The 121,896-nt window shown below is 43.8% G+C and overlaps 13 protein-coding genes and 2 pseudogenes across 19 annotated transcripts; 9 read left to right on the forward strand and 6 right to left on the reverse strand.

Moving 5' to 3' along the window:
- LOC112892504 overlaps positions 1-6,640 on the forward strand; it is a 22,064-nt pseudogene extending 15,424 nt beyond the window's left edge.
- A 10,091-nt stretch (positions 6,641-16,731) lies between these two features.
- LOC112892505 (extensin-like) lies at positions 16,732-17,462 on the forward strand. The gene is made up of 2 exons (XM_025959649.1): positions 16,732-17,047; positions 17,119-17,462. Exons 1-2 carry the CDS (start codon positions 16,732-16,734, stop codon positions 17,460-17,462), a joined length of 660 nt encoding a protein of 219 aa, XP_025815434.1.
- Positions 17,463-22,396: 4,934 nt separating this feature from the next.
- LOC112892506 (chitin-binding lectin 1-like) lies at positions 22,397-23,114 on the forward strand. The gene is made up of 2 exons (XM_025959650.1): positions 22,397-22,694; positions 22,825-23,114. The coding sequence occupies exons 1-2, from the start codon at positions 22,397-22,399 to the stop codon at positions 23,112-23,114; spliced, it is 588 nt and encodes a 195-aa protein (XP_025815435.1).
- Positions 23,115-26,036: 2,922 nt separating this feature from the next.
- Positions 26,037-26,996, forward strand: LOC112892507 (WW domain-binding protein 11-like). The gene is made up of 2 exons (XM_025959652.1): positions 26,037-26,487; positions 26,605-26,996. Exons 1-2 carry the CDS (start codon positions 26,037-26,039, stop codon positions 26,994-26,996), a joined length of 843 nt encoding a protein of 280 aa, XP_025815437.1.
- Positions 26,997-28,477: 1,481 nt separating this feature from the next.
- LOC112892508 lies at positions 28,478-29,150 on the forward strand. Its single transcript, XM_025959653.1, has 2 exons — positions 28,478-28,766; positions 28,885-29,150. Exons 1-2 carry the CDS (start codon positions 28,478-28,480, stop codon positions 29,148-29,150), a joined length of 555 nt encoding a protein of 184 aa, XP_025815438.1.
- Positions 29,151-29,754: 604 nt separating this feature from the next.
- Positions 29,755-31,703, forward strand: LOC112892509 (annotated as a pseudogene).
- A 649-nt stretch (positions 31,704-32,352) lies between these two features.
- On the reverse strand, positions 32,353-33,387 carry LOC112892510. Its single transcript, XM_025959654.1, has 2 exons — positions 33,056-33,387; positions 32,353-32,902 (listed from the first exon to the last, which is right to left on the reverse strand). The coding sequence occupies exons 1-2, from the start codon at positions 33,385-33,387 to the stop codon at positions 32,353-32,355; spliced, it is 882 nt and encodes a 293-aa protein (XP_025815439.1).
- A 2,341-nt stretch (positions 33,388-35,728) lies between these two features.
- LOC112892511 lies at positions 35,729-36,316 on the forward strand. Its single transcript, XM_025959655.1, has 2 exons — positions 35,729-36,002; positions 36,108-36,316. Exons 1-2 carry the CDS (start codon positions 35,729-35,731, stop codon positions 36,314-36,316), a joined length of 483 nt encoding a protein of 160 aa, XP_025815440.1.
- A 2,617-nt stretch (positions 36,317-38,933) lies between these two features.
- Positions 38,934-41,237, reverse strand: LOC112891943 (leucine-rich repeat extensin-like protein 4). The gene has a single exon (XM_025958955.1). The coding sequence runs from the start codon at positions 41,167-41,169 to the stop codon at positions 39,259-39,261; it is 1,911 nt and encodes a 636-aa protein (XP_025814740.1). The 5' UTR covers positions 41,170-41,237; the 3' UTR covers positions 38,934-39,258.
- A 6,120-nt stretch (positions 41,238-47,357) lies between these two features.
- On the reverse strand, positions 47,358-52,114 carry LOC112895822 (protein SYS1 homolog). 2 transcript variants are annotated; one of them, XM_025963817.1, is made up of 3 exons: positions 51,548-52,113; positions 50,480-50,706; positions 47,358-47,929 (listed from the first exon to the last, which is right to left on the reverse strand). In XM_025963817.1, exons 1-3 carry the CDS (start codon positions 51,769-51,771, stop codon positions 47,922-47,924), a joined length of 459 nt encoding a protein of 152 aa, XP_025819602.1. In that variant the 5' UTR covers positions 51,772-52,113; the 3' UTR covers positions 47,358-47,921. The 2 variants fall into 2 exon arrangements, with proteins under 2 accessions (XP_025819602.1, XP_025819601.1); XM_025963816.1 differs by lacking the exon at positions 47,358-47,929 and adding an exon at positions 49,491-50,391 and having other exon boundaries at positions 50,422-50,706; positions 51,548-52,114.
- A 2,484-nt stretch (positions 52,115-54,598) lies between these two features.
- On the forward strand, positions 54,599-56,863 carry LOC112894013 (50S ribosomal protein L25). The gene is made up of 3 exons (XM_025961568.1): positions 54,599-55,128; positions 55,700-55,829; positions 56,352-56,863. The coding sequence occupies exons 1-3, from the start codon at positions 54,682-54,684 to the stop codon at positions 56,570-56,572; spliced, it is 798 nt and encodes a 265-aa protein (XP_025817353.1). The 5' UTR covers positions 54,599-54,681; the 3' UTR covers positions 56,573-56,863.
- Positions 56,864-57,902: 1,039 nt separating this feature from the next.
- Positions 57,903-60,248, reverse strand: LOC112895416 (protein MARD1). 3 transcript variants are annotated; one of them, XM_025963367.1, is made up of 4 exons: positions 59,915-60,248; positions 59,716-59,780; positions 58,568-59,260; positions 57,903-58,451 (listed from the first exon to the last, which is right to left on the reverse strand). In XM_025963367.1, exons 3-4 carry the CDS (start codon positions 59,233-59,235, stop codon positions 58,307-58,309), a joined length of 813 nt encoding a protein of 270 aa, XP_025819152.1. In that variant the 5' UTR covers positions 59,236-59,260; positions 59,716-59,780; positions 59,915-60,248; the 3' UTR covers positions 57,903-58,306. The 3 variants fall into 3 exon arrangements, with proteins under 3 accessions (XP_025819152.1, XP_025819150.1, XP_025819151.1); XM_025963365.1 differs by having other exon boundaries at positions 59,944-60,247; XM_025963366.1 differs by having other exon boundaries at positions 59,919-60,247.
- A 4,305-nt stretch (positions 60,249-64,553) lies between these two features.
- LOC112893892 lies at positions 64,554-89,928 on the reverse strand. Of its 2 annotated transcripts, none has more exons than XM_025961415.1 (35): positions 88,953-89,928; positions 88,349-88,493; positions 87,638-87,919; positions 87,350-87,517; positions 87,048-87,263; positions 86,750-86,844; positions 86,272-86,446; positions 81,891-82,294; positions 80,805-80,928; positions 79,936-80,031; positions 79,774-79,845; positions 78,719-78,856; positions 78,244-78,394; positions 77,801-78,162; positions 76,294-76,760; positions 75,919-76,221; positions 75,112-75,427; positions 74,743-74,823; positions 74,344-74,634; positions 74,063-74,260; positions 73,410-73,892; positions 71,862-72,023; positions 71,452-71,781; positions 71,289-71,371; positions 70,396-70,500; positions 69,461-69,692; positions 68,779-69,123; positions 68,583-68,684; positions 68,011-68,154; positions 67,824-67,912; positions 67,332-67,414; positions 67,090-67,205; positions 66,709-66,794; positions 66,410-66,509; positions 64,554-65,520 (listed from the first exon to the last, which is right to left on the reverse strand). In XM_025961415.1, the coding sequence occupies exons 1-35, from the start codon at positions 89,666-89,668 to the stop codon at positions 65,455-65,457; spliced, it is 7,326 nt and encodes a 2,441-aa protein (XP_025817200.1). In that variant the 5' UTR covers positions 89,669-89,928; the 3' UTR covers positions 64,554-65,454. The 2 variants fall into 2 exon arrangements, with proteins under 2 accessions (XP_025817200.1, XP_025817201.1); XM_025961416.1 differs by having other exon boundaries at positions 74,743-74,820; positions 88,953-89,668.
- A 7,490-nt stretch (positions 89,929-97,418) lies between these two features.
- On the forward strand, positions 97,419-107,051 carry LOC112894528 (regulator of telomere elongation helicase 1 homolog). 3 transcript variants are annotated; one of them, XR_003228992.1, is made up of 24 exons: positions 97,419-97,627; positions 97,742-98,067; positions 98,265-98,404; positions 98,740-98,827; positions 98,936-99,086; positions 99,222-99,384; positions 99,543-99,719; positions 99,907-100,031; positions 100,233-100,284; positions 100,606-100,747; positions 100,861-101,015; positions 101,090-101,181; positions 101,259-101,366; positions 101,446-101,514; positions 102,188-102,274; positions 102,676-102,732; positions 102,813-102,928; positions 103,536-103,593; positions 103,665-103,764; positions 104,772-104,827; positions 104,910-105,389; positions 105,512-105,657; positions 105,770-106,614; positions 106,923-107,051. XR_003228992.1 is itself a non-coding variant. In XM_025962277.1 (23 exons), the coding sequence occupies exons 1-23, from the start codon at positions 97,526-97,528 to the stop codon at positions 105,846-105,848; spliced, it is 3,069 nt and encodes a 1,022-aa protein (XP_025818062.1). In that variant the 5' UTR covers positions 97,419-97,525; the 3' UTR covers positions 105,849-106,862. The 3 variants fall into 3 exon arrangements, 2 of the variants coding, with proteins under 2 accessions (XP_025818062.1, XP_025818063.1); XM_025962277.1 differs by lacking the exon at positions 106,923-107,051 and having other exon boundaries at positions 105,770-106,862; XM_025962278.1 differs by lacking the exons at positions 105,512-105,657; positions 105,770-106,614; positions 106,923-107,051 and having other exon boundaries at positions 104,910-105,089; positions 105,185-105,381.
- On the reverse strand, positions 106,939-115,770 carry LOC112892512 (transcription repressor OFP14). The gene is made up of 2 exons (XM_025959656.1): positions 115,665-115,770; positions 106,939-107,805 (listed from the first exon to the last, which is right to left on the reverse strand). Exons 1-2 carry the CDS (start codon positions 115,768-115,770, stop codon positions 107,051-107,053), a joined length of 861 nt encoding a protein of 286 aa, XP_025815441.1. The 3' UTR covers positions 106,939-107,050.
- Between the last annotated feature and the right edge of the window lie 6,126 nt (positions 115,771-121,896).

The raw sequence follows: 121,896 nt of genomic DNA on the forward strand, positions 1-121,896 counted from the left end.
TTTCCATGGGGAATGGTTCGCGGAATGAGGGGCGCCAATTGATAAGATTCTTGTCTTGGAGCAGTCCCTCAGAAACAAGCCCATTGAGTTCGTTGAGGGAGCACTTACTGTGTGTCCACTCCCCGGTTGGCGGCTGCGCCTCCTTCTTCTTCCCATCCTTCTCTGATCTCTTGGGCGCCATCTCTGGATCCGCTCGCCACGAGTTGCTCAGGGGCTGCGGGGAGAGGGGTGGGGAGATTGCGGGAGGATTGGGGCTCTTCAAGAGGATGAAGGCAGATCGCTGTTTTGCTTGGGGGATTTCTTGACGAATTGCAGATTGGAAGCACGGATTTTACCCCCAAGTTACCGCGGGGTTAAATAACCGTCGGCTGGATTCAGATTTACTGTTCCGAAGGGGAACGAATCGTCAAAGAGAATATTCGAAAGCCGAGAGGTCATTTGGTGGATTTTTGGATACATGATTCGATTAATCATTTTTTCTGGGTCTATTGTCCCGAAAAAAGGGGTTTTTCGAATTCTAGAAATCTAATTTCCATCACTTGTACCATCGCTCCAATTGTTTCACATGGGAACATTTTTTCATTGCATGCCACGACTTTTGGATCCTTATTTCCAAATTTGAGAGATTTGTATTCAAGGCTTGGGGGCTGCAGGATACGTGACATCGACTACTTATTTTTCAAATTTATTTAAAAAGTAAGGAGGATGACAGACTAATGTGACCCTCAGCCTGATTCTCCGATTCAACCTAAGGCTCGGGGGCTACTCCATATGGAGTGCGATTTTTCAATCGCACAACATATCAAGGATAAAATTCGGGGCATGAGCACCTCATAGCTTAGATGCAGCTAAGTAAGTACTCGAAGAAGGACTTCAAGACGGAGCTTCATAGAAGCCGAAGACTACTTCAAAAGGTACTCGATAAGCCTGCAGTACTCAGCTACGAAGAGCTCGGGGGCTTATCAGACCCGGTGCCACGGGACTGTGTACATAACGTAGTTTAAAGAGGTTTAAGAGATTAAGTCAGTCTTATCTCTTGTTCATCTCGTTTATCTCTTATTTATCCCATTTAAATAAGAGATAAAACTAACCGATACGGAAGGAATCTATCCGAGATATGTTCTGGTACGATTTCTTGGCTGATATCGGTTAGGATTCTTGTAACCTTGACCTCCCGGATATATAAGGGAGGGCAGGAACCCTCTCAAAACAAGATCATCAGATCATCCTACACTAAAAGGAATACAAACCAGCGTACAGGACGTAGGGTATTGCGCGCCTCGCGGCACGAACCTGTCTACATCCTGTGTTCTTTGCACCTTCGAGTTCCTGATCTCGGTGTCTCCTCACCAAAACTTACCACCTTGGGCATATCCCTCAGTGGGCAGCCGGTAAAACACTAACACTTAATATTCAATAGAAATAAAGATTCTTGGTTGCTTGATCACAAAGTTGAACAAATGGAATTCAGTGAATACATATTGTGGTGCAAGGCTATATGTAATTTAAGATGGCAAGATGGTTAAGGGTTAGTAAGAACTTGGCTACGAGGTACTAAGCGAGGGAGAAGGCAAGCAAAGAGCTTGGCACTGATGAACCCATGCTAAGGTGAAAAAGCAAGTTAGTGGTAGCATTTATGGACCAATCAAGACCATGCATAGTCACAAGTTGCTAAACATCAATTATTGTTGAACCATTTTGATTTAGTTGTTTTGAGGATGTCAAGTTGATTATCGATCATATATGGTGAAGAACCTCAAGGCACTAGCTCAAGAAAGATAATGCTCAAGAAAGAGATGAAGGAAATGCTTGCAAACCCTCAAAGTACGATACCGAAGAAAAACGGTATGGTAAAGATATTCAAGCTCAAGATGTTTATATTGCATTTATTATTTTATCTTGAGTATAGGTAATGCCTTACTATCAAGAGTGATGCGACGTGATAGCTTTCCTTATGTTTCGGTGCTCAAACCTAACATTTCAAGTGCTAACATGAGAGAAACACTTGTTACAACACTTGCACTGTTTGATCTTGGACATTGATTTTAGTTGGAATGGGTAGTCCTCTGAATAATCTTTCCATAGAGTCCAAGATCATCGAATTCGGAATCCAGAGTAAAAAGTTACGGTGCTTTCTCTTAGGTTACCTAAGTTGTGTGGTGGACCTGCGGAAACTCCAAAGAATTTTGTGGAAACTTCGAAAGTTTCGGAGATTCCGAAGATTTTCGAGAAAATACAAATGCTAACTTTATCCGAAGATTCCGGATATTTTTGCAGAATCTCCAGACCTATTTTGAACATAACAGTTAGTTTTTGGGTCCGGAGTCTCCGGAGATTTTCCGAAGATTCCGGAACTTAACAGTCCAATGGTTAGTTTTTGGAGGATGGGTATTTATACCCCTCACTCCCTCCCATTTGTTGTTGTTGGTTCCACATACGAAATACACTTATACACAGCCCTAAGAAGCTCTCCTCACTCTAAATTTGCAAGAGATTTGAGAAGAAAAGTGAGTTGGGGTTGAGAGAGAGATTGGGAAGGAAAATTAAGTGAAAGTGAGCAAATCCATTCTGGAGCACTTGAGTTCATAGCAATAGATCATTGAAGCATTTGTTACTCTTGGAGATCAAGCCTCCTAGATGGCTAGGTGTCGCCCGGTGAGCATCCAAGCTTGTGGTGTGCCGTGGGAAGTTTGTGAAGGCTTCAATTTCACCTCCGCAAGGGAAGAAATTAAGAAGTGAAGTGGGGAAAGGGTTGAGCACAACCTGACTTCTTTGGAAGCACCCAACAGAGATGTAGAAACCCGTGAAGGGATCCGAACTTCGGTAAACAAATTCTTGTGTCACTTGTTCTTGATTCGTTAATTTCACTCCTTATTGCTTGTACTAGCTTCTTTCTAGGTTTATCTCGATCTATCACTTGAGAAGATTAGAGATGCAAGCTTCTAGTGAAATACCTTGGAAACAACTTACCGGTGTATGGTAATTCATCGATCTACTTTTGATTGTGATTTCCATAGGCGTGTTGTATAGTTTGTGTTATTTCTGGAGACTCCGAAGATTTCTACGAAACTCCGGAAGTTGCAGAGAAATCTCCGAAGATTTCGTAAATTACTAATTCCGCTACAAGTTTTTATGTAAAATTTCAGAACCGTCTATTCACCCTTTTCTAGGCAGCATCGAAGATCCTTTCAGCGGGTCACAGCATGACCCGCCCCTAGAAATCGATTTCTAGGGGCGCAGAAAATAAAAAGATCAAAAAAGTTGAAAACAACAAAATAAAAAAGAGAAAATGTTACAGCCAACAAGGTACAATTTTTTTAATACCTACCCAACATTTGCTAATCCAGTATCAGCCAAGCCCTATTCCAATTCTTCCAATTCTCCTAGCCCACGATGAGAAACCCTAGAGCAGCCACCTACCTCTCACCCTCCACAGACCTCAGTCTAAGAAAATGGTTAAAATCTACTTTACATGTTGAATGGACCACATCTGATAATTAACTCTCTTGCATTTTCATTCTCGTTTCGTGCAAAAAGTTGCAACCAAAATTAAAACTAGTTTCCTCAGACTATCTATTTAAGTTAATCTAGCTCATCTTACCTGGGCAATACGGGACTAAAGGTCCCTTGGCTGCTGCTAGCACGCGCGCTGGGCCAATTCTTTGCCAACAGCGACACGGGCTGGGCTGTTACACTGCAAGTCCACGATGTGATGCTGCACCAGGTGCCCATTGAAGGCAGGTTGGATCTTGGATTTCTTTAGGTGTCGATCTGCAGACTGTTTTTAATGCTAGTGCTGTGCTCTTCACGAATGCTTGAGGCCTTTTAGCCTGTTTGATGCATGCGATGTGAAATCTCCTACCTTTGTTTTGTATGATTGTTGACTTTGCGCAGCTTTGGTTACTATTGACAATTTATGCTTTTAATTTCTTCTTGATTCATGAAACGATGGTACAAATTCTGGATGCAAATGTATGCACATAGACTATCTCATAGATTCTCACCAGGTAATTCGGGAATATCCGAATCCGAATCCGAATTTTCGGCACCCGTATTTTCAGGTTCTTATTTTTTTGAGCAAATTTCGGGTAGCAATCTTGAACACCCTAAATTTCTAAAACCCAACCCAATCCGAAACTTTCAGGTTACTGCCTAGATCTACTCTCCACCATACTACGTAGTCATTTGTGACTCTATGAGTATGCTATTCTTTTATATTAACTTTAAAATTAAAATTAATTTATAGGAGCGAGCGACAATCCGTTTCTAGGAGCGGGTAATTCATTTAAATGTGAAACAAATGTTTCAAGGGGTGACCACTCGCCTCTAAAAATATTTTTCTACTTTATTCTGAAAATACATTTAAATCTTTATATATAGCAAAATAAATAAAAAAAGTGAAACTTCTGCACTATAATTATTGTGAACTGTAGATAAAAAAATATGCCAAGTATATTTCAGTATATATAAGTATGACTTGAGTTGTATGAAATACTATATAGTCATAACTATTAGACAACTTATAATAAGTTTTTGCACTATTAAATTACCTTAAACGAAAAGTTATCAACTACAAAATTGTATGTCTCATCAATCTCTACAATTTTGATATAAAGTTTGATTTCATCCAAGATCATATGAAAAAGTTATGAATTTTTTTTCCGTGGGACTATTTATAGGTGCGGGTCATGCTATCATCCGCTCCTAGAAATGTGGTTATTTTTAGGGGTGGATGACGCCATCAACCGCCTCTAAAAATATATTTCGGATGAATTGCTACCGTTAACTCCGCTCTATTTGTAGGAGTGAATTATCTTTTGGAGCGCCTCTAAAAAAATGGAACGTTTCTGCGAACCATTTTTTATAGTGATAGAAACGTGAGGTATGCACTATTATATGTCTATATAAAGGAGACTTGAGCGCTTTGGTGTTGAAGCGAGCTTTGTTGAATACAAGCTATAAGCCATGTCATGTGTTGCTGGAGAAAAGAGAACTTCCCACATATGAAAATAGGAATATATTGACTGCAAACGAGAATCGCGAGTTTGGTTCGAAAAAAACTTCCCCTAATTTAGATTTCACTTTCTTCATTTTTTTCAATCTATTTTTTTCTTTCAGGATTTTCACTTTCCTACTTTCGTCCCTGAGGGCGAGACATGCTAGTGTTATGGTCATACTGGACAGTGAAAGAACGGTGGCCGTATCCTTGCACGGATGTATGGGTGGAGAAATAAAGAAGGTTAGAGGGAGTGGGTTTGGGACAAGGGAATGAAGATATTGGATCAAAGAGATTATAATATTTGATATCCAAATATCATATGTTTTTCTTCATTTATTAGAACATTTTCTTCTTCTATAATTGAATATTTTATCAGCAAGTGTTACCTATGTCTAATGGTGTTGCGGTTCCATCTAATCTAATCATTTATCAGGTCAGGCGAGGTAAAAAATCATTATTTTTTTCTTTGACCCAAACCCAACCTGACCCATTATCGGGTTGGATTTTTTGATCCGAGACCGTCCAGACACATGGTCGTGTTGGGTTGGGTTTCGGTCGGATTGAGTAAAACCCGATCTTTTATGTGTAAATTTTGAGTCAGGTCAAATTAAGTCAGTTCCGGATAAAAAAAATTGATCTGTGCACGATCAATTTTTATAGCAGGTTTTAGATTTCGACCGAGTCCGACCCCATTTATTAGTGGCAAAATTGGATACATATCACTAAAAGAACATATTTTTAAGATATATACCATTAAAAGATTCAACTATAGATATATCATCAAAAGATTGAATGTTACAGGCATTTACCATTCTGTTTTCTTCCGTTGCCATCACCATTAGTTTCATTCTTTTTTTTGCCAATACAGCATTAGGAAGTTCCAATTTTACCCTTCCACCAAAAACGTATCAACACACAAACGGGCAGCAGCCGGCCCCAAACGGACTCCTGTCAACTCATCCCTGCGTGAAAGTGCAGGGACCGCACAGCGCGTCTCCCTGGCAGCGCGCTCCCCCGGCACCTTCCTAGATTCTTCATCTTGAGCTCCTCCTCGCCGGCAGCGGCAACCACCTGCCAGCGATGTGGCCACTTGGCACAATGATATGAGGGGGCGTTATGTCCTGCCTTGACTACTGCTTTTTGCTAGGCGCCAGCGGCAGCCTCTACCTTTTCCACTACGCCGTCTTCCTCGCCAAGGTGTGCGGAGGGACCTACACTCTGGCCGCCTCCAACCCTAGCCATGTCCACCGCGCCCGCTACCTCCTGGACAAGGGGGGATTCGGCGCCTACTCCCTCTTCAAGAACAGCTGCGAGAACTTCGCCATCTAGTGCATGACGGGGCTGCTCGTCGAGACCGCTTTCAGTGTTGGCCGCAACGGCCAACTCGCATCCCTCACGGCCACCTTCAGCGCGGTGGCCTCGTCACCGCTGCATTTCCTCACCACCAGCACCGGCGGCCTCACCCTTATCACCATCGGCATGTACTGCGTCGGTCAATATGTCTCAGATATCAACATTCGCAGAGACTTGGTCAAGGTCCCTGTCCAGACCCTTGTCGCGCAGGCTACTCCTACTCCTGCTGCTATGGAGGTAGAGGTTGCAGCGGCAGGAGCAGTCGGAGCTTCCTCGCCTGCTTGCTGAGAAACCATCCGTGGCCATATAATCCTTTTCTTAGCAAGGATACAGTGGTCACATTTAACATGGAGTTGACAGAAATGGTAAGCAACCAAGAACTGTCATCTCTTAATGGTATATCTCTATAATTGAATCTTTCAATGGTATACCTCTAAAGATGGGTCCTTTTAATGGTATAATCTAATTTTGCCCATATTAGTCAGATCGGGTTGGGAGGTTTCAAACGGATTGAGTCAGGGTTTGTTGAATCATGTGATCCATGACCAAATATAGTTGCATGGACTAGAGAACAGCACGATGTATACAACTGTATAAGGGAGCAGCCGAGCGGGGGCTCCTATCTATGTTCGGGAAGATGAATAAGGGTCCGTTCGGTTCCCCATCTAAAAGCTAGAAACATCTAAATTTTAGAGAGAGGGTACCGAACGGATCTCTAATAGAGTGGCTGTCGTTCGTTTAGATGGCTCTATTCTTTAGAGCCAACGAGCTCTCTAATGCCACTAGCGGCTCGCGATTCCCGGCGCTGGCCCCGTCCCTGCTCCCCCCCACCCCCCCGCACCGCCGGCCCCCTGCTCCTCCCCTCGCCGCGCCGCCGCCCCCTCTCTCCCCCCGACCCCCCCGCGCCGCCGGCCCCCTGGTCCTCCCCTCGCCGCGCCGCCGCCCCCTCTCTCCGCCGGCCCCCTGGTCCTCCCCTCGCCGCCGCCGCCCCCTCTCTCCGCCGGCCCCCTGGTCCTCCCCCCGCGCGCCGCCGCCCGCTCCTCCGCCGCCCGCTCCTGCTCCTCCCCCCGCGGCGCCCCTGCTCCGCCCACCCCCCGACGCGGCGCCCCTGCCCGCGCCCCCCGACGCCGCCTGCGCCCGCGCCGCCCCTGCTCCGCCCACCCCCCGCCGCGGCGCCTCCCCCGCCGCCCCTCCCCCGCCGCGGCCCCTCCCCCGCGGCGCCCCTGCTCCGCCCCTCCGCCGCGGCGCCCCTGCCCGCGCCCCCGACGCGGCCCCTCCGCCGCGGCGCCCCTGCCCGCGCCCCCCGACGCGGCCCCTCCCCCGCCGCCGCCCCTGCTCCCGCGGCCCTCCCGCCGCCTGCGCCCGCGGCCCCCCCGCCGCCTGCGCCCGCGGCCCTCCCGCTCCTCTTCGCCCTCGCGCTCCTAGCCGGCGCCGCCCGCTCCTCCCCCCGCGCGCCGCCGCCCCGCCCCCTGCTCCTCCCCGCAAGCCGCGCCGCGCCCCTGCTCCTCCCCGCGTGCGCGCGTTAGACGCCCCGGTAACGAACGCCCCTCTAGTAGACTGTAAAATGTTTATACCTCTAATTTATTCATCTATATTTTAGATCCCTCTAGTACGAAACGAACACACCCTAAGCCATCCGTCGCACGGTCTGCCACGGCCTGTTCTGCACCATCGCCGGCCTGCTAATATTTTACGTATGGAAATCACCAGCAAGCCGCAGCTTTCCCATAAGAACAGCAGCTGCAGGCCAACCTGCTCCTTTTTAATGCGTGAGCAGTTGAGCCCAGACAGCCGCAGAGGGCAAGGTAATCAAGCAGTATGCCATCTTTTTTATTCTTCTTTTAAACTATACCAGTAATATGTTATCATGCTAAACATTTTGTGACCAGTATACTTAAAATATTAGATTGATATAATCAATATTTTTAAATATTAGATTCAACATTTCTAATAATCCAATTCAACATTTTATGTGAAAATGTTGAAGCAGTGTACCAAAGATGTTTAACATGTACATCAAAATGTTGAATTAGTACACTTCAAATATTGATTTTGAAAATAAAAATAAAAATATCTTTATTGAATCTTATTTTGTTGCATAAATTCTAAGTAACACGATTATACAAATGGAATACAAAACACATTTATAGTTTAAATAAAATCAAAGCTTCAAATCCAAATAAATCCCTTCCGTCACTCCTCCACGTCATCCAAAAGGCTGACACGTGCCCCCCTCCTTCCCATACAAGTCAGCCCATGTTGAACAGCTATAGCACGTGTTTTCATCTGATCCATTCATTTAGTTTTGAACGGATCTCAAATATTAGAAGATTAAAGAAGAAATTATCTTCCGAAGTTTCCTGGCAGCCAGCAGCCAGCAGCGACAGTGCTCAAGGATCGGGCCGTGAAGGTGTCATAGCCTGGCCTGCTTGCGCCGAGACAAAACAAAATAGAAGAAACCAAGAGCCCATGGGCCCAAAACCCAACAAGGATCGGAGATACGATTGCCTTCACGTTCGGGAACGAACGGCGCCACGATTACTCCATGTCGTGTCACGTTGCCTCCGCAGAAATGGTGTACGCGGAGATGGTGCCCGAAGGATCACGCCGGAACCATGAGCCGCCGCCCCGTCTCGTCACACGGCACCGCCACCGCCACCGCCACCGGCGAAGCCTCGCATCACATACGCGTTGTCTGTCCCCCCCCCTCTCTCTCTCCTCCGACCGAGACCGCGCGCTCCCGTCCCGGCCTCGCGCGCGCAGTGCTGGCGGGAGCCCGTCCAGCGCCGCCGGACAATATAAACATCCGACACCCAGCTGCCACGCTCGGGCGAAATCAACAACCCGTCTTGCCCGCGGCCGGCGTGAGGTCTCGACCAGTGCCGGAGGCGCGCGGCTGCAAGCAATGGGGATAGGCGGAGGCACGGCCGCGCTCCTCGCCGCCGCCGCCGTCGCCGTCGTCGTCGTGGTCTCGGTCTCCGTGCCGTCCTCGCCCGCGGCCGGATGGACGGCTGCGGCGGCGGCGGAGGAGGACCAGGGCGGGCGGCAGCCCTGCTTCCACGCGTGCTTCGACCAGTGCGTGCCGCGCGACGAGTTCTGGTTCTGCCAGCTCTCCTGCTACCACCGGTGCGCCGGCGCCGGCTACCGGGCGCTCGTCCCGGTAGCCCCCGGCCGTCATCCGGGCTGCGAGCAGTCGTGCGCGCTCTCCCTGTGCGGCCGGCTCCGGCCCGGCAGCAAGGTGATGGCCGCGTGCCGGGACACCTGCCGCAAGAGCTACGCGGTGGCGGCGTGCAGGGGCGGCGCGTGACCGCCGCCCAGCTGTACTGTAGAATCCGACACGATTTGGATGAAACCAATCTTGACGACGGCCCGATCATGTAGCAAAGCATCACCATCGAGCTTCAAATGCGTTTCAGAGATACGGATGTGTTTCGCAACCTGTGTGCACGCTGGCTACTATCAGAATTGCTACCAAGACCATGTTGGTTCTGCTCTGCTGCTGGCAGATGTGGAAACATCGTAATTCGTAAGTGATGCTGTCTTCCGCTCATTGCCTTCTAGTCTCCCTCGAGTGATCACTGCCTCTCTATCCCCTGCTCGCTCTGTAATTCCGTGGAGGTCCCATAAAGGGTCTAATAGGTGCACTGGCACCAAACTATCACTGGCCTAGCCGGGATTAGTGGTAATACATCCAGGTGGGTGACCGTAACACATGCCAAGAAAAGTTTGGGAAAAACAAGTTTTTAGTGGCACAGTACCAATTTCCTAAACATCCATGTGATGTATTTCTAGATCTTCTTCGGAAGGAAAGAAACGATAGGACTTTTGATCGCCGTGTAAAAACGATAGATGACGTCTTAGCTTCTGCGTTTGATGAGGTCGGGTGTTGGTTTCAGAAGCACCTAGAGCCTGCAGCAGCTGCTGCTTTAGGCCTCGTCCATTCCTTTTGATCCCATCAACTATCCAGGGAGTCCCAAACCCTCAACCGAAATCCACTTTTAGAACCATCAATTTTGCATCTTAGCCGGTTTCTATGATGATTTAGACTAGGTAATGATTTTTATCTGGTCGGCCGTCATTTTGTTCAACCGTACGTATTTATTGATCTGCTGTCCACGTATGACTGGAGAGACTTTTCGTTTTCACCATTGGCCCACCCCATGTGCGTGGCCCCGTAGGCCGCAGAACATTATCCCCTCAGGGTCTCACCCTTTCCCATTCTCCATCACTCACCATCACCGGCCCTTCCTCTCTCCGATGCAGCGGCGCGCCCTAGCGGCGATGGAGGCACGGGGCGCGGCATCACCGGCGACTAAAGATGGCAACGGGTACAAAATATCCACGTGCCCGCGGATAGCGAATCCGACGTGCGCAGATACGGGTTTACATTTATGTTCGCGGACGGGCGCGGGTACAACCTTAGACCCGATGGATTTGAAAAAATAATATCCGCATCCGCAAACCCGCCAAACCCGCAAACTCAATTGGACTTTTTATGTAATAATGGTTTTGAACGCTGACTCTTGTACGGTTGTATGATGTTGTTTATGTTAATGTGTGATGTATCATTTATTCATGTACGAGACTAGTTCATTTATTTGCTCAGATTTATTTATTTTCTTAAATAAATGGTGTTTATCTGCTGTTGAAACGTAATGTGTGCTTGATTTTCTAAAGCTTGCGGGTACACGGGCGTGCCCGCGGGTATGCGGATATCCGCGGATACGGGTGTGGTTTCGTGCCCATGGCGGGTTGCGGGCGCGGGTGCTGGCACGGATTTAAGCACGCGGGTACGGGTTTATAAAGTTATTATCCGCGCGGATTTTACCCGTTGCCATCTATACCGGCGACTAAATCCACCGCCACTCCCGCACACCTCATCACCCCACGTTGCCTCCGCCGGTTCTCCATCCACTACACGTTGGGCGCAACTGATGAGGACATCATCATACTGGATACGTCCAAGATTTGGTCTTCTACAAGTTGCAAGTCGTCACCAACTTGGTCTTCACGTCCGAGATTTGGTACTGTTCACCATCAGTCCCTGCACACCAACTCTGTCCGTCGACATCATCGTCAGTTCCTCTTCATCGCCTGCTTACGACTACATCCTCAACAAGTACGACTACTCGGTGCCTCGATTGATTACTTTCTGAAAGCTCGATCGACTACTTCGACAACTCGTACGACTACTTCAACAACTCGTACGACTACTTCAACAGCTCGTACGACTACTTCTTGTGTGACCACGACAAGGTGCTGCGTCACCTATTTTGGGCTAAGTTGGCCTTGTATCGTATCGGGTCTTAAGACCATGTTTAGGACGCCCCCCACCTAATCGCCCTCAACCATACGACGTTCCTCCCTTCGGTATAAACTCAGTAGCAGCCGCCACATTAGAGTTTGAGTTTTATTTAGTTCTAGTTTTTCATCGAGAAACATATCTCTTTCATTGTAACCGTGGCGTCGAGTCCTTTTGCTGTGAATCAGGCCCCCGTTATTGTTCTACACCACTATGACGTTAGTCCTTTTGTGATCAGAGTTTGAACCCCATCTTGTTCTTTGCTTCATATACATCTGCAATTTCAGATTGCGAGTTTATCCTTTGTTGCTTGTGTTCTTCGATTCACTTGCAAAAAAAGTTTTCTTGACGAGGTCAGTTGTGCTTGGTTGATAAATAACGAAGCAACAATGTAACGGTTGCAGGGGTTCGAATCGTGTCTGATTAGAAACCTGATTAGAAACCTGGAACGCATCGATTCTCCACTGGTCAAATTACCTGTACCTGTTCGAAGATCGGGCGAGTGCTGCATCAGCGGCTAGCAACGCCAATGCCTTGCCGGCCTCGATCCACTCCCACTCTAGTGTCCGGTCGTTGAGGTGCGGCGGTGATTGCGCTCGCGCTCGGGTCCAATCGGGCCCGTACACAGCTGCACGGCGGGGGCGTGAAGGCAGGCGCATGCATGGTGGATTTGGACAGCTGTGAGGCATAGGCTCGTAGCCGTGGCGTCGCGGGCGAGGCTGTGAAATGGGAGCACCACGGCCCGCCAGTGCCCCGCGGGTGGCTATGTACATGAAGGCCGGGGTACATCTCTCCCGCATCTCTCTATCCCCGTCTCTCTCTCTCTCTCTCTCATTTCTGTCAATTTGATTTGGTCCCTATTCTAGGGTTTGGGTTGGGACTGGATATCATTGATGGTTTTGATTAAGCATTAAGCAATAATTTGGTTTTGATTAGGCAATGATGTTATTCCGGAATTAGCCAATCAGTGTATTTTTCTCATATTCTGTTAATAAGCTATTTTGGTTCTGCTGATCAAATTTGTGGAATTCATTTGAAGGCAAGTTATGCAAATCAACAAGCAAAATATTCATTTAGGTTAAATTTTTCATTTGAATTTCAACACAGGTTTGAGAATTTCTAGCAGTATTTAGTTGCGTATTTGATAGGTATTGAATTTCACTTGTTCTGCATTTTCTTTTTCTTCCTTTTGGTTCTGCATTCATTCTACTAGTGTGTATTGTTCACTTTTCTTTTTGTATCCTCAAACCACTGATATGCAATAATATGGATAGATATGAGACAATAATACGTGACTTTTTCTATGGCAAAGAGGTATGCCGTTTTAGCAAAACCCAAAAGCACTTTAATTAGGTTAGTATGTCTTTTCCAGTCTTGCATAGGCAATTTATCTCTGCACGGAAATATGACTTTCAAAATATAGATAAATGGACTTTGTTTTGTTGGTAAAAATCTCTACATAACGAAATTCTGCACCAGAGACTGTGGCCACACATTGGGCCACGTTGCCCTTTTATCTCAGCCATTGGATGTTGATGAGGCGTCCAACACACAGTCAAGCAGCCAGCGTTCCAGAGCCTTCATTCTCCACCGCAATGAAACGGCGTCTCCTATAACTCTGTGCGGCTCGCTGCCAATGCCACCTACTCCAGCTAGCGGCCGCCGGGCTGAGGAGAGGCCATGCTCCACCTGCTAGAACAGGGCACACGTTCCTCCACGCCAGACCCCTCCCTCGCCATCTCCACCCGCCGCTCTCGCCGTCCTCGCCTCGTCGTCCTCCTCGCAAATCTCCGCCTCCTAGAACTGGGCACTCAGGCACTGGACTCCTCTTCATCGTCGATCCCTGGCTCTATTGCTAAGCATCGCTGTTGGTGCCCAAACCTATTGCTTCAACTAATGCTGATTTACTGAAATGAGTGGTTGCATATAAAATTAAGGAGTACTGCAGCTTCTACTACTGTTTGCTGTGTACCTCAAAACCTGATAGGTATTCGCCTGCATTAACAAGATTCCAAGTTGTACTATATAATTCATCGGTCTGATTTGATACTATTGGTTTATCTGAAGATTGTGACATCCAAATATATTGATCTTCCTGTAGGTTTAGATTCGATATATTTCTTCATGTAACCTACAGACTATGATACTCAAGTCGCAGATTCTAAAACAAGAGCAAAGCTGCTATTTTCTTACAGCTGAAAGTACATTCTCGCAATATAGATGTATTGCTTTACTCTGTTTGATTTGATTAGGTATGGCGAACACAAACCTTACCATATGATTACTTCATGGTTCCTTCCCTTCCGCTTTTCATGGTTTCGTTTGATCATATTGCAATATGAGCATGGTAGAAATGTTGGATCATATTTCATCTTGTGGCTTCGAATTTCTATTTGATCAGACCAATGTTTGTAGTTACTCATGGTGATACACCATTTAGGAAATATAAGCGTTTCAAGATTGTCAAATTATACCTTTTATGTTCTTATGCAGCAACTTTTTGTGTTCTCGTGATCTGGCAATTTTTTCTATTGATTCAGTTCCTGCTTGGTGCTTGGTGTTAGAGTAGATTCATGCAAACCAATGTTGCAACCGATCTATGTTTTTTTAAGTTTAATACATGATCTTTTGTGCTAGAGAGGTATGCAGTTTTGGTAAAACTCATAACTATTTTAATTGGATTAGTTATATCTTTTTTGAGTCTCGTATAGGTATTTTAATATCGGGTCTCAATAAAACTATTCTACAGAGGCAATAATATTAGTTCCCAGTAAGCAATAATATTGTTCTATCTAGGCATAACAATACAGTTCATTAAGCAATTTTGTTAACTATGTATCTCACAATTCATTTTTCATTGTTTATGCTGTTTTAAGCAGTTTCGATGAATCAAGTAGGAGGTAGCAGGACATTGTGCGAAGCTTGAGTGGGAGAAAAGGGCACAGCCACAAAGGGAAGGAAAATGCAAAAAATCAAATTTACTAGAATAGGAAAGTGGTTCTCGGAAAGTGTGTCACCGGCATAGATTCATAATCAAGAGCGGCCGTCCGTACGGCCTAACTTACGGCCAGCCATGCGTTAGCCGGGTCCTTTAGACTATATGTCACCGTACTTATAGTTGTAGAATCCAAGCGAGCCTTAGACCAATCTAGAAAAAAAAATATGGGGAAATCAGGTTTATATCCTCAAATTATCACAGAAGTTCGATTTTCAACTTTTTCAACTACAAAATCAGATAACAGTGGTCATTCAACTTTCGAAACCGGGCAAATTTGGCTTTGGACGGTTTCAAAGGTGGTTTTATATTTTTTTAAAAAAATTCTAGTTAGATCTAAAAAATCAAAACTAATTCATTTTAGATCAAAGAGAATATGAAACTAGTACCATTTGTTCTAAAAATATAATCTGTCTATTGTTGCTATATATGAATCTTATTTATTCAAAAATCATAGCCAGAACTACAAGCAAACAAATACTAGAAATATGTTATATCTTTAAAAAAATGTTGGCACCCTTTTTGTATTTTTTGATTTAAAATAAATTACTTATAAATTTTTTATTTTAATTTTGAATATTTTTAATTTTCATAAAATGAAAGCCACCTTTAAAACCATCCAAAAAATCAAATTTGTCCAATTTTAATAATTGGATGGTCTTTGTCATCCGGTTTTGTAGTTTAAGGTTGAAAATCGAGTTTTTATAATAGTTCAAAGTGTAAATTGAACTTTTTCCAAAAAAATATTAAGCCCACATAATGTGCAGAGATAAAATAGAGTAAGGCATAGCGAGTATTATACCTGATCATGGGCCGCTCGAGTTGACGAATACAACCCGACTCTGATCTATCTGAAAAAACTGACCCGGCCTGACCCGATCAACATGTGGACTGAGCTCGGGCTGAAATTTTTGACCCGCAACAAAAATCAGGCTAGGCGCGAGCTAATTATTTTTACCCAAAACCCGTAAAACCTAACCCAACCCTAAAATTTCGGGTTTAACCCGACCCGACCACGTGTCCATTCGGGCTTGAGTCAAAAACTCCGAGCCGGTGGTTGGGTCAGGCCGAAGAAAAACATACCAGGTTTTTCTTGGACCCAACCCGATGATGATCAGATCTAGCGGGAATCACAAAGCACGTCATCCCATACAGGGCAATAGACTAATAGGTAATACGGTTGAGAGGTGAGAGCAATAAAATAATTAGTGGCCTGATTATAGAGTTAATAATTAATCCTTTAAAAAGAGTTAATTAATTAATGTATAAAACATTTGACAATGTTTTCGCATGTTTCTTTGGTTATGTGAAGTGAACCAGCCCAAATAAACAATTAGTTAACATTGTAAAACTAAAACTTGCGGAAATTTCAACGTGCATTTAGTGTTTTGAAAATTAGAAGTCCAAAATTCATCCGTTGATTTAGAATGGAGCAGTATTTTTTTTAATTTTACAGCTATCTGGATCTCAACTGTTGATGTATAAATTTCTTTACGATTACACAGTATAACTCAGATACTCATAACGCACGTACACTCACCTACACGAACGCACGTACGCAAATCCTACCATTGACGCACTTCAATGTTGGATCTTGATCGACAGTTCAGATTAGCTACTGAAAACACATTCAGAACCGAAGCAATTTCACAGCTCATCGGTTGATGAATACGGTAAGCTGGTAAGCTAGTGATGAGGAACGAAACCACCCGAACTGGCAGCGTATGCGAAACCGCGAAGGTGACCAGCGCCATCCCATGAACAAGAAAAGCATGAACCCGCGCGGATCTCGCTGCGTCGATCAGCTCTCAGCTCATCACCCCGCTCGAACAGATGGATTCAGTTCCTGTTTTCCGTGCACGCATCCGCTGGCGAGCTGAGCCGGGCGCCGCGGCCTCCTCACGCTTCCGGCGTGCACGGGTGACGCGTCGCGCTGTCGCTCTTAACAGCACCGGCGGCAGCTACCTCAGGCATCGGTATATATAGGACCTGCAGGAGAGCCATGCAATCGCATCCACTGGTCGAGCCAGCAGCGGCTCGGCTCGGCTCACCTCAGACGCGAGACCAGCTAGCCAGCGCGTGATGGCGGGCTACAGGGCGGCCGGCGTCGTCCTCCTGGCCGCGGCCGCGCTCCTCGCCGCGGTGGCGAGGGCGGGGGACGCCGACGAGACGTGGAAGTGCTTCAGCTCGTGCTCGAAGGCTTGCCACGGCAACGACGACGACGCTGCCGCCAAGGACGACGGCCCCTACGGGGGCGTGGCCAACGTCTCCGCGGTCACCGTCGGCGCCGTCACCGGCGAGTGCAAGAGCGGGTGCCGGAGCGACGAGTGCTTCGAGGGCGTGCAGGCCATCGGCTACCACCAGTGCGTCTACACCGCCTGCCTCTCATATTCTCCGCGTATGTGCACAATCATCAAGACCGATCAAAGAATTAATCCTGCTTCTTGTGCTCATCATTTTATTATACAGATAAAGAAGAGAAGAGGATGTGCTTGAAGCACTGCTGCCATAAATGCTTCCACCACCATAGCCCGCCTGGGCCTGGACCCACCCCGAAGCCGCCATCTCCGCCTCCACCTGGTCCCACCCCGGAGCCACCATCTCCAACTCCACCTGGTCCTGCCCCCGAGCCACCATCTCCACCTAGTCCTGCTCCGGAGCCGCCATCTCCAACTCCACCTGAACCCGCACCGGAACCGCCATCTCCACCTGGTCCTGCTCCGGAGCCGCCATCTCCCACTCCACCTGAACCCGCACCGGAACCGCCATCTCCACCTGGTCCTGCTCCGGAGCCGCCATCTCCGCCAAGTTAAGCAGAAGACATCTTGGATCTTTGCATGGATGGGATTTCATGTCTAGCTAGGCTTATGTGGATAGCAACTAGCAAGGCTTTCCATATTTGGTGGAGCGGCCAAAGTTTATCTATTGTCCCCTGCCCACCTCGTACTCAACTGGTAGTATTGCTTAGTTCTAAGATAAGGTCACAAATGATGAGTGTGTTCGACGAGTCGCTGCTTGTTTGTAACACTATTCCATAGTTCTCACACAAAAAGAAACAAACCGATCTTATTGTGTGAGCATGGACAAAAATACTACATATCGCTCGAGATCTGTCGGAGACACCTATGAGATTGGGATATTGAGATCGATGTAGTCACATCAGGCGCTTAGTTACCACTGAACGAATACCAATCTCTTATTACCACATGCCTGTGTTTTCAGCAGTCTACTCTGAAGGTAAAAAAATGAAGCTTTTTTTAGTTACCCATGACAACATGTACAATACACGCGTTTGCACAGATAGATGTTTGTAGAAAAGAATCAATTCATTTTTAAATTTGGTAAAATAGACGTTTTAGTTCCTCAACTTTGAGCAGAGAGTTTTTCAGATTGGCTATTATAGTCCCTCAACTTTCATTTTTGATTAAACTCATCCTTATGGTGATTCACCGCAATAAAATCAAATAGTAACTACGCTTCCATTGCTATGCTATTGAAAGCTTATCTACATTTTGTGTGGTTCCGCTATTAGACATGGTTGTTGATATGTTTCAATAAAGCGTTTCAAAACTTACAGGTTAGATATGTTTTTTAACAGGTACATTTTAATAAAGCACTTGTAAGTATCTAGATACGTTATTAGATAGTGTTGATATGTTTTAAGAAAGCGCATCAAAACTTGCTGCTGATGCACACATCAGATTCCAAGTAGAAGTGCTTATAGATATACTTCTGGATACAATCTTTTAATATGCATCAATCAACAAAGAAATTAGAGTGGCATTTTTGAAAAATGTTAAAAAACAACCAGACTGTCCTTCGAACTAGAGTGGCATTTTTGAAAAATGTTAAAAAAACAACCAGACTGTCCTTCGAACCTGCAATCTGTAGATACAAAAAAGCACCTGGCATACCAACTAAGAATCACCATTGGGTTTGTCTTCCTTTATATATTATATAAAATATATGAATGTCCAGCATAGTAACAAGAAAATCTGTGCATCGAGTCTTCCTCCTCTCTCCGATCTACTATATTTGTGAATCGTGACTGATGTTGCTCCCCTCGTGGGCGTGGAGATCCACTTCCATGATCCTGTCTCAATTCCTCAATGTCTTGGCAGCATTTGTGCGGAATAAAGATTAGGATCGTGCATAGTGGCAGCAGGGAGGAGTTGGAGGCATTGGAATCGAGTCTATGGCCGGCACTGGATCAAGGCGTAGACAATAAAAAGATAAAAACGATACTAGTAATCATAAATTGGTTGTTGCACACTGGTTAGTTGGCTTCAATGCTAGTTGGGAGAACAAGGTTCAAATCCTCTTTTTTCTTGTTTATTTTTTATAATTATAGTGAACAGGAGGACCCCGCATGCGTATCTACAAAACGTCTCATATTTTCTAGACACATTTGAAAATACGGTCTATGCGGAGACGCTCCAGATACGTTTTGCTAAAACGTATCTACACTCCATTAGAGATGAAATAAAGCGTAGCTATCCCTAAATTAAAGCGTATATATAGGAGTTTTCTCTAATAGTGATTATATTATGAGATTTATACAAAAAGTTCTCTTTACCCTTAGCTCATTCCCTTCTAAATTCATTTAAGAGCTGAACATTACAAGTGTTTGATTTCGAACATAGAATTTTATTTATCCATGCATCGTATTATATTGCGGATGCATGGAGAGTAAAATTAAAGCTACTTATTGCATAACTACGTACCACCATATAAAATATTATGGAAAGTTGAGCGAAATAGTAACACAAAATAGTGGAAATTGACGAGGGAAAAACCAAGGGTAAAAAAGATTATTTGCATTTATCTCATATTATTATAGAGTGTAATATTAATATAAGGACGAGTTTAATCTCAAAACAAAAGTTGAGGGACTAAAATGCCTATTTTATCTTCAAATTTCAGTTATGGTGAACAGTTCATGTGCTCCATTAAATCGGTGTTTGATAGGTGCTTACGGAATACCAAGTTTGTAAAACTGTGTGGGTACACGAATGCTTATTGCTTAGTGATGTAACATATCGAACACGTGATTAAGCACTTTGCAGTACGACTCTTTTTTTATAAATAAATTGCTGTACTAGTCTCATGCTAAGGTGTTGTTCGGATTTCAGATGCTTATAATAAATCCTGTTAAATCAAATATTTTGATACCACTTAGAAACACTAAATATGGTAATTATAAAATTAACTGCATAAGCCTAGAGCTTATTCACGAGATGAATCTATTAAATCTACTTAATTTATAATTAGCACATGTTTGCTGTAGCATCATATGAACTAATAATAGACTAATTGGGCTTAATAGATTCGTCTCCTAGTGGTTATGGAATTTATTTTTATATTAATCTATATTTAATACTCGTAATTAGCATCCAAAGTGACAGGGCTTATAATGAACATGCAGTAACGAAATTTAGCCTAAATCGCCGGGCTACGCATGAACCCCTCTCTCTGTCAAAAAAAAAAACGTGGCAACGCCTCTGCTACTCGATCGGGTTTCGCGCCGCCTTCACGTTCGGAAACAAACGGGCGGCAGGAACCGGAGAACCTGTCGCCATGTCGATCGTCGGGAACGCGACGCGTGGCAGGCCGAAGCGACGGTGGACGACGATCATCACGCCGGAGCCATGCATGGCAACCCTGCAGCCGCGCAGGCCGCGGCCCCGACTCGCGCGCGGCACGCCACCGGCGGCGGCGCGCGAAGCCCCGCACGCATCACCTCATCCCCGTTTCCTCTCCCTCCCAGCAGGGCCCCAGGCTCCGGGGAGATACGAACCCAGCCGCGCGCGCGCGCGCTCGACGCCACCGGTATAGATCCAAGGCCTCGAGCGAGCGCGTTCTCCTGCGAGCACTCGTCGTGCGCGCGCTCTCCGCGTACCCGGCGGAACCAAGGTGATGGCCGCGTGCTGCCGCGAGAGCCACGCGGTGTCGGCGTGCTGCGTGCAGCAGTTAAAGAACTTAAGGTGTCACTAGTGAGCTAATCAACGAGTTGATGCCATTCTCCAGGACGCTGATCTATCGCACAACATCGCCGATCAGCGCTCACGAGTGCAACGTCCAGTAGCGGAGCGTGGAGCCAAATCAAGTGGAGCTGACTTTTACGGATTTTTTACCTATGGACGTCAGCCGAACAAGTACAGACGTAGACTTGCAATGACGCAGCGTGTGGAGGAAGCAAGGCCGATGCCAACTTTGAATTTTGACTCCAATACGATCCGCCCCTGGCAACGTCCAGGTTGTATTGCAGCACTCTTGCCTAAAGCATTGGCATTGGCTCCAGTATCACTCAAATCCGAATAAGCCTTGGACCAATCCACAGAAACTATTCAGCCCACATAACGCGCTGAGAAAACAGAGTAAGGCAAAGCGGGAATCACAAAGCACATCATCCGCCTAGGCAAATAGGTACATGCGCGAATCTCTCTCATATTTCATAAAAAAAATATGTACATGTTGTTGAGAAGTGAGAGCGATAAAATAACTAGTGGTCTCACTTATAGAGTTAACTAATTAATATTTTCAAAAAAGAGTTAATTAATTACTATACAAAATGGTTGACAATGTTTTTGCATGTTCCTTTTGCTATGTCAAGTGAACCAGCCCAAATAAATGCACTTCCAAACTTGCGGAAATTTGAAAGTGCATTTAGTGTTTTGAACACCAGAAGTCCAAAATTCGAAGAAATCTTGACTTCCTATGCTGGAAGTTTGGAACCCGCATATGCATGCTTGGCATTTTACTACTCCCACCATTTCAAATTATATATCATTTTGATTCTACATATATATAGTTTTTGATATACATCCAGATACACGCTATGTCTAGATATACAGTATGTATCTAAAAAGTTAAAATGATATACTCCTTCCGATTTTTTAATGTCACATTCTCCTTTGGTACGTAGACTAAAGAAATGGTGAAAAGCATGTACTTCTTCTCTCCCGTGAGTTAATTCTACATCGATTTTCCGACACATGCAAGTCGGTGGGTCCTGCAGTAGCTAGTACACTGTGCATGCAGACAAAAGTCTAAGCCTGCATACTAAATTAAAATATCTGCACAGTCGAGGCACACACTAACATGACATTCTTTTCTGACTATTTGCAAAAATGAAGTACTGCATTTGAAAAAAAAGAAAAAAGAGAGAGAGTATAATTTAGAACAGGGGGAGTATTTTTTTTTAATTCGACAGCTATCTCGATTTCAACGGTTGAATCATGGATCTGGCGCCCTTCAATGTTGGATCTTGATCGAACATTAAGATTTGCTACTGAAAACACGATTCAGAACTGAAGCAACTTCACACCTCATCACTCGATGAATACATACGTTAGGCTAGTGATGAGCAAGGAAACCACACGAACGCGCAGGGCGTGCGAAACCGCGAAGGTGACCAGCGCCATCCCATGAACAAGAAAAGCATGAACCCGCGCGGATCTCGCTGCGTCGATCTCACCTCACTCCGCTCTCAAACCGATTCAGTTCCTGTTTTCCGTTCACGCATCCGCCGGCGAGCTGAGACGGGCGGCGTGGCCTCACGCTTCCGGCATGCACCGGTGACGTGTCGCGCTGTCGCTCTTAACAGCACCGGCGGCAGCTAGCTCCTCTGGCCTCGGTATATATAGGACCTGCAGGAGCGCCATGCAATCGCATCCATCCGGTCGAGCCAGCAGCTGCTCGGCTCACCTCACCTCACCTCCGGACGGGACCAGCTAGCCAGCACGCGATGGCGGGCTACAGGGCGGCCGGCGTCGTCCTCCTGGCCGCGGCGGCGCTCCTCGCCTTGGCGGCGGCGGACGACGAGCACTTGCACCACTGGAGGTGCTTCAGGTCGTGCGCGAGGGACTGCCACGGCGAGGACGCCCTCGACGACGGCGCCGCCGGCGGCGGCCTCAACAACGTCTCCGCCGGCGGCGGCGTCTCCCACAAGTGCAAGACCGGGTGCCTGCACGAGTGCTTCGAGGACCTGCCGGCGCTCTGCTACCAGCAGTGCGTGGTCAGCACCTGCCTCTGCCTCCCGCCCTGTAGGTGCACGGCCAGGCCAAGACCCCGTTCCCCAAACGGTTTAATTACAAGCAAAGCAGCAAGCGATCTAGCTGATGTTATCTAGCTCTGCTCATGGCGTTGCCTCTTGTGTGCCCGTCCGTTGTGCAGATAGCAAGGAGAAGCTGGCGTGCATGAAGAGCTGCTGCGACAAGTGCTTCCACCACGGCCCGCCTGCGCCCAGCCCTGGCCCGAAGCCTCCTGGCCCGAAGCCCAAGCCTCCCAGCCCGAAGCCGCCTACCCCGAAGCCGCCCAGCCCGAAGCCGCCTGCCCCGAAGCCGCCCAGCCCGCCAAAGCCAAAGCCACCGACGCCGAAGCCGAAGCCCCCATCGCCCAAGGCGCCACCGCCGCCGAAGAAGCCGTGTCCCCCCGGCCGTGAGACCGTGAACGCCAACAGCTGATGCGGTGGATCCGCCGCCGGCGAGAATAACAACTCGTAGTATTGACGTCGTGCGATCAAGTATGGTATACGTCGTCGTATATATGTACGTTGTGTGAGTCCGAATTAATTGTGGCCGCCGCTGGTAAGGACAAGAAATGGTATGTCTCCCCGTTGACATAAATTGGGCATACACTAATATGAATCGGATACCTAATAGTAGTTCTATAAATGAAATTATGAATGCATGATGTACTGGAATTTATCTTCTATATAGTGCAAGCAATGTATATGTAATACTACACTCGATCCTCAAGTATTCAAGTTTACTTTGTTTGTCTCTGAATGAATGTACACAAGTGCGAGTGCAGAAGGACGAACACCACATGGTTTCCTGTTTGGGTCAGAAAGAAGGCAGCATGCTTCGGTTTAAGCTTCACCGATTACGATGGGTCCTCCCTCCTATAGGTCTAAACTGAAGCTGGTCCAATATATACCCAAATGAATGGATGATTTAGTTAATTTATATGACCCCCAAAAATATGAAAAAAAACTCAGTTTACACCTTTAAACTATCACAGAAGTCCGATTTTCAACTTTTAACTGCAAAACGGGATAATGGAGGCCATCCAGCTGTCGAAACCGGATAAATGTAACCTTTTGGGTGGTTTTATAGTTGAAGGTTGAAAATCGATCTTTCATGATAGCAATTTCATTTGACGGTATAAACTGAACTTCTCTTTTCCCATAAAACATGTTTCAATATATATCAAGTGAAAGGGGCTCCATGGGCGGACGGGCATCATTGCACATCTTTGTTGAATTGATGGTCTAGCTCCCTTCAGCACGGCTTTTCTCATGTACATGTTCTGGAACGTGTTGAAGAAGCGAAACGGACGAATCTTTGGTCGTAGGAAATGTCACTAATAAGGAAACTAGTGTGCGGTGATCCACTGTTGTCTTCTATGTTTTCTCATCTACGCACGGTATTTTGTTGTGTCTTTAGTTCCTATACTCCTACGTCCTAGCATAAGACCCTAATTTTGGAGTTTTGGGGAATTGCTAATTCCACTAGGCTAGTTCGTATTTGAACTAGACGTGAGTAGTACACCTGCTTGTGGGACATCAAGTGTGCAGTCCAGGTTCAGGTACAAACCATTGAATTCAAATTTCGAATATGAAGTAGTGCAAAGCTTCGTCTCTGAGTTCTAAGCCATTTCTCGTTGACTCAAAATACAAAGCTTTGTCAGCATTTTCAGGGTCATTGAAGTATGTTTTCTTTTCCCAAATGCAAGCTTCAATAGATCTCTGATGATTTCTTAGGGAGAAGATAAAACGTGAAGCATAGTACATATTTTGATGGGATACATTGGGAAAACTCAAAATAAAATTTGATAGACAATGTGAAACTTCTATTTCAAATTCAAAGTGAACTTTATAGCTGATCTGAGTTGAAATGTGTTGGACTCTAGGATCATGGATTGCGATTGTCCGATTTAATTGTAACGTGGTATTCCAGTTCCACACATCACCCAGCATTTCTTGCTTGTGCTTTTGTCTCTTTGAGAGGTTCCTTGTATTTTTCTAGTTTTGTGTAGGGGCAAATTTTCTTCTCCCCCTCCCACACTCTATTTCTTTTGGCCGTCCATTCTCATTACTATGATTCACTGAAGACTCTTTGGTGTCCAACTCCGATGAAGTCCACGACGATGGGCAACCACAATGTTGTAAAATTAACCTTATTAAGCAATAAATGCTAGAGCAATAGCCATTATGGGGGTACACCTTAAGGAAAAAAACTCTATGTTGAGTTTTAAGCTTAAGGTGTGATCATAAGGAGTAAAAAATTATTTCTCTCCCCTCTCACCTCCCTCTCCCTCTCATCAGCACAGGATGTGGATGACTTTTAATTATAATAGGGGCCACATGTATATTGCAACAAGCTTTTAGCATTGTGGTAGGAGCAATAGTTGTAGACATCTAACACAATATTCCTTCTTAAGGTCACTTTGGAAATATACATTGCTCATAGATTTTAGGACTATAGGTCATAGGCCCTGAGGTTGGGGATCGCTCGAGTCCAACGTGGTTAAAATGGATGTTCATGATAGCAGCATTTGATCCAAGGTTGCTTGGACTGTAACTGTAAGGCAGGAGAGGCACCATCCCTCGTGGTGGTTTAAGGATTTGGGATGCGAGGTTGTGACAACGGGAGACAAGGATGGAGGGTGGGACAAGAGTGTGGAAGCGGTGATGATGCTTGCCAAAGTCCTGAAAGGAGAAAATGGGTGACTATGGTGTTGAACGGGGTGGAATCTCAGGGCCGGATCCAAAGAAACTCAAGTGCTAGAGCAATGGTCGATGTACACTTTTATGGTACTTGTAACACGACGGTTTAAGATGTTTTCATACGCACTCGAGAAATAAAAATTATTTTCAGTATGCATATAGATCAGATCAAATCCATGTCCCTCGTCCATGACCCAACCCAGTGCTAAGTGTTGCCCCGGCCCCCCCCCCCTCCAGCACTGAAAATGTTGCCACGCATATAATATACCAACACAACACACCATTGTTTACTTCTCACCAACCACCACATAGATCAAATGCTTTTGTTCTTATGGAAGAGATGAACTCAAATGCTAAGAATTTCAGTTGGGCAGGTCTCTGCATAACACGCAAACGCAACCTCTTCAGTCTTCACACAGTTCGCACACTCCCTGCAGGAGGCTGGAACACTGCAGCCTCGCTCATGCGTTCCACACGGCACGCAAATGGCGCTGCGTGTCCAACAGCACAAGCACACACGCTTAGCTCCAGCTCTTGCTCTTGCCGGCGGAGTATATATGCGGCCAGCTGCGGCGCCGACCCACGCACCCCGTCGAGCTAGGTGCGGCAGCTCCACTTGGACGACGACCGGGGGAAGCTAGCTAGTAGGCCGGCGATGGCGCGCTCCAAGGCGGTGCTGTTCGCCGCCCTCCTGGCCGTCGCCGCGCTCTCCTCCGCCGCGGCGCTGGAGGACTACGACCACCACGTGTACCGCAGGTGCTACAGGTCCTGCGTGAGGAGGTGCGACGACGACTACGACGATGACGACGACGACGCCTTCAAGAACGGCGTCCGCCCCCTCCGCGCCGCCGTGTCCAACGACCCCGACCATAGTGATCGCGACCGTGTCCACGATCTTGACGACGACTGGGATGACGATGACGATGACGACGACGACGATGATGACGACGATGACGATGACGACGACGACGATGATGACGATGACGACGATGATGATGACGACGACGAGGAGTGCCGGGTGAGTTGCAGGGAGGACTGCACCGAATACGTGCCCGGCGTCTGCTACCACCACTGCGTCTCCCACTCCTGCTTCTTCCTGCCACCGTGTACGCGCTCAGTGCCAGCCTGCCTACATTCATCAGCCCTACCCCTGAATTCATCTTGATGGCGAAGCGCCGCTGGCTCTGCTAATGCGTTCGCTGTGTGTTCCAATACATCTACAGACAGCTTCAGGAGAGTGGCATGCTTCAGGGGATGCGGCCACAGATGCTACCACCATGGCCGCCACCATCACCACCATCATCACCATCACGACGATGACGACGATGACGACGACGATGACGACGAGGACAGCCCGAAGCCAAGGCCTCCCAAACCTGGGCCGAAGCCGACACCGCCTAAGCCACGACCAGTCCCCGTGCCGCCGAGGCCTGAGCCAAAGCCACCGGTGGACGTGCCCAAACCGGGAACGCCGCCCAAGCCAGCACCGCCGAGCACACCCAAGCCGGCGCCTAGGAAGCCGAAGCCACCAGTGCCACGGCCGACGCCGCCCAAGCCACCAGTGCCCAATCCAGGTCCGAGATCATCAGAGCCGCCGCCGCCGCCGAGCAATTGAAGGATACCAACACGTCCGAGACAACACCAGATGATTAAGTAGAGGTTGCAAAAGCGATTACTGATGTAACTGAAGTTCATGTCATATATCAGTGAACATTACATTGTTTACATCCAGCATCAATCCGTGCCGGCAATATATATGGTGATGCACGCTACCTAGCTAGCGACTACTATCTTCTCGATCTTTAGTGGTTGGAGATCAGTGTGCAGAGGTGCCAGAGGGCATATATGGTATATCCTGTTTTGTTTGTGCCAGCTGCACTTTGGCGCTTCCTGGGAGCATAATGGGACTAAAAGTGAACCCCTTGTCAGTGACCCAGTCAGGGATTTTGTAAAATGGCTAAAAGTTGCATTTAGGTGCTTTCTTACAATCATACGAATGTAAGAGAGTTTTTTTTTGGCATGGTTTCCTTCACTTGGCACTCAATGATTTCATTGTTCATCAGTTGCAAAAAAAAAAAATACATGGACCAAGAATGATATATGGTGATCATCGGATATCACTATGGGCATGTTCAGTTGCACAGGGGTTGGCATGGAATGACATGATTCATTGCCAATCCTTCTAGATCTATGATAATCTACATCAAACCAAACAAGCCCTGAATTGAATTGATCTCAATCGTTTGATCTCCGGTACAAGCAGTGCAAAATAAAAAATCTAGATAACGGCGTGAAACAATGTGTGCGATAATTATGGATTGATTAAATGCTTGTTTGCAATGGGACACTCTAATGAAAATCTTGAGGTGAGTTCTAAGAATTATTGGTGCATGCAGTACCATTATTACAAACATGGACCGAGTATTAAGGAGATGCAACAATACATAAAACTATGAGCGAAAGAAAATAGAATGCCGGACTTCCAGACGCAATCGATCCCGAAAGGCACAAATATGCTGGTTTTCCTAGGTTGAATCAGCATAGACTTCGCCAAAATCCTACCAAAATCATTACTAGACTTCAGTATGAGTTCATGGAAGCAACTGTAATTAAAAAATCACCAAAAAAATGTTTCAGAATGCAAGTCGATCACGCTGAGGAATCACTTCATCTCCTTGTCGATCACCCGCCCCCTCCAGAATGAAAAATATTTTTTTTTCAAAAACCAGCAACCGGCAACGGGCATCCATCTGGACACGCTCCTCCTCACCGCCAGAAAATAAAACGTTTGCGCTCGATCGGACGGCACCCGCTCACACTTCCCGCCCCTCCAACCGCTGCCGGCCGCGAACCAGGCAACGGGAGGCAACCGCACGGCGCACGCTAGCCGTTGGGCAGACCGACACGCCACGCGCTGCCGCGGCGCGCTCCCGGCGTGACACGGACGAGGACAGTGCCGGCCGGCGGCCTATAAGGCCGCGCCGCGCGCGCCTCTAGTTCCTCGATCGGAGACGCAGGGCAGTTTGGACTGGAGCCAGTGAGGATTGGTTGATCGAGCGAGCGAGGGAAGCGCGGCCGGCGGAAGAGACAGGGACGATGGCGGCATCCGGGCTCGCGGTCGCCGCGGCCGCGGTGGCGGCGGTGCTGGCGGCGGCGGCGCTGCCGCTGCTCGCGGCCGGCGCGTACGCGGACTGCTACGACTTCTGCTTCAAGGACTGCATCTCCAAGGACAAGTCCATGAGGGACTACTGCAGCTACGCCTGCGACAAGACCTGCGCGCCCGACGGCCGCGCGCTCCGGCGCCCCGCGGCGGCCGCCGTCGGTGGCCTCGCCATCGCATGCCAGATCGACTGCGTCAGGGGGTCCTGCCACGGCGCCCGTGCAGGTACGGCAATCTAGCGCCTTGTGCGCACGCCTTCACCGGACGGATCGGGATTCGAGTTTGAATTGGCACGAGTTTTTTCTTGGTAACCTTACGTGCTTGTGGCATGGTTGGTCTGCAGGCGGCAAGGACATGGTGGCCTGCTACGGTCAGTGCTACGACAGGTGCAAGACTGGGCCCGGCCTGCCGAGACCTCTCCGCGCAGGCGCAGGTGTCGTCCGGCCGGCGGGGTTGCCCGGCAGCCCCTTCCACGAGAAGCAGGACGCCGTCGGGGCGGCGGCGTTGCCCGGCAGCCCCTTCCACGAGAAGCAGGACGCCGTCGGGCCGGCGGCGCTGCCGGATGCAGACGATGTCAGCCATCAAGCATGGGGCACCGTCCTCCCCTGATCGTCGTCGGAGAGCGACGCTACTCCGCCGCCTACGCCGAATGCCGCACAAGTGTGCTCGTGCCGCCGTACGTTATTACTAGAGAAAAAGAAAATGTGATGTGCAATGCTGATGTATATTATTCCTGCTGAGTATAGTGTTGATTGATGAAGAGATTGATTCATCAGTGTATAAGTTATTAAGTTCGCCGTTAATGCCTGGATTTATTGAGTGTAAAGTGAACAGAGGAACTCAGAGCTGTGTGGACACCCACGAACCAGAGCATGAAAATGCACTGAAATGATGTGCTACAAACAACTGCTTGCTATATAATTTTTTTAAGAGTTGCCCAAATTATAGTCATTTTAGCTTTTCTTTTTTTCTATGTATCTACATATATATTTATATCTGGATACATAGCAAAATCTATGAATCTAAAAAAGCTAAAACGACCAGTAATTTAGGACGGAGGGAATAATTATGTTTATTCTTGTGTTGTGGTGAAGGAACACGCTCTTTGGAGATGCAAACTTTGGCTGGCTCCAATAGGCCAGGTATCGGGACAAGCAAAGCCAATTTGATTGGCCAATCGTTATTGGCCAGCTATACAGCCCAGGCAAAATATATGGGAAGAGAGAGAACCGGCAATTTGGCTAGCCTTGACCACGCGAGGCATTTCTCCCGCACACAACCGTCACCTGGGACCTCGCGAGGGAATCAGCGGGCGGTGGACGCAGCTCGACAAGATCTGCGGCGGCGCGGCTCCATCGGCGACCAGGTGCGTCCCTAAATCCCTTCCCCCTCTTTCCTATGGATCCGGCGCCATGAGCAGGGTCAAACTGAGGGGGTCCAGGAGGAGCACGACGGCGGCGGACTCCGACCTGAAGAAGTCGAGTAGGTCGTCAATGTGGTCAGGTGGCTATGCTCCCTCAACATCTCTTTCACGAATCCCATCGATCGACCGCTAGGAATACTAGTCTGGTCTGTAGATCCATGTGGTCCTTCACGGTTGAGTTACAGTACGGCTAGATTCACGACTGAACTAGCTATGACTTTCAATTTATGTTTCCGTTGCTCCAATTGAAGCCGTTTTTTATAGGATTAGATGATGGCCTGCTGGGGACGATAGGGATGCATGCTGTGGCAAAATAATTCTGAACCCTTGTCTATTTGCTTGCAGTTCTAAAGTTTGAGAGTTCTCTTATTTAACAAATGATACACTTATCATTTCAGATGGACAACCAGTTCAACACCCAAGAGTGGACGCTCCCTATGTCCTCAACCATGAAGGAACTTATGAAGGTATGTTTCATTTTTTATTTTGGGTTATTGTTAATGTACTTTGTATGCTTCATTGATCAAAAAATAGTTTATTTCAGTACAACCTTACTGGTGCATTTACTGGATCAATGCATAATATGGATGTACCAATTGAGCCCGTGAGCCCTACTGCATCGTTTCATCATCAACCCACTGAAGACCCGAAGGTTCAAGAAGTCGACAGGAGTCAAGTCTCAAACAATAAGGGGAAGAAGAAGGTTGCCCAGCGAGGAAAATCATTCAGCAAGGAGGAAGATAGAGCACTTTGCTCAGCATTTCTGCATGTTAGCACGGATGCTATTATAGGTAAGTTCTAGCCCATGACTTGAGTACTCCACTCTTCAATTTTCAAACCTTTATGGGACATGTTGTTTCATATTATGACTGCAGGAACTAACCAAACTGCTGCTGGATGCAAGAATGCATCAACACTTCAAGAAAAACGTTGAAGTGAGTTGTAAGAGGACTCAGGTTTCAATAGAAAATCATTGGACCATGATTCAGAAGGCTGTCAACAAAATTTGTGGTTTCTATGCTGTAATTGAAAGGAGGAATGAAAGTGGCAAGAATGAGCAGGACAGGGTACACCATTTTATACATGACTCCAACCTTTACACATTTTTGCTATGATGATTCTTGCAGCAATGAATTTTTTTTTTGGTTTGGATAGATTAATGATGACGTTCGAATGTACGAGGAAACCGAGCCATGGCAACTCCATCACTGTTGGGTGATTCTTCGAGGAGAGCCAAAGTGGCATGAGAAGATGGTGGAATGTAACTCTGGTCAAAAAGTTAAATAGAAATAAATTCTTTGCAGACAGACAGTACATTTCCTGAACGACCGGAAGGAAGGGACAACGCCAAGAAGAAGGCTCGGTTAATGGCTGATACCTCATTGTCAAGTACAGCTGTGGAAATGCTACAGAAAATGCATGAAAGAGAAGAGAAGAATGATGAGAAGGAAGATCAGTTGAGGCAAGAAATGTTCCAGATGGAGAGAGAGAGGCTCGATCTACAGAAGCTGAACTGGGAGAAGAAGTGGGCTGCCTGGGAGAAGAAATGGGCAGTAATGGAGTCCAATGCCAAGTTGCAACAGAATGAGTACGAGTTAAACCAGTGGAATGCAGATCTTATAATCATGTCACAGGATCTTGACAAGTTGGCTCCACCATTGCGTGCGATGTACGAGCAGAAACAGATGGAGATCATGAAGAGAAGAGGCATCAACACCCCTCCAACTAGTGAATCCTAAGCTGTTGTATGTGACGAGCCTTAATTCTATTGTATGAGAGTTGTGTATGTGCATTTTTTTCGGCGAACTTGTTTGAGTGTTAAGACTTGTTTGATCAGATACTATTGTTTGTGGCTCATGTATCATTTCTAAATTGAATTATGCACCAGTGAGTGAGAATTCATATCTTCAAAGTTATGAGTATAATCATATATATAATTGAGATTGGAATGTATAATCTCATATATATAACTGAGACTGGAATGTATAATCATATATATAACTCAGATTGGAATGTACATTCATAGATATAACTGAGACTAAGACTGCTGCAGTTCATAGTTCAGATAGAAACCGAGACATTCATAGATATAACTGAGTCATTCATAGATAGAAACCATATCAGTAAAATCATAATTCAGAGCTGAGACTGCTGCTGTTGACTAACTACTGATAACTTATATTACAAACAAAAGCAACAAAAGTCATTCTCCAGTAACTCCATCTGGGACTGGGTAAACCAACAAAAGCAACAAAAGTCAAAGCAACAAAAGTCAATCTCCAGGAACTCCATCTGGGACTGGGTAAACCAACAAAAGCAACAAAAGTCACTCTCCAGGGACTCCATCTGACTCCATCTGGGTGAACCAACAAAAGAACCAAAAACTCACTACCGGCCTTGTCTATTTGTAAAAGAACCTGCATTGTTGCCATAGAGCTGCCAAATATGCTCCATGAGGTCTTTTTGCAATCTGTTAGACACAACCTTGTCACGAATTTTTGCATACGACTTAATCAATTGAGAAATTTCTGGCACATCTCTATTCTGAGAAATTGGAGGGTCTGAAGACCTCTCAAACTCCTGGCGATCGTTGTACAAATTTCTTTCATCTTTGATCACCATGTTATGTAGAATAACACATGCACGGATGATGTTGTTTAGATCACTATGGCTCCACAACCTAGCAGGGTTATAAATTATCCTGAATTTGGACCGAAGCACCCCAAAAGCTCGTTCAACATCCTTCCTTGCTGACTCCTGTGTCTGTGCATATATTCTTTCTTTTTGGCTAACTGGCTCACTATATGTTTTTACCAATGTAGCCCAATCAGGGTATATTCCGTCAGCAAGATAATAAGCCATGTTGTACTTGGTTCCATTAACATGGAACTCAGTTTGTGGTCTCTGTCCAGCAGCGAGGTCATCAAACACAGGAGACCTATGGAGCACATTGATGTCATTGTGGGAGCCAGGCAATCCGAAAAATGCATGCCATATGCGTAGATCCTACGTTGCAACAGCCTCCAAGATTATGGTCGATTTGCCTTTGCGCCCCCTGTATTGACCGAGCCATGAGGTCGGGCAATTAGACCATTCCCAGTGCATGCAATCAATGCTGCCGATCATCCTAGGAAAATCTCTAGCCTCATTGACTTGTAAAGTGGTCTCAAGCTCACTTGTTCTCGGTGGACGCAAAAAATCAGACTCATAAACAAAAATGAGGGTTCTTGCAAATTGTTTCACAGTCTCTAGAACTGTTGACTCAGCCATGCGATATGTGTCGTCGAACGAATCAGCTGGACTGCCATATGCAAGCATCCTCATAGCCACAAGGCATTTATGAATGGGATGAAAACCCTTGTGCCCGCAAGCATTCTTTCGTTGACGAAAATAAGAATTCTTCTCGGTGATCTTGCGGACCATGTCAAGGAATAAAGACTTCCTCATTCTAAATCTATGCATGACAAAACAGTATGTTAGCAACTACTTTATAGACTTTTTACACATTGAAAGGGACAACAGCGAAGAGTTGCATACTGTCGCCGAAAGTCCTCTTCGCTGTACAAAGGACAATCAACAAAGTAATCCCTCATGATTTGTGCAAAAGCTGCTTCTCTATCGCGATGTAGAAATTTATGTCCTGGAACTGAACCACCCCTCCTACGTTTAGAAGGTTCCAAAGCCGCGATAATGGAATATAGCATGCGTTGTTCATCTTTCTTCCGTTATTCTGCCTAAAATGTGAGTCCTTTAGGCATGACCAAGCTGTCATGTTCGAGAAGTCTGAACAACAAAGATTACACCTAGAGTTTTAGTACACAGATCATATAAATGCTTTTGTGAAATCATAAGAGATTGGGGCCATGTTCAAAGCACGAACACAAATATAGCAAATGTGGAAATAATCGGACCTTGAGGTAAACAGAGACTTCGCTACCATTGAGAAATCTGCAAGATTGAGCAACACGTGTAACCTTACTGAGCTCTTGATTTGTCTGTTGATGGCCTGACCCAAAGGTTCCGTATGGGAGGGATGGAACCCTAGGCCATGCCCCAAAATCAGAGCAAAATCAGAGGTTCCGTGCGGAGAGTTGAAGGTTGTGCAACGAACCGTGAGCTAGAGGCTGCGAATCTCTTCTTCCCTTGGCGAGACGCTGAGTCAGGTTGTCGATGCGTCGAAGACGGCGGCAACAGCGAGGAAGAACGCAGGTGCACGGTTTGGCCAAAACTCGCGTCCAAGCGAGGGAAAAAGTAGCGCTTCGGTTCATTGGTGCGAAAACAAATTGGGCCGCCACAGCTATTTTGCCTGCTTTGTTGGAAACAGGAGGCCCATCGCTGGCCAGGTAAAATGCAGGGGGCAGTTAAACCGTGAAATGGCTGGCCAATATAGCTGCCCATTGTTGGAGGCAGCCTTTAGTAGTTCTCATAAGCGGTCGGTAAAATCTGACGAGAACTTGAAACACGTCGTGAGAAGCACATGAAGATCTACATCATACCGAGACCAAATACACGAATCTAGCTAGCATGTTCCAAGCAAGGGTTAACCATGTGGAACATATTTGAAATATGATCCATGTCATAGTGTTATAGTAGAAATTGCAAGGAATAGACATAAGCACCGGCGACAATGGACATCAGGTCCGCTGACACAGTTGTACACTGCACCGGACAGTAGTTACTCCTTGGGACCAGATATAAATTCTGAATGGCAAACACCAGCTATGTCCGGAGTTTATAGTTTAACTGAAAAATGCAGTATTGTTCTCTTTTCCACAATTCAATGGTAACCATTGGCCCGTGGCCACGTTTGTAAGGCACTAGTCGGCATATTTTCGTGGTGCCGGTCCTCATATTTTAGTGGGGCTGTTACGAAACTGTTTGCGGAGGCCCCATAGAAGTTAAACATCAAAAAATAAATTTGGATGCCAGATGCATGTTTTCTAGTAGATGGCAAGCTATGGAACAATTATTATTGCGTAAGAAAAGTTAAAAGAATAAAATAAAAAGTACCAGTACACATCAATGTTCCCTCCTACCTACAAAAAGTACAATCCTAATATTTGAGAAAACAAATTCTACAAAAAACTCAATCCTAAAAATTGGATTGCGACTATTGCCTAGTTAAATTATCAAATTTGATTTACATGTTAAAACTAACTTCTAGCTATGATTTTAAAAAATCTGGTTATAGTTGTATGCAGCTAGCAAATAAGGGTACGTGGATCTTTTTACGTCACCACTAATTTATTTGTGAACAATTTAGGATTGCATTCTAGCACAAAGATATAAAAGAATAGGATAGATTTAGCAAATGTTACCGGTTATCATGAGCGATCGTCCACAAGAATTTTCGAAGAATTTGCATACCTGGTCTCGGTCATGTACTGGCGCGCACGGGTGGTCCGGTTCCGGTCATGTATCGGACGGCACCGCTCACGCTTCCCGCCCCTCCAACCGCTGCCGGCCGGTGCGCCGCGCCATCATATCCCCCGAACCAGGCAACGGCCGGCACGGTAGCCGGTTGGCCAAGACAGCACCCCCGCCCCGCCGCGCGCGCACATAGAACTCGCCCGCTCGCTTGCGCGCACGCGTGCCCTCCGTCCGGCCCTCCTCTCACGCGCTCAGCGTGACAGACGACGACAGGGCTCGCTCACTCGCCGGCCGCCGTCTTATAAGAGCACGCGCGCGCAGAGCCTCGGACGCAAAGAAGTCTGCATCCAGAGAAGTAGGCGCGAGTTCGTCGAGTGAGCGGCGGCGGACAGGGATGGCTGCCGGGCTACTAGCGGTTGCCGCTGCCGCGGTGACGCTGGCGGCGGCGGCGCTGCCAGTGCTCGCAGACAAGGACTGCTTCGAGACCTGCTTCAAGCACTGCGTCGCCAACGACAAGTCCATGACCGACTACTGCAACTACGCCTGCGGCATGACCTGCGGGCCCAACGGCGCGCTCCGCCGCCCCCTGGCGGGCGCCGCCATCGCCGGCCTCCCCATAAACTGCCAGCTCGCCTGCGTCAGGGAGTCCTGCCGCCGTCTCCAAGCAGGTAATCTGCTAGTGCCATGTGCTTGTGCACACACGTTCACCGAATCAGGAGTTCAGGACTTGGAGGTAGGTAACCACACATTTCTGTGGCATGGTTGGTCTGCAGATGGCAAGGACATGGAGGCCTGCTACGGGCAGTGCTACCACGGCTGCAAGACCAAGGCCGGCCTGCCGAGGCCTCTCGGCGCCGGCACTGTCTGGCCGGCGGCGTTGCCCGACCACCCCTTCCACAAGATGCAGGACGCAGTCCAGCCAACGTCGGAGCCGGACCCTGACGACGTCAGCCGTCAAGCACGGGGAGCCCTCCTCCCCTGACTGTCATGGGAGAGCGACAGATGCCACACCGCCGCCTACACCGAATGCCGCAGTGATGTTCACCATATCGGCAATAATATATCCGACATTTCGTGTTTATTTGTCGCGGTGACCCTGATAAGAAAAGAAAGTCTCGTTTTTATCAACAACTAGTTTGAATATATATGTTCGGATTGGTTTGAAATTTAAAATCTATTTGAATTTAGTGTATCTTGTTAATCAGTGACCTCTCATAAAATTTTTTAATCTATCGGTAATGCATAAACCCTTATCTCACTAGTCACAAGAGAAACGTGATGTGCAATGCAGATGTTTATGCCTGCTGAACAAAGTAGTGACTGCAGAAAACTTATTCGTCAGTGTACAGTAGGTCCACGTTTATGCATGGGCTCTCAGTGTCAGCTGAATGTCATCTTCGAACAAACCGAGGAACGCACAGCTGCATTCTTTACGGGCTCCAAATCTAGCCCAGTGTGGGTATTTTCAAAGGTCACCTTTCTTCCAAGTTCAACAAAAAAAAGTGAAGACAAATGGTGTTTCAGAAGATATTCACTGAACGTCTACAAATTAAATGTGAGCTGACCCTCCGATATAGACTTATGTGGGTTGCCGAGCTCAGTAGCGGGAGCGAAAATGCTTTCTAGTTGAGTGCAGTATGTTTCTGAACCGATAATTAATCTTGGACTAGCACCCATACATATCCGAAGTTATGTTTATATACTGACAAGTGACAGCACATGGTTATATAACTTTCACTATTGAAATATCGGAGTGTGTCAATATAATGTCCTAACCGAGTTATTATGTTTATATTGGAGGAAGTGGTTTACATAGAACGTTTTTAGTCCCAAATTAATGAAAATGAGAAAGCATCCGTTCGGCCTCCGTTCCAAAATATACCTATTTTTAGTTTTATTTTCAAGTCAAACATTTTAAACTTTGATTATAAATACTGAAAATTTATAAAGATCGATAATGCAAAAATGGTATTAGTTGATTAATAATAAAACCAACTATCATAGTATGTATCCTTTTTGTATTTAAAATTGATTATTTCTAGAGATATTATTGGTTAAAGATGAAAATATTTTGGTCAAATCTGAAAGTTGCTATATTTATATTTGGGGACGAATACTTGAATCGGTATTGGAGGCTGTGCTCTGGCCCCCTGGCTGTGAGGAAAGAAGGAAAGACAAAAGGCCCGTGGAACGGCAACAAAGAGGCCTAGTTTAGAGCCCATCTGCAAGTAGCCCATGAAAGAGCTCAAAGGTAGAACTTGCATTGACAATACAATATACTCCTCAAAACGAAAAAACAATGTGTTGCCACTTGACACCAAACCATCTGCCACACTCCCGAGAACTGTACTAAAATGTCCGCGTGTTACCATGCACGTCCATGCGCTCTCGTGGCAAAGCCAAACACAAGTCGCATGCATGTCGCTGCGACCACCGCACGTCAAGCGCGGATAAAACCCGTGACGGCGGCGTTACCAGTTACTACTACCCCATGCGCGCATGCGTGCTTTCTGCAAAAACCCCAGGACAAGTTTGGATCGCCGGTCGAGCCGTAGGCGTGAACCCCGGCGATCGCGGCGCCGCGCGTGCATAAAGTCAGAGGGGATCGCACCACACAAACCAGGCGGCCCGGAACCCTGCACATGCGAGGCCGGCACTTGTCAGTCGGTACTCCTACCACCTGCTCCCATCACCGAATCAGCCTAATTATTTGGATTTCCAGACTACAATCTTTTTTTTTCTTTTTTCTTTTTTGGCGAAGAAGACTGCAACCCCTCTTGCAGTTGGTGAAGAGATTGCAGCATGCGATGATGCACCAGACCAGACCAGGATTGAGTCGAGGCCAGCCAGAGGAATCGTAGGATTTGTCGTGGGGATCCAACAAGCGGGTGGGTGGCGACTACCTGCAGCTGCGAGCTGGAGAAGGTTCCGCGCACGTTGGTGGTCGTGCCGCCATGTACTCCGGCGCAAGACGTGGGTTAAGTCAAGGGCGCGCGACGGTTCATATTTGATTATCCTAATAAAACCTTCAGTAGTATAAAGGTTTGCATCTCGGCCGGGGCATCCCCGTAGAAACATCACGTGGAAATTAAAAGGAAAAGAAAACGAAGCCGTTTGATCTTGAGCTGGCCGTGGAAAGAATTCTAGTTCCAGCCAGCTAGCAGCGAGATGCCCGGCCGGCGCGCAGCTCCAGGCAATCCTGCTCCGGCTCCTGTCCTGCCTGTGCTTCAGGATGTCAACCTTCCCCACACAACCCAATGCGGCTCTGCGCTTGTGCCTGCGCTGCCGCAGATGAATGTTGCCAACTCGCCGCCACGACCACTTCAACGATCAGCAGCAGCCTGCAGCATGGTGACATGGTCCCCACTCCCCGGCTGACTTCTCCTTTTCCAGCTACTACTACTACTGGAACTTTTTCTCGGATTGCCTGCCTCAAGATTCTGCCGTGTGCAAACCAATTTTTGCAGGCCTTTGTCTGGAACCGACTCGATCGCTAGCTGTTCTAGTACCCAAGCATCGTTCAGTTGCTACCTTACGTGGCCACATCACATTTCTGTAGATTCATTTGCATTGTAGGAACAAAATTCCAAGGCAGATAATTTGAAAGATGGGATGACAATGTGTGAAGCCTATACATGTATATAACTTAATCCAACTGTGTACAGATTACAACATCTCTCGTCACTCTTGTGAGTATTCGATCTTCTCTATATAGCCTTTCATTCACAATGGAGAAATTGCAGCAGAACCAAATCAAATCAGTAGAAAAAAGAAGAAAAAAAGTACAAAACGAGAGAGAAAATCAAGGAAACAAAGCAATAGATTAATCATTGAGCAACACTTTGTTTTTTACCGCAACGAATAATTAACAATGTATATGGTCGATCACAAGGCATGAGAAAAATTCCCGGAAAGAATCAATTTTTACGGCGTCCACCCGGCCGCCGGCGGAGGCGGGGATGAGTAGTCCCACACCGGCAGCTTGGGCAGCGCCCGTGGCGGCGGAGGCGACGGGTACCGCTCCTCGGGCGACACCTCCGAGTACGGCGGGGAGGAAGGCGGCGGGGGCGACGAGTAGTCGTACTTGGGGACGCTAGCCGGCGGTGGCGGTGGCGAGAGGTACCGATCTTCTGGGGATACCTCGTAGTAGGGCGGCGGTGGCGGCTCGAGGTGGACTGGAGGCGGTGGCGGTGGCGACTCGTGGTGAGGTGGAGGCGGCGGCGAGAGGTACCGGTCCTCCGGTGACACCTCATAGTAGGGCGGTGGTGGGACCTCAGTGTAGGCTGGAGGTGGCGGGGAGAGGTACCGGTCCTCCGGTGACACCTCGTAGTAAGGTGGCGGCGGTGATGAGTAGTACACTGGAGATGGCGGTGGAGGGGAAGGAGGTGGCGGTGATGGCGATGGTGGTGGTGGAGATGGCGGCGGGGGAGATGGAGGAGGAGGTGACGGGGATGGAGGTGGAGGAGACGGCGGTGGGGGAGAAGGAGGAGGTGGTGATGGGGATGGAGGTGGAGGAGACGGGGGTGGGGGAGAAGGAGGAGGAGGAGGCGGGGGAGATGGCGGCGGAGGTGAAGGTGGCGGGGGTGAGGGCGACGGTGGAGGAGGAGACGGCGGCGGCGGGGGTGGCGACGGCAGCACGAACTTCTTGCACTTGAATGCGTCGCAGTTGACGTGGTGGTTCTTGAAGAAGTTGCATTGGTCCGGCGACCTCTGGTCGGGGCGGTCGGGGATGCAGTTCCGTCGGTCGTCGATGTTCTTGACGTGCAGGCACACGGGCGGCTCGCCGGTGATGAAGTTGTATGAGTAGGTGAAGTTCTGGAGGCGTGGCAGGTGGCAGATGCCCTCCGGCACGTCGCCGACGAGGCGGTTGTGGCCGAGGTCGAGCTGCTCGATGCTCACGAGGCGCGCGAGCTCGTCGGGGATGGCGCCCATGAGCTTGTTGAAGCTGAGGTCGAGCACGGTGAGCCCCGTGAGCGTGCCGAGCTCTGGCGGCACGCATGACTTGAGCCCGGTGTTCATGAGGATGATCTCGTTGAGCGTGCCGGACATGTTGGCGATGGACGCCGGCAGGCACCCGCCGAAGTCGTTGTTGGCGAGCACGAGCACGGACGCCGGCGAGTTGCCGACGTTGTCGGGGATCTGGAAGTGGAAGCGGTTGGAGTTGATGAAGATGGCGTCGAGCGGTCGGTCGAAGAGCTCGCGCGGCACGGGCCCCTCGAAGTCGTTGAAGCGGAGGTCGAGGTACCTGAGGGCGGGCATCCGGAGCACGACGTCGGGGAAGGGCCCGACGAGGCGGTTGTTGCTGAGGTCGAGCTCGTGGAGCGCGCGGAGCTTTTCGAGCGACCGCGGGACGAGGCCGCAGAAGCGGTTGGAGTTGAGGTGGAGCACGGCGAGATCGGCCAGCAGGCCGAGCGCCTCGGGGAGGTGGCCCGCGAGGTCGGCGTGGTTGAGGTCGACTGAGGCGACGACGGTGAGGTGGGGGTCCGCCGGGGACGGCGCGCAGAAGACGCCGGCGTAGGCGCAGACGTCGGGCCCGTGCCAGGACCCCGTCACGTTGTAGGGGTCCGAGAGGATGGCGCGCCTCCACGCCTGCAGCGCCACGTACGCGTCGCGGAGGCGCGGGTTCGGGAAGGAGTAGGACGGGTCGACGGGCACGTCGCCGCCATCGTCGCCGCCGTGGTACTGGAGGAGCTGGCGGCGCCGGATGCGGGCGGCGTCGGACGCGCTGAGGCCGCGGCTGACGAACGCCGCCGAGGCGGAGGCGAGGAGGTGCGGCGCGAGCAGGAGGAAGAGGAGAGCGAGGGGGAGGGTCCTGGGCGGCGGTGGCGTCGTCATTGCGGCGCGCACATCGGCGCGGGAGCTCGTCGGGAGGGGTGGTGCTGGGGCGCTGCTGGTTGCTGGGCGCCTGGGCGGGGTGGATTGGGAACTGGGAAGCTCGCAGCTGCGAGGGGGGGATGATATCGCGACGCCGGGGCAGGCGCGCGGGAATAGAATATTGCGGGGGAGCGGCCGGACGGCTGGGATCGAGGGGTGGGTGGTTGCGTGTCCGCGTGATCGGCGGCCAGCGTTTGAAAGGGCCGGGAGGAGTTGGCCTCCATGACTAGCTGCTACCGCTAGCACCGGGATTGGAGGGAATGGACTGACTGGCTTGATCATTGAGTTGAGTTGGATGGTGTGAGCGAACGCTGATTGGGCGAGAGTGCCTTGCACCGTTTGGGCTCTGAACCAAGGTCTGCAGGCAGGGCAAATCTTTGGCTGTCAGCCAGTGACAGTGTTTACTCTGAAGTTAGACAGACGCTTTGCACAGGCATTCATTCGATCTGCAGCTAAATGGTACATGCAGGTTGGCTGCATTATCTGCAATGCCGTCTTCCTTCAACTATTTTGCAAGTTTCTCATCGGGGCATGATGCACAACTGGACCTGATTTTCTTTTCACCCTTTCCAATCCTTGGTCAACGGTTTCGAGTGCACTCAACAGAAGGCAAAAGGCAAAGCCAATTTGATCCTACCCAAGACGTTGCGGGAGGTGCCGATCGATGTGCATCGCATTGGGAAGCAGGCGGATCCTTGGAACGGAAAGGATTGGTTCGTGGCTTGTCATCCTCTCGGCAAGCCACCGAACGCCGCGAGTAGCGAGGGCCCCGTCGCGGCAACGTGCAGGCATCTATCAGGTGAGTCGCCGCCTGTCCGGTTGGTCTCCTCCTGCCCCTGGCCAGTGGCTACGCGCTTCGTCGTAGTGGGAATCCACCCATCCGGCGCGTTGCTGAGCCTGCCCCCGCCGTGAAACACGGGAGAGCCGGAGGCGCTTGCATACACACACAGCCAGCCTGTCTTGTGCTCTTGAGCTTAGTACTGACACTGGAGCAGAATAATGCAGCTGTGATCACCGAGTTGACGAACGCGTACCTTAACGGCTCCCATGCGTTCCGTGGCTGTCTCCGCGTCACGCACGGATTTACGGGTCGCTGCTGGTGGCCGCGCTAGACGCTATTCCTAAACGGCGGCGGCTCCCAAAAGAAAAGGTGCCGATAGATGAGGACCGGAGGTAGCAGACGGCGGCTGATGCCGTAGTACCAGTACCCGGTGCATGAATCCAGATGATAACGCGTGTCTGCTGTTGCCGGTGACGATGATTGATTAGGGAATACCAACAAGGATTACGATGAGCTGGTTCGCCGGGCTGCATGTGAGTGGGGCCGCCGCCTCTGAGGCCTGATCACCACCATGCGAGGCTTGTGGTGGCCCATGGCCGTGTCGCCGCCAGCGACCGCTCCTGGCTGGAGCGAGCAAACATTCCCCCGCGTCTCCTCGCTGGCGATTCGTCTCGTCTCAGGTGTTCCAGTCGAAGTTTCCAACCCCCAACACTTCAGCCTTCAGGCGAGGCAACCGCATGTCCATCACTGGCAGCGCCACACTCCTGTTCGGAGCGGTTGGTTCCCCTGGCGGCACGCGACTTCAGACTGGTGCTCATCGCAGCCAGCCACAGGTGGCGGCGAGCCATGTGCGGGAAGGCGACGATCCCGCTGCGTTTTTCTCTCACCATTCCAACGCTCCAAACCCGGCCGGCTCCCCCTCCAATGCAAAACGGTGACGACCTCACGACCGTCTTGTGCTTGATGTGAATGTGATGCCGCGCGCGCTAGCTGCTAGGCTCATCATGAATCAGCAGGGCAGGCCGAGCTGTGTGTGTTTGCAGATAATCACCTGCTCCTGACGTCAGATTTATTTGGAAACGCCGGACGAGAAAAAAAGAAGAAGAAATAGAAGCAGATACTGTGCGTACAGGTGACTGAGTGGGAGACAAACGTATGTACTAGGAAATCACCTGCTCCTCAGACGGGCACCAGCCAGAGGCTGGTGTACTCTTCCGCAGCTTTGTCCTTTAAAAAGTTTTCGTCTTGCTCTGAAACTTTTTTTTTCCTTTTGCAGTGGCGGTTTCTCTTTCTCCAGCCAGCTCGCAACAGTATGATCTTGCCTTTTTGGTGCAAGGAAAGATAGAAAAGGAAAGAAAGAAAATATATTGTTTTTGAAAGACAAGAAAGAACGAAAATAGGTTCCAGCGTGCTAAATGAGCCATCCAGCTGCAATGGCTCCCATGTGATGGTGCAGCACTGGCAGATGTTGCTTTCTCAGGTTCAGCTGCTAATGCAACGTTTCCTTTTGTTTCTATGCGAAGCTGATATCAGTATACCACTTTTCAGTGGAGATGCAAAAAAACTCCAAGAGTACTACTAGTCACAGCGCCCCACCAGTTTCGCTGCAGGGTTGTTCAAGTAGCAGGCTGGCGAGGATGGCTGGCGTGCATCCAACCCAACTGAGGCTGAAAGGTAAGGCAGGGTCAGGAGCCTTTCAGCCCTCAGGTGACCCTCCCATAAAACAAATGGTATGTAGCAATGGCAGGATACTAGCAGTTGCTGGCTCCAACCAATCCAAATAATCTATTATTATATTAATAAGAGAGTGTTAAAAGAAGCCACCATGTTCGCCGAAAGAATCTAGAAATTCTCATATCAATCTAAAAAAAGATTTGCACTGTTGGATTTTAATCCAACGATCTAAGCTAACCGGAAGAGTCCATGTGGAATAAGATTTATAAATATGTAAAAAATCAGAATTTATAAATAGATAAGAAAATCCATGGAAGATGCATATGCTATTCAAGTCAAGACATCTTGAGTTAGCAATTGGGTGTCATATTAAGAAAAAAAACAATTTGATATCTGGGGACAAGGGCCAAACAACGAAAGGAAACATAACGTCACCTCCATGCATATACAATTTGATGCAATCAACCGTGTTTGCCTCTCCTGCAATGCATGCAGCGCAACACATGGACAACACGCAATAGTTCAACGGGTAATGTGAGCCTGGTGTGTTCATACTGCCACTGATGATACCGATTTCGTGTGTACGTGGGCTTGAGCTACAGTGAGACTTTGATTCCCGTGGTAATTGGTAAAGAACTCAATTTTTGATCCGGCGACCTAGACGCTACACTTTGCGGTGAGAGAGAATTGAAAACAGAACTGATAAAGAGAAGAAGGTGAGGAAATCTTGCTTGCACAAAGCCTAAAAGGCAGTATGAGGTTGGTATATAGGGTAGGGGTGGTAAAGGGTCTAAAACTTTAGCAAAGAAATTTTAAGAGTCGGACTATGGTACGCTGATATACTTTTAAGCGAAAAATGATTAAAGGATTGAGTTTATTCTGAATGGGTATTAGAGCTATGGTCCATTACCAACCCCATGTATGATAGACATAAAGAGCCTATACAAAATATAAATAATAAATAACTAAATATGGAATAGAAAGAATTTTTTTTCATTTCTATAGATATTGGATGCAAATACCTTAAATAAAGAACCCATTTAGAGTATATTTAGTTAGTAGCTAAACTAGCATAGTACCCGTGCGTTGCTACGGATAATATAAATTTTACGAGGATCTACATGAGGCTACCAACTTTGTACTTTTTCACTCCATGTACAGGCCATGCCGTGAGCTTGTGGCCGTGTGAAGCATTGATTATCCGGGTTTCGATTAGGATTCCGATTGATTTATTCAGATTCCGATTAGGATTCTGATTGATTTGTCCGGATTTCAATTAAAATTTCAATTGACGGAACAAAGGATCATTGCTTACTTTAGAAATAGTAGAGATTCAAAATAAAAATAATAAAAATATTTTGATACATGTATAGATTCAATTAACGAGAAAAGTTAATGATAGAAAAAAGATAAATAATCAAATCCATTTATACTAATCGATACCAACAATATAGTAATAGATGTACTACAAGTGATGAAATTTAACCAAATAGTAATATTTAATCCTTTGTCCATTTGGAATTATGATGGGAGAAAAGAAAAAGAATCATCTCTACCAAAAACCAAACAGAGTGTGGTATATCATCTCGCTGCCATGCATCATCTCATCATATATGTCTGTTTCCATATGATGTCTCAACTCGCGAGCCACCTCATACTGAGACATCGAACCTAAGATGCATTGCTATTGGCGCCATCAAATGGAGAAGAGCGCTTATCTAATTGCCTACAAAGGAGAATGGCTCCAAATCAGGCTGCCCTAAAAAGAATAATACTTGAAAATTAAGAAGCCACCACATCCATTCTCGAGAGCTAGAAATTCAGATGTTAATTAATGTGAAAAAAGAAAGATCTACAATTTTTTATTTTTATGGGCTCAAATTATAATGGTGACTTAATTAATTCACATCACACTAGAGTACCCATTTTGTATAAACAAAAGTTTAAACTAAAAAGAAGTAAAGAAAACTGATCAATGTTGTTACGTAGAGTTGCAGTAGGTTTAACCTAGGTTTAGCCCTAGGTGCCCTAATGGGCTAAACATGGGGTTTAGCCTTGATTAGGACTAATAGGCTCTAGCCACCAATTAGTTATTATATGTGCAATTATCTTAGCAATTAGTTTATGTTTAGTCCTCCATTTTGTCATCCAAACAAGACAGCCAAACACCCCTTCATACTTATAATTAAGTGTTAAATGAAGTCAATATACTTGCATATGGGGTCATAAATTACCACATTAATAGGTTAAAAAACATGAATATCTCCACCATTGATCTTAGTGAGTCCATCTGATAATGGATCGATTTTCTCTAATACAAGAGTAAATTAAAAACATCTCAGGATGATACTCCTATAACTATTTCCTTAAGTGCACAGTATGTAAGTGCAATGTGAATTGGTATTTGTAGAATCATCAAGGTGCAAGGAGGCCCGTCGCGTCCTAGATTTCTATCCTAGCGCCAATCTAAAGAAAGATCAGCGGAGCAAATGTGAGAAATGGAATATACTATGTGAAGCACTTGGCGGAAGGTAGAGAGGCTTCATAGCTATGGGAAGAAGCACGAGGCAATGGTGCACATCAGCGAAATACACATGAGAGAGAAACAAAGAAAGAAACCAAAAGTTTTCAAAGTTGAGGAGATGGCAGACAACAAGCTTGATAGCGGTGCACCCAAAAGGCATAACTCCTATTCTTTTCTAAATAACTTAAGAAAAGGCTTTTTGTAAAATCATATAAACAGTAAATGAAATAAGTTAAACTAATAATCCAAGGTGAGTCCAAGAAGACAACATAATTAAGTGATATTAGCATCTTGATCTTCATATGTCTTCAGAATTAAAATAATCAAATAATTGTGTATGTCAAATACATAAAAATAAATACCAAAGTTTTTTTAAAAAAAATATAAGCAAATCAATATATTTTCATATTTTTATGGGACTATTTTCATAGGTATTGGGAAGAAAAAGACTTAAACAAATGATTTTTGTAAAATCTAATTCATAATAACTAAATGTTTAGACTAAAAATGGGAAAAAAGAACAGGCTATATCAAAAATAATATTAGAAAAAGGGACACTAGCGACCAACGGAGGACTGAAGTATAACATAATCTCTATTTTTAGTATCTTGCTTTTAATTTCACAATTATTCCAAACTGAGGTACACTAATAAGGACTGATTAGCTTAGAGTACGCGTAGAAGCATCATCAAAATAAAGATATGCACCTAAACTATGTTCATACATAAATATTCCCTTTTATCAAGTTCATGTTTTGCGCGATGAAATATGATGATAAAAAGTGATATGTTAAACTGGGTTATTTGGACAAAACAATGATAATGAAACATCAAAACAAAATTACTGACAAAAAATTTAATTTCAAGTTAAAAGGGACCCAAGTATTAGCATCTAAAAAGCTGGCTACCCGTGCTATTACCCGTGCTATTTGCATGGGCTATCGTGCTTGTTCATTCATACTACATCGTCTAACTATCGACCTATCTGGCTTTCAAATGCAATCGTCGGGAAGCTCATCTTCACCTGCCTGTGTTTATTCTTTTCTCAAAGTCAATTGTCACACCACAAAGTTTAAGCAGACGGACCAACATTTTGTGTTTAGCGGGTTCAGGTTAGACAGTGTAATGGGCTTTTGAAGTTCGGGTGCAAATGGGCCGTGTGGCCGCGGGCTGAGTAGCGCAAATCCGATTTACTTTTTACATCATTTTTGTTTTCTCCTGACAAGAGCACGATTGTACAGATCCATCTTTCCTAAAAAAAGAAATGTATAATTAAAGAAAAGAGCATAACTCTTCTGTTATATGAATTAACAGAAGACACTAGGTATATTATTTGCAAGATACATCTAAACAGAAAAAAAAAAGACGTTGGTCTGCATGTGTTATCAATCTCACTAACCAATACAGACTTTCATATCCAGTCAAACAAATTATCAAGCAGCCACCTGTTCCTTCACTTGAGCAATGCTGTCCGTAGACACCGGAGGACCTGAATGTCCCTTCAGAAACTGAGCTGCCACTTCCATGGGTGGGAACTCAGAAGCTTCTACTAGTTTCTATATGATGGCCTGCTGGGAGATTGGACGTCAGAAGGGCAGACTCTTTTCAAGTTTTCAAGAGTATCGGTTGCTAACCACAGAACATTGCAAGTCTTTGTATTCCTAAAGAAACATATTGACAACCACCTCTTGGGTAACACCATTTGAAACCACCTATATTCTTTTAGCGTGTGAGGTTAAACACCTGAACAGAATAACCAAACCCAGTCAGCAATGAATGAGTCAAAATTCACAGAAATATTTCTACCAAGTACCAACGAATAGTATCACTGGATAGGGAAAGCAACATGTATTAGAGCCAATTTCTCAAATCCTAGAAAATTGTTCGATCAACCCTAGTTCCATTTCAAAATAGCAAACCAAATGTCCAAGTTAAAGATGGACGATATTACTCTAACAAATAAGATCTTTCAACATTAATAGCAGGGGCACATGACGATTGAAATAACAGTGCAATTGAATCCCTCAATGGACAACTATGTTTAAAGAGAGAAAATGACATTTCGGTATTATCTTGTTGCAGCAACTAAGTAGTGAACATCTTTATAAATTGGCCTGACAAAATAGTGCATTACATGTTTTTCCTATGATAACTTTGAAGTGATGAAAAAGGTAGGGAAACACTGGGGAACATGACCAGATCAAATATCAAATTCATTTATGCGCCCTTTTGCAGATCCAGAAAATGCCGAACCAGGAATGATGCACGACAACATTTTTTATAATTGACTTAAGCCTATTAGCTTTGTAAATCTAGACATGAAAGTTGATCTCAAGCAGCATGTGTGCTAGTGCTGCAGTGACCAATATAAAATCTTAAATCTGAGACCTGGAGCTTATCAGAATATAAAACAAGGAATGCATGGCTGCGGTTGTTATCGATGTTCTTTTTATCTGAGTTCCCAATGGTTTTAGACATGTCAGCTTTGTAGCCTTAAACCCCAAAAGCTGATATCAGTGCCATGAATGTCACTGTAATACTCAGTCTTAAAAAAAAATAGTAAACCTGAGCGAACGAGATAAGCCAACCCCACCTCACGACACTAAGCGCAAAATCTTAGTGGGAATAGCAGCCATGTTTTGGTCTATCTAGCTATTTAGTGATGATATTACTTTTAACAAAAAAACCTATAACGCCTTTTATGCAGACAATATTCAGGGGAACATCTGGTTCAAATCCTGGAAGCAATCAAAAGGAGGCGGAAAGGGATATATCCAGATTGCTTGTCACGCCGTGGAAGTGGTGGCTATGGAGGTCTACACGAAGAATGGCTGGTGGTATCAATTTAGATTATGTGATTGACTTAAGTTATCATGTAGTCTGGAACCTTTTACCACTATCATTTTCCAAACATGTCATTGACATCATGATATAATATCGACAATGGCGGTATGTACTGGATGATGCAAAAGGTTGAAACTTCATTCATTTTCAAAAAAAAAAACAAACTCAAACACTCATGTTCTCTAGATGGCACAGCCTGTTCTAAAGCTCGATTGCGCTTTATGAACAGAACAGTATTGACAATTGAGCCTTAATTGGCATGAGTTGCCAATGTGTACAAACCAGACAGGACGCGCAAAAGGCTAGAAGCTATTTTTCGACCAAGCCACCTGTTCGGATCATATCAACAGAACTTTCAGGAGGACCACTCAGGGGAAGAACTACTCGGCAAAAGGCTAGAAGATACTCCCCCCCACCCCCCACCCCCCCAACCGCAATCCCCCCACCCCCCATTGTTCAGTCTAGTTGGAATTATAAGGAGGACCACTCAGGGAAAGATCAACTACTGCAATGTAGCAGAAAAATTCAATGAAAATGCAAGCTAAACTGAGCTTTAGCGCATCTATGCTTTGACGAAGATTACTATTTTCATCATAAAAACAGAGAAAAAAAAAAGCAAAATGAACATTTAGCGCCAGAAAACTTGATTGCATATCATATATGCCACAATAGGAATATCAAGATGCTGTAACAAGTGATTAAACAAGTTGATCCAATCGGGAAAACAGGTCCATATAGCTTGTTGCTGCTTCCAACTAAACTATCCTCCACACAGATGACAAGTGGATTAGGATACAAGAAGTTGTCAGAACTCAGAACTGGAACTGATGTGGGATGTAATTGGCAATTTGGCACAGAGCTGACAATGGCCAACCAAATTTAGTCAACACAAAATATAGAATTTGTGAACCACCAGTACATCCGTAGGAAATCCATAACTTGCCTAAATAATTAGCCAAATAAACAAGCAAACTCCAACGAGCCTGTCTGAGCATACACTATTTTGCCTCTCTACTTGAACTTTTGCAATTCCCTTCCGATAAGCCCCATCAGTAGACAGCACAGCACAACAATACCAGAGATCTATTCAGATGTGCACATTACACTATCGGCACAATATGTCACTGGTGCTAACACCACTAAATTAGTAATACTGTTAGGACTCATGGTGACTATTCAAAATACAGATGAGTGGTGGTTCAAATATCTCAACACAATTAAGTGGCAACATTAAGATTATAAGAATTTTGGCGATGTAAACTTAGTCACTGTAAAATTCTTGCCAGCACCAGACTATTGTTCACACAAAAATCAGTAAGAGGCTAAATAGACAAGCCAATAAATTTGAGTGGAGTCCACATGTAGATAGGAAGTATGAGTGGAGTCCACATGTAGATAGGAAGTATGCAAAGGAAACAAAAAGACATTTGGTGGGATTGAATTGCTTACTTGCACGAAGCCGTGATATTGGAATTTCTTTCAACTCCCGCCGAATACATAGGTATTCACCGAGGAGAGCCATGATTGCCAAACCAGCGATATTGACAACCCACCATGTAACTGAAGCTGGCCAACCACCATAAACAATACAAATGAAGAGATGGATTATGTAGAGGGTTGCTGCAAAGTCCAGGCACTTCTTGGCTCTCTCAATCACATAAAGCATGAATCCAGCACTGCCCATGCAAATCATAGAAGCAAGATCAACAATATACCATTTCTTGCCAAAAAAAAAACATAGAAGGAAGGGTTGCACAACTGAAAAAGGATAAATAACATCTATCTGCAAAAGCTAAAAAAGGATTGAAGTGATTACTTAGTCCTTCATATTGTTGCTTTGGATTACAATTTTTAAGAAAAATGCAGTCTTGAAAAATTAGTGTAAGCTAGAATCCAAAGATACCTACTAAACCAGTAATTGAAATTCTGTTATTTTGATACTTGCTCGAGATGGAAGCAAGATTAGGAATAAACCGTCCTGCACATTTGCGCATAGGGCTTGTTTGTTCCCTTAATAAAAATACTTACAACAAAAATACAATATCCCAGTGAAATTAATCTCTATTATAAACAACTATGGCTCAAGAATAAGTAATTAGTGAGAAGACTAAGATGTCACTCTCAAGCATAACCAGAACACCTATTTCATATGGTGTAACCACTACACGATGGAAGATAAATGATACAATGCTCCTATCCTACAGGAAAGATTTGTGCCTGCAAGTCAGATACTTCAGAGCTCTTGCGCTTAACTAGTGCCCCAGGAAATGTCTAGCAATTCATGCAAATTAACACTTCTAATTGCTGTGCCTGCCCTAAACGCACAGATCTGGAAACACAGGCCCCACATAGCTTTCACAATCAACAGCCGTAGCTCTCGCAACCAGAAGCAATTAGCCCCCAAAAGCACACGCGCCTGACAGGTATATATGGCGTTCTGACTCTTGCCAGAAGAACCCATTCCAACCTCAGATCAAGCAAGAAGACGGGGAGCAAGAGTAGGGAGCGGCGGCGTACCCTGCGACTGCGGCGAGGAGGAATGAGGCGATGGCGCACCACCCGGTGGGTGTGCGCGGTGTGAGAGTGGCGAAGTCGAAGAAGTAGAGGAGGGTGAGCCGCGGGACGCGGGCGCCGACGAGGAGCGCCATGGAGAGGCCGAGGGCCAGGTAGTAGAGGCACTGCAGGCACACGATCTGCGACACGATCAGCCACGGGTCCCACACCATCGCCCCGTAGAACATCTTCGCTCCCCGTCCCCGGCTTCTTCTCACCGCGGGGGAGGAGGAAGGGATGCGGCTTCTTCTCTCCCCGTCCCCGGATTCTTCTCACCGGAGGGGAGGAGGAAGGGATGCGGCTTCTTCTCTCCTCTCCGGCCCCGCTCACTGGAGGGAAGGAGGAAGGGATGCGTCTTCTTCTCTCCCCGTCTCCGGCCCCGCTCGCCGGAGGGAAGGAGGAAGGTAGGCGGCGGCGGGCGGTGGTTGGGCGCGGATCTCTCTTGGCGGCCTCGGGTTGTCTGTCTGGGCCTTCTGGGGGAGAGGGGGAGGTGTTTGTTGCCTCTGATTGCCCCCCTGCACTGCTGTCTCTGCTGGATCAAGAATATGCTTCGTCTTTTTCTTTTTTTTTCCTTTTCTTTTGGCATTTGCTGGGTTTTTCAATGCAAATTTTGGGGCTGTTTTCTTTCGCTGGAGGGTGGGTCCAAGGGACCCAGGCTGATTTGCTGGGTGCAGTCAGCTCGATTTGCTCCTTAGATATTTTGGTACAAATTAATTCCAATTGATAATTTTTTCAAGGTGGAATTGTTATCCTATAATATTTTTTATGCAAAAGGTTACTGCATTAATATACCTAAGGCCCGTTTGGATCATTTAGGTGACTAAATTTAGGTAACTGAACTTAGTCCATACCTGTTTGGATCCATGGAAAAAAAATTAGGTGGAAAGCCATTTGAAACATATAAATGGGTGAAACTAAACTTTAGTCCAAATTAGATGGGTTCTACAAACTAATGGACTAAACTTTAATTGGAATAAAACTAAGTTTTAGTTCAAACCTATTTGGATCACCTAATGGATTAAACTTTCAGACTAAGATTTAATCCATGGATCCAAACATGACCTAAGCGGCATGGTTTCAAGCCCTCGTGCGTGGGATTATTTTCCATTTGCAAAGCTGATTACTCCCTTTGTCATGAAAAATATAAGTGTCCTAGCAATTTTGAGACAATTAAAAAGGTTAACAAAGAGTAACATCCCCTATGAATCCCTGTTTGTTTGTCAATCTACTGATTTCAAGGCTGGCTGATTGGGTGGTACATGGTTTAAAAGGCATCTTTACATGTAATTAACTAAAATAGCTATTAAAGAGGATGGTTAAAGCCAAAAACAAAAGGAAACAAAAGCATTCTTGCATGTCAACTCGGTTGAAGGGGAAAGTTTAGTGTAGAATTAAATGACTGGACTAAAATCCAAATACATATAGAGTGCCTTATATCTAGGAACAATTTGTGAATGTTTGAATGCCTTATATTTTAAGGGCAGATGGAGTAATTACCCTGCAATCAGGCCAAAATCGAACGCTCGCTCGGCCACATCGCTCTTATTTAGCACCCTCCCCATTCTGATCTGGCGGTTGAAACGGGATATCGCGAAGTGTCGCTCCAGCGCCGCCAGCACCCTCCCCGTCGCCATCGAGCAGCGTCGCCTCCCTACGCGCGAGCTGCTTCACCGCCGGCTCGCCGCACGTCGGCATGCTCCTCGCCACTGCCCTGCCTGCGCGGCGCCATTGCGAGCCCCTCCGTTGCTACCGGACGCCTCACCTCCATGTCAGCTTTTGCTCCATATCAGCTAGCGAAGCAAGCGGTGAATTCAGGATTGTGAAGGATACGGATTGCACCCTGTGCTTCTGCTTCAGATGGTGTCCTGGTCCCCTCCGTGGCTCTGGTGTTTCCTAGGAAATAGTCATAGAGAGCAGCCCCACTGCTTGTCAGAGGTGCGCATCCTCTTAGTATCCAACATAAATAAGCAAGAGACATTCAATAGATAGATTTCTTGAGCAATTGTATTAGTCCTGATTTGTATTGTTTTTTTATACGGTAATTCATATCAACCGTAGCCATTCCACCACCAAAGAACTATCTGAATATGGTGAGCTTGTGTCCATTGGTTTCAGAATTTGTGTGCATCTATGGATTGCATTCCTACTGGATGAGCATGTTGTTTCAAAAATTACGGCATAGATGCCACTGCTGTCTTTGGGATGTTTTTCTGGAAGAAATTGTTTCCAAGATTTTTCTTTGCCAACCCAACTACCATATACAGGTTTAGCCATGATGAATAATATATATAACACCATAAATAAGATCATGAGTTCAACAAACTTAGTGTACCTTTTGTTACATGTATCATTTGATTCATACATAGAATAATTCAAACTAGATGATGATCCTATGGTTTGGTTGGGTGAAATGTACCAACTCAGACAAGATGAAGCCATCCCACTTGAATAGTTTGATATAATTTAAAAAATTGGTTAAACCACACCACCCATGCAACCAAATACATCCTTGTGGTCCCAAACCAATGTTGGGGTTACCATGTTTCTAGTAACATACTAGTCCACTCCATTGACTACCAAACATAACCAAAGGATCATCCGACGATCCTACAAGAACAATATCCAATTAGTAGTTAAAATCTAAAATTAGAATGTGGGGATCCAAACAAACTTACTAATAGACTTGCTGATTATTAGTAGCTCACTCTAGAACAATTAGTTCATTAGCTGCTTGAATGATGCTAACATGTGCTTATAGTGCAAAAATCAATTATTCAACCGCCTATTATCAGCAGGTGCATCCAATCAGTAGCTGCCATATTAGCCAACTAACTATTATCATTAGTGGGTTACAAAACTACAAAGACGCCCTTAATTACATGGCCCATATGCTTTCCACTTTTCGTCTCACCATCATGGGCCTCACGGAGCCCAACAAAAAAAGCCCACACCCCTGTTATCAAGAAAAGAGAAGGCCCACACCCCCACTTAACCACACCACCTCGCTCCACTCGAGAGAGGCCGGCCAAGCCCCAGCCGGCAGCCGCACTCGCTTCTTCTCCCCACCACCTCCCCGCAAAACCCTACGCCGCTCAGCCATGCTCCTCCGGCGACCGCTCCAAACCCTCACCCTCCCCCTCCTCCGCCGCCACCTCTCCGCCGCCGCCGCCGAGGCGCTCGTTTCCCCGGCAGACCACCACGGCGCCGACGCGCTCTCCCCTCCTTACGACTACCTCCCGGGCCACCCGCGGCCGGACCCCAAGCACGACGAGGTGATCCTCGCCGTGCCGCGCGCCTCCTCGGGCCGCCACGTCGCCGCCAAGGAGCGGAAGGCCGGGCGCGTCCCCGCCATCGTCTTCGAGCAGGAGAACGGCCAGGAGGGTGGCAACAAGCGCCTAGTCTCTGTGCAGTCCAAGCAGATCCGCAAGCTCGTCGACCACCTCGGCCGCTCATTCTTCCTCTCCAGGCTGTTCAGGCTCCAGGTCTGGTCAGAGCACGCGGGGCAGGGAGAACTCGTCGAGAGCGTCCGCGTCCTTCCGCGAAAGGTGGGTGCCTCTTTCCGTTGGATTGGTGGTAATCGCTAATGTCGATTTTGGCCTGTCCTGGGTAGAGCTTGCACGACTGAGATGACCCGATTGAACTGTGCCTTTTGTGACCCACCGGCATTTTGTAGAAGATTATATCGTTAGGAAACAGGGATGGGTGTTTTGGATTGAAATAATCATGCTCTTGGTCTAGAATTGCTCCATTTCTAGGTGAACGTTCAGGTTTATCAATGACGATACACTTGTTGAGGAATGAGGAAAGCAAGGTTGAATGGTGGCTTTAGAAGGGTACATACGAATATAATGTGAAACAACATTGCAATTCAAATAGGTTGTTAATCTTCACTTGCTACACTGGTTCAGAGGTGTCTAGGCATAAAAACTCTGTTAGATTAGTTTGCAGAACAAGATGATGATGCCCCTTGGTTGAATCTTGTTCCTGCGCCTCTGCTTCAATGGATGCTCAAGAGCAGATGCCATTGTACAATAAATATGTTGATTCTTGAACAATGATATACATTAACATGATTACCATGATGACTAATGCGGGATCTTGTTTGAATATATTCAGGTACACCTGCATGCAGGCACTGATGAACCTCTGAATGTCACATTCATGAGAGCCCCTTCTTCTGCACTTCTGAAAATAGATGTTCCTCTGATGTTCATTGGAGATGATGCTTCACCTGGTCTCAGGAAAGGTATATAGCACGTTTTGATGATCCATCGCTTAACACTAAACTACATGTCAAATAAAAAACTGTCTTTGTTTTTCCATATCAATATTGGGGTCTAAATCTTGTATGCTACACTCACATGGTATAAGCTTGTTACCTTAGGAACAGAATTAATTGTAAGAACTAATTGTAAGAATATTTAGGTTGCTTGGGATCAAGAGCTCATTTCTATTGAGCAATGCTAAAGTAAAGAACTCATTTCTATTGAGTGCTGCATAATGACTGTATTCTTTAATGGTTCATTGCTTTGTGCTATGTCCATTCATTTTCATATGAATCAGTGATTCTGTATACACCGAGTTTCCTATTTCAAAAACTCTGTCCACAATGTTTAAATATCACCTGCAGCATGTTACATACCACTTTAGTTCCTTTTTTTTTGGCATGAAACTGCTGGGGAGTTCCTTATTTATATCTGTCTTGCTTATCAGGTTAACATCTGTTTACTAATAATCCAGACTAATTTGTTTATATTGAAAATTCCAGGAGCTTACTTCAACACCATAAAACGAACAGTCAAGTATCTCTGCCCTGCTGACATCGTACCACCATACATTGAAGTGGATCTGAGCGAGTTGGATGTAGGACAAAAGCTTCTGATGCGTGACCTGAAAGTTCACCCTGCATTGAAGCTGCTTCAGTCACCAGATCAGCCCATTTGTAGCATTATAGGATCGAGGGCTCCTGAACAGAAGAAGGGAAAATAACTTGTTCCATGTATGAGCTATTATGAGCACAATAAGGTTCTTTTTTTTCTGTTTTTCTTGCTCGAGCTATTCGAGTCTTAATTCTCCTACTCTTAGGATGAATTGTAGCCACATACCACCATTTTACCTCAAGAAGAAATGTTTCGAGCAGCGACATGCTACAGCTAGAATCGCTTGCAGAGTTGCCCTGATATTTTTTAGTGTTACTTCCAGTGCTGCAAGCTTTGTTGAAAATGAAACTCTTAATGAAGTTTTGATTGTTTGAAAACTGATTCAGCATTACACGATCTACTTGGCATAATTGTGTTTGTAAGAATGATTGAGAGAAGATGATATTGTCTTTTGCCGTTGTGTCATTGTGAAGTAATGGGTCTGTATCTGTGTGATCACCCTGTTACGCTCTAGGTCCTGAACTATGAAGCAAATTCAGTTTTTGCAGTCAAGCTTCAGAAGTTATTATTAAAAAAAAAAGCTTCAGAAGTTGAATGAACAATGGCCACGGCCATCAGTTATGAGCACAAGCGAACTACTACCACCCGCTTCCTCCATCGGGCTACAACCTTTTCTTTTTCTGCGCTGCTGGTAGTCATGGCAGCTGGTAGCCAAGATGGGTTACCTAGCAAAGCGGGCGGCCGCCACATACCTCGCCGGAGAAGGTAGGGGATCAGGGATGAAGGCGATGGTGGGTACGGGAGAAACTGTACGTTCCACAACCATAGTTTGGCTAAGTCCTAAATGATTGGGGTAGTATTTTTTCGTAAGACCAGTCGATTTTGACGGTATTCCGGAAGTGTCAGTCTCCTAACAACTCGTGTTCAAAAATCTTAGAATCAAAGCTCTGGGTCAGTATACCATGGACTGTGAAACATCACCTGACACTACCAGACATCAAGGTAATAAGGTGCAGAGAAAAATGCATCCCAACTCTCGAGTCTGCACACGCCAAAGAAGACATCAAACCTGAGAGCAACCTTAGCTCTCCTGTCACCTGCAATGACATCTGACCACTACTCCTAAGGCAATGGAATACAAAGAGGTAAACCATGGAACGACAGTAACATGGCGATTAATTCAGCAATATTGAATGCAATCCCAATGAAGACGCAGCAAGTTACATGCTAAAATTATTCCAAATACAGGTTCTAAGTTGATCTACGTAGCCAGTCACCTGGAAACTACTGCAAAGTGTTTCTGATTGATGCCGATGTACTCACTGTGATTTTAACGATTGCATGCTTGCATACGAATACACATCTCCTGCCAACAATCAGATTCTGCTTGGTGTGTGATGAGTCCACATCATGGAATCAATCGAGAAAATAAGTTAAGCAACAGAACATTTATTGATATTATAGCTTATCATATCCTTTCCAAAATACATACTGAAAACATAGGTTCAGATACATGATAGTAACAGAAGCGTCGAACATCCGACAGCCACTGAAAATGAGGTCCAAACAACCAAACTGAAGTTCAGACACGCGCACACACGCCCATCTCCGATCAAAATAATAATATGACCAGAGGTACAGTCATTCTTCGGAGTCCTCCAAAAAATTCGAGGATCCAAGTACGCAAAACAAAGAAATCAATATGTGAGGTAAAGTCATCAGCGCCGCACAAACAAAATCTCCAGGCAACAACTCCACAAACATGATCACATCCATGGCTGCAAATTATTAACCTCAGACAGCACTTCAGATACGACCATATCAAGTTGTTGCTGATTTTCACTCAACGGATCAGTTGGAAAATAGGACCATTGTCCAAAGGTGAGCTGCTAGGAGGTGCAGGATTATATATCATGGATTCACCTTCTTCCATCTCATCTTCCATGAAATTCTCCCTGCACTCTGCGCTGCAAAAGGCTTTGTCACCCCTGCAATCGAAGCATAAGACCAGACATCAATCAACAATCAGAAAAATCACAGGTCTATTAAGGGAACAAACAAAACACCCGTAACTGTGGTTCCTTTACTACACTTGATCACTTACTGATAGATGTAGATATCTGTCCCTTCTTTGAGTTTCTCACTGCAAAAACTACAGAAGCTCATGGCACCCTCTTTCACAAGAGGAGACGTGTTCTCCTCATCCTTACTTTCACCAGGCATCAGGTGCTCAACTTGAAGCTCAAAAACACGATCTCCAAAAATGTGGGTAGTTTTAGGGTTTGGGCCACGGGAAACAACACAGGTGTAATCCTCTGAATTGACAATGTCACCAAGGGACATGATACTACCATCGAGTCCATCAGACATATTATCATCCTTCTGTTCAACCTCCCCAGCTTGAACAGGAGCAGTGGAGCTGTTCTTGCGGGATAGATTATCAGTAATCCTCATCTCAGATCCAAGAAGGACCTTCCTACCGCCCAGAGGGGTGGGATTCTCATCAGCAAGGGAATCCACAAGTCCAAGACCAACCCTGTCACCAAGCAAGATCTTCTGGTTCTGGCAGGCCTCAAGGGAAGATGATCTGGGTGATTTGTTACCAAGGCCTGTGAAGAACTTGAGGTCTAGGGGCGATGTTGGACTGCGGACCACATCCAATTCGCTCAAACTGGTGCTCAGTTTGATAAGAAGGTCAGGGACTCTGAAGAACCCCATCTTTTGCGCAATCGAGTCAGATGAAGCTTGCAGAGCCGAGGAGTCAGTTGCCATTTGGTCGTCTCTGGCTTTCTTGGCACTGCAGTTTCTGGGTGTTAATAACTTGGTTACCTGGCACTACCTTTTTTTAACATTATATAACAACTTAACTAAGTCTGATTCGTACCACTACCAGTTTCAACCACAGCAATTTTACAGGAGCACTATCAGTTTCAGAACACACGGCAGGAAAATTAGAATCAGCTGAATCATTGCTTCTTCTTATGGAAGAATCAATCCGTAGCAATAGCAATTAGTACTTGTGCAATCAAAAAAATTAAAAAAGTTTTAATGAATTCGAGTGCCGTACATCATCTTTTTTCTTTAACAGATTCCTTCGCTTGGAAGCAATACATATTGGTCAGTGAGTAAAGCATCACGAGAGGAGTAACAGACAATCCAGACGGGCATCATCACTCAAGAGAATCCAAGCAAAACAAAAGGGCAAGCCAGGCTTTAGTGATTAATCAATCATCAGCATCATCTCAGTCTCACCTTCGTCTCACCAGCTGTTCTCGCGTCGCGGAGTTGTTTCCTCACAGCAGCCTCCTCATCAAGTACTGAAAAAGCACGAACGAAATCAAATCATCAAATGAAATTAGCACGATTTCTATACCCTCAGAAAAAAAACAGCGGAGATTAAACCCCTCCAGAAAAATCCACAGACCAAAAAAATCCAAAAAAAAAAGCACACCCACGCCGAGTGATTGAACGGGAACCGACGAGGGGATAAGCAGAATCGAAGAACCCGAAGCGGATTAGAACCCCTCGGCCTCGCGAACGCGTCGGAACCAGTTCTCCGCGGAGAGGGAATGCAGGTCCGAGAACGCCGAACCGAGGGCAGGCAGGACCCCGTGGAGGAATCAAACGAGAGGCGACTCGCCGCCGGTCTCCCCCTGGTCTCCTCCGCCTGCAGAGCGCCGCGCCGGGTCCGGGTGGGTGGGGGGAGCAGGGAGACTCGGAGGTCCCGGAAAGATGAGGAAGAAATAGAGGTGAGCCTTGAGAGGGGGGGGAGAGAGAGAGAGAGAGGTTTATGTGATGTGAGAACTTTAGGCTCTACCAGCAGTTGTTGGACCCTACTCCACAGCTCTTGCTGGTCCACTTCCTCTCTCTACTTTCTCTATCTAGGGGCCTGCTCCCCTGTACTTCTCTCTCTCTCTCGACAGAAAAGAGAGGGGAATAAAATAATTCGGATAGGGAATGATGGAAATGTCATAGGCAGCAGGCGCGGGCCAAGTGGCCGTTGATTGAGATGATGGCTTGCTGGGATTCACTGCCCCTTTTTCTGGAACGTTGTATTTTTTTTCCCCTCTCTGAGCAACCCATTGTTTTTAAAGGTGCTTGGGGGATTATGATGTCATGTGCGTGTCTTGATGTGGAGATTTGATTTGCCGTGTTGCTGCTCAGCCAGAGGAGAGAGGAAGAGTCACCATTAAGAAAAAGGAAGGGAGGAGAGAGAGAGAGAAAGCATGCTGCTACGTGCTAGGGTTTGTGACTTTTTTTGTGTGCGCTCGTGAGGTGAAATTGGTATTTTTGGTTGCTGTCATTCGTTGGGGGTTTGCAGGCGGTGGTGGAGTTGCCAAAGGAGCATGCTGTCAAAGTCTGCTTTTTTGACTTGGTTTGGTGCTGGGGTCCCTGTCAGGAATCGTGCCTCAGTGCTCGTGCTTCCCAGTCCACTTGCCGGACAAATCTCGTCCGCTTCCGGCTTGAAAGTTGAGACAGCTTGTCCAGGATAATTTTTTATAAGAGACCTAGAGATATTGTCTCAAAAGAAAGAGCAGGGAGATTGTGTTAGCGGAGGAGGCTGGAGACGTCTTAGCACCCGGTCACTAGCAATGGCAAATCTATGAAGGTTTATGTTTTAAATGATTATTTCACCAAACAAATAGCTCAAGGATTTATTTTGAATGACAGAGCGAATAAAAAAAATGTGGCCTCTAATTGCGAAGATGTCCTAAAGTTCTTTTTAGTGGCACCTTTAATTGGCGCCTCAAAAACGGCATAATCACGCATCTCACGCTGTACTACCAGTAGGCATTCTTTTTCAAAAAAGCCCTTTTGAATCACTGGTTGCTCGAGGCCCAAGCAACAGTCGAACGCTGGGAGGCCGATCGAACAGCAACGCTGAGACTACCGGTAAAAAGTCGCTCAAAGATGAGACCGGCACGGTACACTGACATCAGTGGCCGCGGGAATGCTACCATGACGGTGGTGGCGGATGCACATTCACGCGCCACAAAAATCTACCCAAAAAAAAAGGCCTACGAAGATTTGGACAAATGGCCACACATTTAAGCCCGGTTCCGGTTGGTTGTGTGTGCCTTGATGCCTCCCTGTTCCGCGGCCGGGGGTACGAATTCAATCCAAGTCACGCCTGTGTGTTACTGCGTTGGACTTGGAGGTAGCTCGGCATTCACTTTGGGAGTCACGAGGTTCGGTTAAATTCCCAGCTTATTACTGCTCCAAAACGTACGCATAGATACGGTGCTAGCATTGACTTCGGATCCGGACAGCTAATTAGCAATAGTTACCGGTGAAAATGCACATTTATAATTAGTACTCTCTTCAGTCGAATTCTATACGCATAATCTTTCCCTATGTATTTAGACATAGCAGGAATCTAGGTGCATAACCGATGTTCGATGTTATGTATTTAGAAAAGTCACGACGATCTGCGCTGAAGAGCGGGGCGAGTAAATGCCTAAATATCACCCACAGATGTAGTTGCAGTATAGGAGTATAAAGTCGGACTACCAGTGCAGTATAGCTGGGCTACGCGTGAGACGTGGGTGTGTTTGCATCGGTGTACCGTGTACGCGTACACATGTCCCCCGGGGTCGTATTTGGTATGGTATCGGTATCGTCTCGGCAAAGCGGCGTGGCCCCAGCCTGCCCACCACCACCGGCCCCGGCAAAACCATCCACGGATACGCCTCCTTCCCCACCCTACAAAACCGGCCTCTGATTCGGGTTAAAGATTTCGCTCGCTGCCAAGGCTATCTGGCGCTCAAGTCACTGGCGCCGCTAGTTTTGATTAACAGAAAAGATTTTGGTTAGGGAAAGGATTAAGGGAGCTGGGGTGATTCCCCCTTGCGAACGAGACAAGGTGCTTGCTTGATTGATGCGGTTCCAACCGACGAATCATCCATCATCGTGGCAGGCGAAGCCCAGCAAAGCAAACCTTCAATCAATCGACCAATCAATCAGGATCGTTTGCTTATTTCCTCTCGTGCTGGATGCGTTCCGGAGAATGGGACTCAGAATCTTGTGCGTACAGCTGCGGACAAGCAAACCCAAGCAGCTCCTGATCACGCCTAGCAATCAGCAAACAATAAAGTAGAGCGGGAGTGACTTGGTTTGGTAGTCCTCTGGGCTCTGGCAGCATCCCTCAAAGCCAACAAAAAAAAACAAAAAACAAAGCAGCTGTGCCTGTGCTCCTCTTGCGACGGAGAAAGAAAGAAAAGAAAAAGGTGGATTTGCTAGTGCTGCCGCCGCTCCACTCCCAGAGTCTCCCACCGCACCCCACCCCACCCACCCGAGAGCAACGCCACTGCCCCGCCGCGCGCCACCGCGCCCTAGTCCTCCTCCTAGCGCCGGTGCCGGTGCTGTTGCGCCTGCACCGCCGCGTCCACGTAGCGCAGGCGCCCGTGACCGCGCGCGCGCCCGGTCGCCGCCGGACCCCAACCACCAGGCGGCACGCGGCCTGCCACTGTCGGTGGTGCTCCGCGTGCGACGCATTCTTTCCGCTTGCATTCCCTTTTCCTTTTTCTCTCGTGCCCCGCCCCGTGACGCTGGGCTTCCTTCGATTAAACTGGCTGGGTAGTTGGCTCGGGCTCCGATCGCGTCCCGGTGGCTCGCGTGTTCGCGCCTGTCGCACGCACGGCCCTAGATTGTAATTGTTCCGGGCCGACGGTAGGGGCACAGTACGGATCGTGCCGATCCACGCCAGCGATGTGGAATCGCCTGCAGGTGCCGTAGAAGCGAGCGACGAACAGATGGATGGATGGCAACCCCGACGCGCTGTGCAAATAATTTCTGCGACCAAGAGGAGCACCCGCCCATGCGCCCTATACGGAGCGGGCGGTGCGGCGGACGCGATGACGCCCGTCCGGGCAGCGCCGCGCGTCAGCCGACGGCTACCGCTGGGTCTGCTGCGCACGCTTCCGGTTCCACCGACCTCACGTGTTTCGGGTGCGACGCAGCTGCTCGGTGCGGTGCGCCGATCGTCAAAGCTGCTAGCCACCAGCCAGCCAGCCAGCGAATCTGGTTCCGGTTGGGCTTCTTCTCACTTCTCGGCCTGCAAACCTGGCCTTTTCACACGCATGAAATCCGGCCGGGGCTCACTCTGGAAGCTTCGCCTTTCGCACGCACACAAGGAAATGGCGTCTTCTTCTTCCACCGACGGAACGGGGGACAAAAAGGGCGGCGGCCAAAACGGGCTCCGGTTTTCCGTGGCTGGTCTCTTCAGAGACACGGCGCGGAGCGGAGAGAGGGAGAGAGCGCGCGGCGAGGTGAGGCAGCAAAAGTGGCTTTGCGAATGCACCGCCATGATTCGGCCCACCACCACCACTACCCTACCACACGGCAAATCTTCTTTTCTTTTCTCAAAACCACACGGCAAATCCAAATCCCGCGCCTGCACGACCCAGCAGCGGAACCGCGCGCTTTTCGCCGCGCACGCAGCCGTGAGGCCGTGCACGCTCGCGGAGTTACCGTGCGTGTGGAGTCCTTCTGGGTTTTTACACCTGTTACTACTTACGAAGCATTACCGCTTCATCGTCGTCCGTGCATGGTTTCTAAGAAAAACTCAACACAACGTTTACATCTGCTCAACATCCACAGAAGACGGAGCCGCGCGCTTGCAAAGTCCTTCGCTGGAGAAGTACGATAACCACGGGGCAACGAAACCTGCTGACATGAGCCTGTGGCCGAAGAGCACCAGGCCACCAGCACAAGATAGGACAGGCTCGACCGGCAGAGCAAGATTGCGTACGAGTCCGCAGGCTTTGACATCTCATCTGACCCTCTAGCTGAGACCCAACTTCAGTCTTGCACTAAATTCTCATGGAATCGAACGGGTGATCTCCGAGTTGGAGACCCTAGCGATTTCTCGAAACCTATACGGCTATGTACAAGGTGAACCATGTGCGCGTTAAGAAGTTTTTGAGTCACCAGTCCATAAACTCCGCCGTGAAACGGAGAAGCAGCAGAGCTGACACCCCGCCACCAGTTTCGCGATCACCAAACAATAATGTACACGCCCAGTGGTCGATGGCTCGAGCAACCCAACAGGTTAATGGAAGAACTTCCCAAACCAAACAAAACAAAACAAATAAACTGAACCAGCATAGAAAGAGTGCCTATATCAGCGATAAATTTGTAATTATATTCACAATTGTATACACGATACAAAAATGGATCTCTCGAGACGAGGACTATGAGGCAGCTCATTCAGGCATACAGCATGCTATACCATCACTCTATCGGTACCAGGACTCATTCAAGCCACTGAAGCCGCACATAGATTGTGCGAGAGAATAGGGCAAAATTTTCACAAGGATCGGTGGGGGAAGAGGGAAACCTTTTCTTTTTAGGGATGGGAAGAGGAAAAGTTGGCACTGGCCTATTTATGGACCAAGCGTGCTCATAGACAAAATGCTCATCTCGCTGGATGAGGGAAGGCAATGTAACTACAACTTCACACTAGAGACCAAAGATGCAGCCCTCTCCCTGTGCGGAACAGCCAACTCAAGAGAGCATGTATATACATGGAGACATGGCGAAGTGGTGGAAACATGTCAACTTGAGGAACGAGAATTGAACAACTTGGCCATCCGGAGTGGTTTTGAGGAACTCCAGCGGACCCTCTAAATAAGCCCTTATCTCAAATTTAGAGGGTTAAACAAAAAAGATACACTCCAGCTGACACTCTACTAGGCCCTCTATTTTGGGGAAGCCTCCAAATTATCTCCTCCACCCTCTATTCTTGGGGGATCTCTAGGGAGCACTCTATTATAAGTTAGAATTTAGAGCTAGTGCTGGAGTTGAAACAAATTCGGAAGCCCCTAAAAAATAGAGGCAGCCCCTATTTAGCATTTGGAGGGTTTGATTTAGGGACTATCGCTGGAGTTGCTCTTACCCCCATAGAATAATTTGGTTCCTTGCTTCCATGGGTTTGTTTTCTGTCTTGATTTGAAAACTCACTAAGCATCTAATGGGTGAAAGCAATTGGGATCACATGTACTGGGCCAGCCATTGCTTACACATATCAAGAACCGGCAATGCATTTGCATGTAACGCCTATCAAAAAGAGAAAATGAAGTCAGGAAACAGAACCAAATAAAATATTGGGGGTAAGGGTTATAAGTAATGAGCTCACTGTCGCTCAACAATATATATGGCTTCGTTTACTTGTATTCCGTACCTATGAGAGAAGTCTTACATTTGGAATCTCAGCTTTTTTTCAGCTTTGGTCTTTCCTAAAAAAAAAACTAGACTCTCGGCTTTGAGGGTAGATCTGTTTCAGACACTAAACTTTTCAAGTGTATTATTTTGAGACTTTTTAAGTCATGCGTAAATCAAAACTTCTAGATAACGACCGAGCAGTAAAAATAGGTGGCCTCACTTGTGTCCATTACTCGAGAAACCTTCATAGACTTTAGCATTTTCTATTGACATTTCTAATGGAAGTGACTAATGGCGCGATCCTTAAAAGTTTACGGACCAAATTAATACTCCCTCCTGTTTCAAACATAGGTTGTTTTAGGGTTCTAGTTGGCCAAACTTTTCTTTAATTTGGCCCATCAGTATAAGAAAAGTTACATCAATTGACCACACATAGTTGATGCTACTAGATTTATCATGCAAAATACTTTCATAATACATAATATTCTCTATTCCAAATAGTATAATTTTACATATATTGCAAGTTAAATTGTCATATTGGACACCTTATCACAGTCCTAAACGATTTATATTTGGAATCAGAGGGAGTAACCTAGAAAATGTTCAGACATGATCTTATCATTAAGGGACCAAACCAGATACCCCCCACCATTACTTCTAGCAACTGATAAATGCAAGATGTTTTAACTTTTTAACTCATCGCTGGTTGTAGAGAGATGCAACATGACACACATAAATACATACGACAAAGTAGGAAAATCTGTAATCTGCGAAGGAAACCAACCTGATGAGCAACATATTGAACGTCAGCAACACTTCCACTTCGCGAGGCTATTTGGAATGCACTTTTTAGACGCCCACAGACAACACAAGCAAGTACTTTCCTGCAAAGTTTAGAATTTTTTTAAAGAAAGTTCAGAAAACTAATGCATAAGCATCAACGCTTACTAACAGTAAGCATTGTCCAGGCACGAAACAGTGAGATCGGGCTCAGAAAATAAAATGCTAGTCTCTTACAGTCTAGGTAATAAATTCATCCAAGATACAAATTAGAAAATTTGTATCATTGTTAACGATGGATACCTGTGATGGCTGATTAGCATGTCAATAAGTCGATCTGGTCTTTCTTTATGCTTGTTGGCATAAACATTTATAGCAGCACCAAGAACCTAGTAAACACAAGTGAACAATAATACCAGCAGAGAAATCAGCTAAATCATCCCATACTTCATATAACACCAAATAAGGTTATTATGCTAAACATTTGAAATACTGGGATAATAGTGAAACATATTTCACACATCTCGATAAAGCTCATATATTAACAAGCATAATTTAAAATTCCAGACGTTGCCATGAATATGAATATAATAATTATAATCTAATACAAAGCATGTATATATTATTCCTCGGATTCAAATCCTGTGAGGTAAACTGGAGGCTGTAAAAAAAAGCACTTGTCACCTGATCCCATTCATCATCATCTATAGTACCCCTTATGTTCTTCAGGAACTCTGTTAGTTGGCCACCTTTTTTCCTTTCAGCGAGGGATGCAGCTACACCAGCATAAATATCAACAGCTGGAACAAAACAAGCATAAATTAATTTAAGTATTGATATTTATACTTCCAAACGTGTATCAAAAAAGCATCAATGCTGAGTATGAAATCAACATAATAAGGAAAGTTTGAATCCAATATTTATACCTGGGAGATCAAACTCATGAAGCATTCTGAAAGCTAAATCAAAATGCTTTTCAGCCAGAGTTTCAACAACCATGCATCTTCGCCTGCAATTAATGATTGCAAACTTTTTTTAAAAAAAAACTATAGGTTCATCGAGCAACAAAGAAAAGGACAAAGTCAACTAAGTGCGTCGAAACAATAACCATACACACAATATTAGGATAAAAATTAAAGCAGTGAGTCCAATACAACAAAACTATGTTCCAATAAATAAAGCTCATAAATAAAGGAACAGATAAAACCACAAGAATCTGAAGTATTAGGCCTAGTCTGAATGGGATCATTGAGGAGGCTGAACTAAATTCCAGGGGTGGAGCTTATGGCCAGAGGTGGTCAGCAAAGGTACGTTAAAGCTAAATTACTGACAAATGCAAATCCAACCTTGCCACTAGCCCACTAGTCACCACTAGAGCAATTCAAAGGATTCAACCTTAAAAGGTAGAAGATACAAACCTCAGAGTTTCAGGGTCAGTAGGATTCCCAAAAAGGGAAGTTTTCCACTGAGGACCATCTATATTGTTGAGGGCTTTCACTACATCCATCTACAATGCCGATATGTGCAATCAGGTTAGCTTTTGAACCAGAAATACATTGACAATTACTTCAATGCATAAGAAAAAGAAGTCTACAGTAACCTCACCTGATAGGAAACCCGAGTGGAATATTTCATTATAGTTTCTCTGGTCATTTTTCCTGGTGTGCTCTTATTCCGAGCAGACCGCAATACCAACTTTGTAGCCTCCATCGTTCTATCTCGTACAGATAAGGCTTCTTCAAAATGTGTCTGCAATCATAAGAAGCCAAAGCATAAACACAACCAAATTAGTTTCGTACTGCACCACAGTCCAATCTTTTTCCTTTACTTTTGTACTTTCCATTTCCTTTTGATTCATCATTTGTCAGATTTCTTCATTAATTGGATACTCTAAACATTGGTGGCATTGGAACCTGAGTTATATCTAGGTAGATTGAACTGAGGGAACAATCAGGAAACTTTTCAGGACTTATTGATATTGATTTAGAGTCCAAACTGTTTTGATTACAAATTTGCAATTGACATATGCACAGGAATCCTGTTCAGATCAGCTGGCTAGATAAAAGTCGTTCTCCAAAATACAAGTCAAAAACACACATGGTTAGCTGTGCCGTCATGCAAGAATTCCAAATAATGCATTACGATAGTAAAATCATGAACATAAGATGTAAGTATACCTTGGCATGTCCCAAATGCCTCAAAGCCTCCTCCTGAGACATCGAATTCATAAATAATTGGATACAACAAAGGCCAGAAGCAACATGGTCATCTTTTAGAACCTGACACATCATGTTCCATTGTAACTATTAACTGCCGTGAAGTGATGAAATTAGTAGAATCCAAAGGAGTGATTCAAATAGATATTGACAGTACCAAAAAGTTGTAGAGATAATTAAAATGCCTATGTGTTTCACAATAGTTGCAAATGCGGGTGAGAACAGTGTTCATGTACTGGATCACAGGTGTCTCATGATATGCGGGTGATTGTGTTACTGCCCGTATTGTGTTCTCCAAAACAGCCATGGCACCATATCCAAGACATAGGTCGCACAAGTCATCAATTGTCCCATAGTCAGTTGTTAACGGGTCACTCCATGGAACTGAAGACAAAGAAGTTTCCCCTTCAGTGGTTGGTTGATTAAAAGGGAAGAACAGAGAGCATGCTTCAGCATAATGGCCATGCCTGAACATGAAAGCCAGCATTTGTGGCCGAGCATACTGCAAGTACCCAGAAGAAATAATTAATCCATAATTCAATATAAAACTGATGGATTATCAAATCAGAACCAATTTCTCAAAATGGATACAAAGGAGTAAACAAGACCAAAAGCTAAATAGGGTTCAAGATTGGCTCTTATTGCTGAGATTATGTAGGAAATTGAGATGAGCAGGGTGAGAAGAATACATGATTCAAGTGTCTACAGACAAAGATACAGAGCTGTTCCACTGTGGAAACAGGGAATCTAGAAAGTCAAAACTCTAGGGTGACACTGTAGAACAGAGTTTGATCAAGTAAACAAAAAGAGAAGTACATATTAATGGGTATAAATCTTACATCGTGCAAGTAATGAATACACTCGGCATATCTGACACTGTCAAGATTGCTGCGAGGACCATCTTCAAGGTACAAGCTAGCAGATGTGAATTGGTTGTCTATAGGATCTCTGGACTGTCGGGAACTCTCAGATCGTGGGAATGTGGATGGCATGTACAGAACATTAAGATAAGCATCAGCAGAAAGGGAATCATCAAAGATGGTTGCTGCACTCTTTGCCAAATGCTCATACCTGCATTTGCACGTTCAATAGCAGAATCAGCACAAGAGAGAGAGAGAGAGAGAGAGAGAGAACAAAATGTAACAATCATAAGTGCATTTAGATTGCAAAAAATGTAAAAAACGTATGTTGATTTACTTCAAAAGGTACTTCTATAATATTATAATCTTACTGGATTCAGTAAATATATTACAGAGAGAATTAGCTGTCAAAGTTGCATTTTGAAGGCATTGTTGACATTTAAAACGACATTTACTGCATTATGAGGTAGTAAGCAGCAAATCCAAAGTGAACTATGAGTGCGCATTTTATATCCACATGTTAAGTGTGACAGTACGGAAATTCACCATGTAGCATCGTCTCAAATATTTGTCAAAATTTCATGTATGTAGCACATATAAAGGTCAGGTAAACCTGCAAAAAGTAGTAATTCATCCTAGATGTCAAGAATCAAAATAAACAAGCTGTCAATTCAGCATTGTTCATCATGTGCTTACAGTAGAACTTGAGTTCTTTTGATTTTGAAATTAAACTTTTTGTAGGATTAGTTAACTTTAGGTGTACTGCTTACATGATTTTTTATGGAAGTTTTATAGCATTGCAAGAAACATAATTAATCATATTATCATTAATGAGGATGCCAGTTCTCCAGCGCACCAACAAATTGAAAAGCTTAGGAAGAGTAAACATGGAAACATTGATGTCTGTGCCTTACATGGAACGGACAGAAGAAACATCAACCGGAGGTCCTCCTTCAATTGTGTTGATGATTTCAGTAACAACAGTAGCTGCATCGCCTTTGTATTGTTGAAGTGCTTGCCTGGAAGAAAAATAAACAGATGCAAAGGTTATACATAAAAAACAATGAAAAGCACAATCTTGGTAGACAATTTAAGTGAAATGCTCAAGTTAACAAAGAGGTGAAAGTCAGTATGCTTGAGATCAGCTTTGAAACCCCCATCTCTTTCACAGTATGGATGCAAGTTATTCAAACAAAATTTCCCTCATTCTATCCGGATTGCAATTTTTGTAGCCATCTTAGCCCAGTGACGAATTAAATTAAAGATATAAGCATTTCACCATCTTTCTGAAAGGAAAAAAAGGAAAAAACCACTGACGGCTGAAGATCTATGCACACTTATGGAAAGGCAGACTAAGCAGACACCATTCTCAACAAGCATTCTAGCAAGGAGAACAGCAGGGGGTAAAAACAGTATATTTTCTGGTAGATGTAAACAGAACTTGCAAGTCAGGAAAATGGTTTGCAGACAATGAATAGATAAGGTGGGGCACAATATACGTAAATACTGATGTACAAGTAATTTCCTGTTAGAAATATTTGTTACAGTTGTGCTTTGTGTATATTCAATACCGTAAACTAAGAAAATGCTATGGGACAAAAAGACTTCCACTACTAAAAAACAACCAAGGAAAATGATAATTAGTTTTTGGCAACTCAGTCTCGCATACAATTATTAAGCTAATTGTTTAACTTATGTCTCTTCTCTTCTAATAAATGGGAACATATTTTGTGTTTCCCCTCAATATCTGTCCTTTTCTTTCTGTAACCATGTACAAATGAAAAAGCACAGAAAAAGTTTCCCTTACTTGAACTTCACACGGGCTTGAGCATAGTGCTCCATTCGAACTAAAGCATGGCCCCATGCAACCCATACTGGAAAAGCGTCAATCTGCGATCGATCACAACATTACATTGCCTTTATTATCCAGTATATAGGAAGAATGAGAAAGAAGTTGTAAAAATCAATACCTTGCACTTTCTACAAGTATATACAGCCATGCTGTACCGTTCGTCGCTGACCAATCTGTCACGTAGACGAGTTGAAGATTCTTTGTCAGCGATATCATCAAGCGAGGCAATGATACCTGATCCCAGCAGGCTTTGAAGAAGCTCTGCACGCCCTAACCACATGTCTGCTTGAGCCAGGAGATCAGACAGCTCATCTAGATACTGGCTCCCAGCACTAGAACTGCCAGTGTCCACAGAAATATCATCGACATCCCTACTTCTTTCAGAGCCACTTGACAAATCACTACTCCCAACGAGCTTCTTAAGTAGATTTTTTGCGTAAGAGAGGGCCTGAAAAATATAAATTACTGAGTTACAGTTAATATAAAGTATGTTATGCAAAGTGTCATTTTGCTAGTCACTTTTCAAACCTGTACATAAGTTTCCGTCGCATGATAAGCTCGAGCTATGTTATCCATAGAGGCATCAAGGGGCAATTGTTGGGAGCTAAGTACAACCTTCATCTGAGTCATACACAGTTCAAGTGCACCTTTTGCAGCTACTGACTCATCGGTGCACAAGGAAATTAATGCCTACAAATAGATTCACAAAAGCTTACAGAAAATATATCATAAAAGTTTTACTGTAAATTTTGGAGACTACGCCTACAAATAGATTCGCAAAACCTAAGGCAACAAAGAGTTGCGCCAATGCAAGTTAGCTAGCTAATCTGAATGGGCGCATGGGCCAAGTTATAACTATATTTAACAGACACTACCAATTATGTCCAAATAAAATTAGACCAATATAAATTTATTAGAAAAAGAATTGTAATGGAAGACCCTTTTTCTAACTTTATCAATCTATTAGAGAAATTACTTATAGGAGCAGTTGCTCAATTATCTTGTCTGGAGAACACAAATCACAATGTAAAGCCAGATACAAAAACTTTGGAGAGGCATAAGGAAATAAATGAAATCATAACACAAGTCACTACAGTCATTATCTTGCCCTGTCTGATGTTTAGCGACTTTCAGGAACAAAACAACTGCAATATGTAGATCCACTTCAAACCATTAACCATATTCTATCATCTTACAACAATTAGGCACAAAATAGATTTCAGACATATCCTATTTTATCACATATTTGTAAATCACAAGCTAGAGAAATTCCTAATGGCGATGACTATGGTAAAAAGCTTCAAAAGAAAAAGTTCATCTGCCAAAAATCATCTCCAATCCCACTTGTATTATATATTAGTAGGGCGATTGGAAGTGTATAAAAGGACACAAAGTATACACATATATATACCATAGTCTTATCTTAGGAAAATTCCTTTCATAGCACAAGGCTGAAACAATATCTACCTATAAAATGTCAACCTAAGGTTAATAAATTTAAATTAGGTAACAGGAATTTTGTTTGTGGGTCAGCAACACCAAACTGAACACGACTAAATCAGTAAATTAAACCACAGCCTTATCACGATAGAACATTGAGTTCAAGATATATCTTTTTCTTAGTGAATATCATTGGTTCTATTTTTATCACATTATCACATCCATCAAATTCCCATTTATGAGCACCATCCTACTTGCAGTCCCCAAGGAACTAGAATAAACATCGAGCATCAAGCTTAATTACACAATAGCTAAACATATATGCCACACCATACAAGAAGAACTGAAAAATTGAAACAAACAAAACTAGAAAACTGCGTTTTTTTTGTATGGCAAAACAAATAAAACCAAGTTCAATTTAGCAAAACTCCAATACAGATGGCACCAATACAACATATCAAGAAGTCAGTATCGTAAGATTACACTGCCAAGCTACCAAATAGTTAGGTCCTTACTGCCTAACAAGAAAGATAACTACAGATAATTCAGACTAACACAAATTAAACTAACGAAGAATAGTAGCATTGGCAGAGCATAAAAGCCTAAGACTTTGCAGATATGGAACAAAAGACGTACCTTGAACAGTGTGATGTCAGGAGAGGTTTCATATCTATGAGATGAACGTGTTGCGTCATCCTTGTCAGGGTCTCCCGTCAGCACCCACTCATCAGGAGCAGAGACGAAAGGAAGTCTATCTTGCCCTTCAGAAGAATATACAGGTGTCCGCTCCTCCTGTACACCAGGCATTGCATCCCAAGAGGATCTATCACCACCTGAACCTGAACTTTTTCTTTTCCGGGGAGTATCTTTTGGGGGTGTTTTAGTGCCACTGTCACGGGGGACCCACGAAAATGCTTTGCGAGCTTCTCTCTGGAAGTTACCAAAACTCTGCGCAAAATTTGTTTTAACTGGAGTAGTGACCTTTTTTTGTTTTGCTCTTGATGCGGAGATGCTCAGTCGACGTTCCCTAGGAGTTGAACTGACATTAATGGAGATTGCTTTCTTGGCATAAGAAATGATTAACCTATCATCCCTCAGTGCAGGAAATTCTTTCAAAATCTGCAGCACCCCAAATATGGAATTTTCCATTACCATAGCAGCATAAACAAATGAGCACAGACAAAATATAAGTTAAGCAGCTGCACAGAGCTTACTTAAGAAATAAGATAATATTTTTCCAAGATTTAGTAGAGATGAGAACAATATCAAAAATAGTTGAGATGGAATACCAAAGAAGCAGACTGGAATTGTTTCATCATCAATAGTACTTCTATGATCAACTGAGGGTGTTCATGCAGAGAAGAGCAACGCTGTTGCGATGGCAATGGCAATAAGGAAAGAACACGAAGACCTAATGCCCATGAATTAAGCCGTGCAATCTCAGCATCAGACAGACTCCCAACTGTACGCTTGAGGAAAAAATGTACCTGAAACACGATTAATCAGTATCAAACTAATAGGACATGCTATAGTGCATTTAGCCCCCACGTGGTCGGATCTGGCAACATACAAGAAGCTGCTTTGAACGCAAGTCAGGTAATAGCTTCATAGCACCAATGGCTACAGGAAGAGCATCATTGGAATCTCTTAAGGTTGACAGAAATCTTGAAGCTGCGGCTGGGCCTCCACCATTAAGTGGATCAGTGGTTAGCAGTTTGACAAGTTGGCGTCCTTGCAACTCTCTCCGCAGATCAATTGATAAAGAGGCACTTTCAGCAACCTCTAAAGCAGCGGAAACAGCTCCTTTAGCAGCAAGACGGAGTGCCAAGCCCTCTGGGTCATCTTCACAATCGGCTTCAACCTAACAATATTTAACATTCTTAAGTTACAGTAATAGCTTATGACAAGAAAGGCAATTTATATTTTCAAAACCAGTCCCTGTAATCCAGCAAAAGAATATATTGCTTACCTCTTGCCATCTGGTGTAGTGGTCATCAGCACTCATAATATGACCATACCGCTGTAAAGATTGCTTCATGTGCAACACCTGCTACAAAATGATGCAGCCAAAATTATCAAGAAAGAAATGCTAAAACAAGATTAATAAAGCTTACAGTTGGAGAAATAAAACAGTTGCCCCATGGCATGATAGAGCAGCCTACAGCACCCAAGCCCAGGTTGTTATGAAACATTATAATTAGCTAGATAAGTCAAGCTATATGTATTGAAACTTCTTTTGCTGGCATGTATACTCATGGTTCGATCAGACACAGAGTACAGTACAATTTTCAAGATATAAAGTGTTAACTTCAAAATAAATGAATGCAAGTCAAACTACCTCACTCCGCATGGGATCCTTCTCAGGTAAGTGGCACATGCACATAGTAAGGACATTAGAGGCAGCATCAAGGTCCCAACTGCGCAGATACTTTAAGGCAAGCTGAGCTGCAAGTTTTTTGTCTCTTAGCCTCAAGCAGTATTGCCAAGTATCACTCCCAAGATTGTGAGATCCATATGCACGAATTTGTCCTGTGCCTAGACTTCTTTCTTCCTTTTGTTCGATGAGCAGTTGAAGCAATTTATCAGATGCTCCGTTTCGCAAACACCGATCAGATACAGCAAGAGCATCAGTTAGTTTTCCTTCACTAATTAGCCTGCAGGAACATAGTGATCCAATCATCACATACAAATTAACATGGATAGCCTTTTAACAGAGTGCTAAGCTTTGGACAGATAGAAACCGAGCCCCAGCTCAGTTGGTGGGAGGTCTGGATGTACACCCACACCATCCAGGTTTGAGTCATCTTTGCCTCAAATTTGGGTGCCAATTTCTTCTTATCTAATAGATTTATTTTTGGAAACAAATGATTAGTTATTGTTCTTCAAATGCCATGTTTATGTGCAGATGGCCAGCTATGAAGAAACTGCATGATATACCAAAATAATATACAGAGCTAGTTCCAAAGGCGAATTCACCAAAGGCCATTTTCAGCATTGCAGCCAAAATAATTAATAATGACAATAAAGGTGGCAGCCATAAAGACAAATATATACCCTTATAAGTGGTACATCAGTGCAAAATATGAAAGATTATATGAAGATGCATAGCAGTAGCAAGTAGCTGCCAAACATGTAATCATGTTACCTCTCAACAGCTTTTTCATATGGTCCTTCATTCTCCCAATCAAATGAAATAAAAGTGGTTGGCTCTAGTCTAGTATCTTCATGTTTAGGGGATTCTAGCGGACTTGAAGTAGTGTTCCCGCTTATTACAATATCTTCAAGCTCTGACTCACCATCACTATCAGGTTCGCGGGCTCGCTTCATAGAAAACTTTCCCTTGGATTGATGCAAAGAGACTTCACTTTCAGATTTATCTGTCACGGATGACTCAGATACTCGATGAAGATTAGACTGCATCTGTATCCACCGGTTCAAGGTTGGATATCTACAAACAACTTAGATAATTAAAAAATGAAATAGGTTAGCATGTGACAGTTTAAAAATGCCTAATCATTACCTCTCTGATTGCTCGAGAGCAAATTCAAAAAATGACCTCTCGATTTCAGGGGTTTGAGCTGTATCTTTCACATAAGTAGGAGATGATTCGTTGTCACCAGATAGTAAGCTACTTCCAAATACACATGCCAAAACTGCTCTTACTGATGATAACTGGGCTAAATGCTTCACTAAATTTAACTGAAGAGGATAGAGGGGTTCTTGACGAGAAGATAATGACGAATCATGTGCACTCCATCCTTGAGCAGGAGGAAGGGACTTTGGAATGGCAGATGATCTGTTTTCTGAACTAATATTACAAAGAATAGGTATAACAGGAACGCAAGCCCATCCATGTCCTGTTCGTGGAGGTAAAACAGGTGGCACACATGCTGATATAATCTCGTGCACAAAATCAACACCCATTGTGTCAGCTACCTTTGCAGCCGCATCAGTGCTTCCACGCTCAAAAACTAGACGAGTTAATAGCTGCATGCCGAAATTTTTTTGTTAAGAGTCCTGACACTTGAGTAGCACTGAGTACAGTAACTTATTAGCCAAGCAGTAATGTCAGGAATGGTATGCAAAGAGATGATAATTTAGCTTTATCGAAATGGCTATATTGTAGTCTTGACACTGAAACAACGAGTAAGAATTCATTTTGTACAAAAAAATTGCCAGTGCATTTAATGTCTTTGCAATCATATCTTCATTTATGTGTTGTTTCAGTTAGTGACCTTTTTTTCAGATAATGTTTAACAAAATGCTGAAGTAAACCGAAGTACACCATCATAATTATTAGGTATTTCACTCTGATGCATAAATTGCCATTGCCATGTTCCAGTAAATGTTATCAAGAGATTCACCCACGTAACCTTGTGATGGAAACCCTAACATTTGTTATGTTACAAAAAATAAAGATGGTTTGATCTGAGGTCCCAAATTCACTCAGGACAAAGAAGTATCTCAATATCTGAAAGCCCGGAAAGTTATTCATCCATTGAGACATGGACTGCTCTGCTCCAATTTGTTTGCTACAAATAGTACCTTACTTGCATCTGTAATTAAAGTAGATAGAAGGCAAGCGTTCCATTACAATCAGGTAGGGACAAACAAAATAAAACAATATCTGAAAACCTAGAATCTTATCCATGGAACCCTACAAAAGCTTAAAAAAGCTTTGATTTGTTTTGCTACAAAAAAGTTCCATATCCTTTACCGTCAGTTAATGAAAATTGAAGACAAGTGGTCCATCACAATAGGGGTAATCGTGGGCTATAAAGGGTTCAAATAGACCTCCAGATGGAATGAACTTCCTCAACTACCTTTAAGGTATCTTCCAATTAGGAATATTAACCCACTCTAGTATAAAATGAGCCTCCCTCACTCCGGGGACTATCAAATACCATCTTAAAAGCCCCCTGGGGTGGTTTTGATCATTTCAAATATGCATACATTACAGACAGTCATTGAACATATGAATACAAGAAAAAATGTAAAAAACAAAAAGGGTACAGATTTAAGCTTACATCTTTTGGCCATTCGTAGACTAATGAGAAGTAGTTGAAATCATGAGTCGTATCAGTTCCATCAACTATGTCACCGATGGTTGCAATATATATTATGAAGTTTGATAAATATGTTGATGGCTTGGTAGATAGAGGACTCATGTATCTATTTGCAGAACCTTTGTGTTCTGAACTGCTTTCCAGAACATTTGAAGATGCAAGGTCACTCCTAGATGCTTGTTTCAGTATCCTAAGCCCATGACCAAGGACTACACCTTTCTCAGAACTCAAAACATCTTTCTTTTCTAAGTTGACACCTTCCTTTGCATAAACACTATCAAAGTCTTCATCAACAATAGCTCTAGCAACATTGTGAAGTTTACCTAAAACAGAAATGTCAAACGTACTGCCAGAACATCAGAGCAAAATGATTTAACATTCAACTGAATCATCTGAGACATTACCACTCAAGAATTGTCGCTTTCCCTTGAAGGCATCATCAATCATTTGGTGTAAAAGACCAAGAGGACGTTGCTTTTGTCCAACTCTGCTAGATTCAGTTGTTGAAGAGATGCTCATCTCGGTAAAAAACACTTGAAGATATGGAAGAGCTTCCTAGATGAGAACAGAAGGTATGTAAATTTTTGGTATTTAAAAGCAAGTATATGGTTCTTCAGCTGTATCAGATGCTGAAAGACAGGAATAGAAGCCACAAACATAATCAATTTGCGCTGCTTTTTTATATAAACTGTCGTTGGATTATGCTAATAAGTATGTAAAGAAGTGAGAAACCCTTAATATAACTACATAAGCAAGAAAGCTGAAATGTAACTGCTTTTTTTTTTCAGAGGCACAATAGACAAAACTAAACAAAGGGAAAAGTCAAGCAAAAGATCAAAGATCCAGTGGTTCGTTGATTACTGACAAATAAAAGCTTACCAGATCCAAGATGTCATGCAGACGCTGAAGGATGCGCTTTATCACCGATATCATAGCAAGTTCTTGGACCTGATCCCAGTAAGTTGTGCCTACTTTCGGGGAGCTCCCTGGAAATATTTCAGATAGCAAGCTTGTTGCCTGTATATGAGGAAAAAGAATGTCAAACTCATGTACGTCAAGCCAAAAGCAATGAAACCGTCTAATTGAAATTGGGCAGATCATACAGCACTGCAATTAAGGACACTATTAGATGGGGAAAATGTGTAAAAGGAATTGAGGCACCAAACTAAAAAGGAAATAGTTCAAAGCATTTGTTCGAATTGATAGTTGGAGCAGGCTTCAGCAGAAAATGCTTGAAGTTGAGCACAGTAGGTTTCATTGCTAACAACTGCAATTATTCATAATCTGGCTACCTCCTTGTGTAGGATTATGACAAGCAAAATCATGAGGTAGGGTTTTAAACATAATCTTTTAGATGATAAGCACTCCCTCCGTTCCAAATTATAGGCCGTTTTGGCTTTTCTAGATACATAGTATTCATATGTATCTAGACATAGTGTATATCTAGGTGAATAGCAAATGCTATGTATCTAGAAATACCAAGATGACCTATAATTTGGAACGGAGGGAGTATCATGAACTAATCAAATGCACAAGCCAGATAGGGGAACTATTATTCCCATTAATGGCACACTCATTCCTCCATATGCTCAATCTTCTAAGAAAATAAAAGTTAGTTATGGATGTACTACTGCACAAGCAAATGGATACACATGCATTCATAGTTTTCCCTATTGTAAACTTACAGAAGACATCATGCATCAGTGCCCTTTTGGATCATGTAGTACAGAGAACCTTGGTGACAAAAGGAGAGAAAAAAAAGATGAGGCACTATGCTACACTATGCTCCAAAGCAAGAGTGAAATTAGTGTCAAACCCAATCCATATCAGCCTATAATGGTAGAGAGTACACACAAAAAAGAAGATACAGCAACGATCGTTTCCAACACTATTGCAAGAGTATGATGCAGAAATGGACAGCCGATAATGCTTACCTCATCAAGAAGAAATCGGCACATATCACCTGACCTAGCAGATGTTGCAGCAACATCAACACAAAGCAGAATCTGAAAAATTAGATATTATTTTTTAAGCCAAATATCAAGAATGGGTATCAATGACATTACCCAATGCAGACAAAAGTGAAAATTCCTAACCGTAGTTAGAGAACCAAGCTGAGCACGTAATGACAAAATATCTAATTCTTGTGCTGCATTCGTGTTATTGGTAGCACGATTCACAGCATCTTCAACCTGAAAAGGACAAAAAAAGTAAGGAAATGAGACGCATCTGACCTCGATAATCACATTAAGCTGTTTTACAGTTACTTTTGAAATATCAACTGAGTATCTAAGACTTGAAATCCAAACATTCTATTATTATTATTAAATATTGGAGATCAAGGTTCCAAAACCTTAAACCACATAGCAATATTTTAGCTCAGAAAAAAAAGGAACAAAAGAATGTAATATAGCAGAAAGATTTACGACATGATGTCTGAATTACTGAACATGGCATGGATTGGATAAATGAATATCAAGTTAGCAATCACTTTTGTCAGTTTTAAAAAGAAACAGGACATGAGTGCATTTTTTAAGAACATAAAAAACATCATGGTATTTGGTACGGTGCAGTTCATAGGACACCTCAATTTTAATACCATGGTATTTTCAGTACCATATAAAAACTCAAAAAATACAATGTATCCAAACAGGCCCTTACTACGTTTTAAATATACTATGATAGAGTTTAGTGGCCAACTGTGCACTCAGGACTCTGGAGACCATGTAAATGTCACTTTTCTGCGAATGAAACCAAGGCAGCGTACGGCACTCCGTAACTCTCAAGCTTTCCCTGATTCAGATACATCTTCCCCATACCTCTCCTCCACCGTTTGAGAGAGAAACTTCCAGCACGATTGGCAGAGGAGTAACTTAGTTTTATGTGCAATGTACATCAGAGAAAAAAAGAAAGAAAATCAAGCATTTTGTATAAGCAACTGATAAAATGGCATGTGTAAGCATACCAATGCTCTTTTATATGCGCCAGCTACCCATTCAGCTAGTTCAAGAGAAGCTTTATCCTCGGCAGGTAGAGAAAATCTCTGTATAGCTTCTTCTCCTATATCATAGTTTTCCCTTTGCATGCATCTGTCACAAATTTGAATGGTGAGAAGTATATCATCACAACCATGTCTCGTAATATATTGACATACGCCACAGACGCATGCACACATGCACATGCGCATATGCAGACAGAACGGAACTCAGAAACAGGACAAATAAAATCTCACAAAAGTACAAGAGTAAATTACAAGATAGATTAAAGAAATATTAAAGGTGCAAACATTTAGCGACGTCAAAGAAACAAGAGGAAACCTCACAAAATCTGGAGATCAGTATTTTCTTCAACAGAATAATGTTTTTTTTTCATATTAGTCCACAAACTATTTTTGGCACATTGAGAAAGTTTTTTTTCTCAAATACGCAGGAAAGCTGCATATCATTGCATTAAGAAGAACCCAAAGAATACAATACATCCATTGAGAACGGTTACATCTCGGTAGCCTTGACCTATGGAATGTACGCTACTCCCAGGATCCCAGGATTTGAGCACAGCGGCTCATTATATAGGGTTCAGACGAGCAAACATGCCAAATTGTAGATGAGTACAGAAAAGTTCTACTGTTTCAGAAGAAATTATACAAGTCTGAGAAAATAAGCATCATGTTTAATGCCAAGCTAGGCTAGCTACCATCAACTGTGCAATGACACATGGCATTTCTATTATCCTAAAAGTACCCAGCCTGCTGATGCAGTGAAGCATTGATGTAACATAAACATTTAAAACTGTTTTGGAATGGTAAAAAGCTAGGACAGGGCCACAGTGAATAGGCAGTGATTTTGAGCTCCATGCAAGTATGCAACTCACTGGACTTAATATTTAAGATAAAATGTGTACATACTTCTAGCCCCGCAAAAAAATCAACTTAAAAATTATACTGGGAATTGCACAATAAGATCACACCAAAGCATAATCCATTGGCAAAGCATAAAAAAGTGAACACAACAGAATATAGAAAGAAAACAAAGTATATCATAGAAAAACTCACACGTTCAATAACTTTGAAGGAGCAGCACGTAGAAGAACTAATGCCTCCTTCCAACTCCATTGCCTCTCAGATAAAGGTTGAAGACGCTTTAGAACAGATAGACGCCAATCCAAGTCTTCAATGGAATGTTTGGCATGTTTGAGCCTCCATTCTAATGCTTGCCTACCAGCAGATGACAGACTAGTACTGGACAGGTGATCCATATCAGGGCCTTTCACTTGGAGATTATGACGAAGTATATCAAGTAGAAGCCCAACAAAATATACCACCATGTTCTTTCCCTCAGATTCGATATTACTATCATGGCATTCATGAGTAACATGGCACTCAGAAGGGACTGCTTGAGACAGTTTGACAGAGTCATCCATATGTAACAATGATAATATAATGCTGACCATGAAAATCTGCAAAACAACATGGAAAAATGAAGCTTAATAGCATAAGGAACCCCATTGAATTCGTATATGTAGGATCTTTTTAAATGTTGAATATGAAGGTAGCAACATCATACAGCTACAGTTAAGCGATCACAAACTTGCATACATATTTCATCCACCGAGGTGATTTAAACAGTGTTAAGTTACAGAACTCTTGATAAAATTAGAAATCCAATCAGTTCAAACATAGCTGCTAATGAAAGGCATAGAATCTTAAGATTCATTATTTGTCTTTTGTCATTGCAAACAAGTAAAAAACTAGTGTACATTCTTAAATTTGTTAGCACCCAGCCCTTTCATAAATGATAAATCTCACAGCATGATACAACTCGTCATAAATTGAATTCTGTAAATCTACTGGACGTTAAATAATGTACGGATCTTATTCGAGGAATGATGTAGGCATCTACTTTGCTTGCATTTATTTGATCGTTGCCATGCATAGCTACTGGCTAGGCTCACTCAGGTAGAAAATAGCGGCTTAAACAAAGTATCCCTCAATGGCTATGTGCTCAATCAGAGCACACACACATTAATAAGAGTAAATGCCTATGTGCTAGAGTCCACATTACATTCACTTCACTTACATTTGCAATCATGTGTGAATCCATACAACAACAACAACAACAACAACAACTTAGCCTTTTGTCCCAAGCAAGTTGGGGTAGGCTAGAGATGAAACCCACAGAAAATAAGAATAAGAAACACAAAAAGGGTACAAGCCAAAGGAAGAGTTAGGGGTTAAACAAAAAGTAACAAAGGTCACGGTTCAGGTACGTTAATTGCTAATCTCCAAGCTCTCCTATCCATAGCTAATTCCTTAGCGATATTCCACTCCTTAAGGTCTCTCTTGACCGTCTCGTCCCAAGTTAGTCTAGTTCTACCTCTACCTCTCCTTACATTATCGCCCCGCTTTAAAACTCCACTACGCACCAGCGCCTCGGGGGGCCTCCGTTGTTCATGTCCAAACCATCTCAACCGATGTTGAATCAACTTCTCCTCGATAGGTGCCACCCCGACCCTATCTCGAATCTCTTCGTTCCGGACTCTATCCCTTCTTGTATGCCCGCAGAACCAACGCAGCATACGCATCTCTGCTACACTCAGTTGCTGGACATGTCGCCTTTTTGTAGGCCAACATTCAGCACCGTATAGCATCGCCGGGCGAATCGCCGTCCTATAAAATTTACCTTTTAGCCTTTGTGGCACCTTCTTGTCACAGAGGACGCCAGAAGCCTGCCGCCACTTCAACTAACCGGCTGAAATTCTATGCCTAACATCTTCATCAATGTCTCCATCTTTCTGAAGCATTGATCCTAGATACCGAAAAGTATCCTTCTTAGCCACCACTTGACCTTCGAGGCTAACGTCCCCATCCTCATGCCTAGTCGGGCTAAAGTCGCACATCATATACTCGGTCTTGGTCCTACTCAGTCTGAACCCCCTCGACTCTAACGTATGTCTCCACAGCTCCAACTTCATATTAACCCCTGCCCTACCCTCGTCAACTAGCACCACATCATCAGCAAAGAGCATACACCAAGGGATATCACCCTGTATGTCCCTTGTGACCTCATCCATCACCAAAGCAAATAGATAAGGGCTCAATGCTGACCCCTGATGTAGTCCTATTTTAATTGGAAAGTCACTGGTATCGCCATCACATGTTCGAACACAAGTCATCGCATCCTTGTACATATCCTTGATGAGGGTAATATACTTAGTTGGGACTTTGTGTTTTTCCAAGGCCCACCACATGACGTCTCTCGGTACTTTATCATACGCCTTCTCTAGGTCAATAAAGACCATGTGTAAGTCCTTCTTCTCCTCTCTATATCTCCCCATCAACTGTCGTACTAAGAAAATTGCCTCCATGGTCGACCTCCCAGGCATGAACCCAAACTGGTTTTGGGTCACCCTTGTCAATCTTCTTAGGCGATGCTCGATAACCCTCTCCCAAAGCTTCATCGAATGACTCATCAGCTTAATCCCCCAGTAGTTAGTACAACTTTGAACATCTCACTTGTTCTTGAAGATCGGTACTAATATACTTCTCCTCCATTCCTCCAGCATCTTGTTTGACCGGAAAATTAAATTAAAAAGCTTAGTTAACCATACTACCGCCCTCTCGCCCAGGCATCTCCACACCTCAATGGGGATGCCATCAGAACCCATCGCTTTACCTCCCTTCATCCTCTTCAAAGCCTCCCCGATCTCTGCCTCCTGAATCCTCCTCACAAAGCGTCTGTTGGTATCATCTGATGAGTCGTCCAACTCGAAGGTAGGACCCTCATTTTCCCCATTAAACAACTTGTCGAAGTATTCTCGCCATCTGTCCTTGATCTCCTCATCCTTCACTAGAAGTCAATCTGTCCCATCCTTGATGCGTTTGATTTGGTTTATGTCCCTTGTCTTCCTCTCACGGGTCCTAGCGATCCTATAAATATCCTTCTCTCCTTCCTTCGTACCTAGCCATTGATAAAGGTCATCAAAAGCCTGACCTTTCGCTACACTTACAGCTCGCTTTTCAGACCTCTTCGCTAATCTATAGCCCTCGATGTTGGTTGCGCTCTTGTCGAGGTGAAGGCGTTTGAAACACTCCTTCTTCTCCTTAATAGCCCTTTGCACCTCGTCATTCCACCACCAAGTCTCTTTCACTTCCTGCTTGCCTCCCCTACTCACACCAAACACTTCTGAGGCCACCTTCCGAACACATGTCGCCATCTTTAGCCACATATCATCTACACCTGTTCCATCTTCCCAAGGCCCCTCGCCTAGCATCCTCTCCTTAAACGTTTGAGCCTCTTCCCCTCTAAGCTTCCACCACTTCGTTCTTGCAATCTTGGCACGTTTGTCCCGGTGGGCACGTACCCAAAAATGAAAATCCGCCACCACAAGCTTGTGTTGGGGGACAACACATTCCCCAGGTATCACCTTACAATCTAAGCATGCACGTCTATCCTCTCTCCTAGCAAGGATAAAGTCGATTTGGCTCGAGTATTGTCCACTATGGAAAGTCACTAGATGGGACTCCCTCTTTCTAAAGAGGGTATTCGCTAACAGCAGGTCGTAGGCCACCGCAAAATTCAAAACATCCTCCCCCCCCTCGTTCCTACTACCATTCCCGAAACCCCCATGTACTCGCTCATATCCTACATTAGTCGCTCCCACATGGCCATTGAGGTCTCCTCCTATGAATAGCTTCTCACTGATAGGCACGGTACTAACCATGCTATCAAGGTCTTCCTAAAACTGACTCTTGGAGCTCTCAGTAAGACCTACCTGAGGGGCATAGGCACTGATCACATTCAGAACCAAATCTCCAATGACCAACCGCACTAGGATAATCCGGTCGCCTTGCCTCCTAACATCTACAACTCCATCCTTAAGGCTCTTATTGATCAAGATGCCTACACCATTCCTACCCGAAGTTTTCCCCGTGTACCAGAGCTTGAAGCCAGAACCCTCCACCTCCTTCGCCTTCTGGCCCTTCCATTTAGTCTCCTGCACGCATAGAATATTTACACGCCTCCTAATTGCTATATCGACTAGTTCTCTTAACTTACCTGTTAGAGACCATGATCTGTCTTCCACACTCATATTAGTCTAATATACTCTGTCCATTACGAAACATGAGACGCAGTTTAGTTCGGCATGATCTTCAAAACTAAATTTTACAATCAAATTCCCATATAGCCTATTGTTCATATCACAAAATCGTGAAGGGAAGTGCTTTCAAATATGAGTTCAATGATACAATGCATCAAAAAATACACGAGTCTGAATCCTGAAAAGCATAAGCTCCTTGTAAAAAGAAATAGAATTAGGTTGCTCCTAAGGTATGTGGAACTGATAATTCCACGGTTTTTCTACCTTGTAGAATAAAAACATGCATTTGCCAAAAAAAATACACCTGCATAAGAACATGTCACAGAAGACCCAACCTTTCTTGGAGTACTTTTGATAGCCTCCATAAAATTTTGCATCTCCCTCAGATATGACAACGCTTTGTGATAATAACACTCGTTCCCATCACCTGCACACTTCTCCATCTCTCCTAGAGCAAGTACAACTGACTGAAGAGCATATCGCATGTGCATCAGTTCAATATCATGTATCCTGTCACATGAAACAGACCGCTCATCAGAAAAATAAAGTCAAACATAAGTGAAGAATACACCAAATTTCTTGTTTTGGAGTAGTAGATTGAGAAAACTTCTAACATGGCTTAAGGCATTAGTAATGTAGACATAAGGCAACTCAACAACTACTCAAGAAGGAGACTAAATATGGGAAGAAATTTATGCATCAGGGCACATGAAGCATAATAGTTGAGATTATAGTATTGATAGTATAAACCCCAAAATAAATAAAATAAAACATAGCAGCTAACAGAATGTCGCAGCAGAGATGGTTATGAACCTCTTCCAAGCTGCAGTTGTTGAAGGAAGTGGCTGCATACCAACAAGCTCAATCGCATCTTGAAATTTTATTCCTGGGACTACATCAAATAGCACCTGTGTGATAGTTAAGGAAAAGTAGTTATGAAAGAATATCAAGCCATCAGCTAGGAAAAGAAAGGTTCCTTTTGAGCCAAACAAGACATAAGAGGATAAATGGTACAGCAGTAGTAATTGGTGGTATATGCAAATGTGCATGCAATAAGTGAAGCACATGTATGAGATAAGAAAAATCACATACAAGAGAAATTAGAACTCACTCTCATGGGAGTCTGAACAGCTAGGCGCTCAAGTATCAAGTTCTCCACAAAAGGGTCTAATATTTCTGCATTGTTAACATCTGAACCTTGATGCTGTTGGGAAAACAATAATGAATTCCTTAAATTCCATGGGCGGCCAGAATTCACACTTGAAACAAAACATGCAAGATCCAGATGAAAGCATAAAAGATCACACAAGTACTCCTCGCAGGATGTCTGCAAAAAGAAATTGTCACGATCCTCGCATATGCTGCTGCACGCTACCATAGAAGAAGAAAGAAATTCAGTAAGAGAGGAAGTACCTCATCTGTCTTACTACGGTAATGTGAATATTCCTGTAGTCGTAAAGCTTGGGATTTGCTTGTCCAGAACAGCTGCATTAGTTTTTTCCGTAGAGCTGTTTTACCCTTCAGAATATCCCACCCCAAGACAGCAACCAATGGCTGGAGAAGGGGGAACAACGAAACAACCTGCAGAAAGCCACTCGCCAGAAGATACTAATGAGGCGACTAACTGGTGGAATTTGTTATGAAATATATTCATAGCAGCATGAAAAAACCATGGGGTTATCCTGTTGAAAATTGACATACATCAACAGCTTCTTGAAGCTGCTCCCTCTTAATTGATGATAGAGCAGTTTCCAAGACTACTTCAAGCATATGCTTTCCAGAGAGTCGACAATAATGGTACAGATCTTTCTTGCAGGATGTTACAGCTGCATCCAACAAGGTCCTGTCATCTGTGTCATCTGAGTCAGTACCCCTCTCCAATGACAATGTTTCCACAAATTTTGTGAAAGGAAGAGGCATCCTATTAGTATCAGAGACATTATGATCTTCAATTTCTTCAGAAACAATGTCATCCAGAATGACCTAGGAACAATATAAACGAAAATTAGCATCATCCAAGAGTAAACATGCAAAAAAATGCAATTTAGAAGGTAAGTATTGATATTATGGTAGGTGCAGTGGTCTTGAGGTCACGAGTAACCTGGGATTTCAAGGAACAAATTCAAACTGTGACAATCTACATCTAAAACTTTGGCCTAAAATACAAATAAACATCATAAGAAAGAGACAAAAAGGCACTCTGGAGTCAGGATATGTGTTGTTCAAGGCCTAAAGTGCGTATGAAAAAGTTAAAGAGCCAAATTTCTGTTACAAAGGGGGGGAACAGAATCATTATATTACATGAGGTGCAGGTTATCAATCAGGAAAGGAAAAGGTGGAACAAAATGAATAGGCAGAGAGTTTCATAGTGAAGAATGCCAGCAAGAGATGGTAGGAGAATTTTGTAATTACTTGAAACAGTTGCACGAGCTGGGGACTAGTAGACTGAAGAGCTGCTCCGTACATTTTAGTTATTCTATCCCGCAACTGAGACCATCTTCCACCATAATTGGATGCTTTTGCCCAACCCTTTCTGAGAAGCTCTGATATGACAAGCCTGTGTAAGAAGTTGATTTCAGGAATCTATTAAGTGTATCCATATTCCAGATACATCACTAAACTGAGACCACCAGTATACATGATATGTAATCAGATTGGTCGTTTTCAGGTCTTAATCTGGAACCAGTTCGACATATCTGATCTGACACCAGAAACATGAATATGATGGTTCTTTCTCAAAACCTACAAATGGTTATAGAATGTTGCTTGCATGGCACTAGCCATTACCAGTTTACATATGCTGCTACTAATGGCTGTAAAACTATTTAAATGCTGGCCAACTCAACTATAAAAACACTGACTGCAACTCAATGCTACTACTGGCCTTATTATTTCCACAAATGGTTCTACATGTTTATGAGATGCTCAAGTTGCACTTCTATCTAGTATCCTTTCCTATCAGATGTTGCAATGTTACTTAAAAAAGATATATAGTTAATTAATATTTGGAGATTACTTGTACTCGTCCTCCTGCACGCCATGATCCAGACAAAGAAACCGGAGATGGCCAGCAGCACCGTCAAGATCATCCTCTGCAAGCAGTGTCTTCACGGCGTCCAAGTGGGCAAGCTGCACGTTCTGACGCAGCAACAGGAGCACATCAGCGCCGAAACCCCCGTCCAAGCCGATCTGCCTCGAGACGCCCACGCATAATGCGTCAAATACAAGGGCGTTATCGAGGAACACCCCCCATAGCCCCTTCAGATCCTCCTCGGTGACCGAGGCCTCCTGGACACCAGCGCCAGCCTCCCCTCCGCCTCCCTCGACCTCGCGCCTCAGCCTCACCACCCCCAAATCCAGCAGCCGCGTGAGGGTCTCCCTGGCCTCGGCGCCAACGGCGGGGTCGTCGGCGATGGGCTGGAGGAGAACGAGGAACTCGGCCTTGAGGCGCAGCGCCTCGGGGTTGGGGGTGGAGGGGAGGGCGGCGAGCTCGAGCGCGGCGAGCCAGGCGAGGTGGGACGGGGATGGGCAGGCGGGGGGCGCGGACCAGAGCACGCCCGGGACGCGGCCCCCCGCGGCGACGACCGCGCGGAGGAAGTCCGCGGCGAGCCCCGGGTCGGCGCGGCGGCGGAGGCTGAGGAGCGCTGCGCGCAGCGCCTCGAACTGCGCGAGGAAGAGGTGGTTCGCGGCCACGCGCGCGAGGAGCGCGGCCTCCCGCTCCGACGCAGCCATGGCGAGGAACCTCCGAGGGCGGCTAGGGCGCTCGCGATCACGATGCGTCGGCGAGCATGGCGGTGCGCTCGTGGGGGTAGAAGCGGCAGTGGCTTCCCGGTGTAGAGTAGTAGAGAGTTCGATTTTGTGAAGGGCTCGCTTGCTTGTGTAGCGCGGTTTGGCCGGCCCGGTTGGGGGAGGGACGGGGGAAGAAGGCGATCCGCGGGACGGGATCGAAAGGCCTGGAGCTCAGGAGCTGTGCCGGCCGGTCCTTTCTTTTTTTTTCGGCAGCTGCGCAAGAAGGCAAGAACCCACTCGAACATCAACGGATGGATGTGATTCTTTCTGGTACTGGACGCCAGCTGGGCAATCCCGGCTTTTGATTTGGGAATGTTTATGGGAGCGCACCTTCTGGAACGGCTGTTGATCTGAGACTGACGCTGAAGCTGAAGTTTTCCCCTTCCAACAAAATTAAGGCTGAAGTTGTCGAATCCGAATTCTATATATCAAAAATATAAGAATTCTTGAAGTTTGCTGGAGTGTATGACATGGATGTCAGTACAATTCTTTATGTTGATTTTGATTTGAGTACCACTCTTTCTTTTTCGGCTTATGCTATTGAGGGTGTCTATGGTAAGTGATTGAGTGAGTCAAGTGAATAAGAAGTTAGACATATAAATTGTCGTACTAAATGATTGGAAAAACCTACCGGAATGTATAACGTGAATTTTATCCGTCAGAAATGGAGAGAAAGATAAGAGAGTAAACATCATCTAGTAATTAGCAATTTAACATTTGATTATATTAGAGAAACCCCTTACAATCATTCAAAAGAAACCCCTTACAATTTAACATATGTAATGATTAATTTAAATTACGGATAGTAATAAAACAACATTAAAATACTATACTATGCAACTTGTAAGTTGCACTCCCTCATGTTGTTTCTATAAGGCGCGCACACAACCTAAAATTCAAAATTCTTTAAATTCTTGACTAACATTTTTTATTACTATTGTTGGATTCACACTTAAAAGCAAAATCATATTATATCAGCAGTCAAAACTCAAAAAGTGTGGCATTGGAGACAACATTGCGCGGAACCGTGTCTTACATTTTGAAAATGATGGAGTAACATACTTTCATTTTATGGTATTACATGTTGGAGAATGTGACATGGTACAATTAATTGTGAGAGGCCCCAGTAATCCAAGTGGAGGTTTTCATATTGGTGTTTCCGAGAATAGCCGCATCAACGAGAATGAAATGAATTGGAGTTTGAAAAATATACCCCTCCACATTAGCATTTAGGGTGTGTTCGTTTCCTGGGGTATAAAGTTTAGAGGGTCACATCAAAGAGAATCTTATCATTTAGAAGTATTAAATAAAGTTTAATTACAAAACTAATTGCAGAACCCTAGGGCTAATTCGCGAGACGAATCTAATGAGGTATATTAGTCCATGATTAGCGGATGATTACTGTAGCATCACTGTGGCAAATTATGGATTAATTAGGCTCATTAAATTTGTCTCGCGAATTAGCACCCATCTGTGCAAAAAGTTTTATAATTAGACTTTATTTAATACTTCTAAATGATAAGATTCTCTTTGATGTGATGGGTCTAAAATTTAGAGGGCAGGAAACGAACAGGGCCTTAATTTCATAACTCATCAAGAGTTGGTATCCGTGTCCAAATAATTTCATCTAGATGAAATTGGTTTCTTCTCTCTTCTATTAAATCTGATGCCACATTACTGGAATAATTAATGAGAATGAAACTCCCTTTGGAGTAGCCTAATATGCTCTCCATTTTAAATAATAATTTGCTTTAGATTTGTTCTAAAGGTCTATTTGGATATAGGGCTAATTTTTAGTCAGCTAAAAATTTACTCTAGATGATCCAAATAGGGAGACTAGATATGGATTAGCCTTCAACTAAAGTGTGACGGAACCGCCAAATTAAAACTCTAATTAAGCGTAATGGCCGTCATTTGAACACATCGGGCGCATTAGCTTAACGGCTTAATTTGGCGATCCTTTCTCTCCCACGGTGTCGGATTTTTTCCGGCTGCCCACCGAGATCAGGAACTCGAAGGTGCAGACAACACAAGATTTAGACAGGTTCAGGCCGCAATATGCGTAATGCCCTACGTCCTGTATGATGGTTTGTATTGCCTTTATCTTGGTAATCTTGGTTTTGAGGGGGTCCCTGCCCACCCTTATATATCCGGGGGGATAGGGTTACATGAATCCTAGTCTGATACTAACTTAGAAATCGTACTCAAGTACAACTCGAGTAGTTTCCTTCTGTATCGACTAGTTCTACTCCGCATGCGGGTAGAATACAACATAAATAAGGTACAGGACATGTCCTATCCCTTAGCCCAATACGGACTCCTTGACGTACGCAGCCCCGTGGCCCCGGGTCTGACAAGCCCCCGAGCTCTTCGTAGCTGAGTACTGCAGTCTCTTCGAGTACTTCTCAAGCAGTCTTCGACTTCTTTCGAAGCTCCGTCTTGAAATTTTTCTTCGAGTACTCTTCTGACTGCATCGAAGCTATGAGGTGCTCATGCCCCGAATTCTTTCTTTTATATGGGGTGCGATGAATAATCGCACTCCATATGGAGTAGCCCCCGAGCCTTAGGTTGAATCAAAGAATCAAGCTGAGGGTCAAACTAGCCTTGAATCTTTTCTTGTTATCCTTCGAGTACTTTCGAAAAATAGGTAGTCGATGCCACGTGTCTCACAGCCCCCGAGGCTTAAATTCAAATCCCACAAACTTGGAGATAAGGATCCGAAAGTCGTGGCATGCAGTATTACTCTGAAATTCTAAAAAAAACTCTTCGCCTTCTGCATAGTGAAATTAAGCCTCCCGCTGGTTTATTTAACCGCGCGGTGACTTAAGGTTTTTTTTGCACTCTCAGTCTTCATATGAGTCGTCTTCGAGTAGTTTTGCGGCGTCCAGCCCCCAGCTTACGAGCGAGGAGAGCCAAAGGAACCATATCGAGTAGTGCGCATCACCCAGCTCCCAAGCCTGGAACTAGCGGAACCGTAATGGCACGCCCTGCTGCCTGGAGGGTTGTTGCTGAAGCTTGATCTGAAAAAAGACAATACATACATTATGTAGCATAATGCGAAGATACCGAGTAGTACACACTAATAATATGAAGGAACCAAAATTTATTCGGTGTAAAAATTTCGCGTCTTGCTCTTGCTAGGCCATGTAATTTCCCCGGACAGTTAGCCTGTTACGTTTAATCACCTGATCCCTGATGGCCGTAGACCATAGCGTAGGGAACTTTGCCGCATGCACGCGTAGGAGCATAGGCTTACAGAAGAGTCGAGGTTTCACGGATTAAGGCGTGTGCTACTCGAGTACTTTAGCAACCGTTAAGAGAAGACAAAGAAGTCGTCATGCGACAAAGAGGATGCGCGGTGCGCATAAAGTAGTCGGCGATGTGTAGCTCTGGAGGGTTTCGTACCCATCGAGAGATATACACGCATAAGTAGTCGGCGAGTGCGTGTGTGGCAACACGCAAAGATCTATACTTCCATAGGGTGTAGTCCCATGAAGCCTCCAGCACTCAGAACACAATCTTGTGGCGTAGCCTCCGTAGTCAGTGTCCTAAGGCCGTGGCAAAGCCGCCAGCACTCGGTGCATTAAGTCTGTGACAGAGCCTCCAGTACTCGGTGCACCAAAGTTGTGGCTGTCGGTCTAACATCCCAGGAGTAGTCGATCAGGGCGTAGCCTCCGAGGGTTTCATGCCCATCGAGAGGCGTACCCGAAAGGGTAGCCGATTCTGTGGAGAACAAGTCGGAAAAGGTAAAAATCACTTAGCTTGATTCGTGGATGAATATCGACGAAGCTGAGGAGCTCGTTAATGGAGCTGCGATGGTTTGTTGATGAAGCTTGACTAGTCGGAGTCGATTCCGACTAGTTTTCAAGTCGAGACGAGTAGTTGAAGTAATCGTCGGCGAGCTGCCGATCGTCCTCGCGAAGTCGAAGTAGTCGAACCCGTCGCTGCTGCGCGCGGATACTGCGGCACAAGCCAAAGTTGAACCGGGTTGTCGAGGTCGACGGCCGCGGTGCATCGACGTTGCAGCGCAAGGCGAAGTCGAACCGAGTAGTCGAGGTCGATGTAGCCGTTCGCTGAAGGATCCGATCTCGAACTCGATAAATCGATCCACCGATGCACATGCATGAAGGTAGCAATCCGCCACCTGGTGAACTAGAAAGATGCCAACGAGTTCGCCGATGGATCTTCGACGCGCCCCCTACCTAGCGCGCCAGCTGTTGGGTTTTATCCGGCTGCCCACCGAGGGGTATACCCAAGGTGGTAGGTTTTCGGTTGGGATGCGCCGAGATCAGGAACTCGAAGGTGCAGACAACACAAGATTTAGACAGGTTCAGACCGCAATATGCGTAATGCCCTACGTCCTGTATGATGATCTTGGTGATCTTGGTTTTGAGGGGGTCCCTGCCCACCCTTATATATCCGGGGGGACAGGGTTACATAAATCCTAGTCTGATACTAACTTAGAAATCGTACTCAAGTACAACTCGAGTAGTTTCCTTCTGTATCGACTAGTTCTACTCCGCATGCGGGTAGAATACAACATAAATAAGGTACAGGACATGTCCTATCCCTTAGCCCAATACGGACTCCTTGACGTATGCAGCCCCGTGGCCCCGGGTCTGACACACGGCCCGATCGAAACAACACCGGTAGTCCCATGCGAAAGTGGGCGCAGATGGTACAACATGACATAACTTGAAAATACACAAGAGTGACAAAACGATAACAACAAAGAGTTTTACAAACCGAGTTCGAAATACATAATATTATACAAGAGTATCTGCCCTTTATACAAAGTTGGATAACATGGAATCCACCCCCTACCACATCCAAGAGCGGATAAGAATTTCACACTCAGCCCACGAGTGTGCAATCAGTTACGTGCCTGGATCCTCGATATTCCACCCCTCCGCGTCCAGCCGAACGAACTTGGCGCAACACGGACAGAAGTCTACGTGTGCGGGTCCTGAAAACATTTCTCCAACAAAAACCTGAGTATACTAATACTCAGCAAGGCTTACCCGACCAGTGGGTATAACTTAGCCCACATATCTAGACATGCAAAGCATTTGGCTGGTGGTTATTTTGCAGAAAAAGCGACTAAAGTAATCCCTTACTTTCATTATTTTAGCTCCAGATTCTATTTAACTTAACTATAATCTAATCATTGGCATAACCTATCTATAGCACACATGTGAAGCATTAACCTTAATTCAAAGTATGGATCCTCATCTATATTTCTTGTCATCCCCAACATAATACTACGCTGCGACGCAGTGACCAAGGTGCTCATATCCGAGAGCGACTGACGGCGAATCGATTCGATTTAATCTTGCAAGGTGGACCTAACCAACACGGCACGCGTATGCCCCGTCGGACCACACGCACCAACCTTTCCCCTCCCCACCTCGAACTACAGAACCGCCCCACCTGCATATAGTCAGCCGAGCCCTACGAGAGACCACCAAAAGTAAACTCATGCATCCCAATTCTCCACGGCCACTCGACTCGCCCTAAGGGGTGGGTAGAAGTTCTGTACTTCCGAAGCAAGGCGGTACTCGGCTTACCGGTTTCGACTACCTCCTACTCCCGGCATGCGGTTAGTACAATTCAAACATGATCAGCAGGGCCAACAACGGCTCGGTCCTTAATCGACACAGGCGGAACTACACCTCTTCCGCCCGGTCTCATATTTTATTCTTTCTTTCATTTCAAGACTTTCATCCATAAATTAGTAACTCATATCTGGAAACATAAAGCTATCCTATATCTCGCGAGTAACCAAAAATTACTCGACTTCTACCGAGTTCTATTAAGCATAGCATTTCTATCGTCCTATACATACTAGTATAACTCAAGGACACCTAGGGTTCATGCAACTAGAGTTTCAAACAACTCCTAAACATAATGTATAAGCAATAACTACATATATAGGTGTCGTAATTTAAAAATTAATAGGATGTGCACCGGGGCTTGCCTTCGGGCTGCTGCTCAGAGCTAGGGGCAGACGGGCCTTGGGCCGGATTCTTGCGAACCCCCTGTTGGACTTGCTCCGAGTGCTCTTTCGCCTCCGCGATCACTTCATATACGACTCCTTCGGCGGTGGCGTCTACACGTATGCACATGACATGAGAATGTATGCAAATACGATATGCAACAACAATCTTTGAAATGCCCAAGTAGAAGCACTACAAATTTACCCCAAATTTACCCAATTCTACATCCAACAGTTCTAATAAAACCCGGAATATCCGGATTCATATCCGGAGTATCCGGACTCCGAAGTCCGGAGTTTCCGGGCTTATACCCGGAGTATCCCAAACCCGGAGTATCTAGGCTTTTACCCGGAGTTTTTCCTCGGAGTATCTGACCAAAGGAAATCACCTAGAACATCCTAAAACAACCAAATCGGTGAGCCCTAGCTTCTAGTACCTTGAGCTAGTTCCTCTCGCAAGAAAACTCGAAAACGATGTCGCCCCAAGGTGTAATACTTGTAGAAAATTGATCCCCCATGCCGAGTGAAGCTCCCTTGGCCTTGGAATCAAGTTGAAATGAAAGATTTCGGAATCTAGAGCTTAGGGGAGAGGGAGAGCTCGTGAGGGAGGTGAGGGAGAGAGAGGTAACGGGAGAGAGTGAGAGTGAGGGAGAGAGAGAGAGTGATATTTTCTATTTAAAAGATTGTGGGGTCCAGATGACCACGTTATGGAAATAGAAACTCCACGCCCGGAGTATCCGGGTCAATGGCCGGAGTATCCGGGTGTTAAATAAAGTATAGTCCATTAGCCCTCCAAAACTAGCTATTGAGGGATAGTTTCTGATAGCGGATAGTAATACCAAAATACCCTCCTCAAACTTTATCCTCTCACAGCATGCTTGATATAGAGGTATAGATAACTTTTCTCAGTACTACAGCTAAAGTTTAGTTCAGGTATCCAAACACAATAGGGCTATTTTTAATTATCTAGAATTTAGGTATCTAAAGTTTAGCCACTTTAGTTTTTGCCTATCCAATCAGACCCTAAGTTAAATCTGACTAATTTCAATCAAGTTTACAATAAAAGATAATAGCAAACAAACTAATTTGATATTGAAGATGTTAATTTTTTATAAACTTGAAAAAAATTAAAATAAATTGTAATTTTAACATAAAGCTAGTAGAGGCCAAAGTGAGACAAAAAAAACATGGTTATTGATGCATCGAGATCTCCCCTACTCAACTACATCTAGTTATACTTCCAATATTCTTAACATGGAGCATGATAAAAACGATGGTAGAATTACAATTCCTTAGACGGTTAAACATCATGCCCACATTTTACACTTAAGTGAGTGCTTTTAATAATTTTTTCGTCGGCCTACGATAATCAAGGCATGCAAAGCCACTTTTATTTCTCTAGCACAAATAGACTATGTTTAGACTTAACCCGAAATTGTAATACGGTTTTCCTTTAAAAAGAAAATGCTACCAGATTTTATTTTGTACCACGTCAATTAGATTGCGGGGCTCGCCAAATTTCTGTTCAAATCCAGTTTTTTTATAAATAGTTTCTGTTCAAACTGGGGATTCGTTTTCTTCAAAAAAAAAAAAACCCCCGGGGATTCGGACTGCAGCAGGCCCCGTCCGTGGATGCGGCCCAAGTTTTGTTCCGCGACTGTCCAACAGCGCCGTCTCGGCCTGTTCGGCGACCAAAGCCCCTCTTCCTCTTCGGCGCGCACTCTCCGACTCCTTCCCTCGCAAGCTTTCCCCCATTCCCGCCCACTCCTCCTTCCGCCGCCGCCTCTACCGCCGGCGGCGGCGAAATGCCGGTCTACAGCATCCGCGGCGTCGATGTCGACTTCCCCTTCGATGCCTACGACTGCCAGATCACCTACATGGACCGCGTCATCGAGTCCCTGCAACAGGTAACCAATCCCCCCGCCGCCAAATCCTCCAAATCCACGTGCTAAACCCTACCCAATTTTTGGCTCCGTTCTGATTGCTTCGGGTTGGCGTTTCCCCGCCGGATCGATGGGCAGGGGAAGAACGCGCTTCTGGAGAGCCCGACTGGGACGGGGAAGACGCTATGCCTGCTGTGCGCGTCGCTCGCGTGGCGCCGCACCTTCGGCGAGTTCCTGCGGGGAGGTCGCGGCGGCGGCCGTGGCGGCGGAGGGAGCCAGCCGCCGCACTACGGGAGCCAGCTGTCCGGGAGCCAGCAGTCAGGGGACCCCTTGTCTCAGCAGGAGCACTCGGGGTACCCCGTGTCTCAGCAGCAGCACTCGGGGTACCCCGTGATCATATACGCCTCCCGGACGCACAGCCAGCTCCGGCAGGTCATCAAGGAGCTCAAGGCAACTAGTTACAGGTCAGCAACTGAACTTGTTCTTCAGTACCTTGTTGTTATTTGAAAGCTAATTGTGTAGGACTGTCTGCTGTTAAGTAATTTCTCATGAATTCCACGGTGCTGAGGGCTAGAAATGTCTTCAGTAGCTGCAGTTGTAGATTGACTGATCTCAGAACCTCTGATGGTTCATAATCAATTTGGTGTATAATGTTTCACAGGCCAAAAATGGCAGTGCTGGGCTCCCGTGAGCAGATGTGCATCCATAGCGAAGTGAGCAAACTCCGTGGAAGAGCACAGAACAATGCCTGTCACTTCCTCTGCAAGAAACGCCGGTGCCAGCATAATAACAATGTCGCTGGTAATTGCAACAGAGAGTTATTATTTGTAGCTAAGCCTTAAATTTGGCTCTGCATGCTACACACAAAAATAAATGGCAACCATAGAAGGAAACAGACATGCATAAATTCTTGCCTGTACCCTGATCCATTCAGATTGATACAGGGTGTTATCTCTCTGAATACCATGATTATTGTTTGATTCTTGCAAATGTCTATTCAAGTGGGAGACCTTTCTTATGCTCTATCCACCTATTCAATGCTGGTCGAATAATTCTGTTCTATCCACCTTTAGCTACTCACTTTTCCTTTTTATTCTAAAGAAAAATACATTGATCATGAATGGCACTTCCTGCAGAGTTCATGAAAAACAAACCTGACTTTGGGAGCAAGCCTTTTGACATAGAAGATTTGGTTAATATTGGTAAAGGGAAATCTAGCGGCCCGTAAGTTTCATATTTTTTTCTCTGTATTTTCCATTATTACAGATCAATGGCAAACATATTTATGGATTTTCTGACCCACTAGTGGCATCTTTTTCTTTACCATTTAAGATGCCCATATTACATCTCCCGGGAACTTTCGAAGTCAGTTGATATCTTGTTTGCTCCTTACAACTATCTTATTGATCCGGGAAACCGTCGTTCCTTAAATAGCATACCATGGAACAATGCGGTACTTATATTTGACGAAGCACACAACTTGGTAAGGGGCTCCTTCTGTTTAATTTGGTAATTGAACTCTCAATACTATAGCCTTAAACTTAAATTGAGAATTCTGATTCTGAATGTAAAAGCAGCAATACTTTAGACTTAAGTTTACCACAACTCTTTTATGCAGGAGAGTATATGTGCAGATGCAGCTTCTTTCGACTTACATCCAAATAATCTAACTGCTTGTGTAGCAGAAGCTCATGAGTGCATCAAACTGTGTTCAGTAAAGAGGTCCACTGAAAATTCTGCTGATAAACAATTTGACGCCGAAAATTATGCAATCCTCAAAGGTGAGCTAAAATTCTTTCAAATTCTCATAGCCGTACTCGGATCCATGTGGTTCTAAACTACTAGGCCTTTCTTTTGTTCTTATGTGGAAAGCTTGTACCTTCACTTCGACGATTTTGAGACTAATTCCATGTTGGTAATATCAAAACATTCTTTCCAGCTCTCCTAATGGCACTTGAGAAAAAAATTGGTGAGTTGGTAATCGAATCCAAGGAGTTGGGCTGCACAAAAGCTGGGAGTTACATATACGATTTCCTCTCTGAACTGAATATCACATCTGACACATCCAAAAAATTAATTGAGACAATTGATTGTGCTTCACTGCTATTAGAGGAAGGTAATAGATTTTTTCTTGTATTATTCTTTATATTACAATACAGTATTATTCTTAATAATTAGTGAGGCCAAAGTCATCCATCTTTTGGAGCTCTGTTGTGTTAGTTGAACACATTGAACTTTTAACAAATATCTGGATGGTTCATGCAAAGTGGTTCAGTAACGTTGTTTTGTTCCTGCATATTTAGGAAATTCTGCTGAAACCGGACCAGGTGTCCAGGCAAAGGCCACAGTGTCTAGATTGGAGTCAATTAGGGACATTTTAGACATAATTTTTAGGGGCGGTGGTCAAGACCATGCAAAATATTATCGAGTAAGTTTCTCTTCAATTCTGTGTATCTCTCTGATTGCATTTCTCCATTCATTTTTATTGGTTTATCCAATTAAGTTATTTCAACGCCTCTCCATAATTCTGGCTTCACTCTTCTGTTGTCATCCAACCCTCTTTTTCATATTTGCAGCATAAGCTTTGCATACTTTAATGTACTCTTACAATCACACTCAATCTTTCCAGTTTCATGTGAACGAATCTCAGCAAACATCTGGAGATGCATTGAAAGTTCTGGGTAAGTCCAAAGTTGATATGTAACATATATGTTCTTTATATGAAGTTATGAACGAAAAAGTCTGTAATCCCTGATACAGTTCATTGCTCACTATGAACTGCACGCATAGTATTATTCCACTGACTTCTTTCAGATATAGGAAAAAACACATGTGACACATGGTACAGTTCACTGCTCAATTCTAAACTGCATGATTAGAATAATTACATTGATAGCTATCAGACACGGTCCCTTCAAATAAGATAATGTACTCTTTAGTTAGTCTCCTCAACAAGTGAATAACTATACATTCAATTATCCACAATTTTTTTGTATTGCCAGGTAAATCTTCAAGAACCCTTAGTTGGTGGTGTTTCAACCCGGGGCTTGCAATGGAAGAATTTCTCAAGCTGGGTGTGCGCTCCATTATATTAACTTCTGGCACTTTATCTCCCTTGGATTCACTAGCCATGGAACTAAACCTGTAAGTAAATCTATTTAGTTAATCGCTGACTTCGAGCTTTGTTGGTTGCTTATTGATATTGATTTCTCTATTTGATGTTGATTATCAAGATAACATTTTTTCCATGAATCCAGTGAATTCCCAGTTAGACTAGAGAATCCTCATGTCATTTCCCCAGATCAAATATGGGTTGGAGTAGTGCCTGTGGGCCCTTCTGGACAAGCACTTAATTCTTCTTATCGTACGCGTGAGACTATACAATATAAACAAGAATTGGGTACTGCTATAGGTAGGCTGATAATTACAAAATGCAGCTGCTTTTATTCTGATTTATCTCTGCTGACTTATTTGCTCATTTTGCAGTAAACTTTGCGCGCATTGTACCAGACGGACTCCTTGTTTTCTTCCCTTCATATTCTATGATGGATAAGTGTGTTGAATTCTGGAAAAATAGGGTATTCCTAATTTCTGACTGGTAGTTCTAACCATTTGAAGCACTTATCCTAGACACTTATAATTTAATCTCTTACAGAACCATTCAAATTCAGCAGCTGAGAACACGATCTGGCAGCGAATCTGTAAGCACAAGCAGCCAGTTATAGAGCCTAGGCAGTCATCAAACTTTCCAATTGCAATCGAGGTTATGGGATATTTTACTAAACTGACTTGAATTTAAACACTTAATATGCTCATATAATTGTGAACCATTTTATTTGCAGGATTATGCAGCGAAATTACGCGATTCTTCTACTTCTGGGGCAATATTTTTTGCAGTTTGTCGTGGCAAAGTTTGTTCCTTTTCACCGTAACAGCTTCCTTTGCTTTCTATTCTAACTTCTCTTGATTTTAGTTTTTCGTTTCCAATGTTCTTGAGTTGAATGATATTTTTTTTTTTGCGAGCCTGTATGATTCGAAGATTTATTATAACTGTTATGTTTACTCATTTTTCGTGTGCTGAAAGATAAAACATGGTTAACATCGTAGCATTAAATCTATGGGTGCTGTAATGATGATATGTATTTTACCTTTATAAAGCTGAAATTTCATGAATACCCTGCGGATAGCAGGAGTACGAGACCATGAACAAGGAAGGCTTATTTCTGATCCTATAAAATACAAGTCATTGAGCTATAGAAGTAACCATTGGCAGAGTCAGAAAAGAGTTCACGACAAAAAAAGGGGCAGGGTAATTTTCTTAGTTACTTTAATTTGATGGCAGGGGCCAAATAGTATACTTATGAGTCTATAGAACTAGATGGTTCTAGTGCCAGATTATGGAGCATGAGGGCACCCCTGCATGAGGGAGGGAGGGAGGGAGGGCCCTGCCAGGCCCCCTCTCCCTGGCACGGTCTGCGTGATTAAACAACTTATAGAAATCAAAAGGTCATCGGAAGGACAAATGTTGTTTTTCGGCTAATCTTTAAGTTTTGCTCCCTCATTTATGCAATTTTGCTTGCACAGGTTAGTGAGGGTCTTGATTTTGCTGACCGTGCTGGGAGGGCAGTAATAGTTACTGGAATGCCGTTCGCTACCCCAACCGATCCTAAGGTTTGTTTCTATCTGTATGCTGTGGAATTATCTACCTAAACTTTTCTAAAAGGCAAGAATGTCCCCTTTTGTTACCTTCATATCGGTGTGTTTGGCACTGGCAATTATGTACCGAAAATATTCAATTCTTCTGGCTTTGTATGTTGAGATGGGTTCATCTGTATTCACACACACATATTTCATTGGCTTTTTGGATAAGTTGAATTCATGCTGTATCTATTAAGTCTGGAAAGATTCTGTCATCAATTTTTGGGTTTTCTTGAGATAAAATGTTTTTCCTTTGCTTCCTTGCTCATTAACCTGCATGAGCTTGCACACACTATTTGCTCTTTGGCTTTCAGCAAACGTAATTGGCATTTTCCTTTCATTAACCTTGCAATTTTCCTTTGTGTCTGTTCCAGGTTCGGCTCAAGCGTGAGTATTTGGATAAGCAGGGCACACCATCTGAGAACACAAAGGTTCAATAATTTCATAGTAAATGGTTAAGTGGACCTCTTCTGATCAATTTTACAAAAACTGTCTCATGATTGTTTTGTAGATGTTGACAGGAAACGAATGGTATGTGCAACAAGCAGCAAGGGCTGTCAATCAGGCTGTTGGACGTGTTATCAGACATCGCCATGACTATGGAGCTATTATATATTGTGATGAAAGGTAGGCTTATCATAGTCCTCTATGCAAGGAATCTAAGCATTGTTGGTTTTGTGCTGGACTTCCCACGGAAATATATTATGTATTTTGCTGGGTTGTCAATTATTTCTTGATGTTCCTGGTATAGTAGATGCTAGCACGCATACAGTCTTGGATCTCAAAGGGGATCTTCTATAATATCTGTCATGGTCAGCGCAATCCGCCATGACATTTTACACATAAGGAGTTGTTTCTTGGTTTTGTCCAATCATTATAATTTGATTGTTTTAGTTAATACTAGATACAAAGAACACTTGTAAGGAGTCGTATTGAAAGAAATAAAGAGTTCACTTTATTTATTTCTTCTGTTATTCACGTAATTTGCAACCAGTATACTGACATTTTAGGTTCCATATTGTAATCCTTAGAGTGACACCCAAAAAGGATCAACACTTTAAAAATCTCAAAAATAGGCTTTGCATTTTGTGAGCTAACGTATGCAATTTAAGTTACATGTGGTTATGCACAAGCTTTTGCATCTTGAAACATGTTGCTTGTTTCATTCAAACTTTCACAGAACAATTAGCATTTCAAAATAACTAAGCTGCTTTCAATTGCATTTTGGTTATAGGTTTGCGTGGCCAAATTATCAATCTCAGATGTCCTATTGGCTCCGACCTTATATAAAGGTGGCATTTGTTTACTGTCTTCCTACAATGCTCTTTGCTGGTATCTTTACTATGATATATTCTTGCTGCAGTGCTACTCAAAGTATGGAGAAGTCGTCCAAGGATTGACCTGTTTTTTTCGAGATAAAGCTACTTCAGATCCTTTAAAGCTAAAACGAACAGATTGTAATGGTAAAGATCTAGTTTTGAATAGTGTGATAAACTTCTTTATCTGTTTCTATCTATTTTTCTATATGCCAGTTCACGTACACTTAAATATTTTAAGTAATTTCCTTTTGAAACTTAATCCAGCGTGCTTGTTAATGATATGTGTTCTGCTGTGAGCATGGTTTTTCACAGCTTATTTGATAGCTGGCATATTGATGTTGTAAAATTCTCCTCGGGAAAATATTACTAGAAAGGTTTTGTAGCAAGTTACCCTGTCAAACTTGGATAATAGTCCACAACTCCACGTATGTATTAGTCGAAGTGTCATTAATTCACTAGTCATATATTTGTAAGGACCCATTTAGATATACATAGGTAGTTTAGGATTCAAGAAAACAACAGTGAGCTAGAAGGGCTTGATTTTACAAATTTGAGCAGAATGGGACTAAATCAGCAAAATTCAACTATAGTGGCTGCCTTGGACCAAATAGATGACCCTATGGGGCTTGCACTGCTTTCTGTTTTCTAGCAAGCTGTGGAGATTCAACTTTTGCATCTTGTATAGTTACAATTTAAAATGCCATTTGTCGTTCTTCATGATGTGCTTATAACTGAAGAAATTTTGTTAATTTTGAATACATGTTTTGAACAACATTAAAGATAATTTATAGCTTTGCAAGTGACAATTCAACTATTAAAGTTAAAAGAAAGAATAATTCAATTCATGATTATACATATTTCAGTTTCTTATATTTATGATCACTGCAAGAATTTCTCTACAGATAGAAACACAGTGCTAGCTCTGGTGTTGATTATATTTGAATATCTACAGCATGAGTTATGTGATCTGAACTGTTTTTTTTTGTATCCCCATTGCAACTTGGTGCAGCCTCATTTGATTTGTTTAATTTTGTTGGCAAATGAAATATGGAACTTTGACATTTAGTTACTTCTCTTTATGCTGCTTTGCTATTTCTCTTAGCGATTGTTATTTATTTGCTACTTTTTTTGAAAAATGTTGTTACATGCAGATTGTATAGCACCAGTTACAAAGAAATGCATGCCTGAAGAGAATCTATCAGATTTGGTAAATCCATTGCATTGACATAGCTGATCAAGATTTAATTTAATGACCCTGGAGCTTACAGATGCTGTCTTTCTTGTGCTAGGCTGCCAATGCACGAAATGAGTACCCGCAAATTACATTATCAGTAAATTCAACCACTAAGAGTAACTTTATGAAGTTGGCTCAGATCACTCCTGCTAATCGTTCTACCCTTGCTACAAAGCACAACTCTTCATCGATGTCACATCACTTCTCTGAAGACCAATTGTCACAGGATACTAAGGTTGTTGATATTACTGATGATGTTGAAATACATGGGCATCTGAAGGAACATACCTTCAAGTCTTTAGGACTTAAAAAAGCTAAACTAATGGACAGATCCAAAGATGCTGTTGGCTTGGATGATGTCTCTTCAAAATTGCCTCAAAATATCGATTCAAGAGCTTTGGCCAGATACCAGGGTGAAGGATCTACACCTCAATCAAAGAAAAGCACCATAGAAAAAGCATGTGGAAAGAATGAGGGTATCTGTGAAAAATCTGAAGGCCAGGAATCTAACTCAGGGGCAAGCTTCTTGAAGCTGGTATGCTGTTCTTTCACTGTAGTTTGATCCCATGTCATGCTTTGCGAAATAAGTGCTATATTGTTAATATGCTAATCTTTGCATCATTTACATTATTCCTTAAATTTGGGTATGTTTACTAGGCTCGAGAAAAGCTTAGTGGCGCAGAGTACAGAGAGTTTGTTGAATTTATGAAGGCCTTAAAATTGAAGACTATGCATATAAAAGATTCACTTGAAGAAATAGCAAAGCTTTTCTCCTCTCCAGGAAGACTTCCACTTCTTGAAGGGTAACTTAGACTTCTTGGTGCTTCCATTTGTTATTCTCTTCCTTTGCTCTTTGTTCCCTTATGCTATTGCACCTTTGTTTATACCCCATCGTCGTTCTCGTTTCGTTTACAGGTTCAGGATTTTTGTTCCAAAGAACCATCTTCCACTATATGAGCAGCTTGTTCGGAAATATAATGTTTGTAGTACATGATAACAACCTCTTCCGCTCATGTTTAAAGGCACTTCTGTTGCTTATGTGTTATATTTTTATTAGTGATAACTGCAGTGCTGGTTGTGATGAACACTTAACTATTTGTCAACAGAACATGCTCACATTCTTGAGGTGCATGCAGTTTGTTTTTAGAATGTGATATGGCAGTTCTGGATCTAAGGACAAGAGGACATGCCAAAAGCCTGTTAAGCACATAAGAAGAGTATTCATTGACCTTTTTCAAATATAATACGAATTCTTTTATCTGTGCTAAATTCAGGCCTCCTATACCTTTTCTGGTTATACTCTTAGTTGTCCCAAGCTCCACACTGTTTATCATCCTTCATGTCTATGCCCGCATGAAATTTAATTGCCCCCTTGTTTTCCTAAATTATAAAAGTCTATCAAGTTCCTTCAACAAAAATCATCCTGTTTTTTTTTTATCAAGATAAATTGCAGACAACTGCAGGTATATTTATTCATATGATCAACTTCCGATTGGCAAGTAGCTTAAGTTTATTGAATATAGAATTTTTTTTTCAGAACCAGTGCTATATTTGTTTAATTTATATATTACTTATTTGTGGTTGTATTTTCCCTCTCTTTACAATTGGAATTATGCCTTCTGGGTAACAGAATTATGCTTTTTGATATGTCACTCAAGCAAAAACATACATCCTTTGATGCTTTGTTGTCAAGCGGCCAAGCTTCTCGCGGTGGACCTCGTTGAATTCCGGGAGTCCTTGAAACTCCCGTCCGGAGCCAGGTTCGAAGCATGACAACTTCTTAGAACAAAGCCCAGGGGAGTCTCTCCCGTGGTTGAGTTTTTTTCTTTAATTTGGTGTTAAACGTAGAATATCATGAGGCAGCATTCCCTATGATGATTAGATCATGAATTAAAGTATTCTTGAGGTGTGCTGTAAAGCTGTTAGGAGTGTTAATTTGGCTTACTCTTTTTATCTGTATATGTTGCTCAAACAGTACATAATCTAAAACTTGATTCGTCCCCAAATTGATTATCTTTTGTAGTATGATAAGGTTACCTGAGTGTGTGGTCACCTTCTACATCTGCAGATGAAGTTTGGAAACTTGAAGAGTGAAATGCAGCATGTTGCTTGCTGTTTCATATCTGTATCCTTGAATAGCAAGCACAAATGCCCTGAATGTATCCTTGTACTATTTCTGAAGTAACAGTTACCATCCTAATGTTTCCTACTTCTAACGCTCTTGTGAGCCCACTGGGCTTTTCTGGGTGCTGAACTGCCCTTTTGATGAGCTCCGGCAGTCAGGTCAGCAAAGGCCTTGAGAATATGCTTGTGCACAGCTTGATCATTGAGCTGCAGGTAGTAAAAGAGTAGCTCCTCAAGGAAGTCCCAGTCCAATGGCTGAGATATGCGGCCATGGTGCATCTTTATCATGTTCTGCATGGATCTCCGGAAGTCTGCGTACGGGTCCATGGAGAACACCACTATGGCCGTGTTGTCGCCGCTCTCCTCAGCTGGCCTGGCTTCCTTGATGTCTTCTGCGACTGACTCTGAGGAAGATGACGTCTTCGCTGTCGGTTGTGTCTCGTCGACGAGCGATGTGGATGTGCCTGGCGACGATCGGAAGCATAGATGGTTGTTGTCGTCGTCGTCATGGATGTAGAGGGACCGGAAGTTGTCGAAGAGGAAGCGGTCGACGTCGGAGAGCGTCGCCGCCTGGTCCTTGCTGTTCTCGTCCGCGCAGGCAGCCGTGACGGCGGCGCGATCGCCGTCCATGTCCACCGACGCGGTTCTCGGGAACCTGCAGGTGGAGAGGAGGCGCGCACCGGTGATGTTCGCCGGAATGGTTGAGCTGGGGATGTGCATCGGAGGGATCTTCTTGAGCGTCCTGCACAGGTAGAGCTGCAAGGATTTGCGCAGCCTGGTTCTCTTCCTCTCATCTTCCATCTCCAACACTCTGTGAGAAGCGGAGCCTGGTAGCAGATTGGGAACGGCGAGAGATGTGAAGCTGCGTGCGTTAAAGAGGCAGGAACGGTGGCGCCCTGCCCTTGTTTTATTGTGCTAGTGGAGTTACAACGGGGTGTTTTATGGCGGATTGAATGGACAGGGTGTTCATCTGGGGCAGCTTAATGGCCCCCGTTTTGGTTCCTCCCCTGAAACGTATTTCCCGCCTGTGTGTAGTGTGTACTCACCATTAGATTGTAGCTGTCTAATAGCCAGTTTTATATAATGACACGTAACGACTTAACAACCCTGGTGAACGGATTGAGCGAGCGCCAGCGGGGAAAAGAGATATTTTCTTTTTTATAGTTATTCTCTAATATTTTATAATAGAAAAGTTTCTATTTCACTGCCAATCTCTTTCGCTGTCAATCTATTGACAAAGCTCAACCAAGTCAAATATTTTTTATCCTGGAAGAAATAGTAGAAATTAGAAGAAAAAACTTGATGCTTGAAAGACGACTTAACAAACAACTTCTACCATAAGTCTGTTGTTTCATAGTAGTATCATATTCCTTAATTTATGGAATGAAAAAAACAAAAAAATATTGTGCAGTATGACCGCAACTTGTACAATCACGAGAATGATCTCGTAGTCCTTAACTTTAGCTTATGAGAAGATTATTTCGTGAAGCAGCCATCTCATTTTCTCTCTTTCCTTCCTCTTTTTCACATCATCAAAAATCCCATATGGAATTGTATAAGACAATTTATAAGACCGCCGACGTATAATAAGAGTGCAAAAGTTAACTGTGAGCTGTGGCCCTGTTAACAACTTGTACATAGTGCAACACATAGGGGCTACAGAAGAGTTGTTGTGTTAGATGATGATCCAATGGAACAAGCAGATACAACCCAAATTACCCCTACCTTTTTTTACACTGCTTTCCTCTGAATGGGTCCGCTTCCTCCTAAAGCGCGCCCGGTAGCCGGTACAGGTCCACTGTCCGCATGCATTTCGATGGCCTGGCTTTTGTGCTATTGTGGGCCGGTTTAGGACTATTTGTAGCGAACTCTGAGCCCAACAGTCCCAGTCACACTACATGTTCGTTAGCATTAGATTTTCAAATTTTGACAAAATAGCACACTATTCTATTCAAAATTCACACTGACTTCACTCATACAATATATATAAAAACATAATATTTTTTGTACCATATGCAACACGCATTTCACAGGCACAATATCTCACAAGAAAATAAAAAAACAAAATGCATCTCTGTTGTAGCTGTTGGTTTTTTAGAACATTTTTCCAGCTACTACCACGAGGAAGTAATTCCTTCCATTCATCTAACAGTTCCAACAACTCATCCATTCTGTAAGAAGTAATTAATGCGGAACAAAAACTTGTTTCTAGCTTTCTTCTTTTGCCAGCTAAAGTATAATAAAAAAGCCCTAAAATAACAAAAAAATTACATGTAAATTTGACAACAAATTTACAGATAAAATTTCTCCTGGAACGTCTTGATAACAAGCAAAAACCCATAATGCATCTTGCTAAAATATCTATAAAAATATGATGAGCAAAGATATCATTAGTGGAAAAACATGCTAATTGTTGGCATACAAAAAGTACAATAAAGTAAATGTTGTAAAATCTAAAGTTGATAAGCACAAGTTCTACGGTTCATCAGGCATTGCACGAAATTTAAATTATATAGCTCGGTAAGAACATGTTCATCACCTGCAATAGTTTCCGTCCCGAAAAGCAAGTGTTATTTGGTTAGATGCATATATGCTGATGACTCAAGCTCCATCCAAAAATAACTCATTCTGCAAAACACAGTTAGCACTTGAAACAATGTTAGGAATCTAATTTGGGGGTGGAAACAGAAATGAGCATCCGCTCACAATATCAGGAATAAAAGAAATCTTGTATTGCATTGTTGGGGGAAAAAATCAAACTATCAGTTAATAACGCAAGGGGTATTTGATCTATAAATTCCCTGAATTATGACCGTTGACTTTACTAAATTATTTACAGTAGTTGCATCAAGATACTTTAATTACACTTTAAAGCTTAAACCCATGAAGTCGGACTTGTGAAATGATAATGTTGAGTGACATATTTCATGAGCAAGGTGGCTAAGGAATTAAATTTCTATATGCTGAGCACATGCTGGCAAATGGATGCAAGAATAAAGCACAGTACAACAATATGCAGCAACAAATATAAAGCTTAGCTTCCAAGTGAAGGTTGACTGAAACTCCACCATTAAGATCAGCAAATACACCAGACAAAAATCATGAAGCATGAAGTCAGACCCCATAAGAGCAACACAGAAAAGTCAGAAAAAGCAAAGAATTTACTCATATACGAAAAGAAGTAAGAAATAAGAAACTATAATTTGCACCAATCTTGTTCAAAAAAAGTACACAACTTATATAATAGTAAATTACTTGTCTATGAGAGTAACTAAGCTCGTAACTTGTGATAGCTATTTTTTGCAAGGTCCAATGGGGTCAATAACAAAAAAAAGAATGCATATTTACAGGACTCTAGTGTGCATACTTACAGGACTCTAGTGATGTTCTTTGTGTGATTACTGAGTAACAACACTTCATAAAAGTGAATTGAAAATCCTTCTAACATATGTCAAAGTCCTTGTGCCACAGAACAAATACATGAAGAATGCAAGTTTTAGTTGGCCACTAGACTAAAAAGCATGCAGAAATGCATTTTTTTAAAAAATATGAAGAGGTAACAAAAAATTATACTACTGTCGTTTGAAAAAATTCTAGTACTAATGGTTTTTGATTTTGTATTTAAACTTGGTAAGAACATATTTTCTATCCATGAAAAAAATATAGTTCTATTATACTAAAATCTTCGAAGTGTAAGCAGTGTAATATTCGTATATAGTACCTATAAAACTTTTGAAGTGGCAGGTGAGCACCTGACACTTTGTAGTTCCTAATCAAGGACCCTGGTAACAACATACAAATTGTTAATATCCAATAAATTATGAGGCTTGAGCAATATCCAATAAATTATGGAACTTAACCACCAGGTAAATGTGCAATGTATTAAATAACTTAAACAAAGTTGCCCTCAAACAAGATCCTTAGTGTACATTAGAAGCCAGCCAAACTTCAACATGTTAAAAGAAACAGATGATGAAGAATGTTAAAGGTAAAAGAAGAAGGAAAAGAAAACTTTCACAGCTTCAATAAAAAAGCTACCCATAACAGTCTTTGTGACAATACAACATGCACAAAGGACACTGAGAAAGCAAGAATAGTGAAGTTACAAAATACAATTTCTAAAAGTTACACAATTGCATAATGGTATAATTTGTATAGTTAAAATGTACGACTAAAATTTATAAGGCATGCATGCAAGAGAGTTTCTTCGCATGGCTTCAGCTACTCCTTGTTTCTACAAAATATAGAAAGGTAGGACCGATGAAATTGAATATTTACAAGCAAAGCAATATCAGAAAGTCAAGTAATGTATCATTTGGCTCATTCATCCTCGGTGATCATGAAAGTACGATAAGCTGCATGAAAAGCATGCCTCACATACTAGAAAATTACACGTCATTTCTGCACTCTACTTATTATAACAACTGGTTGTAAGATACATCAACAAATTATTTAATAATAGTAAGATTTTTCAACAGGAAGCATATTAACAAATGACCCAAAGCTGCTAGTCGACCCGAACACCTACAACACATATGTCCCAAAGCTGCCAAGCCACCATGCATATGAAAAAAAATGAAAATGTATGCTATGACAACCATATAATCACTCGCAGACCAACAGGACTTGCATTTCAGTAACACATTTTCTCTATATCTATCTAACACACGCATAAAGAAATTTGAAATTAAGCAAATCATAAAAACATTTAGTGATGCTGAAGTTGGAGCTGATCAGTAAACTGAGAACTAAAGTCTCTAATACCCAACACAGAACATTTCTACAATTTTGAGCTGACATTCTAGTGATGCACAAGACCATTCAAGAGTTCTAAGTTGGAGCATCAGTTCCCCAGGCAGACTTCTCTTCTATAGGCACTAGAATTTTGCCCAATAAGGCCATATTGCAACCAACATTAGACAAGAATTTATTTATGAATATAACAACATTACTAGAACAGGATGTATCAACTCCAAGTCATATTTTGTCTTGATCTTTTACTTGGTTAGGTATATCATTGTGATTTATTAATAGAACAGTTACAACAACAAGGAACTTTATTTTGTAATCTAACACCATTATACTTCACTAGGATAATAAAAAGAAGATCCTATTAATCTCTGAAACAAAAACTAACTGGAGCAACCACATTAGAAATGCCCCAAAATCGGAGCAACAATTTGTCTTTCATTAAGTGAACAAGCAGCAGCCTACAAACTGGCCATAATCCTCAAATCAAAAGGTAACAATCCAAAATATTTAACCTAACAATCCCCAAAATTGAACAGAAGCAGACCACATGAAGGACACAAACAACGGGAAATGGATAGAACATGAAGCGACAAGGCGAGGGTAGGGCAGCACCTGTGATCTGGTCCTTGGTGTGCTGGACGAGGCGAGGGTAGGGCAGCACCTTGCAAGTTGCGTTTATAGTTAGGTTGTCTATTGCCAATATATACTACCCCCTCCGTATATACCACGAAAAAATCTTAATTGTTAAAGGGGCTTTTAGTTTTATAAGCATTTGTTCAAGTTTAGGATATCGGATGCATCATGACTAACTGGTGACATTTCACTAAGAACTGTCTAGTACGCATTCAGACCCTATCCATCATCGATGCCAAGACTTTGGTTGGTACGTGCTGGCAGCAACAACCGCCATAATAATTCATAAGCCCAAGTAGTGATTTCTTTAAATAGTTCATAAGTTCCAACTTGTTGGATACAATGTATAAACTTCACACTGTGGAAGTCCCTGCGAAATTTTAACATTGACATACACTACTATATGAAGCTTTTCATTGCCGGTTTAGAAGGGCTCATCACTACCAGTTTGGGCTCTCATTGGATTTGAGTCGGTAGTGATAATGTTGGTTATCACGGTCAGTTATGAATAGGCAGTGTAAATAACTTATCACTGCCGATTTGTAACATGAACCGGCGGAGGTAATGAACACTTCACCGTGGGTTTGGGACCCAAACTGACGGTGATAATGAACATGTCACTGCGATTCTATTCCCAAACTGGCAATGATAATGAACATTTCACCACCGGTTCAACTCCACAACGATGTTTATTTTCACACACAAAAGCTACATTTAAAATTAAATATAGCACCATTTTGATAATATAATAATTAATACAAGAGAATCACAAATACATATCTTATGACCAGGATACATGTTACTAGCACAATGCATCAAAATATATTACAAGTCCATACATCAAGTCCGAACCATGAATCCATACACAAATCCATGCCACTGTTCATACATCTAATATATTACAAGTTTGAGAAAAAAAAAACATGAGCTACTCCTTGCCCCTAGATAACGCATTACTCTCTACTGAGTTTCACGACGTGCTCCATAATGAATCCAGCTAGTTGTTCATGAAACACCAATATCTAGGTTTGTAGCAACTTTGAAGTATCTATCTCGGCGTTCTAGACCACGGAATGAGAAAAGCGAAGAATATACTAAACATAATTAGATCATTTGAAATTATATATACTCAAAATTTTATTGAATTATATATACTCTAATTAGCTAACAAAGAACGAGAAGCGGTTAAAAATGACATGCATGTGAAGAAAGAGCCTATCCATCACTTTCACCTAAATTTTGTAGACAATCTAGCAAAATAAACAAGCTAACAATTAAATAAGTGGATAGATACCAACTATAAATAAGCGAGTGACGTTGATTCTTTAAATTCGGGAGTCTCCATGAACAAGATGGTCAAAAATTGCCTCTAAAATGAAAGAAGAACCTCCTCCATCACTTTCATCTCGATTTTGTAAACAATCTTACCAAACAAGTAAGCTAGCAATTAAATGAGTGGTTAGATACCAACCTTAAAATAAGTGAGTGATGTTGATCCTTCAAATTGGGGAGTCTCCATGAAATAGATGGTGAAAAATGACCTCAAATCCCGTGAGGCTTGCTTCTTAGGTTCCCATGTTTTGCTGCCTGTCCAATGAGATTTTGCTGTCAACAACATCTCACTCCATATGTATAACTAAAAAAAATCTTAGTTTCGCTAAAGTTCAATGCGCACACTCAATGAAACACATCGAGATCCGCCTCTGCAGTAGCAAATAGCATGGTAGCAACTTTGTTTCTTCTCCATTATACCTACCTTTGCCGACTTGACATGATCAGAGAAGTTTTATGTGCTTTGTGTCGACAATCTGATGGCTTTTCTAGCTTGCTTGGTTGCATTACTCAAACGCCTAGAAGGTCATAAGGACATAAATCTTAGACAGGTTTGGGCTGCCAATGACATAACACCATACGCCCTATGTTGGGTGTTTGATATTGCTTGAGACTTGTCCCCTACCTGCCTTATATATCCAGAAGGTAGGGTTACAAATTGTCCAACTAGATATATTCTTCACTCACCTACAAGGTAACAAATTTCATTCGGTTACAAACCTATCATCGTGAGCTGCATTGAGTTGCAGGGTACCCGGTAGTTCCCAAGAATGCCACTGTGGACTACACATACTCGAAAGGACAATTATACCACATCCTGAGCTGACTGCCCATAGCATTCCATTGAAGATATAAAATACTTTAGTACTTTTTCTGTAAACTAACCACATTCACAAATCACACAAGTTGCAATGGTCATGTTAGTGGCACTCGTATTCTTATGGATCCTCGAGTATGTAAGATACGAAGATATGAGGATGCAGGGGCGGAGCTAGATGTAGGGGCGGCGAATCTAGGGGGTGGGCCGTGGCCCACCCGGCCCACCCTAAGATCCAGCCCAACAACTCCTATACCCTGATTTTCTTACCGCTCATCTGATTCTCCTGTTGCAGATCGAGCCAACTAGCACTTTAAACTTAACCATAATGTTACTTCCTTGTATACAACAATTCATACTCGAATTGAGAAGGTGAAGCGCAAATAACTGCAACTTTACAAAATTAGATTGACTTATTCACTAAAATATTTTAAAAAATTATTTTATTGGACCACCCTAGCTTAAAGTCCTAGATTCGCCACTGGCTAGACAGTGAGATGACCAGGGTCATTTCAGTAACGTTGATGCTGTAACGGGGTTATTAGTGATGGGTAACAGTGATCTTGATTCTTGCACTACAACTACAAAAAAACGTCGGGGTCAGCTGACCCCGACAAACAGCCCTAAGTACGCCTCTGCGAGTATGTATACAGCACGTGAAACAGATCGCACGGATGGCATGGCTTGCAGGACCAGGTCAATGTTGTGCTGCAGTTTTCTAGCGCTGCCTGTCCCTGAAGATTTCTGCAAAGGGACAACTCCATTCACGACCTGGCATGCAAAAAGTCATCTCACGCTCTGAACTGAACTGAAGCAGAAGCCAAGAACCGGCCTGGCAGATGCAGTGGATGCATGTCGAAATCTCAAACTATGACGAGATGTTTCAAATGCCTGGTCAATCCTGCCGAGCCAGACAAACAAATTGACCCACTCATCAGTTCAAATTATCCTTAAAAGTCTTGATCAAACGGGGCATGCAGCTCACCACGCTTTTTTGCTGTCGACCTGGTACTATAAATACGAAGAGCCACCGATCCCTCTGCATCGCCGTAAGCATCAGAGAGCATAGCAGCAACTTTTCACTAGTTATTCAAGGATCACAGCTCCAATCTGCGATATAGTTTTCATCTTCAAAGACTCTCCAGCTAGTACAGCAACAGAAGATGGTGGTCATGAAGGCCTGCGTGCTGTTGTTCACGGCCTTCTTCTTCTCCGGGCTCATGCAGCTGTCCATGGCGGAGGACAAGCCGGCGACCATGGTGGCGACAGCACGGGTTATTGATGCAAAGGTGATCGATCAGGCGATTGCGTACATGCTCATGTTTGCGGCGCTTTTTGTCACCTATTTTGCGCACTGACCGTGTTTAGGTACTACAGTTTCTTGAGTGGTCTAAAGGCAGACAAGGTCTGGTTCTGTAATGCCGGCCGTTCCGAGATCTGACTGTACCATCAGCTCAGCTCTTTCTGATCAGTTTGTTGTTAAATTGTTAAAAAAAGAAATGTACACAACAACAATATATGTATCCTGATATGAGAGAAGTCTCAGTTATAATGTATCTTGATATGATGAGTAAAGTCTCAGTTATATACGACATATTGTTCTGCGTGTATGTACCAATTTTGTTCATCTTCACTAGGGAAAGGGCGCATAACATGCTTACAAAAACTGTGTTACATATAAACTTCTATTATGAAAGCGTTGCATGTATGTTCCAATTTAGTTTGCCTTAACTCGGGAAAGGGTGCATAATATGCTTCTTACGAAATCGTGTTACATATAAACTTCTATTATGACTATATCTCTTATACCGATATTAAGTTACGTTCACCGGCTAATTGACTAATAACTTACTACCAAGAAAATGGCCATATACTTAAAAACATTCCAAATCAATTTTCACATTTTCAATGTTGACAGATTCACACAAGACAACAAATAAATATACTCATTTTAAATGAAATCTGGCTCTGGTAGCATGGGTGAGGAAAGATGGAGGCAGCAAAAATAATCAAACAAGCAAAAATAACAAATAGTTTGATCCACAGTGCAAAATCATGGCTTCAAGACTTGAGCCACATCAAGCATGACGATAAAAATCCATGAGCAACAGCAACTAATAATAAAAAAATGGGTAAATATGCAAGCAGGTAGCAAATTATAAACAAAAAGGTCCCTAATCCCCCAAAATTTTACTTTTCACATGTATATGTGGAAAAATGACCTTGTCTCATGCATTTGAGACACAAAATGTTTGAAAAAGTAGCTTTGCATAAAACCTCTAAGCTTATAGATTACTACCTCCGTTCTTTAATAAATGACCCCATTTACTTTTTTCTTTCATTTGGCTATTGATATTTTTTCTACAAATATTTATGCGAATAGATAAACCTAAAAGTTAAATCTGAAATACTTTTCATGGTAGACATAGTGGTACTCCTTTTACTTTGTTTAACTAAGTTATTAAATAAAAATTGTTGGTCAATGTTTGAGAAAAAAGTGAACATTGTCATATATCTAAAACGGAGGCAGTATTTATTACCTAGGATTCCATTTCTTTCCTACTATACAAATTTACATTGTTTTATTGTATTAATAAAAAATAAAGGATAACTGCTGAAATAGGAGCTAAATGTACCACGCTAAGCAGCTATCATACAAGAATTGTTGATTACTGAATTTGTTTAAATCTTTATTTGTGGAGTTCCATTTAACATCGCCCATGCATGGCTCTTGGTTGTGCTTCGTTCTCATACTTGCTCGAGCATATAGAAGGAATCAGTTTGCTTCTTCTAGTACAAAAAGATATTTGTCATGCCAAAGCTCTGACAGGTAAATTTCCACGGTATTCCGTAGGAAATATTTTACCTATATTCAGTACTAATTTTTTTAGTCATTTACGTATCATGTTGTACGATCTTCTGGGGCCTCAAATGTGTGTGACGTACCACGCGAGCCGTCGATCTGCTGTCTACAATCGCAGGAAGGTACTAGGGCCCAGTCAACATAGTTCTGCAGTTTTCCACGCTGCTGCTTACTGAATATTTCAGCAAATAATACCATTCACAACTTGCACAAATAGCGATGATCTCATTGCTGTAAACTGAACTCATGCGGACCCTGCAAAGTAGGGACAAAGCTGCTGAGGTAGAAATGTTCAGCACATTTTTATGACGATGGAGATGGTTCAACTCTCAGTCAATCCTGTCGAGCCAGACAGACAGACTGACCGATTCATGATCGTCTCTTCAAAGTTCTAATTTTTCCTGCAGTCATGATCAAACTAAGCACACTGACAGTTCATCGCCCCTTTAGTCGTCTCGCTCTAGCCCTACATATACAACATGCCCACCAATTCCTTTGCATCACAAACGAATAAGAGAAATTCGTAGCATATTTATTCGCATTTTCTTTTCCTGCCAAACTTCATTTAACAGCTATAAATGGCAGCTGTGAAGGTTAACGTGCTGATGTTGGCGGCCTTCTTCTTCTCCGGGCTCATGCAGCTGTCCATGGCGCACGACAAGCCGGCGACCCTTGCGGCGACGGCGCGGGTGATCGACGCAAAGGCGATCGCGTACCTGCTAATGTTTGCGGCACTGTTCGTCACCTATTTCGCGCACTGATCGGTGCTTCGGCTGCAGTATATAGTATCATGATGAGTGGGGGCTAAGGCAGACAAGCCCCTTGGTTACCTAGTGCGTCTAGCTGTGACGAGTGCTCACTCATTCCATGCATCGGTTCAGCTCTTTCAGATCATTTTGTTGTCAATTTGTTCAGAAATTGTACGTGCGCATGATGATGTGTCCGAATTCCTGATAAAGTTCAAGTTTTTAATTTCTTTAGAGGAATGTCGCGATTATGTACGATATATAGTTTTAATGCTGTGCAGTGTTGAGAAAAAAAGGGCACGTTGCTGTCGAGATAATGTGGCAATATATTTTAATGGCATTCATTCCCATCAAATTTGCAATTTAGAGTTCAGAAAAGGTACTAGCAATCGAACTAGCAATGACTATAACTCATGCATAAGCGTATCAGGCACATCAAACATGTGTCAATTTCCAGCGACTATATACTTGGAACAATTACCTCACAACATCATCAATAGGCATCATTTCAGGCAGATAATAAACACAAACTAGTGGTTTCTCCTATGTAAGTCATCCATATACCATGGCTCGAGCAAATTGACCCATAGCATATGAAACCTCATGAACCAGCAGACATTTGAAGATAGATAAAAATCAAGAGCCATATTACAAGTTTCAGCCCCAATATATTTCCTGTTCAGAGGGGCCCAATATATTTCAGCCAGATAACCTCATGAATCAACACGCATTTTAGTACTAGATGAAGTGTACAATAGTTTTAAACAGCAGTTTTGCAAAATTACAAACCTTATAGATTTATTTATTAAAGAAAAACTAGACCATACATCCCCCTTAGACCCTTTCTTCGTCCTAAAAGGAATAATACAAAACCTTGGCCTTAGGTAGACAGCCTCTCAAGTGGAGCATTAACCAACTAAGGCATCACTAGATTTTCAAAGCTAACAAAATGGCCCGAAAGTAACCAAAATATGATTATTGGGTCCGAAGGAGTGCAGTAGTAGGTACATTCATTTTGACGGGATCCCGACCCAGTGCATTAAACGCACCAAAACGAACCGATTTAGGCTAGAAAGTCAGCAAAACATGGGTATTTGATCCAAAGGAGTACATTCGACGCATTCATTTCAACAACTGGCTGAACTGGTGTATTAAACTCACCTAGCTTGTTTCAGACTATTCTAGTAATGTAATGAAATGGTCGGAAAGTCATCAAAATATGAGTATTGGCTCTAAAGGAGTACATAAGACGCATTCCCTCCGACGGCAGCCCGAATGTACCGTGCATTATTGGAGGTTATTACCAACAATGCTATTTTTAGTCTAGTATACATATTTACATTGTTTCAATATATTGTTTTCTAAAAAAAAGTCTAAATGGCCATGACAACCAGCCATCTTGCTCAAACAATTGAACTTGGGTCAGCACGCACGACTATTATCTTCTAGTCAGTCCTGCCGAGCCAGACAAGCAGATTGACTTGTTCATCGTCTCTTTGGAGTTTTCCTTGAAGTCCTGTTCAAACAAAGCACACTGGCACTTCACTACTCGTTGCTTGTTCTACCCTATGTATATATACTCGCCAATTCCTCTGCGTTGCTATAAACATCAAATTAAATCCCTAGCAAAGAATTCACCATTAAATCCCTAGCAAAGCACTTTTAGAAAATGGAGTCACCAAGGGAAGAAATAAACACGAACTTCACACCACGATACATGGTTCCAACTTCGAGTTTTGAGTTTTGACTACATTCATGTATAAATTTCTTCTTTAGTTTCTTGTGTACTGTGATTGCGCATATGATGTATTCTGAATCATGATAAGTATAGATGTTTCCTTTTAAGAACAGTGCCTCAATGTTGTTGGCAATTTTAATGGTAATAAGCAAGACAGCTTGTAATTACAAAATTCTTAATATGCTTGATCTGGACATATATATGGTGATAACAATTAACAAAACCGTAACGCATAACCCTGGTCCTATAAAAGAGTGGAATATGTGACGTTATCAGCAGCATATTCAATATGAAAGCGTGATAAATATTAAAGAATATCAAAACAAACTGAGCTCAAGTCTTGCAATTCAGTTGGTTGGCTTCCTTTTGGTAGAACATTTTCATCTGGGTCTGGGTTCTATTCCCCGATAGTTTCTAATTCGGGGTTCTCCGTTCTAACTACTATAGCTAGGACCAATGGTCCTTCATGAAATTAGGTTTTCCATCTGAAACCCTGAAAATGGTGCTCGTCCACATCACAAGGAAAACACTCGTGAAAACATGGCTATGCTTCCTCTTCCCTACAGACTCTGCAGATCAAAAGTTGCAGAAAAGCAAGTCTTATTCTTTTACCAAAATAGTCAAACGACTGTGGCTTCAGATCATGGTACTAATTCTTTCAACAAGGCCAATTGAGTGAGTTCAGTGTATGCGGTTAGAAAACACAAGAAATCAGCAAATGCGGAACTGCGGAAGAACATAAATACTGAGTGTCACATGCTGTGTGCATGGAACCCACAGGATTTGTTGACCGGGAAAATAGGGGAATGGAGCGAGAATGCACGCTGTTCTTTTCTTCCACGAATAAATGCTTTAGACTTCTCAAAAAAGAAAATATATAAAACGTGGTTTTACTGGTCACATGTGTTCAATTATTCTCCATGAATTTGATAAAAAAAATAAAAATGCATCGTGACTGAATTTGGGAACTCACTCAATCAGTATGCATGCTTCGAGGTTCGAGCTGTTGATAGTAGATGACAAGCACTAACAATTGTTAGTTTAGTTTGGTAGTTGGCACCATGGCATCGCGCCTGCCGGCCGTGTGTTGCGCCGCCCACGGGAACCGCATCGCCAGGACTCGGTCAGCATCGCTCTGCCGGATCAGAAAAAACGCATGGCGCCGCGTGTGTCGGCCGGCGTTGTTCTACTGACCTCGCGCCGCTCCCTGCTGATGATTTCAACGGGCCAAGGCCGACACCATCCCATCGTGCCATCACGCCTTTCTTGTGTTACACAGCTTGACATGCGAAACGATACAGAAAGCCTTGCACACGGCTTGACATCTATCGACTTTCTTGAGGACCCAGACGACAGTACAAACCAACAACTTCCGAAAGCTCAGCATGGTAGAACGCGAACGACCGGTCAATCCTGCCGAGCCCCGGCTGACAAGACTGACTGGTTCTCTGATGAATCCCTGATCAAACAAAGCACACTCTGAGAGAACCCTTCGCTCTTGGCTCGCACTACATATATATACCCAAGCTGGCCAGGGCCAGTAATCCATCCTCACTGCATTGCCATACAAACATCTCAGACGAAGGAAAGACCTCTGTGTGTGTGATCGATAAGCTAGTTAGTTCAGCAAACTTAATTTGTTTCGTGTAGCAGAGACGATAGATGGCGACCATCAAGGCTTACATCCTGCTGTTCACTGCCTTCTTCTTCTCCGGGCTCATGCAGCTGTCCATGGCGCATGACAAGCCGGCACCGGCAGCGGTGGCCGCTGCGCGGGTGATCGACGCGAAGGCCATTGATCAGGCGATCGCGTACCTGCTCATGTTCGCGGCATTGTTCGTCACCTACTTCGCGAGCTGATCGATCCATGCCTCGGTCTCATATGGGGGATGAGATCGGAGGCTGGCCATGTGCTCTTGGGACAGTTCTATTCTTTTTTATATTTTCTTTGCTCTTTTATTTATAGTAAATTATTAGTTTCAGTGTTGTATTCAGTGGGCTAGGGGTGCAAGTGATGCTATCCTAAATTATGTGTCA

This window comes from Panicum hallii, chromosome 5, assembly GCF_002211085.1.
Source record: "Panicum hallii strain FIL2 chromosome 5, PHallii_v3.1, whole genome shotgun sequence".
Lineage (NCBI taxonomy): Eukaryota > Viridiplantae > Streptophyta > Magnoliopsida > Poales > Poaceae > Panicum > Panicum hallii.

Coding starts and splice junctions, on each gene's coding strand:
- LOC112892505 (XM_025959649.1), top strand. CDS start 16,732: ATGGCGGGCTACAGGGCGGCCGGCGTCGTCCTCCTGGCCGCGGCCGCG. Junction 17,048..17,118: donor CTGCCTCTCATATTCTCCGC/GTATGTGCACAA, acceptor TTTATTATACAG/ATAAAGAAGAGAAGAGGATG.
- LOC112892506 (XM_025959650.1), top strand. CDS start 22,397: ATGGCGGGCTACAGGGCGGCCGGCGTCGTCCTCCTGGCCGCGGCGGCG. Junction 22,695..22,824: donor CTGCCTCTGCCTCCCGCCCT/GTAGGTGCACGG, acceptor TCCGTTGTGCAG/ATAGCAAGGAGAAGCTGGCG.
- LOC112892507 (XM_025959652.1), top strand. CDS start 26,037: ATGGCGCGCTCCAAGGCGGTGCTGTTCGCCGCCCTCCTGGCCGTCGCC. Junction 26,488..26,604: donor CTGCTTCTTCCTGCCACCGT/GTACGCGCTCAG, acceptor ATACATCTACAG/ACAGCTTCAGGAGAGTGGCA.
- LOC112892508 (XM_025959653.1), top strand. CDS start 28,478: ATGGCGGCATCCGGGCTCGCGGTCGCCGCGGCCGCGGTGGCGGCGGTG. Junction 28,767..28,884: donor CTGCCACGGCGCCCGTGCAG/GTACGGCAATCT, acceptor GTTGGTCTGCAG/GCGGCAAGGACATGGTGGCC.
- LOC112892510 (XM_025959654.1), bottom strand. CDS start 33,387: ATGGTCCGCAAGATCACCGAGAAGAATTCTTATTTTCGTCAACGAAAG. Junction 32,903..33,055: donor GATTGCATGCACTGGGAATG/GTCTAATTGCCC, acceptor TGTGCTCCATAG/GTCTCCTGTGTTTGATGACC.
- LOC112892511 (XM_025959655.1), top strand. CDS start 35,729: ATGGCTGCCGGGCTACTAGCGGTTGCCGCTGCCGCGGTGACGCTGGCG. Junction 36,003..36,107: donor CTGCCGCCGTCTCCAAGCAG/GTAATCTGCTAG, acceptor GTTGGTCTGCAG/ATGGCAAGGACATGGAGGCC.
- LOC112891943 (XM_025958955.1), bottom strand. CDS start 41,169: ATGACGACGCCACCGCCGCCCAGGACCCTCCCCCTCGCTCTCCTCTTC.
- LOC112895822 (XM_025963816.1), bottom strand. CDS start 51,771: ATGTTCTACGGGGCGATGGTGTGGGACCCGTGGCTGATCGTGTCGCAG. Junction 50,707..51,547: donor CTCCTCGCCGCAGTCGCAGG/GTACGCCGCCGC, acceptor TTGCATGGGCAG/TGCTGGATTCATGCTTTATG. Junction 50,392..50,421: donor TTTGCATACTTCCTATCTAC/ATGTGGACTCCA, acceptor CTTCCTATCTAC/ATGTGGACTCCACTCAAATT.
- LOC112894013 (XM_025961568.1), top strand. CDS start 54,682: ATGCTCCTCCGGCGACCGCTCCAAACCCTCACCCTCCCCCTCCTCCGC. Junction 55,129..55,699: donor TCCGCGTCCTTCCGCGAAAG/GTGGGTGCCTCT, acceptor GAATATATTCAG/GTACACCTGCATGCAGGCAC. Junction 55,830..56,351: donor TTCACCTGGTCTCAGGAAAG/GTATATAGCACG, acceptor TGAAAATTCCAG/GAGCTTACTTCAACACCATA.
- LOC112895416 (XM_025963367.1), bottom strand. CDS start 59,235: ATGGCAACTGACTCCTCGGCTCTGCAAGCTTCATCTGACTCGATTGCG. Junction 58,452..58,567: donor ACAGATATCTACATCTATCA/GTAAGTGATCAA, acceptor CTTCGATTGCAG/GGGTGACAAAGCCTTTTGCA.
- LOC112893892 (XM_025961415.1), bottom strand. CDS start 89,668: ATGGCTGCGTCGGAGCGGGAGGCCGCGCTCCTCGCGCGCGTGGCCGCG. Junction 74,824..75,111: donor AGGATCCCATGCGGAGTGAG/GTAGTTTGACTT, acceptor ATCATTTTGTAG/CAGGTGTTGCACATGAAGCA. Junction 74,635..74,742: donor ACTACACCAGATGGCAAGAG/GTAAGCAATATA, acceptor AAATATTGTTAG/GTTGAAGCCGATTGTGAAGA.
- LOC112894528 (XM_025962277.1), top strand. CDS start 97,526: ATGCCGGTCTACAGCATCCGCGGCGTCGATGTCGACTTCCCCTTCGAT. Junction 104,828..104,909: donor AAGAGAATCTATCAGATTTG/GTAAATCCATTG, acceptor TTCTTGTGCTAG/GCTGCCAATGCACGAAATGA. Junction 105,390..105,511: donor GGGCAAGCTTCTTGAAGCTG/GTATGCTGTTCT, acceptor TATGTTTACTAG/GCTCGAGAAAAGCTTAGTGG.
- LOC112892512 (XM_025959656.1), bottom strand. CDS start 115,770: ATGGTCGCCGGCTTGTCCTCCGCCATGGACAGCTGCATGAGCCCGGAG. Junction 107,806..115,664: donor GACCACCATCTTCTGTTGCT/GTACTAGCTGGA, acceptor ATCTGCTACCAG/GCTCCGCTTCTCACAGAGTG.